Source organism: Taudactylus pleione, unplaced genomic scaffold (genome assembly GCF_031769625.1).
Source record: "Taudactylus pleione unplaced genomic scaffold, aTauple2 ptg001098l, whole genome shotgun sequence".
Lineage (NCBI taxonomy): Eukaryota > Metazoa > Chordata > Amphibia > Anura > Myobatrachidae > Taudactylus > Taudactylus pleione.
Genome location: NW_028285499.1, coordinates 140480 through 284658, shown reverse-complemented (window position 1 = coordinate 284658; position 144179 = coordinate 140480). Strand labels below are relative to the sequence as shown.

General features: G+C 46.5%; 1 protein-coding gene across 1 annotated transcript; it reads right to left on the bottom strand.

The window, feature by feature from the left end:
• Positions 1 to 41374: 41374 nt before the first annotated feature.
• Positions 41375 to 88372, bottom strand: BTF3L4 (basic transcription factor 3 like 4). The gene is made up of 6 exons (XM_088461785.1): positions 88267 to 88372; positions 82843 to 82903; positions 58226 to 58339; positions 50607 to 50808; positions 49202 to 49261; positions 41375 to 41755 (listed from the first exon to the last, which is right to left on the bottom strand). The coding sequence occupies exons 2-6, from the start codon at positions 82894 to 82896 to the stop codon at positions 41709 to 41711; spliced, it is 477 nt and encodes a 158-aa protein (XP_088317911.1). The 5' UTR covers positions 82897 to 82903; positions 88267 to 88372; the 3' UTR covers positions 41375 to 41708.
• Positions 88373 to 144179: the final 55807 nt, after the last annotated feature.

Below are 144179 nucleotides of genomic sequence, written 5' to 3'. Positions count from 1 at the left end.
CCACACACTAATGCTGCCCACACACTATACACACTAATACTGCCCACACACTAATGCTGTCCACACACTATACACACTAATGCTACCCACACACTATACATACTAAGGCTGCCCACACACTAATGCTGCCCACACACTATACACACTAGTGCTGCCCACACACTAATGCTGCCCACACACTATACACACTAATGCTGCCCACACACTATACACACTAATGCTGCCCACACACTAATGCTGCCCACACACTATAAACACTAATGCTGCCCACACACTATACACACTAATGCTGCCCACACACTATACACACTAACGCTGCCCAAACACGATACACACTAACACTGCCCAAACACGATACACACTAACGCTGCCCACACACTATACACACTAACGCTGGCCAAACACTATGTACACTATCGCTGCCCACACACTATACACATTAACGCTGCCCACACACTATACACTCTAATGCTGCCCACACGCTATACACACGAATGCTACCCACACACTATACACACTAATGCTGACCACACACTATACACACTAATGCTGACCACACACTATACACACTAATGCTGCCCACACACTATACACACTAATGCTGCCCACACGCTATACACACTAACGCTGCCCAAACACTATACACACTAACGCTGGCCAAACACTATACACACTAACGCTGCCCAAACACTATGTACACTAACGCTGCCCACACAATATACACACTAACGCTGCCCACACACTATACACTCTAATGCCCACACACTAGACACACTAATGCTGCCCACACACTAGACACACTAATGCTGCACACACTATACACACTAATGCTGCCCACACACTATACACACTAATGCTGCCCACACACTAGACACACTAATGCTGCCAACACACTATACACACACTAATGCTGCCCACACACTATACACACTAATGCTGCCCACACACTATACACACTAATGCTGCCCACACACTAATGCTGCCCACACACTAGACACACTAATGCTGCCAACACACTATACACACTAATGCTGCCCACACACTAGACACACTATTGCTGCCCACACACTAGACACACTAATGCTGCCCACACACTATACACTGTAACGCTACACACTAATGCTGCCCACACGCTATAAACACTAATGCTGCCCACTCACTATACACACTAACGCTGCCCAAACACTATACACACTAACGCTGCCCAAACATTATACACACTAATGCTGCCCACACACTATACACACTAATGCTACCCACACACTAACGCTGCCCACACACTATACACACTAACGCTACACACTAATGCTGCCCACACACTATACACACTAATGCTGCCCACACACTATACACACTAACGCTGCCCAAACACTATACACACTAACGCTGCCCGAACACTATACACACTAATGCTGCCCACACACTATACACACTAATGCTGCCCACACACTAACGCTGCCCACACACTATACACACTAATGCTGCCCACACACTATACACACTAATGCTGCCCACACACTGTACACACTAACGCTGCCCACACACAATACACACTAACGCTGCCTACACACTATACACACTAATGCTGCCCACACACTTTACACACTAATGCTGCCCACACACTATACATACTAATGCTGCCCACACACTAATGCTGCCCACACACTATACACACTAATGCTGCCCACACACTATACACACTAATGCTGCCCACACACTAATGCTGTCCACACACTATACACACTAATGCTGCCCACACACTATACACACTAATGCTGCCCGCACACTATACAAACTAATGCTGCCCACACACTATACACACTAATGCTGCCCACACACTAATGCTGCCCACACACTATACACACTAATGCTGCCCACACACTAATGCTGCCCACACACTATACACACTAATGCTACCCACACATTAATGCGGCCCACACACTATACACACTAATGCTGCCCACACACTATACACACTAATGCTGCCCACACACTATACACACTAATGCTGCCCATACACTATACACACTAACGCTGCCCACACACTATACACACTAATGCTGCACACACACTAGACAGGTGCGATGTCGTCAACGATTTCCATTGAACTCCTGTCAACATTCTGACTGTTGACATTCAAAAAATTACGACCTTGGGTGGAATTCAATTGTTTCCAGCCCCCTTCGCGCCCAGCGGAGCTATTTAATTGTTGCTCCTGTCGGGCACGATCAGCTGCCAGCGCTCCATTTCAGCTCGCAGCCCCAGGGGGGTGCGAGCTACAATGGGCGAAAAGTGACCTGTTTGGGTGTCCAAACAGCACTTTTCGTGATCACGCCCAGCACTTTGGTTGGGGGAAGCCAATTTACGCGGCTAAACCTGACCACTTTGGGCGCAATCAAGTAACAATTGAATAGTGCCCCACGATCTCCCATCACTTTAGACGGGAGATCCGGACCGCGACAACAATTGAATTCCGCCCATTATGTCAAAGTCAACAAGTCACCTGCCAACACTTTAATTTTAAAACAAAGTGGGGTGGTTTTTTTCGGGGGTGCCCAAAGGAATTACAGGTAGCAAGACATTATACAGAGCACATAATGTAATGATACCTATTCAGTAATAAAGCATACATTACGACAGAGACGTATATAAAAGTAACATAAGTACAGGTAAAATTCAACTGGCAAATTAGCATAACACACCTGTACTAGATAGTACAAAAAGTAAACCAAATACAGTAGTCCAAAGGTCACCCCAGGGTTTTTGTATAAGAAGAAAAAAAATGAAGAAGAAGAAATAATAATTCAGGGAAAATAGATCATCGGAGTCAGGAGTAGAGATCTGAAATTGGGACCAAATTGCATTTAGTATTTAGCACTTGCATTATTTTGTAAGATGGTAATATATTCCATGGAAACAATACAGGTTGATTTTAGCCTTAAGGGCAGCCATTCCTTGATGTCCCCGTGCTTTCTTAAACTTAACATGTCTATGGCTGAGCTGATCATCTTCCCACCCTCTTCCATTACCTCACTTCCCACAATTTCATTATCTATTGATGGCACAACTATCTCCTCTAGCCCCAAAGTGCGCTGTCTTGGAGTTATCCTAGACTCCTCCCTCTCCTTTAAACCACACATTCAGCACCTCTCGCAGTCCTGCCATCTCCACCTAAAAAATATTTCCAGGATCAGACCCTTCCTCACCCTGGATGCCACTAAAACCCTCATCCACTCACTGGTCATCTCCAGATTGGACCTTCTCCTAGATGGCCTCCCAGTCTCCACTACAATCGGTTCTCAATGCTGCTGCTCAGTTCATCTTCCTCTCCAGACGTTCTACATCTGCTTCCCCTCTCCTTCAAGCCTTCAAGCCCTTCACTGGCTCCCCTTCCCCTTCAGATGCCAATTCAAGGTTCTTACACTCACCTACAAAGCCCTCACCAAATCCTCTCCCACTTACATTTCTGACCTCATCTCCCTTCACACTCCCGCAAGCCAACATCGCTCAACAAATGCACACTGCCTCTCATGCCAACTGATTACATCCTCCCATTCCGACCTCAAAGATTTTGCCTGTGCTGCTCCCTACCTTTGGAACTTTCTCCCTCTCCCTATCAGACTCTCCACCTCTCTACAAATCTTCAAATGGGCTCTAAAGGCCCACTACTTCATTAAGGATTTCCAGCTCTCATTCTAACTCACTTAATGATCTTTCCTCCCTATCTACCCCTTCTGTGTCACGCCTGTCTATCTGCCCCACTCCTTTAAAATGTAAGCTCTCATGAGCAGGGACCTCTTTCCTCATGTGCTTCTCTTTACATTTTCTCCTTACTCCCCACCAGGGCACCTTACACTTGACTGCAAACTCCCTGCTGCTTATGGTGAGTGTTTTAATTGCTTTTGCAGCAATGTACAGTCAGGTGCATAAATATTGGGACATTGACAGAATTTTCATATTTTGGCCTTTATTCACCACCACAATGGCTTTGAAATGAAGTCTGGAATGCATAGACATCACCAGACGCTGGGTTTCATCCCTGGTGATGCTCTGCCAGGTCTCTACTGCAAATGTCTTCAGTTCCTGCTTGATCTTTGGGCATTTTGTCTTCATCAAGTGAATTGCATGCTCAAGTGGATTCAGGTCAGGGGATTGACTTAGCCATTGCATAACATTCCACTTTTTAGCCTTAAAAAACTCTTTGGTTGCTTTTGCAGTATACTTCCGGTCATTGTCCATCTGCACTGTGAAGCGCCGTCCAATGAGTTCCGAAGCATTTCACTGAATATGAGCATATAATATTGCCCGAAACACTTCAGAATTCATTCTGCTGCTTTTGTCAGCAGTCACATCATCAATAAATACAAGGGAACCAGTTCCATTGGCAGCCATACATGCCCACGCCATGACACTACCACCACCATGCTTCACTGATGAGGTGGTATGTTTTGGATCATGAGCAGTTCCTTTCCTTCTCCATACTCTTCTCTTCCCATCACTCTGGTACAAGTTGATCTTTGTCTCACCTGTCCATAGGATGCTGTTCCAGAACTGTAATGGCTTTTTTAGATGTTGTTTGGCAAACTCTAATCTGGTCTTCCTGTTTTTGAGGCTCACCAATGGTTTACATCTTGTGGTGAACCCTATATATTCACTCTTGTGAAGTCTTCTCTTGATTGTTGACTTTGACACCTACCTCCTGGAGAGTGTTCTTGATTTGGCCAACTTTTGTGAAGGGGTTTTTCTTCACCAGGGAAATAATTCTTGGGCTTGTTTTGATTTTCAGCCTAATTATGGCTTGCTTCACTGATAGTGACAGTCTTTGGATCTTATATTGAGAGTCGACAGCAACTGATTCCAAATGCAAATGTCACATAACGATACTGACTTTGAACCTCTATACACTCCTGCCTATACCTTCTAATAGCCTTCCTATAAACCTCTAAGGATGACGCTATTTTGCGTACGCAGTCATGCAGTAAATAAAGACTCCAGACCTTGAACCTGTGGTTCCAAAGCACAAAGTATTATTCAAGTAAAAGTACAGTCAGTTACACGCTATGATCTAAGTACAATTTAGCGCAAAGAAATTATACAGACCCAAGTACAGTTATACATACGCAGGTGCTCTGGACCAGATCCCGGCATCAGCAAGATAACCTCCGTCAATCAGCAAGACGACTAGCCTCCCATGGTCAGAGCACACATATTTATACCCCGCCAGAAATAGACAACACAATAGAGAGGCTTGTTGCTGATGCCATTGATTCCCAAGGGGGATGCATCTGTTACAGAGCATTTAACAGGTTGATTCAAATAGACACAGTCCAGCCTCCGACAGCTGGATGCCTGTTTCCCGCCTCATGCAATTCCTAACAGTTGGTCTTATAATGTACATTTCGGTGCTTGAAATCTCTGCGGTCCATAAGTTGCGAGTGCATTTTCTGATCTTCCCACCGATGATACCGGGAAGCTGTGGAGAGGGTGCAGATCAGTATAATACCAAGCACGGCATACTTATCATGTATTAAACCTGAGCTACTAAATAACCTTTATTTCACAGCAATTATAATAAATGAACAAACTTGAATCTTATACTTTAAAGCTTATGGAACCTTGTATGTAAATGTGTAATGTATAAGTATGTGGGGTTTGATAGAAAGAAGCTAGTTAACTTGGGGCAGATGTGTGCGCATGAGGCTAATAAACAGCATTTTCATACAGGATCTTATGCATTTGCTAAAGTGCGACTAGTTAACAGTGCAATTGTGCGTATTTACGTGTGTATGAGAAATGGTGTAAGATGCAATCGCATGATGCTAATAGTAACATCGCCATATGTACTTAAGTGTGAGTTTAGCTAAAATGGCGCTGGGCGGCCATTCGCAAAATGGCATTTTGTGATCTGATTTACAAGATGGCGTCTTGCGGCCAGTCGCAAGATGGCGTCGTTACGATCTAATTTTAAGCTGATCTTGTCTCAGCCAATTATCCAGCTTCGACAGTCCACCCTTTGATAGCTAACAACATGCTATCACAATCTGATTTTAAAAATTAATTTAGGCTTACATTTATATGTTATTTAATGTTATTTTGGGATGGCACAAGGTGGTTCTTAATCCATCAAAAATATGTCTCTGATTGGGGACATAAGACTACTATTATACGCACACCGCGGATCTTGGAAGATCATGGGGGTGATGTGGGGATGCCTCAATCCTATAAAGGCAGTCTTGAAGGGAAATTGAGACTTTACATTATCTGAGGTGTTTCAAAAGTAACATTTCAATAATACATTTTATGCACGTCTAAATATAATACATTAGATGATGGTATTTCCTAGTTCAGGGTTGTAATGCAGTTCTATATTTACCTCAGTATTCATATTGCCATTACTGACCACCATCATAATTTCGCACTTTTGTTTTACTCTATTTTGCCATTTTCCACACTTCAACACAATAGGAACACACCGGACACATAGGCCAGTTATTATGATGACAATCAGTATAAGGATCAAGAATTTGCCTATGCTGGCGATCACTTCCTGGACCCATTCCCCTAGGCGAGAACCATTTCACTGGGTTCAACCATGAGACCCATCCTTCTATCTTCTCCCCTACTTCAGCCACTGAAGCATTATGGTTCTTACGAAACTCCCATTTTAGCTGCAGAATTTCGTCCATCTTGCGGTCTATCACCTCTTTGGGGTCGCTGGTATCATTGGTGACATAGGTGCAACACTTTACTCCAAATTGAGTGGCCAATGTTACGCAATACCCTCCAGTAATAGCAGTTAAATAATTTAACACTAGTCCGTGTTGCACCAGTTCTTTCTTGTACGCTTGCAATTCTCTCCCTATATACCTGAATGTGTCATCATACATCTCGGTGATATTATCTATCAATTTAGCAAGTTCCTTAATATATCTAAAATTTAATGTACCCCGAGCGATTCTGGTGGGATCCAGTGTGACTAAAACTTGGAAGCCAGTTGTCTCACTAATTAACTGAGTGGCTTTATGCACGTCACCAGGTATCATATTTCGTTTGCCTCTGTGTTCATACTGCGTGTGAAGATATGGTGATGGTGTGTTTTTATGGATACCGAGCATTTCAACATGTGTGAGGGTCATAACTTCTGGGACTACTTTTCCCAGGTAACACAAACCTTCGAAACTCAGGGAGAGCCACTTATACGCCTTTCTTCCACATATAAAATACACATTATCGGGGATTATAAGGAATAGTATGCATCATTATCATTAAACACATTTCCCTTGCAAACAATCCTATCTCAGGGTCTTCCATCTGGTACATGCAAGTCTCTGGTTGTATTATTTTAGCATAATAACCATCTGGTACCTTACCAATAATTTCTTTGGTGGAGCTCAATGTGTACCGGTACCTAAAATGTTTCCCACTAGATTTAATTGAGCGTAACAGATCATGGTTTATGGACTCATTATCAGCTCTCTGTGAGAAGGTCATCATCTGATTATTCCCCGTCACTTCCCAACTCCCGGGTTTATTGGGGTTGGTTTTGTTTAAACACAAAAGTGATCTATCTACTTGGAATTGATAGAGTTTGAAATGAGGTGGTTTGGATGAGAGGAATTTTCCATCCAATGTTTTCCCTTTCTGTAATTCTAAAATTTCCATGATATTCAGCAGAAATGGCACCAACCCTACGTTATGCTGTCCCTGTGGCACATGTGAACACACCCAGCAATCAGTTTGGTTTAACACTTTGCCTACCATGCTATGATAATCCTCTAAAGGATGCCCACCCCAATACGGGTTATATTTAGGCTGTCACCGTTGAATACAGTTCTCATCAACTAGGGACCCACAAAGCTCACAAATACAGTAATCTTCAGATGACAAACCTCCACACCGTCCCCGAGTATCCGGAATTATAGCTCTCTTAACAATAACAGTACTAAGATTGGTCAGACACTCCCCTGATTGGCATTGCACTCCTCCTGACTCCACTCCATCAGCACTGCCATCAGCTCCCATCTCCTCAATTGGTCTCCCATCACAGAAACCGGATATCCCCGAGCCAACCAGAATGGTGAAAACTCTGGAAAAGAATATGAAAATAAACACAGCAGGCCAGTCCATTGTCATAACAAAGACCTGCAAATTTCTTTTAGTTCAGGTATCTCACTACAACCTTTTCAATCCTTCCGGAACAAGCTCGCAATAGACAGGTCCACGTTATCAGCCTTGTCTCCGACTTGTTTCTCCACCGGTTGATTGACCTTTTTGCAATGAGTAGAATGGACCCAGGTATCTCTCTCAGCCACCTTCAAAGATGTAGTACTTGTCAGCAGCACCTGGTACGGACCTTCCCACCGATCAGTTAAATAACCTGAACGCAAGAAATTTCTGATCATAACATATTCTCCTGGTTCAACATCATGACAGTTAGTTTCAGGCATATCATTGTACAACAATTTCAGTTTCTGCTGCTGTTGTTTTAACTGCTTACTCATTGATATAAGATACCTTACAGTTACCTCGTTGTTACCCTTCAAGTCTTCCTGTGGACTTATAATCAAATGAGGTTGTCTACCGAACAGTATTTCAAAGGGGGACAGATTTAGAGGGGGTCTAGGAGTGGTCCTTATACTATGTAGAACCAATGGTAACGCTTCTGGCCATCCTAGACTTGCCAGCTGCCAATTCACACGCTCTTGTTAGTGCAACTAACTGTGCAACCTGGGCTGAGTGTTGGAGGGCCAAGAGGTTCAGCTTCTATGATGTCTGTGTCATTTACAACAGCATAACCTGTACATAACTCACCTGTGTCTGTTTGTCTATGACAACTCCCATCCGTGTAAAAAGTCACATCTACATTCTCTAAAGGTGTGTCACGTATGTCAGGTCTAGCTGTAAAGGTCTGATTTAGATATTCCATACAATCATGTGCATCATTATGTCCGCTGAACTCACCTCCCGCCAGCAACTCGTCCCATTCCACCCTTTGTACATCATGTTGTACATATGGTAAATACTTTGCTGGATTCAGCGTACTACAACGTTTAACAGTGATGTTTGCAGGTGCAATTAGAGCTAATTGGTAATTGGTAAACCTAGCTGAAGAAACATGTCTGGTTTGGGCAGAGTTCAGCAGGGCAGATACAGCATGAGGAGTCTATACAATCATATTATGACCCAGTACTACGTCCTCACTTTTACTCACCAATAGAGCAGTAGCTGCTACACTTCTCAAACAGGTGGGGAGTGATCTTGCTACAGTGTCCATTTGGGCACTGTAGTATGCTACGGGCCTACTGGCATCACCATGTTTTTGTGTGAGGACACCTGCAGCACAACCATCAGCTTCCGTACAATACAAATCAAAAGGTTTTTCATAATCAGGTATTCCCAATGCAGGTGCTTTTGTCAGACTATCCTTAAGATTAAGGAAAGCCTGCTCTGATTCCTCTGTGTGTATGACACGATCGGGCTTTGAGGAAGAGACTAAGGACCTCATTCAGAGTCGGTCGTAGTGGCTGCACGGTCGTACACATCCACTGTTTTTCTTTCTGTGCCTGTGCACGGCTAGCTATGCGCATGTGCATACGAGCTCTACCGATGAAAAATACTGTTGGTCGTAGGGCTTCCGACACGGAAGTGGATAGCTAAAGTTGATTGACAGGAAAGATCGTTTGTGGGAGTATACGGGGTGGTGGTCTGCAAACGGAGGCGTTCTTCAGCGTTTCCAGGTGTTTTAGGGGAGTGCATAAATTATCAGCTTTGTACGACCAAGAATTGTGGATGCATGACAACGTCACTCTACGAACAGGATGATCGTCCAGGCTAAGGTAGGCAAGAAGCGTCCGTAAGCCACAACAGTACAATCGTTAATCCTATGTTACTTGAGATGTTTCTAATTGGAACCACACAAACCAAGCAGCTAAGATTGCTGCATTGTAACTATTAACACTGCTAATTACCTTGTAACTGATTTCACTTGCGTGTGCATTAGGGAATTCGTAACACAAATGATTATTTGTGCTTTTTAAACTTATTTTTTTAAAACAGTTTTTTAAACATCTAGCATTGTGTTTTGCGTAGCAGCCTTTTCAGATACCATACCTTTTAAACCTTGTATACATTGATATAGTTAAATATAGACATTTTTGAAAAAAAAAAATTCTTTTTTTGAAATTCGCCTTTAAGCACAATTTAACTAACAATTGTTAGGGCAACATATGCATATAATTTAAATAATAAAAAAGAAAAAAAAACAGAAAAAAAAAATATTTAAAAAAAAAAAAAAGATTGAGACATTGGTGACAAGAAATATGGGGACTGGACAACAGGTGAGGGAGGAGATATCCAGGGCTACTTTCGTCATTTGGGCCGGCTCGGAGGAAGAGGTAAGCTACGGACAGCCGACTGGCATGTAACACGCCGACTGGCCTGGCCAGAGGTAGATGGGATTTCCTCTGGCCTAGGCATAGGGCTCTCCATACTTGTGGGGGTGGCTGTTGGGCTGCCAGAGGTGGTGGTCCTGGGAGGAATGGAGTCTCGCTCCATCATGGCAGGTGGGTTTGCCTGCTCCTGGGTATTGGCCAAACGATCTAGGGCCCCAGCAATGGTCTCCAGGGCCACCTCCACCCTCACCAGAGTGGTCTCCATCCTCAGAAAAACACATCTGTTCTCCTGAGTTTGGGAGACCACCCTGGTGAGGAGAGGCACTGCTCGGTCTGATGGTTGCCCTGGAGTAGACTCCACAGGGTCCCCAGATGGAGTACTTGGATCCTCCCCTGCAAAGTCTCCATCTGTGCTGGACCCAGACCTGACCTCAGGAGCAGGCACTACCTCCTCTGAGTCTGGAAAAAAAAGAAAAAAAAATGTTAGTATTTTTCTTTTAAAAAAAACGCATACACGTTTTAGCTTTATACTTTTTTGAGTCTTAAAAATATTTACATTCTTGCACATGTGGAGCGTTGAAGTCGGCCATGTCAGTGTCCATAGTGGACACGCCGACTATCTCCTCTTCCGTCACACATCCCTGAGCCAACGTCTCCAACCTCGTCAAGGCCAGCTCCTCAGGGATGGGACCACCACTTGTCCCCGCAGCATGGTCCACCCTACTCCATAGCTTCCTCTTCAGTTGGTACTTAAAATCAGCCTAGCTGTCAATGTGATTTTGCATTTTTTAAGGGTTAGTTTTTTAAAATAAGATCTCGCTTTTGACTTCAGTACACTCACAATATCATTTTCTTACAGTTTTTTAACGACTTTCATGGTTCTGTGGGTTGTCCCCACAGCATTAACAGCCCTGGATATCTCCTCCCAAATCCTGTCTTTGGCTCCAGCCCCCATATTTCTTGGGGCATGGACAAGGTTATCCATTGTCATGGTCACCAATGTCTCAAGCTCGATCTGTGAAAATGGAGGGTTTCTTGGCCTTGGCCTGCTTGGGCCCGCCTCCTCCTCCTCTAGTGGTGGAACTGGATTCCCAGCACCTACAACATTTTTAAAATTAGATAAAATTAAAAAAGTATATTTTTGGAAATATGAACTGTTCTTGTGTTGTTTAAAAAATGTGATTCGCACTTACCTGCCTCAGTTGGCCTCTGCTCACCATGCTCCTCACTTGACATTTTTCAAACATGTGAGAGAGCATGAAGAATACTGCTTGTGCAGACTTTTTTATAGATGTGAGCGCATCTCTGGATTGGTTACCCATGCATCCCTATTTGCCTAAGTACAATGCACACCTTGCCTGCGCAATCACTGCGTGGGTTGGGCTAGATGTGAGCGCATCCCTGGATTGGTTACCTGTGCATCCTTATTTGCCTAAGTACAAATGCACACCTTGCCTGCATTCTATAATCACTGCATGGGTTGGGCTAGATGTGAGCGCATCCCTGGATTGGTTACCCGTGCATCCCTATTTGCCTAAGTACAATGCACACCTTGCCTGCATGATTCAATAATTGTTTTTTTTTTCCTTATTTAAGGCAAAGCCAAATGTTCCCTTATTTGTGGGTTGTAGTTGGAGTGATTTGTGGTGCAGGAAGGGATTGTTAGTGGTTACATTGTTTGGGGTTTGAGTGGTGCTTGTGTGTTGTTTGAGTGGTGCTTGTGTGTGTGTTTTTTGTATGGTGCTTGTGTGTGTGTTTTTGAGTGGTGCTTGTATGTGTTGTTTGAGTGGTGCTTGCGTGTGTTTTTTGAGTGGGTTTTTTTGTATTATTTTTTTATTTATTTTTATTTTGTTTGGGTGTTGTTTTTTTTATTTTTTTTGGGGTGGTGGTTTGATTTTTTATTTTTTTGGGTGGTGGGGTTTTTTTTGTTTTTTTGGGTGTTGTTTTTTTAATTTTTTTGGGGTGGTGGTTTTTTTTTTTTTGGGTGTTGTTTTTTTTAATTATTATTTTGGGTGGTGGTTTTATTTTTTTAGGTGGTGGTTTTATTTTTTATTTTTTTGGGTGGTGGTTTTTTGTTTAGAATTTTGTTTGGTGCATATATTTACCAAACCTGGTTACTTGTGTTTGGGTGGCCATGCTTTAGTAGGCTTAAAAAACCAATGCTATTTGAAGACTCAAGTAAGTGTGCCAGCCTACTGCAATTTTTTTTTATTTCAATTTTGTTCTATAAACCCCAAAAAAGTACATTATTAAAAATGTTATCATGTTTTTTGTTATTTTTGTAAGGTGTTTAACAGTCCAGTTTGTACTTGAATCAGGTAAGTGTCTATTTATACAAACCTAAAAGTTTGTTTATTTTAATGATGTAGTTTTTTTTTGCAGTTCTCTTAACATTTAATAATGCAGTTTTTATTTTTTTGGAAAACAAAAAATAAAGTTTTCAAAATTTAATATTGCCCAATTTAAAAGTTAAGGTTTGTTTTAACAATAATAGTAGTAATAGTGGTTTTTTCTAAAAAACAAAATAATTTATTTTTCTGCCCCAAAAAAAACAACCGTACACCAAATACACCTGTAGGGATTTTCAAAGATGGCACTGCCCGACCCTGTAAGAATATGCACCATAATTACAAAGCTAAGTATTTTGGACCAAATAATAAAAAAACATTCTCAAAAACACTTTTTTTTAATAATATTTTTACTTTACAGAGCGATGTGGGACAGCTAATAGTGGCCATGTTGCCCCCACCAACCTTCCTCAGCTTCCTCCTGGGCGTAGGCATAGGAGGCGTGCAAGGGCCAAGATATATAGAACACGTGTCACCCTTTTTGGAATGCCTGATGATGTGGTTGTAACCACTTATCGCCTGCCTCCAAATATTATCCTAGACACTCTTTCAATAATAAAGAATGATCTAGAAAGTCAGATTCACATTCCAACAGCAATCTCACCACTTACACAGTTGTTGGCGGTGTTACATTTCAGGGTCCTTCCAAACCACTGTGGGGCTGGTGGGTGGCCTCTCCCAGCCCTCATTTTCACGGATCCTGAGGCGTGTGCTAGATGCATTCTTCAATCATATAGCACATTTTATTAGTATGCCTTTGGATACGGAAGCCCTTGATGTGGTAAAGCAGAAGTTTTTTGAAATTGCAGGCTTTCCACACGTCATAGGGGTAGTGGATGGCACTCACATAGCACTTTAGCCCCCTGCATGCAGGGAACAAATATATAGGAACCTTAAACATTTTCATTCCCTAAATGTAATGGTGCTATGTGATGCCTCCCTCCAGATCCTCTCCCTGAATGCCAAATTTCCAGGCTGCAGCCATGATGCATACGTGATCCAGCATTCAGGGATTTGGCCAAAATTAAGCACACTGCAAGCTGGTGACGCGTGGCTTCTTGGTAAGTATAAATCCAGGATGTAGCTATAGTAATAGTGTAAACATGTTTTCATGGTCAATTTATGTATCTTTTGGTGTCCCATTTCCATCAGGTGACAGTGGATATCCTTGCACGCCCTGGCTGCTGACTCCTTATTTGACTCCCACACCAGGGCCACAAACTCAATATAATGCCGTGTTTACTGCCACCAGGCAGGTGGTGGAGCGCTGTATCGGCCTTTTAAAGGGCCTCTCGCATTGTGGTCCTGTGTGGGATTTTACACAACATTGCAATAAGGAGTCGAGTACCCATGCAGCCAGAGGATGCCTTGCCAGAGGATGGCCCCCCGGAGGAAGGTGTTGTGATGCTGTCGGGGGGGGGGGGGGCAGACGCGATTCAGTTGTTTCATGTTTTTTTAGGTAAGAATATTTACATTTAATTTGTTTTTTTACACTTAGTGCAAATGTATTTTAAGGTGTACTTTTTCTTTTTTTTTCCTACCAACAAAATCACAACACTTTCCAAAACTGCAAAACTAATGGAACCCATTGGCAATACTCTGTACTGTTTTTGGACAACTAACAAATTTAGCCCGGATATACCCCAACATGTTTAGTTAATTTGCCTTTTCTTTTATTAATTTGTATGTTTTCCAAAAAAATTTCAGTTTGTTTTTTACTATTGTTGTTTATGTCTAAGCCAGATATTTTCTTTGGCAAAACCCTGATGACATTTGTTATGTGTGATTCTGTGATTAAATGCTTTTTACGAGTAAAAGCCTAAACGGTTTGTTTAATTTTTTTTGGGAAAGCCATTTTGAGGTGGATAATGTAGGCCAACCCCAAAAAAAACTTTTAAACAACATTACTGCAAATGTTCTTAAGGTTTACCAAAACATTTTTGAATTTGTTACACTATGGAAAGGCACCCAGCTTTGTTCACAAAGTATTTGAAATGCTGAATTACACCCTTTAATTTGTTCAAAAAAAGAGGACAAATGTTTGAGCAACAAAAACTTTAATGTAATATAATAATTTTTTAAATGTACAAAGATGAGAAACTAAAATTGATCCAAACTCTCCACAATACGTTGGAGGCAGCAGTAGGCCTGCAATAAATGGCCACTTGTTGTTCTCAGCTCCTCCCTAATTTGCACCAGGATGTGGGTTAGATCTGTGGACAGAAACATTTTTATTTAGTTTAAAAACTTATTAAAAATTACCAACATTTGAACATTACACATTAGTCAATGTCCCAAAAAGTGGTTAAGCACAATAATGTTAGGGTGTGTTTGAAAGTTTCATCCACACAACATTATTAATATGTTGATACTTTTATGGTGTAAAAACAATTGGAAACCCTAACTATGTGGCATAAGCCAAAAACCCCTATGATGATGTAAAAAATAATGGGAGGTGTATTCTTAAGTCATGATGGCCATATCCTTAAAACACAATGCACGTATTCACTTCTAGAATGTTCTTGATAATCCAAAAATACAATGTGTTTGTTTGCTATGGCAAACATCACTTTTCCTAATGAAGTTACATCTTAGTACATTTTAAACACAGTGTACACAACATTAACAAGGGTAGTCTGGTTCCTAGCACCTTGCCAAGTTCTGTAAAATGTTTTTTTTTTATATAAAATACTAATCCAAATGTAATAATTTTTTACAACAAAAAAAAAACATTTTGAAAACCCCAAAAGGCATACATTTTTGGGCTCCCCCCCTCAAAAAAAAGGCCCAGGCACAAAACATAAGCTCGAAATTTTGAATAACAGCATTACTGCACAATGATTTTGACACCCATACTGAAATTAAAAAAAAAAAAAAAACAACGCCCAAAAATGTTTACAAAAAATGGATAACAATAACACCCAAAAATTTTTTTTCAAAAATAAATAAATTACAAAACACATACCATCAGAGTGTTGTAGCAAAACCCCCAATGTAGATGGTGCAGGAGATGGTGCTCGAGATGGGGAGTAATTTGGAGTTGGGGGAATGGTGGGAGGGGAAATGGAGTGGCAAACATCAAAGGGAGGGGATATTTGGGATGTGGACTCGGGCACGAGAGTGGATATTTGGGATGAGTGGGCAGGGGAGGGAGGAATACTCGGGGAGGATTGGAAGAGGAAGGGAGGGTTACTGGGGGAGTATGGTGGTGGGGAGGGAGGGCTGGGTTGAGCGGATGAGGAAGGTGAGGGTGAGGGCTGCAGGTTGGGATCTGCATTTCCTCCAATTCTGCGTGCCCTTCTCTGTCTGCTGTGTTTCTAAAATTTAAAGATATTAACCACTTGCCTGGCACGGTCGTATCAGATACGACCACACCAGGCTGGGCTTTCCCTGACATGGTCGTATCTGATACAACCAGTCAGAAATGGCAACTAGGCGGCTATGGGAAGTTAATCTTCCCACTGCTGCCTATATCAGAGGGACCTTCTGGTCCCTCTACACCCGCGGCTCCCCCTCCTGTGTTTCCCGATCACTGCTGGCCACAGTGATCGGGGACAATCGGCACCCCCCTCCCGGCGCCACTTCAATAGTGGAAGCAGCCAGGGCTCATGTAGCCCCGGCTGCTGCTGTGACCCGATCACTGTGGCCAGCAGTGATCGGGCAGCCCGGCCGGCCCCACCCCCTTCAATGAGAAGCAGCAGCGGCGGCTCTGGTAGCCGCCACTGCTGCTATGTATCGGAGCTGCCAGCGGAACACCCTCCCGCTGCGGTTCCTGGAAGACACAGTGATCCGTGTGATCACTGTGTAGAAGCAGCAGCAGCGCGGCTCTGGTAGCCGCCGCCGCTGCTGCTGAGCAGCCGGGCCGCCAGCGGGACACCCTCCCGCTGTGGCTCCGGCACAGCAGTGATCACATAGTGATCACTGGCCATGTACAGACAGCAGCGGCGGCTCTGGTAGCTGTTCTAGATATCTGGCCACTCCCTCCGGCATCGGCCGCCCCTCCTCTTCATCCCCCATAACGCCCAATTTAATAAGGGGCCAGACAATTTATATATATAAAAATGTATTATGTGTGTCTATATATATATATATATATATATATACTCATATTTATGTGTGTGTGTGTAATCCACACGGCGGCACTCCAGAATAAACGAATCACACACGGCTAATTAGGCGCATGTGTATGTGTGTGTGTAAGCAACAGCAGATATATATATATACAGGGGCGCCGAGAGGGGGGGAGCGGGTACAGATTACCCGGGCTTCCTGAGGGGCCCGGCGTGTGCTGAGCTGCAGTGGAGACTGCTTGTGGCTGCTGAGCAGCTGCCACAGCAGTCTCCTATGCCTGTGGGGGGGAGCGATCACACTGATCGCGCCCCCCCCTGGCTTTGAGCAGGGCTGAGGGGGCACAGAGCGCCCCCCTCCCCGGCGTGCAGCACCGCTTCGCGGCGCTGCATTTCTTTGTTTTTTTTCCAGGAAGGGGGCGTGGCCACGCCTCCTGCGATTAGGCCATGCCCCCTATTACCCGGGCTCGCCACGGCTCTCAGTGGGCCTGTATATATATGTGTACATATATACTCTATTTATATATATATATATATATGTTCGAGATATATATATATATATATATATATATATATATTGATGTGGGATGGCAACCGACCATCGATGGGTTGCAAACCATCGATGGGCTGACTGAAAACAAGTAGTTTGCCATTGCTGGTGGGCATCAATGTTGCACCATCGATGTCAAACCTCAATCAATGTTTAGGAAACATTGGCAGTTGTGGTCTACACAGATCTCCTCGACCAATCGCTTAACAACTGATGGCTTCTAACGATGGTTGAACTATCGATGGTACAGATATCAATGCCCATCACTACAGTATAACATAAAAATCGCTATTTTTATGGTATACTTGTGTTTTAAAAAAAAATTATTTTCAAATAAAATAGTGATGGATAAGTTTAAAGTTATGTTCTTGACCTAATTCAATAATAAAAGAAACCCGACAATTTTGGAGCGGTTTTTGGAAAAAGAATTTGTCAGTTTAGTGGGTAAAAAAAAAAAAAGTTTAGTTTTCTATTTCGGCTACACAATACAAGTACACTTTACACATTCAGGACAATAGGGACAACATACAGGAGGTTTTTTTTACATTGACTAAAAGATTTGGAAAAGGAACATACATTTTTAACAGTCCACTAATTATTACATTTATACAAATGCATACTTACGTCTGCGTAGTCGCGCCCGCAAATTCCGCAAAAGGACAGGCGACCGCTGGCGCAGATCTGACCACCGCCTCTCTAATTGCGCTATATTGCGCCTGTATCCCGCACTTCGAAGGGCTCGCCTCACCTCCGCATAGGCCACCCGCTTTATGCGGTTGGAAATAGACGGCTGTGTGGTCGTAATCCATCCGCCTGTCCATGATCTGGACGAGAATCAATAATTCTCTCCTGACTCTCATGATGGCAATAGCCGATTTTTCAGAAAACATGAAATATACATGGGGTAAAAAAAAGATGATTGGCTAAAATATTTACTCAGTTTTAAAAAAAAACCCACTATCGGCCAATCCTTTAATCATGTGCCCCGAAAAATAAGGTCAGATTTGATTGGCTAAAACATGCAGTGTGCAATTGCAAACATAAGAGTGCAAATGATCCTAATGCAAAATGCACATGCATTTTTAAAGTTAACACAATTAGCAACAGTACATTCACAGATAATAAACCTTACTTTGTTTTTTAAATTGTGGGAAAAAAAAGAGAACGGAGAAAACACCCACGAAATGAACAATAAAGTTTATTGACACATGATAAAAAACTCGTTTTAAAGAACAGCAAGAGTTAAACACTCTTAATTAGATAATTGACAACAAGCTAATAACAAGCTGATCGATAGTCCATGTAAACATGACATGTGACCATCAAACAACACATACGGCTGCAAACATCAGAACATAATTAGCATACAGCGACTGACAGCGTCTGACTACGATTGACTTGTTCGTTTGATCAAATCAGTCGGTAGCTAGAGGAGGTGCAGTGCTAACGAATGGGCGTCACTTTGTTTACGATCGACCTGCTGTACGATCGGATTTTGCGGTCGTTGGCCGTACGACCGTGCGGCCGCTACGACCGACTCTGAATGAGGTCCTAAGTCCTGTAAAGGCAAGGCCAAAATAGAAAAACCTGGGATCCACATTCTACAGTATCCACACATTCCCAAGAAGGTACGAATTTGCTGCTGGTTCTGCGGCAGTGTCATGTTCTCTATGCCCTGGATTCTGTCATTTGTGAGATGTCGTAACCCCTGGGTTAGGCAGTGTCCAAAATATTTTACTCTGGATTGTCACGGCTGTAGTTTGTCCTTAGCAACCTTGTGTCCTGTATGCGAGATGAAACAACAAAAGTTTAGTATCATTCAAACATGACATAAACGAATCAGAACATAGCATTAAATCGTCCACATATTGAATTAGAAAAGATCCATTGGCAGATTGAAAAGATTGTAAACAGTCGTGCAATGCCTGGGAGAAGATACTGGGGCTGTCTATGAACCTTGGGGCAATCGTGTCCATGTATATTGTACACCTCTGTATGTGAATGCGAATAAATACTGACAGTCAGGGTGGAGAGGCACAGAGAAGAAAGCAGAACAGAGGTCAATGACAGTGAAATGGGTTGCATTTGGTGGGATCTGCATAAGAATAACAGCTGGATTTGGCACTACGGGGAATTGGCTCTCTACTACCTTATTAATACCTCTAAGGTCTTGTAGCAGCCTATAACCCCTCCCACCACTCTTCTTCACCGGAGAGATGGGACTGTTGGCTACACTAGCTGTATGAACTAAAATTCCCTGTTGCAATAATCGCTCAATTATTGGAAAAACCCCTAATTCTACCTCCTGATTTAGTGGGTACTGGGGAATTTTTGGAGCTTGCCTGCCGCCTTTTAAATTTACCATTACAGGGCTTACGTTTGCCATCAATCCAGTGTCCTGTCCATCCTTAGTCCAAAGGGAATCTGGAATTTGGGACATTTGATCTACCTGAGATGGATTTTCATTTAAACCAGTAGAGTGATACATTATCCTTTGGAGAGTGTCCAACATATCCCGCACCTCGTTCGCAACTCTCTCTGGGATATCTAGAAATACACTATCAGGGGTGCAGTATATGACACATCCCATCTTACATAACAAATCTCTACCCAGCAGGTTAGTAGGAGCCGCTGCAGCCAGAAGAAAAGAATGCCTGGTATGCAACGGCCCGATAGTAACCTCTGTGGACTTTGTTAAAGGATAATGTTGCACTTTACCTGTTACATCCATTGTTGGTACTGTCTCGTTGGCCACCTGTAAATTAATGGGAGATTTTATCACTGACATAGTTGTCCCTGTGTCTACAAGAAACGGATGTTTAGTACCAGCTACATCAACCGGTTCTTCCCTAGTACTTCCCGTTAACCTGACTATCTGTAGACTACAGGTATGACCTGACCCCTAGCGTTGGCTACCATTCTCCAATAAAGCATTAACGGCCACAATTGGAGCTGGTACCTGTTGGACATTTGCTGGCTTCTGTGCATATCCTTTATGGGGATATCTGGTTTGGGGGTCCCACCCTTTTTACACAGTTTCTATTTAAATGTCCTGTTTGTTTACAATTAAAACATGCTCGTGGATCAGATGAAGACACGGGTTGTTGTGAGATTTGAGCAGGGGGGAAAGGTGGTGGGTATGGGTAGGGATATGGAGGATATGGGTATTGTGGGGGGCATGAAGTTTGTGGGTAGTATGGGACCTATGGTTGTGTAGAGTATGTGGGATAGAGCTGTGTTTGCTGTTGCATGGGATTAGTGAGAGCATGTAATTGTTCAGGTGTGAGTGTGTTTGTGGGTGCAGGTGTGTAAGCTGGCTGTGATGTTACGGTCATTCCTTCCAGAGCTTGGATACTGACAGCCATTAACTTTTCGCTCTGGGTCTCTCTCTTCTTTGAGATGTTTTTATCATGTTCTATGGCAGATTCTATGAGGGTGTCTATTGTGACTCCCCTCCAGCCAGGCTGCGAGGTCTGAACCCTAGGTCTTCAGGTTCTCTTTAAGACCGTCCATGAGTATGGTGACTATCATTCCCCTGTGGTGAGTGCTATCTTTAATATCCTCTAACCCAGTGTACTGGGTGATAGCCTGCAGAACCCGGTCGCAATAATCTTCTGCAGATTCACTCTCCTTTTGCTTTATGGTGAAAATTTTGTTCCAGTTATCTACTACTGGAAAATATATACCCAATTGAGTTACAATGCGGGAAATGTTACCTTGGTTTACTTGGTCTGTTAAGGGAATGTCACAATCCGTGATAAATTTTGTCACGTCGATATTGCGTGGTAGGCAGGCCCTTAACACCACTCGCCAATCTTTATTAGTTGGCTCATGAGAACTACCCAAATTCCTCAAAAATCTTTGACATTTGGCTAGTTCCTTTTTGGGATCGGGGAAATCATGTATGATGGAATTTAGTTCTGCCCTTGTCCAAGGACAATGCATTACCACTTCCCTCGTGGGCACTACACCGTTCGCATCTGCATTTCCATTCAGAACAGTTATTGTCCGAATGGGATGCAGACCGGCAGCGCTGCTACCTTTGACCTTGTTACCTGGCTGGGGGTTTAATCTGCTGCTGCTACGTATGGTATTAACAACTTCCTCTACAGGTGCAGAGGGTGTTAGCACTTCCCTTGATGTTACCGATGGAGATGGCGGCACCACTCGTGATTGTCGTGGTACAGCATCTATCATTTGTACAGCATGGGAAATGGCAGACATTACAATAGGCTCATCATCCACATCATGAATATTTTCTTTATGGTTGCTTAAGAGAGGGTACAAATTGCTTGTTAAATTTTTATGGGTTTTTTCGATAACTGTACTTGCACCCCCATCCACATGTGGCGGTGGTGCGCGTGAACTGCTGGCAATACCTTCCACAATGCTACCTTGCTGCACGTGCGCGCCATTTTGCGTCTCGCACGCATTGCAATCCAGCACTGTGGGTGTATTTTCTGGCAATGCGTTCGCGACGCTAGTTTGTGTCGCTTGCACATTTTTAAGCCATGCATCCCCTTCATGCTGCCACAATTTTAAACATTCACAATATTTTACCTTCTTACCTCGAGACCGCATCAGACTGATGTGGTCCCGGACATTATTCAATACATCTTTATCAAATCTACCAATTCTGGGAAACGGTCTAGCACTCTTCATCGTTATCTTAAACCATACATCACAATACCTTATTGCATAAGTACCATACTTTGTATGCATAATACAACGGGCCGATCCAAGCGGCGCTTCCATTAGCAGCACATCGTTGTCTAACATCTCTATTGTTTGCGTGGCTCCCATTCTGAGACAACTCCTACGTTTTTCAATAAAGATTTAAACTGGTGAAAGACAGTCAAGATACTTTCACTTACCTGCGGACGCCTTGGAAAAAAGGCGTATTCGCAAACCTTATGAAGGACCTCTAGATGCCTTCACCCACCTATGGAAGGAAGATGCTCCCATACAATAAAATCCCTTTTTGACTACTTTTTAACTGCTAGGGGGCAGCAAAGTACCCTTTGTGTTCCAGTTGCTTTCGTCCACCCTCCCACCAGCTCACAATCACAATCTAGCCAAGATTATGCGGTTTAATTATAGTGTTCAAATAAGCAGATCACACACATTGATTACTGAACGCTATAATCACGCTGGGGACCGAACCCTAACAAAAATAACAAACCATACACCTGCTCTATGTAAAAGTAAACGGTAAGCTGCTACCGAGTCACTAGGCCACCTCACTGCGCCTCGCACTTAAGGGTCCTACGATACCCTTAACATTTAGGTCCCGAGTTACGCCCTAAACGAACACTCACAGTTACTCACTTTTTTGCTGCGCAGAAAAATACACGTTAACCCAGTTACTGGCAACAATTGAAAAATGTAAACCTCAACGGCTTTGTTCAAACAAGTGGCAGCACAACCGGAAATACGTATATGCTATTGTGCGACTAGTTGCATACACAATAATGCGACTACTACTTAACCGTATGACTTACCCTTAGCTCTGTACGCAAAAGTGCATCTTTATTGCGTGCAAAAATGCAACTTAGCCGCGTGCGCAATACTGCAACACCCCTTTTAGCGTAAAATACTATCAACAAAGGAAAACAAACTTTTTCCTTTCTTGTCCCTGGATTCTAGTCAGTGTACCTGGATTCACACGATAACGGATAGTGATTTCTCAGCACTGAGTGGTTGCAGGGAAAACTGCGTGTGGCCACTATCCACCCGTTGGTGAGATATCGATAAACGTATTTTATCGTGTGAGCAGGTAAGTGACCTCACACTACGAGCCCCCAGCTAACGATACTGACTTTGAACCTCTATACACTCCTGCCTATACCTTCTAATATCCTTCCTATAAACCTCTAAGGATGACGCTATTTTGCGTACGCAGTCATACAGTAAATAAAGACTCCAGACCTTGAACCTGTGGTTCCAAAGCACAAAGTATTATTCAAGTAAAAGTACAGTCAGTTACATGCTATGATCGAAGTACAATTTAGCGCAAAGAAATTATACAGACCCAAGTACAGTTATACATACGCACGCGCTCTGGACCAGATCCCAGCATCAGCAAGATAACCTCCGTCAATCAGCAAGACGACTAGAAACCCAGGGTCAGAGCACACATATTTATACCCCGCCAGAAATAGACAACACAATAGAGAGGCTTGTTGCTGATGCCATTGGTTCCCAAGGGGGATGCATCTGTTACAGAGCATTTAACAGGTTGATTCAAATAGACACAGTCCAGCCTCCGACAGCTGGATGCCTCTGTTTCCCGCCTCATGCAATTCCTAACAGTTGGTCTTATAATGTACATTTCGGTGCTTGAAGTCTCTGCGGTCCATAAGTTGCGAGTGCATGTTGCGATCTTCCCACCGATGATACCGGGAAGCTGTGGAGAGGGTGCAGATCAGTATAATACCAAACACGGCATACTTATCATGTATTAAACCTGAGCTACTAAATAACCTTTATTTCACAGCAATTATAATAAATGAACAAACTTGAATCTTATACTTTAAAGCTTATGGAACCTTGTATGTAAATGTGTAATGTATAAGTATGTGGGGTTTGATAGAAAGATGCTAGTTAACTTGGGGCAGATGTGTGCGCATGAGGCTAATAAACAGCATTTTCATACAGGATCTTATGCATTCGCTAAAGTGCGACTAGTTAACAGTGCAATTGTGCGTATTTATGTGTCTATGAGAAATGGTGTAAGACGCAATCGCATTTTGCTAATAGTAACATCGCCATATGTACTTAAGTGTGAGTGGAACTAAAATGGCGCTGGGTGGCCATTCGCAAAATGGCGTTTTGCGATCTGATTTACAAGATGGCGTCTTGTGGCCAGTTGCAAGATGGCGTCGTTATGATCTAATTTTAAGTTGATCTTGTCTCAGCCAATTATCCAGCTTCGACACACACCTAGAATCAACTCCATACCTTTTACCTGCTTAATTGATAATGAAATAACGAGGGAATAGCCCACACCTGTCCATGAAATAGCTTTTGAGTTGATAGTCCCATTACTTTTGGACCCTTAAAAAGCGGAAGGCACATATAGAAACCGTTGTAATTCCTACACCGTTCACCTGATTTGGATGTAATTACCCTCAAATTAAGGGCCTGATTCAGACCCACTCGCGAGCGGCTGTCCGCTCGCAAGTGGGTCGATGGTGTGCACTGCGCATGCGCACGATGCGACGAGCGAAGGACTTTCCTCCGCTCGTTGTGTCTGATCAAAAGGGGCATGCTGTCGATGTTGATTGACAGCACGCCCCCTTTGGTGGGTGTGCCGGGGGCATGCCTGCCAGACGGAGGCGTTCCCAAGGGAACGCCTACCATCAGAAGCCGGCCCCACTGACATCACTAGTGAGAAACTCAACCGCAGGCTTCTGCTCGCACTGGCGATGGCATCATCCTGCACGCTCGTATAGGCTGTGGGTGGTGACCCACAGCTATACGAGCGTCCAGGAGGAAGCTCCATATTTATGGAGGTGGGCCCTGATTCAGAGCGAGCGCTCTGATCAGAGCGTCCGGCTCTGAATCAGGGCCTAAATCTGAAAGTCTGCAGGTAAATCACATCTTGTTTGTTTCATTTCAAAGCCATTGTGGTGGTGACTAGAGGCCAAAATATGAGAATTCTGTCAATGTCCCAATATTTAGGCACCTGACTGTATATAAATAATGTCCTTGTCCTGCACTGTATTGTACTGTAAGTTACTAAGTTCTTGTTCACTTATTAGTTTATGTACTTTGCAAGGCGCTGCAGAACACTTGTGGCGCCATATAAATAAAGGATAATAGTAATAATAATAATTAAAGGTGAGCAGTGGACTTTCCAATGTTTGACTATTCATGTTTTAGAGCCAATGCAAATGTGGGTAATCAGTTTGTCTTGGGTTTTGGAGACACCGGTAGGTGGGGCATTCAATAAGGCTGTCCCAGGCTCCAAAATTAATCCAGTTCCAAGGGACTGATTGATCATTTGACAGACATGGCTCCAAAAGAGGCGAATAGAGGGACAGATCCACCAAATATGGAATTGGGAGTCCTAAACCCACTGAGACTATACCTTTGCTAAGAATCGAATGCCTGACGTGGGATTTATGAATCGGTTACATTTTTTTTTTTTTTTTTTTACAAACAGGCAAGGGTCCTGCGAGGTACTGAGTCAGGGAGAGTCTGGAACAGATATAGTAAACAGAGAAAGAGGTTCATTTTAAGAGCGTTGATTTTACCGAACCAGGAGACATACATGTGATCCTAACTGTCAAAATCCCATGTTAGGGATCTAATCGTAGGGACAAAATTAGCTTGATAGAGGGAGTAGTAGGTTTTGGTGATATAGACCCCAAGATACTTAATGACAGAAGGACTCCAGAGAAAACGGAACACAGAAGTTAATGTGGACTGCAACTGGGGAGAAGACATGTAAAGGGCATCTTCGATTTGCAGTGATTTATGTTATATCCTGAAAATGAGCCATACAAGGAAAGTTCCATTTAAAGGTTAGGTAAGGATATAAATGGATTGGAGAGTCCACAAAAAGAGACAATTTATATGAACGCTTCCCACTGTAATCCCCTGAATGTCCACATTAGATCATATACAAGCTGCTAGGGGTTCATTGTATAGAGCGAAGATTAGGTGTCAGAGTGATAGAGCATCTTGTGTTGTCCAAGGCCTTACAAGTCAGTATGAAATCCATTTGATCAGGCTTAATCAAGGAGACCAGCAGAGTGTTTAGTCTAGTAGCTAAAATTTGGGAAAATAATATAAGGTCTGTATTTATTAATGGAATGGGTCTATAGTTGGTACAGAGAGAGGAATCTTTACCTGGTTTGGGAATTAAAATAATACGAGAAGCTGTAGAGTCTGTGTGAAATGGGGTTCTGTGCATAATCTCATTAAAGAGGTGAACCATGTGGAACATCAGTTGAGGGGCAAATGTTTTATAATAAGCCATTGTGTACCCATCTGGACTCAGTGCCATAGATGGCTTATGGGATTTAAGCGCTGCTTCAAGTTCCTTGCCCGAGATATCAGCGTTCAAGAGCCTACGGGCAGATGCATCGAGTTATAGTAAAACAAAGGAATGTAAGTTCAGTTGAGTATCACATGCATGGCTAGAGGAATCAGCCGGACGATTGAGATTTTACAAGTCCCGGCAATAATCTGAGAAGGTTGATAAGTTAGACGACCATGAGAGTATTTTAATTGAACAGATGGCCTGAGCAGCTATTAGCCAATAAAGTGTGAGCTTTATTGCCATTGTCATAAACCTTTTGGTTGGCCCAGTGCAGAGAACACTCAACCTTCTCGGTCTGAAAAGATTGCAGATCAACTCTAGCCTTAGAAAGTCAGGCAAGGATATTTTTTAGAATGGGTACGTTTATGTTCCCTATCCAAGGCAGTGATGGAATCGATCAGGGAAGTGATCTGCTGATCTTGTTCTTTTATGAGCATACTGGATGATGGATCACTCATATAACTGCTTTGTGAGTCTCCCAGACTATCGATACACTACAGCCCGTATATGCAGTGTGAGTAAAACTAGTCTTGGATTTTTGGACTATATCAACTCCTGAAACTGGGGGAGTTTTAATATGGTTTCGTTAAGTCTCCATGGAGACCTGCCTCCTTTGAATTCAAACAGTTAAATGGTTGCAGATAAAATGGAGTGGCCTGACCAAGAGTTAGAAATTACCTTGGACTGCATCATAGTCTGGGAGAGGAATTCACAACAGAGGAACAGGTCAATACGGGACTACACATCATCAGGTAGACAGTAAAAGGTATAGTCTCGGGTGGCCTCGGCAATACATTTTTGTAACACTATTGAAGGAGGGAGAGGACCTGGATTTATCCAAAAGAGGATCAAGGATCATATTATAATCTCCTCCTACCAGGATTTTGCCTTTACAGTAGAAGCTGAGTTCATAAAAAAAAAAAAGTGTGAAAAAAACGGGATTGGCCAGTATTAGGAGCATATACAGTAGGTTGGCTAGAGTAACCTCCTTGTGTCCGATTCTACCACATATAAGAAATCTGCCCTTAGTATCACATTTAGAATCTAAAAATTGGAAGGGAAGGATAGCCACACCGTTGCATTACGAGACATGGTTGGAGTACCACGCCATAGGGAAGGACAGGGAAAGGAGGGTGTCTTCAGATGAGTCTCTTGTAAAAAGATTACATCGACTTGCAATATATGGAGGGTCACATGGAGGTGTGAACGCTTTTGTGGGGTGTTAAGGCCCTTCGTGCTGATAGACACTTGAAAGGCATTGTGGAAGATTGGAGTTAGAAAAAGAAGGGGAAGGGAAGAAAGGTCAGAGGGAGAAGAAGAAAAAAAGGGTAGTTAAAGAATGTGAATAGAAAAAACAGATTAAGTAGTAAGATTAAAGAAATGGCCAGATATACCACAAAAGATCAGGTAGTCGGCCACAAGGCTTGAGCTCCACAGGGATGGGAGCTACCTGTCAACTGTTACGGACTGGGTTTTCCTGGACTTGGGGTGGAAACAGAAGTGGAAGCAGGAACAGATTTAAATTGGAATGTTGATTGTTTTATATGGATATTTGTAGACATGAAAATATACAGATAGTAACTAGAGTCCCACTGTAAATAAACTTAGAACCGAGGTATGTGGATGATAGGTCACTGTAGTAAGAGAGTACAAAGTCAATGTTTAAAAAAGTGGCAGAGATGTTTGAAGTGAAATCCAGAAATAATGTAAATATGGCTGAATGAGATATCCTGTTGAATGGCTGAACGAGGGGTTAACGACAGGCTCAGGACACAGGAGTGGGTAACCTGTGGGAGACAGGGCAGTCACCACCGGACTGGAGGCTGTGGGACTGGTCAGAGCAGTGCTGGGAGGTCTGTGGTAGCTGATTAGCTGACAGGAGGCAGAGGTAGCACCGGAGCAGGAGCAAGGCTTAGGAGCACAGGGAACTCTCTCACAGCAAGCTGTGAAAAACGTTGCACTGGTATCTACAGGGAGCTCCAAACCCCCTTAAGTACCCAGCAGCAGAGCGTGAGTGGCTGAGAGAGATCACCTGATGCATCAGGATTGGCTCCCTATGTCACATGCCCTGAGGCAAGATGGTCATGCCCAGACACCCGCAGCATGGTGATGCTGATAGCCTTACCCCTGCCAGCAGGACTCACAGACATCAGACTCCCGCGTGCACCCAGCTCCAGTCCAAGTACCAGCTCCCCCACCGGAAGGGCCACACCATAGCGTCCACACTGGTAAGCACCGCAGGCTCCTGGGAAGAGATACCCTGGTCATGACATCAACACTTTGAACATGTAGACATGCTGAATGTTGACACATTCTCAATTCTCAAACATATACTGTGCCAGTGATTGCAGTAAGCCATTAGATGCAGCAGTAGGGCCAATCCATAAGGGTTGAATGTGTTTTTTTCCCCCCGATGTTGGTACCATTCTACAATCTAATGGTCTCATTCAGACCCGCTCGCAAGCGCCTATGCGCTCACAAGCGGGTCGATGTTGAGGCCCTGCGCACGAGCAGTGGAGAGAGAAATTCTCTCGTTCTGGGACACTACAAAAGGGGTGGCTGTCAATGGTGATCGAAAGCTCGCCCCGTTTTGTAGGCAGGGCGGGGGGTGATTACTGGCTGCTGGCTCTAATAGAGCCGAAAGCTCACTGGGGCTTGCAGTAGACGAGACCCTACCACAAGGGTCTCGTCGCAAGCACCGATGGTCGCGATGGTCTTGACCATCGCGACCATCACCCTGGCCGCTCGCTAAAGCTGTGGGTGGTCATCCACAGCCTAGCGAGCAGCCAGGAGGCCGGGCCGGAAAATACATGCGGCCGCCCTCATTCAGAGCGAGCGGTCGTATTTTGTGAGCGCCTCTGAATGAGGTCCTAAGTCCCCTGCTCTGCAGTGCATTTCAGCAAGTTTGGGGGAGCAGCCAGAGATGGCCACATACGCAACTGACTAGGACACATTTCTCTAGAGGCACCTAGCAGGCACAAAGGCTCACCTACACATCACCCTCAGGAGCGGAGCTACAGCAAGTGTTTTGGAAATGTCACAATGCAGAAAAAAAAGCAGTGACTGTAGCACTCTACTAAGAAAGGCCATGTCTGCTGCCAGCTCACCCATGCATCTCTTGACCACATCAGTGCTAGTGAGATGGGCGAAAATGCCACCAGTAGACCAAATGACCTCTCCAAGCAGCATGACCACGTCAGTGGTAAGACCAGGGGTGTCAATTTGTAACATTCTCATGAACTGGAGACAGTAATGTGTGGCATAATCATATAAGCTGGGGCACTAATGTGTGGCATAATCATAAACTTGTTCAAATGTCACCAAAAGCGCTGTTCAACATAAACATGTTCAAATTATTCACCCTGTTATGGAAGAAAATCCTATTCAAACAGAACTTGTTATCCAGAACGATGATAATTCCACGGAGTCCAGAGATAATAAATATTCTCCAATGATGAGATAATCAATCTAGAAGACACAAATAGTATCTCCCACTTTTCACATAAGGGAATTTACATGGGTTGATACATAAGAAAGTGCTAGTGCAGAGACCTTTAAACAAGGGTAGGTATTTTAATGTAAATTAATGCACTCACAAGGATAGCATAAAAAGTCATATAATACTCGCAAATTCCCCATTAAATCTCTCCCCTCCTGGGCAGGATGTGGGAGATCTGCCTACACTTCTGGGGGTGCGGGGGCCTACCTGAAAAATCGTGAGCCTCCCGTGACTTCTGGGAGTGTAATACTCTGGTGTTGTATGTGTGTTGTTGGAGACGTACCTATTATCTTCTGTGCGATTTATCTTCACGTCAGAGAGGCAGAGGAACCCCCAAAACCCCAACACAATGAATGGCACAGAATCAAATGTTTTACTTTTATTTAACTGAATCTCTTCTTCAATTCTGCAATTCCTTTAAAATAGCATTTGATAACAATACACTTACAATATACATATTACAATAACCATTACATTTGTAACTCATTACAGGTAATCTATAAATTATTCTATTAAACCAGAACTCCTTAATGTATAGAAATGACTTGTTAAGTCCCTGAACGAGATAATGACTGTTGTGACTGAACAGAGAGATATATGTAGCAACAGTAACTGTTAATGTAACTCTCTCCCTGCTGTCCCTATGGTACAGATGTGCACCAAACCCTAAGCAGTTTCCCTGGGTATCAGATAATCTTAGCGGCCTGCGCTGTATATGGATAAACTGCACTTTTGCTATCTGCGGCGACAGGACCTTGCCCTGTTTTTAGTGAAATGCAGCTATCGGAGTTTAGGTTGTACGCCGCTTGAAGGTATTTTAAATTTGCTGCAACTCGACTCTAATCCGTTATCCAGTGCAGAGAGGTGTAGTCATTACTGTCTGATAACTCCTCAGTGAGAATGAAGAACAAAGTCACTAAAGCTGACAGTCCACTGGCGTATCTATAATAGGTGCAGTTTGTGCTGGGCACACGGGTCCAGGGGGCCCAGCACCGCACACCTTGCACCCATATTATTTTAAACTTACCTGTCTGTGGTCCCGCGGCGAGAGTCAGCGCTGCTCAGAACACTGGAAAATGGCTGCCGTGGTCATATTTCCAGTGTTCTGCGCATGCACATTCTAGTGCCCGGAGTCTACTAATGCTCCGGTGGCTGGCCAGCTGCCGGCCACCAGGAAGAGAGGAGGGCGCCCCGCATAGGGAGTGCACACAGGCCTCCTCCTCTCTGAAGACCTCCCAAGACAGTTACACTATTCAGTTCTGCCTAGAGTTGGCTAAAATATAGGGCTGCAACTTGAAGGGTAGTATGGATATGCTGGGCAGTAAGGGGTAATATTGTACACAGAGCCGTAACTAGAGTTTTTGGCGCCCCCCTCGTTTTTCAAAGGGACATAATGCACCTAAAAAAGGGGAATGGCTTCATGGGGGAGGGCCAGGGAAGAGATAGGAGAGGCCAGGAATGAAATAAGAGAAAGCTACAAGCAAGAATTATACTAAATAGAAATTTGACAGGCCCAAACAGCGCCCCCTGACCTGTGGTGTCCTGTGCGATGGCACCGGCCGCACTACCCTAGCTACGGCCCTGATAGTACACACCTGTTTCTTCTCCCCGGATGTTCTCTGAAAGCACCTGTCAGTCAATTATTGGGTCACACCCTCCTGGCTCAACCCCCTCCTGGGGAGCCACGCCTCTACCACACACAATTACTGTGTGGTGGGCCGGATTAGGTATGTCTGGCACCGCCTCCGGCTGACATGCCCCGCTGTATGATTGGCCAGTGCTCGGCTGGCTTCTCTCATAGATGACGCCTCCTGCTTTCCGGCAGAGTTTATTGCCACTGGCAGCGTCAGTTCCACTCTCCAGACGGTCCGTCCGTGCAGCACAGCTCTCCATCTCTCTCCAGACTCATCAACCGACTTTAACGGCTGGTGAGTCCACTTTTATCTCCTCCTGTCGGGCACCCGGATATCCCCGGGCCGGGGGTCGCGTATCAATTATACTGTTTTCTGTAGCATGTGAGGACCCAGCTGTCACACCCACGCATCTGTTCCAGCAGCCATGCGATCTTTCCCAATGTCACCAATGAACAGCAGGCACAGTTAGGGGCATTACACAAGTATGCAATACCCTTATTTATATTGTATAAATCCTTGTTAAGTATATTATGTTTGTATTTCTGCGTTTAGTTCTTTGATATTTATATTAGTTATAGTTCTGTGTTTTGGATATTTAGCAGCGGCTTCTTTAAAAAAAAAAAAAAAAAAACCTCAAAGACAAAGCTAGTTTCTGTGTAAGTGTATGACCACAATGCTTGGTGGTGGGATTGACTGCAATTTAAGGGGCACCAACTAAAATCTTGTCCAGGGCTGCCCTGGGAGAGGTAGAAGACACTTGCACTGGCCATGGACATATATATGCATTTTGGTCTCGTTATATACTGTATAATATTTGTAATACTATATTTATAATTAACACTAGAGTAAGTTTATAGTATAGGCTGTGGAGTTAAAAAAAAAATAAACTTTCTATACCAAACATACAAATGGTCAGTAAAAAGTAAAACTTCCCAAAATAAAAATACATACATAATCAGTCAGAACTGAGCTCTCTAAGCTCATGTTCTCCCACTTCATGGTAAGATACCAGTCTGTTCTTGCTGGCAGCTGCTCTTTGGTCCACTTTGTTGACTGAGCGGTCAAATCCACACAGCAGACTTGGTGGGAAAAGCTGCTACCACTGGTTCTATTCCAGCCATTATACTGTTGTTGTGGACACAATACTACCATTATTGTAGTCATGATTTCAGCCTCTAACTGGGCACCTACACACCCCTCAGGGTTTGTCTATGTAAAAGGACTGCATTAGTGGGAGCACCATCCAACTGTCTTTTTCATCTTCATGACTTACTGACCCCAGCATTATCATCATTCAGCTTCAGTGGCACGGACTGGACCCCAGGATTTTGGTGGAACAGTGGCATTACACAACTATGGGTGGCTGACGATATATGTTGGGAAACTGGTGAAAGATGTTTGGTGTAGTTACCAGAGGCATGAAAACTCTGACTTTTATAAAGCAAAACATTGCTGCTGGATATTTCATATACTCAATGCTGACGCACCTATAAAACAGACAAAGTAACTATCGAGCCTGTCAGCACTGAAGTGAATCAAAGGTAAAATGTTCTCATCCCTGAAACTAATGGCTACACACAAAATGTGGAAAGTGTGGTGTTTGTCAAAGAGGCACAATAAAAAAAAAAAAAACAGCATGCCACCAGCTGAAGTCCTATTTTATCCTATGGTGCAAGAAAATGGGCAACTTCTTCAATACATCAATTCTAGGAAATGAAAATGAATGCTGGATTTAGATAAAAAGTCAGCAGGAAGTAGCTGGCAAGTGGTTCAAGGAGGTAGTCCCTGTAATACACAAGTAACCAACCAGGACCCTGATTCTAGGATAATACAAGGAAAAATGCAGCTTTATGCAGAAAGCCACTCTGGCCACTGTATTTATTCCATCCGTGTTGGCACTTGTACCAGTCCCATGCTTGGTGCTAGAGATCCATCTAAAACAAACTTCCCTTCGCCTTATGCCTGACTCAGAATAACAGGTAATTTAATCTACACACACAAGTCAGAACAGTTTATGTTAAATGGGTGGCAACCATGAATCACACAAAGAAATGGCCAGTATCCATTCAATTCAGAATCAGCCGGTACAAAAATTACCTAGATAACGCCTTTTCTTTGAGGTCCACAGGGATATTATGGTTGGAAGACCAGGCACCAAACAGTTAAAGCTACTGCTCCTAGAATGCCCCAGGTCCTTCCCCACATATACCCCGCTCCTAGCAATAGGACTTCAGTTTAGTTAACAAGCCTCAAGGCAGAAGAAGGAAAGAGGAGAAGGAAGAACAATCATACACCAGAAACTTTCTTACATAAGATGACAGACAGAAGTCAGGATGGGCGCCCTGTGGACCCTATGGACCTTGAAGAAAAGGCATTATCTAGGTAAGTCTACCATAACTCTACTTTTCTTCTTCAGGATCCATAGGGAAGCACAGGAATACCATGTCCTAAAGCAGTTCTCCTAGGGTGGGGGACTCTCCTGAGCAGAAAGGAGAACTCGTTGCCCAAAGGAAGCATCCTGAGAGGCAAATGTATCAAAGGCATAGAACCTAATAAAAGTGTGGACCGAAGACCACGTGGCTGCCTTGCATAATTGTTCAGCAGAGGCACCACGGCTAAATGCCCACGATGGCCCTTCAGACTGGGTAGAAAAATGCTGTCACCATGCTTAGGACAGGGATATGAGCCTGTGTGTACACCGGAGAGGTAGGCCTGCATAGCCACCTCACCAGAGTCTGCTTATTAGCTGGCCATCTTCATTTGTGAAAACCATATAATACAAAAATAGCATCTGATTTTCTAACAGAATTTGTATGCTCCACATCGATACGGAGAGCACAAACTACATCCCGGGAGGCTTCACCTACAGAAAGGGCTGGAGCCTGAAATGCTAGAACAACAATTTCTTAATTCACATGAAAACGGGACACTACCTTAGGAAGGTAAACCTCCCTTGTATGAAGAACAGCTCTATCCTGGTGAAAAATCAAAAATGGGGAGCGACAAGAAAGCACTGCCAAATCAGACTCTGCGAGCAGAAGAGATAGTGAGAAGAAAAAGTGTCTTCGCTGTCAGCCACTTCAAAATCTACAGAGTCTAGAGGTTCAAATGGGGGAGCTTGTAGCCCCTTAAGAACCAAAGACAAATCCCACGGTGCTACTGGTGGAACAAAAGGAGGCTGAACTTGCAGAACTCCTTGGAAATAAATTCCAAGGAGTTCTGCAATACCAGTAACATCTGGTAATGTGGCCATCTTCCTTTGGAACCAGACTGACTCTCAAAGTGGCCAGACAGAGACAACTGTCTAATCCCGCCTGAAGAAAAGCCATTATCCTGGAAATCCTGAACATCTTCGGATCATACTTCCTATTTGAACTCCACTGACCAAAAAATGTCAAACTCTGTAATAGAAGCGGGCAAAGGCAGGCTTCCGTGCCCTAAGCATCGTTTGAATTACAGAACTGGAAAAACCTTTTCCTCTTCGGATGGAAGATTCAAGAGCCACACCGTCAAAGCCAGATGAGGTAAGTCCGGAAGCCGGCAGGGACCCTGCATTAGCAGATCCTGCCACAGAGGAAGAGGATACGGACAGATTCTGTATGTCGGTGAACCAATGACATCTGGGCCAAGCCGGAGCCACCAGTATTTACTGTTCCGCCTTCCTGCTTGAATTTCCTGAGAACTCTTGGGAGCAGGGAAATTGGAGAAAAGATATCCCAACTTGAAGTCCCATCTTACTGCCAGTGCGTCATCGAAGACTGCTGATGGGTATCTGGACCTTGCCCCGTACCTGGGGACCTTGAGGTTGTGGCATGGCGCCATGAGATCTCTCTCTGGTAGACCCCATTTGTTTACCAGGAGCTGAAACACTCCCGGATGGAGAGACCACTCTTCGGCGTGGCTGTCCTGGCACCTTAGGAAGTCTGCTTCCCAATTGAGTACTCTCGGAATTAATATTGCAGAGATGGCCGGAAGATCACGTTCTGCCCAAATGAGAACCTATGTCACTTCTTTCATGGCCGCATAACTCCTTGTGCCACCCTGATGATTTAGGTAGGCCACTGTAGTCACATTGTCGGGACTGGACCTGGACAGGCCTGGCCTGGAGCAGGTCCTGTGCCCTGACAAGTGCTTTGTATACTGCTTGCAATTCCAGAATGTTTATTGGCAGATTACTTTCCTGAATGTCACTGCCCCCCGCCCGCAAAGACTGGCATCCATGGTGAGAAGCACCCAATTTGGAATCCAAAATGGGCGCCCTTGGTTGAGATGCTCCTTTTTTTTGCCATCACAGAAGGGAGTGAGGAACCTCTGGAGTGAGAAAGATCATCTGGGACTGTATTAAATTATGCCGTTTGTTCCACTAGGAATCAACCTTTGCAGAGGTCTGGAATGGAACTGAGCATACTCCACCATGTCGAAGGTCGATACCATTGATTCCAGCACCTGCATTGCTGACAGAATGGATACTCTTCGCTTGCATAGCAGCACGTGTAATCGCTTTGATAAAGCCCTGTTAGGAACGGATGGTTAGTCTGGCAAGAGAAGTCCAAAGACCGCCTTGGGGCTGGTTTGTATTGACTAGTTGTGGCCAGGGGCTAAAAGTGTGAAGCAGCCTTGAGGGTTGATTTGCATTGACTAGTCGTGGCCAATAGGCTAATGGTGTAATACAGCCTTTCGGCTGTTGAAGCAGCCTTGCAGGCTGATTTGCCTTGGCTAGTTGTGGCCTGGGACCCCAGGGTAAGATGCAGCCTTTGGGCTGATGAGTCTTTGATTGAGTGTGCACAAAGAAGTAGAGCTGCAACCAGTGCCGCCGAGACGACACTGGCAACGGTGCGCCAGATTGCGCACTGGGCACGCTGAGTTGCAACCAGTGCCGCCGGGTTGACACTGGCGATGGTGCACCGGATTGCGCACTTGGAAAGCTGAGAAGCGACCAGTGCCGCCGAGTTGACACAGGAAACGGTGCGTTGGATTGCGCACTCTCGATGCAGGAAGGCAGCTGGTGTGGCCGGGTTGACACAAGCCGCCGGATGTAGACAAGCGCATCAGGGAGAGGAAGCGCACCGTGCCACCTAGATGACACATGCAACACGAGCAGGTGGAATGCAGACTGAGCCGCCTGGATGGAACAAACTGCAGCGGACAAACACAGCAAAACTGGCTCTCGAACTCGACTGATCTACAGGAGACTGGAATAACCGGAAGCACGAGAAACTATCACCAACATGGAGTGAAGGGTAGGCTGGAATTTAATAGAAACAGGGCCCAACCAGAGCAAGCCTCCCTTAATGACAGACTAGTGTGCACCTGGGCTGTGCAAACAGGAGAATCAATTAATTAGTGTGCACCTGATACTGCACACAGACAGGCAGTAATTAGTGCAGTGCTTCAGTAGCAACTAAGGCTGGAAACTGCAAACAATATGATCCGCTTTAACTGCAGATCCTAACAGGCCCCAATCTTGTCCTCTGGCAGAAAACACCCTTTGTGTCTGAGAGGTACCATGTGCTGTGTTGGAGAAAGTGATGATTTATTCCAACTGATGATCCAGCCATGCCTTTGTAGGCAGGCTATGGTCAGTTGAAGATGGTTTTGCATAACCACCGGAATCCGTGCCAATATCAGAAAGTCATCCAGATATAGCAGAATTCCGACTCCCTGATGCCTGAGATAAGCATTCATGACTGACTTTATTTTGGTAAATACCTGGGGAGCCATAGAAAGGCCAAAGGGTAGAGCCTGAAATTGGTAATGTTGCTGAAGGACAGCAAATCGTAAAAAAATTGCTGGTGGGATGGGATAATTGGAATATGCAGATTTGCATCCTGAATTTCCATGGAAATCATGTAATCTCCCGGCTCCATATCCAAAATAATTGACAGGAGAGTTTACATGCGGAATTTGGGAACATGAATAAACTTGTTGAGGGTTTTTAGATTCAATATAGGGCAATATGTCCCATTCGGCTTCTAGACTAGAAATAGTTTTGAGTTATAACTCCTTCCTTGTTAGGACACAGGAACTGGGACTATTATCCCTGCCTGTAGCAGGGAATGTATGGCTTTCTGAAAAGCCAAGGCCTTGCCCACATCTGATGGGGGCTTTGTGGACAAAAACTTCTGGCGGGTATCTCTTGAAAGTGAGGGCATACCCCTGAGGGACCACTTCTCGGACCCAGGCATCTGTAGTTGTTTGATGCCAATAATCCGCAAACTAAAGAAGTCTATCCCCCAGGAGGAGGCCGCTCAATCAGGCTGAGGGCTTGTATTCCAGCTTAGAAGATGAACGTCTTGCATAAGTTTGTCATTTTGACTTTACAAAAACTAGTCGGCCTAGAAGTCTGTACCTTGCCTCATCCCTGAGGACGGAAGGACTGAAAAGAAACCTGCCTAGCACTACTATTTGGCTTAGATGGCAGATCTGCTGACTTTGAAGCCGCCAGGGTAGAAAATGTTATCCAACTCTGCTCCAAAAAGTTAATTCCAGCGCCCTCTGATGCTGTATCAGCCTTCCAAGATTTTAACCAAATGGCCCTGCATGCTACTATGCATGCTACATGCCTTAGAAGCTAAAATTCCAGCATCCACTGCAGCTTCCCACATAGGAATCTGCTTCCCGTATGTGGGAGATATTCATCATCTGTTCTCTTTGGTAGAGAATATTCCAATGCCTCAATCCATTCAGCCTTGGCTGCCCAGGCTCCAGCTATAGCCAGACAGGTACCAGCTCCAGATGATGAAAATATTGCCTTAAGACATGCTTCAATCATTTTATCTGTAGAATCCCTCAGAGAAGATGCTGATGGAATAGGCAATGTAGCATTTCTGATTAAATGCGTTACATGAGCATCCACAATAGGCGGTACCTCCCAATTAACAGAGAATGTGAAAAGGGATACAGTGATTTTATCCTATCTACATAAAATCACTTATCAGTGTTACCCCCTGCCTCCTCAATAAGCTGTTCAAACACACACCTTTTGGCGGTGATTAAACCCCGGAGTCTACTTACTATGAGCTGGTTCATCATCCCGAACATCTAGGACTGATTTAACTGCCCTCACCAAAGTAGTAATATCCACATTAGATGGATGATCCTCCTCTCCAGAAATAGATCCTAGAGAGGAATCCTGTGCATCATCAGATTCCTCTGATGATGCGTTTGAATCCATATGTTGGGCAGACTGAGATAAAAGACAAAAATCTTAGGAGGACTGCTTAGAACAGTCCTGTTACAAAGGTGCGTCAGAGTCCTGCCACACCAAACAAAAAACTGAAGCCCTATGGCTGGGGGCGGGGTATATATGGAGGACCCAGGGCATTCTGGGAGCCAAAGCTTTAACTGTTTGGTGCCTGGTCTTCCAACCATAATATCTCCATGGTATCCCAAACATAGAAATTAAATAAAACATAAAATAAGAGGTTAGGGCTGCCAGAGCAGACCTGTTACAAAGGTGCGTCTTGATCCTGCCGCACCAAATGAACAACTGAAGGTCCGTGGCTAGGGGGTATACATGGAGGAGGCCCAAGGCAACCTGGGAGCTGAAGCTTTAACGGTTTAGTGCCCGGATCTCTCCAACCATAATATGCCCATGGTATCCCTATGGACCCTGAAGAAGAAATACAATTTTTGCTCACCGTAAAATCTCTACCTTGGAGCCCATGCGAGGGATGCCATTACTTCTGGGTTATGCATATTGAGGCGTGGAGTCGGACACTAGCTAAATGAAAATAGGCTCCCATCCCCTATATAACCCCTCCCTTTCCACCATGAGCACAGTCTAGGTTTAACAAAGCCAGAGAAAGACCCACGGAAGAACTGAGAAACCAGAGACCAACAGGTATCTAGTGTGAAACCAAACAATGGAGGGATCTGGCCATCCCCCAGATGGACTCCAAGGAAGAGATTTTAGGGTGAGTAATAATCGGATCTCCTTTTTCATCCATCTGGGGGATGCCATTACTTCTGGGATATACCAAAGCAAGCCAAATAAGGGGAGCGTCGGAACCGACCGCTCTAAGAATTTTCCGCCCAACACTGGCGTCCCTTGCGCCAAATGAATGGCAGCGGTAAAAATGTTTAAAAGTGTGTACAGATGACGAGGTAGCTGCTTTGCACAGCTGCTCAACCGAGGCACCATACTGTACAGCCCAAGAAGCCCCGACAGCACGGGTCAAGTGGGCCCAAATTGTGGCTGGAACCATCACAATCGAGGACAAATATGCCTGTAGAATGGCAGAAGTGACCGATCTTGCGATGGATCCTTTCGAGGCTGGCTGGTCTCTTTTTGGTGCATCAATCAACACCAACATGGAATCTGTATGCCTGATAGACTCAGAACGGTCCAAGTGAATGCATGACGCACGTTCCACATCCAACAGTGCTAAGGAATAAGCCTCACTAGTCACTGGATCCTGGCCGAAAGCTGGAAGGAGGAGGGGCTGGGCTGCACATCCTAATAGTAAACATGATAATAGGTGCTATCATGCTGAGACATGTAGTTCTACAAAAAATCTAAAATAAACTGGATTTAACATGGTTTTAAATGTAAGGTTTCTTAGTACATGTTTGTCCAAAGAAGCTTGCCACCTGCCACATCATGGCAAACATTATAGATGTGGGTCCCTAACATCCCTAATACAGTGCAGCCCAGACCCTCCTTTTTCCTTTGTGTGTATTTTCGGTACATTTGAAGGGGAGACTCCTCCTCTTGGGCTAGCACTCCTTCTACCTGCCCCAGGTGAGTATAATTGGTATGGGTCCTTGCATTGCAATACACACATCTACTGGGTCCTATGAAAGGTAAATCCTAGATAAATTAGTGTCAGTATTAGGGATGCACATTCATCAGGTATTGTAGTTCCAAATAATCCTTGGTTTTAATTTATTTTCCTGTTATTAATATGCACACCATAAAGCTTATTTATAGATCATAAATTGATGACAAATCACAAGTAATGATAGATAAAAATTCTACGCAATTCTAAAACTTTTGATTTGAGCAGGATACACAAAAACCCTTCAACCTGTGCTCATCCCATCCTGCATGTGCCCTGAACCATCTGAAAGCTCCAACAATCAATCTTTCAAACTTTTTTTTTTTAAATGTACACGAACAGAAGAGAGGAACAGCTGTTCTGGAACAATAGAAGCATCAGTAGATAGAATGATTGTGGATTGCAAAGGCAAAGAGAATATCCCAGGTTAACATTTTAATCCAATAGCACTCATTTAATATGCTGTGGATTTAGCATTTAAAGTGCACTAGTTGCCATCACATACTATTGGCACCATAATCACTAGGAAAAAGCAGCATAAATGAAGCATTAAGGGCCAAATGTAGGAACTTGTGGGATTTGTAAAGTGCTGATATTTCAGTTGTTTAGCAGCCAGACTTAAAAGCATTATGGACGTACCTTAAAAAAAAAAAAAATGTAATGCGTTAAATCTTGCAACTAAATCGCCAGAATCTCTGCAATTTCCAAATCTCATAAAAATACATTCTCATGACAGATAGCTGCCACTAATGTGTGTAATTAACAGGTACCTCTTAAGACTGTTCTGTTTAAAAAACAAAAAAAACAGTAGTCACAAAATGAGTAACTGCACTTAATTGAAATCACACGGTTTGATATTTTAAGACAATGCTAAAACAGGACGCAAAAGGTTTCTTTGAAAAATGACAAAAAAAAAGAAAACCAAAAACAAAGGCAAAATCTTCTGTCCACTTCTGAAGTAGCACAGGCTCTTCAAGCAAACATGTCCATCCACATTGATGCTGTGTATCTGTCCTTTTAAAAGTGTTTTTGACAAAAAAAAAAAATTTAATTAAGTGTTTTTAGGTTTAAAGTATTTTATTTTAACAGAAGTGATAGGGTGAACAAAAATATAAAGTATTACTTGAGTTTTCTGCTTAAATAGCTCAGAAGAGCAGACAAAAATGTGGCAAATACTTTTCTTTGTCCAAAAAGGCAAGTCCTGGGAGGGAAGTGCAAAATGAACAGCAAGAAAAATGCTGCAGTAGCATTGTTAAAATACAAAATATTTATATTATGGAACTATTAACATGTGATGATTCATGGGAAAACTTGGGAACCACACAGATGATTTTTATTTTTTGTTAAAATCAAGTCCATGTCATATTCCAAGAGTTTACAATATTTAATCTCAATTTGCTTCATTTTTCGATGCTTCATCAAAGTTCTCTACAAGTTCTGTGGGGGGGAAAACAAAAAGTTATTTAGGCTTACAATGAATAAAAAAAAAAAAAAAAAAAAGCACCACACATTTCAATGCGATGCACAGTTCGCAACACAGAAAGCAGAACAAATTAGCATATGAACATTTACCTTATCAAAGTACCTCAACTTGTAATACAGAGCAACCACCCTTGTAAGTAGGAGTTTGTTCTAAAGAGACTAAATTAATACTATTATATATCCTTTTGTGGAAATAAAACTTCTCAAATGAGCCAATCTCTTACCTAACTGATAATCCCCCCACCCCCCCAAAAAAAGAAGAACATCTTCAAGAAGACAATCAAACACAAACTAATCCCAAAGGATCATACATTTGTTTCCCTTAGATTGCTGTTACAGGTGTAATTTTTAAGGTGAATTTAACCAAGGCCGAAGCAGGGTCCCAAGCAGCACAGAGTATATCAGGAGATGGATGATGTGTTAGTGCAGACAGGGCTGCATGTTCCCACTAGGCTGTTTTAGCCAGGCGCTGCCCAATTTTGATATACTATAATGTGCCCGGAACCCCGCTGATCGCAGCCTGACTTTAGCAGGACTGTGGCGCCCTGCCTCTCACTGTGCAGCTGCACCTCCCCCTTTCTCCACCGTCTCCCCCGTAAGGGGTGAAATGTGTTGGTTGTACTTTCACCGCCAGACTTCGGGGCTGCCTAGCATATCCATGAGTGCTGAGCACGCCCCCTAAAGTGATGGAAAAGGGTTGGTTGCAAAGTCATGCCACTGCGAGGCCACGCCCATTCTTGGGCACACGCAGATGTGCCCTCTTCATGATCTGCACCCTGCCCGATCATGAAGTTGCAGGGAACACTAGATGAAGGGAGTGTTAGTAAGGACATGGCTTCATGAGACTCTTAAGGAGGAGAATGGAAGCTGCAAATCTAGTTTAGAGATAGAACATTTCACAAACTGTTGCTGGGTTATTCATGTAAAGCTGTAACAATACAAGGCAGTGATTAGCAGCACTAGGGCCTTCTGTAAAATCTTAAATGATGCCCAGTCTGGAGTTTGCATGTCGAAATGAAAAAATTAAGACAACATAACCATACTGGGTAATTGGTGTGTGATAGAGGACTCAGACCAAGTTCCACGAGAGTAGAGATTCTGCAAACAATGAGCGGCAAAAAGTAATATGCCAATTTTCCATTTTATAAATATATGAAGACACGCTTCCAACTATGCCCATTTCATACATTAGTAAATGGCAACAATAGTTTACATAACTTTGTATACTTGTACATGAAACATGTTTTTGAGCTAAAACTTCTGCTGAATAACCCCAAATAATATGAGATATGGTAAGAACTTACCCTTGTTATCTCTATTTCTACGAAGTCCATAGGGTTCCACAGGATACCTTGGGGTATAGGTGTGACGTCAGTCGCAGGGCACCAAAGAGTTAAGCTTTCAGCCTCCCAGGATGCACTAGGTCCCCCTCCTATACCCCGCCCCCAGGCCAAGGCACCTCAGTTAGTTACCAAGCCATAGGCCGGAGGAGGAGAAGGAAGAGAGAGAACAAAGATCTGGACACATACAAGAATCACATTCTCACCAGAGGGAGACGGAAAACCGGTGACCAGAGCAAAGCCCATCTGCAGCACAGGTGCGACAGGGCGGGAGTCCTGTGGAACCCTATGGACTTCGTAGAAATAGAGATAACAAGGGTAAGTTCTTACCATATCTCATATTTTCTACTTCAGGGTCCATAGGGTATCCACAGGATACCTTGGGGATGTCCCAAAGCAGTATCCTTTAAGGGTGGGGACGCTCCTGTGCAGAAAGGAGAATCCGCCGCCCGAAGGAAGCATCCTGAGAGGCGAAGGTGTCAAACCTGTAATACCTCACGAAGGTATGGACAGAAGACCACGTAGCAGCCTTGCAGATCTGAACTGCCGAGGCACCACGTCAAGCTGCCCACGAAGGACCCACAGACCTAGTGGAATGAGCCTTCAGAGAAGGAGGGACCGGTAGGCCTTCATGAAGATAAGCTTCAGAAATAGCCATACGGATCCAGGCTGCCAAAGTTTGCTTTGAAGCAGGCCAACCCTTTTTACAGAAGCCATAGAGGACAACAAAGCGTCCGACTTCCTAAACAAAGAAGTGCGGTCCACATAAGTCCTTAAGGCCCGCACAACATCCAAAGAGGCCTCACCCACGGAAAGACCCGGTGAGTTAAAGGCCGGAACAACTATTTCCTCGTTAACCTGAAACTGGGAAACAACTTTGGGGAGAAACTCGGGCCGAGTGCGGAGCACTGCCCTGTTCCCATGAAAAAACCAAGAAAGGGGGTCTACAAGAAAGAGCCCCTAACTCAGAAACACGTCTGGCTGAAGCAACGGCCAGAAGGAAAACAGTCTTAGCTGTTAGCCATTTAATATCCACTGAGCCCAGTGGTTCAAACGGCGGTCCTTGGAGAGTCCTCAGGACCACAGCCAAATCCCAAGGCGCCACAGGTGGAACAAAGGGCGGCTGAATACGGAGAACACCTTGCATAAAGGTGCGCACATCCGGGATTGTAGCAATCCTACGGTGAAACCAGACAGATAGGGCCGAAACCTGTACCTTCAAAGAAGCAAGGCGAAGCCCATGATCTAGTCCCGCTTGAAGGAAGGCGAGAATCCGAGACAGACGAAACTCCCGCGGTGCATAACCTCTCGGTCGACACCACTGGAAGAACGTATGCCACACGCGATGGTATATCCTCGCGGAAGACGGTTTCCGAGCTCGTAACATGGTACACAGCATAGAGCTGGCAAACCCCCAGGACCTCAGCATGGCCGTCTCAAGAGCCACGCCGCCAAAGACAGCCGAGTCAGGTCCGGGTGAAGACAAGGACCCTGAGACAGAAGGTCCGGTCGTAGCGGCAACCGCAGAGGACTGTCCACGGACAGACCCTGAAGGTCTGAGAACCAGTGCCGTCTGGGCCACGCGGGAGCTATCAACAGGAGCGTCCCTCCTTCCTGTTTGAATTTCCGGATTACCCGTGGAAGAAGGGAGACCGGAGGGAACAGGTATGCGAACCTGAACGTCCACCGGACGGACAGAGCATCCACCAGAGACGCCCCTTCGTCTCTTGTGCGAGACCCGTACACCGGCAACTTGTTGTTGTGCCGGGACGCCATGAGGTCGATTTCTGGAAGACCCCACCTGTCCACCAGTAGTTGAAAAACGTCCGGGTGCAGGGACCATTCCCCTGGATGAACGTCCTGGCGACTTAGAAAGTCCGCCTCCCAATTTAGCACTCCCGGGATGAAGACCGCTGATATGGCCGGAAGATTGCGCTCCGCCCAAACCAGGATCCGAGAGACCTCTACGAGAGCCGCCCGACTGCGAGTTCCTCCTTGCCTGTTTATGTAGGCCACGGTGGTAGCATTGTCCGACTGGACCTGCACCGGGTGACCCTGGAGAAACCGCTGTGCCTGCTGGAGAGCATTGAAGACCGCACGGAGTTCCAAGATATTTATTGGAAGCTCCGCTTCTGTCGGTGTCCACCTGCCCTGGAACAAGTGTGGACCCGAAACTGCTCCCCAGCCCCGAAGACTGGCGTCCGTTGTCAACAGGACCCAATTTGGAACCCAGAACGGACGTCCCTTGTTGAGGTGGGTCATCTTTAACCACCACGCAAGGGACAGGCGAACCTCCGGGGTGAGCACAATCGTCTGGAACTTCAGAGACTGAGGCAGCCCGTTCCACTTGGACAGGATCAGGTGCTGCAGAGGTCTAGAGTGAAACTGGGCGTATTCCACCATGTCGAACACCGACACCATGGAGCCCAGTAACCTCATCGCCGAGTGTAAGGACACCCGGCGGCTGTGCAGACAACTGCGCACCCTTGACTGTAAAGCAGAGATCTTGTCCTCCGTCACGAAGATCCTTTGCTGTCCCGAGTCCAATAAGGCTTCAAGATGCAGAATCCTCCGAGACGGGATTAGAGTGGACTTCTGCCAGTTAATTAGCCAGCCGTGCCGTTGCAGCAGTGCAATGGTCAGGTCCAAGTGGTGTAACAGGAGCTCTGGAGATCCTGCCACCAATAACAGGTCGTCCAAGTACGGCAACATGCGGACTCCTTGCAGCCGCAGAGAAGCCGCCATGACCGCCATAGCGTCCTGTATGTCCAATGACACCATGTAGTCCCCAGGTTCCAGCGCCAGAATGATGGACCGTAGGGTCTCCATCCGAAACTTCGGGACCCGCAAAGACTTGTTGAGTGCTTTGAGGTTGAGAATCGGACGATATGACCCATTGGGTTTCTGTACCAAAAATAGATTTGAATAGAAACCCTGGCCCCTCTGGGAGAATGGAACAGGCACTATAACTCCAGCCTGGAGCATAGTGTGCAATACCTTCCGCAGCTCCGTAGCCTTGTTCCGGTCTGATGGTAGTCCCGTGGTGAAGAATCGAGCCGGGGGTCTGTGCCGGAAGGAGAGGGCGTACCCGTGAGAGACCACCTCCAGAACCCAAGTGTCTGTCGTAGTGAACGACCAACACCGGGAGAACTGCAGCAGGCGGCCTCCCACCCTGGGATCCCCCAAGGGGAGACCCGGACCGTCAGGCCGCAGGCTTGTCATCTGGCTTGGGGGCCGGACGTCTGGTACTCCATGCCTGTTTCCGGGGCTTGCCCGATTTCTTAGGGCCAGCCTGTCGAGGAAACGACTGTGGTTTGGGCCTGCCCTGGGCCCTAGATGACCGAAAGGACGATGGTCCAGAACCAGAAGGAGCAGCGGCCGACGGGAGACAAGCAGATTTGGCTGCCGCCAGCGTGGCCACAATCTTATCCAGATCCGGACCGAAGAGAACTTCTCCGGTAAACGGCAACGCTTCCAGACCTTTCTTGGATCTGCGTCCGCCTTCCAGGATCGCAGCCACAAGGTGCGACGAGCAGCTACCGCTGCTGAAGAAATTCTAGACACCAGAGTACTAATGTCTAGAGCCGCCTCGTTGATGTAGGTGGCCGAATCACGGAGATTGCCAATCAACTCCGCTTGTTCGGCCGGACAGTCGGATTCAAAAGAAGCCTCTAATGAATCCGCCCAGCGCTCCATCGCTCTGGCAACCCAGCAAATGGCCATAGCCGGCCGTGCTGCCCCCCCTGCAAGGGAATAAGCGGACTTCAGGCAGATTTCTACCTTGCGGTCCGTAGCATCCTTAAGGGAGGACATGGATGGCATCGGCAATGTGGCACTACGGACAAGACGGGTCACGTGAGAATCCACCTGTGGAGGGGATTCACACTTAGCAAAATAATTATCCGCGAACGGATAAGCCACCGCCAGGCGTCTCTGCGGCTGGTATCTTTTGCCAGGTTGTTTCCACGCCTCCTCTAAATGGTCCACCAACTGACCCGAAAGAGGAAAGACTGTGGCATCGCCCTTCACATCTTTGAAAAAGGCATACTTAGATTTAGCCGCTGGGGGAACTTCGTCCTCAATCACCAAGGCTGTGCGGACCGCCCGAATAAGTCCAGGAATATATACTTTGGACTTAGCATCAGCGTCCTTAGTATGGAAAGGTTCCTGATCGTAAGGATCCAGAATCTCCCCATCATCAGACGTCCCTTCGTCATCCTCATAAGGAGCGGACAGAGACGCCACCGGCCTTTTATGAGGCCGCATCACAGACTCCCCTTGCAATACATCCGACAAGTGCTGTAAAGAACTCCTCAGGGAGTTAACCCACGCTGGCTCCTGAGAACCCGGGAGCGGGGAAATAGGGAGACTGTGGGGTACCACCAATTGTCGTGGGAACCCCTGCATGGGTGACGACACCACAGACTGCTGGGACAAACCCATCGGAGTAAACGCGGGCTGCGGAGCTAACTGGCCCACTAAAGCTGTTAACGCCTAAGCGAAACAAGCCCAGGGCGGCTCCTGTACCGGTGCTGTAACCGTAATAGGCCGCGCCATGGACAAACACTGCCGGCAAAGGCCCTCCGCGCTACCCTCCCCCTCCGCTAACGGTACTTTGCACGTGGTACACTGTAGCCGGAGGGGGAAAATCACTTTCAGACATGATGGCACCACGTATGTGACCTCTCTCACCAATTAAGTATTAAATAGGCGAGAGACCACCCTGCAGCACCGCACCGCAAGGGCTTTAGCAGAAAGAACAGGGACAGTAATAAAGCTGACAGTTTAGTGAAGAATAGTTACAGGCAGCGCTAGCACAGTCACATACAATGCAGAGAAATAACAATTCCTGCACTAACAGCGCTGATCACTCAACTACACAGACACAGGGCCTGGTAGGACACAGCGCTGCATACACAGACCTGAGCCACAGCGGAGGAGAGGTATGCGGGGGGACCCAGACCACGATGCTTCCTTCCAGACTTCCAGCAGCGTTCACCATGCGTTGCAGAGAAGATGGCCGGCGAGGAGCAGAGAGAAGCTGGCCTGGGGGAGGAGCGCTGACACAGGACCAGTCAGCACAGTGCAGAGAGGGCTGTGTGCAGCGGGGGAGGCGCCGGCTGTGAGACAGGGAAGGCGCGCTCCCCTGGCATGCATTTAACCCCTGGGACGCCGCAGCGCTACCGCTCTGCTGCGGTCCGCTGTCCCAGGGGGTAGTGGAAGCGCAGGTTGGTCGCCTGGCTCCACGCTGCAGCCAGTCCCCAGGGAGCCCCCTGCCTGGGGACTTAGGACCATGTGATCAGCGGGGACCCACCGCGGGACCCCGCTGCTTACCTCTGTCCCCCTTGAATCCGGCCATGGTCCGGAGCATCTGGGGTCACCGCTAGCTGTGACCCCAGACGCCCACCAGCATCCCCGGATCAGTGCCGGCGTTCTGGTACCGGCGGGGTGTAGGGAAGACAGCATGGACGTCAGGACTGACTGTCCATGCTGTTCATCCAGATGTGCAGCCACAGCTGCATGAAGAAAAAGCTTCAGGGGCTCTTCTAGCCCCCACTCCAACAGGTGCACCCGACTCCGGCCGGGCACCAAACTAAACTGAGGTGCCTTGGCCTGGGGGCGGGGTATAGGAGGGGGACCTAGTGCATCCTGGGAGGCTGAAAGCTTAACTCTTTGGTGCCCTGCGACTGACGTCACACCTATACCCCAAGGTATCCTGTGGATACCCTATGGACCCTGAAGTAGAAAGGAACTTAGAAACCAAAGTGTAAATTTTTTTCACTACTAGAAACTCTGCTGTGAAACATAGAAAAGAACGAACGACACCATGAGGTCATTTGTTAATAAACAAATCCATCTACTGCACAATGCAACTCATGCTTAAAGAAACTCTTGCAGTGACACTTCCACCTGTTCTGATTGTACCACAGATTGCCTGGACAAAAGCAGCAGCACTCACAGAACATCATTTGGCTCATAGAATGAGATGTTAATATAATCCTAACCCTTCCACCAGTGTCAGATTTCCATCAAAGCTGCAACTGTTTTGACAAATACTTACCAGGGACATCGTCATCCTCCTCTTCTATGTCCTCTGGTTTAGGCACCTTACTATCCAATACTAAATAAAAAAACAGGAAAGAATTAGCTATGATTATGTTGCAGAAGCTTTTCTAAAACCTAGGAGTTCAGGTCAATGTAGACCGAGGGGAAACCCAAGTAGTGGCCAGCTCAGATATGGCAATGACTCAGACAGGGAATGTGGTCAGACAGCAGTCAGTATGTTTGAATTTAACTGAGAGATGGTCCAAAATTGATACAGCTACTGGGGGCAGCATGAGAGTCCTCTGCAGCTGAACTACAAGTCATGCTTCCCCACATACTTGTTTGTGCCTGATTAGGTCATGTATGGCCTTGATGGACAAAGAAAGACCAAGTAACGTGAAGCCGATGTGTCCAGCTTTGTTTTTCTAGATGCAAACACTTAGGGGTATATTTACTAAGTGAGAGTTTTTAGAAGTGGAGATGTTGCCCATAGCAACCAATCAGATTCTACGTAACATTTAACTAGCACCTTCTAGAAGATAATAGCTACAATCTGATTAGTTGCTACGGGCAACATCTCCACTTCTAAAAACTCTCACTTTAGTAAATACACCCCATAGTGAGATAAATCCCACAGTAAAGATGTCCATTAGTAAAGGATCCTGCTCTTATGTCTGCAGTATTACAACAGCCCATATTTCATACGGATCTACATTTACATTTTAGTTAGACTTGCCATATCATCCCTTTAATTCGGGACACATGAATTACACAGATTCTGCGGCTGGCTAACTTCAAGTCTCAATTTCACCAGATGGTTTTAACCAGCCACAGAACTAGTATAATTTACATGTGTCCCGAATTAAAGGGATGATATGGGAAGCCTATTTTAGTGGCTTATAGTGCATGGGGAGCAATGTAATAACAGCAATATAGATTTGTAGAAAAAGCATAAGAACTTGCATCGAAAGGCAACAAGGTAGTACATGACAAGCAAATAAAATCTTCTAACAAGCTCACAAAAAAAATAAAAATAAATCAATAGACAGCAATGAAATTCTAATATAATAATTTTCGTTGCTTCCAGCATACGTCTGATATTAACCCACAATAAAAATAAAAAAATAAAAATAAAATATCTTAATGGAGGCAGATTAATTCTATTTTGGCGCATTTACTGTATGAAAAATAGAATATATATCTAAAAAATGTAGATGCACACTTAAAGGGAGTAAATAGGGTGTTTTTTACTTTAATAGGATGAAATTGCCGCAGTCCACCCAAGCCCTTTCTATAAGAGATGAGATCCACCAATTAAAAAAAAAAAAAAAAATCACATAAACCTCTTACACGTATAGCCTTAATATAAAAAAACCCACAAAACTTACAGGTTTTACTCTACTGGAACGACAGACTCTTACCCTGCCTGGGGAACTGTTCAGCTAGCTTGCGGAGACTTGTAAGGCTGTCAGCCCCCAGTTGACTTAGGATTCCTGGGAGCATTTCTGTGATTTGCTTGACTTCTGCATGGCCAGTGATTGCGAACGTGTTGGCAGAAAGGGATGCTTGAACTTTAGGGTTATTGAAGTGAATAACTGTGCCATCATCTTTAATCATATTAACCTGACAGAAAAAGCCAAAAGAGGTATTCAATAAGAAGCATTTAATGCAAATCATTTAATGCTAGAAGCGTCACATAACCGTTTAAATACATAACACTCCACCACAATTAGAATGACAAAAAAAACAACACAGGCTGGTGCACTAGGTACACCTTAATTCACTTACAGGCTTCTTCACTAGGTACACCTTAATTCACTTACAGGCTTCTTCACTAGGTACACCTTAATTCACTTACAGGCTTCTTCACTAGGTACACCTTAATTCACTTACAGGCTTCTTCACTAGGTACACCTTATTTCACTTACAGGCTTCTTCACTAGTTACACCTTAATTCACTTACAGGCTGATGCACTAGGTACACCTTAATTCACTTACAGGCTGATGCACTAGGTACACCTTAATTCACTTACAGGCTGATTCAATTGTTTTGGGCAGCCCCTGCTGGGTATCTATACTATAGAGCGCCTGATAGAGCAATTCAATTGCTCCTCTGTTTGGACGCCTAAAGCCCTTGCAACTCTGCTAGCGTCTTTTTGGCAGAAAATGCGACTAGAATGCACCAGGACACTGCTGATTAATTTAATTTAAGGACGGCATTTGTATGTGTGTGCGACTGAGAACGGAAATTGGTGTGGGGGGGGGGAAAAAACAAAAAAAACAAAACCTGTGGCCGCTGCATCATAGCACTTTACATGCTCATTGAGAAACTAAGTCGCACACTGTCTCCAAGTAGCATTACAACTTAGGGACATTCAATTTGGAGTGAAAAGTCCATTATCGCAGATTACGTCATTTTCGCCAGTGTCACTTATCCCCATATTCAATTTAAAAGACTTTTCGCAGGTGCGAAAAGTCTTTGTAAAAAAATGGGGATAAGCTTTCACCACTGGTTAGGTGGCGAAAGAAAGTGCAGAATTGGGGTTTTAGGGTGTAGAATAAAAAGAAAAAAAAAAAAATAAGCCTGCAGCCATTGGAAAGTAATCTGTCAAAATACAAAACATCCACACATGCAAAGAAATCAAAATCATATCAAATCAAGCCTTCTGTAACCAATGCCATCAGTATGTTTTGCAACAATAAGGTTGCGAAGGTCTTGAGAGAGCTCTTTGCTTTTACCCATCATGAGAGGTTTCTTGTGTGACACCTTTTTATAGGCCATCAATTGGGACTAAACCAGCTTATATTAATTTGCATTAACAAGGGGCAGTTTTGCTTTCTAATTACTAATAGATTTCAGCTGGTGTCTTGGCTTTCCATGCCTTTTTGCACCTCCCTTTCTTCAGGTGTTCAATACTTTTTCCCTGCGTCATTTCACATTATTACAGATAACTAAATGTATGGACATTTATGGCTTGAATTCTTTGCATGTTTAGGATTGCATTGGTTGTTGCTGACATTTGGTGAAAATTTCATTACAATAGCCCCAGTACAAATATATTACTGAGAAAAATGTTGGTGTTCAATACTTAGATTATATATATCAACTCTGCAAATAGGCGGCACTCGGAGACTTGTAATCCAGTGAAAACAGTGGTGTTTATTTCAACGTTTCGGGGAACGTATCCCCGTCCTCAGGATACACTCTATTTGCAGAGTTGATCTATGTTGGGGGAGCTGTCCTCCTTGGGAAGGCACCAGAGCGAGTTACCCCGTGGTGGGTCCAGAGTGCCAGGTTATACAATATATATATATATATAGAATCCGTAAAGTATTCACAGCGCTTCACTTTTTCCACATTTTGTCATGTTACAGCCCTGTTCCAAATTGGAATAAATTCATTTTTGGCCTCAAAATTCTACACACAATACCCCATAATGACAACGTGTAAAGTTTTTTTGAGTTTTTGCAAATTTAGTAAAAAAAAAAAACAAACCAGTAAGAAATCACATGTACATAAGTATTCACAGCCTTTGCCATGAAGCTCAATATTGAGCTCAGGTGCATCCTGTTTCCACTGATCATCCTTGAGATGTTCCTACAGCTTAATTGGAGTCCATTTGTGGTAAATTCAGTTGATTGGACATGATTTTGAAAGGCATACACGGTCTATATAAGGTCCCACACTTGACAGTGCATGTCAGAGCACAACCCAAGCATGAAGTCCTAGGAGTTGTCTGTAGACCTCAGAGACAGGTTTGTCTCGAGGCACAAATCTGGGGAAGGGTACAGAAAAATATCTGCTGCTTTGAAGGTCCCAATGAGCACAGTGGCCTCCATCATCCGTAAATGGAAGAAGTTCGGAACCACCAGAACTCTTCCTAGAGTTGGCCGGCCGTCTAAACTGAGCGATCGGGGGAGAAGGGCCCTAGTAAGGGAGGTGCCCAAGAACCAGATGGTCACTCTGTCAGAGCTACAGCATTCCTCTGTGGAGAAAGGAGAACCTTCCAGAAGGACAACCATCTCTGCAGCAATCCACCAATCAGGCCTGTATGGTAGAGTGGCCAGACGGAAGCCACTCCTTAGTAAAAAGCACATGGCAGCCTGCCTGAAGTTTACCAAAATGCACCTGAAGGACTCAGACCATGAGAAACAAAATTCTCTGGTCTGATGAGACAAAGAATTAACTCTTTGGCGTGAATGCCAGGCGTTATGTTTGGAGGAAACCAGGCACCGCTCATCACCAGGCCATACCATCCATGCAGTGAAGCATGCAGTGTTCTCCCCAGGCTGTTTTCGGCGGGTGCACCAGCCAGCAAGAAACCGCCTACCACCCAGCACTTTGGGAGCCTGCAAGTGGGGACAGTATCTGGGAGCTGTATAAAAAGGACCAGATCCTACAAACTTTGCAGCTTTTTCATAAATGAGACGAGTGGGCCCCTAACAAAAGGAAAATTATTATATAAAATGTTATTTCAAGTTTAAATCATAATGACAGGGTTTAAAACATTTTATTTTTTATTGCGAAGGCCCCCACCCGGCTACTTCTTGATGCCACCAAATTCTGAGGAGAGCACTGGCATGGTGGTGGCAGCATCATGCTGTGGGGATGTTTTTCAGCGGCAGGAACTGGGAGACTAGTCAGGATAGAGGGAAAGATGAATGCAGCAATGTACAGACATCCTGGATGAAAACCTGCTTCAGAGCGCTCTTGACCTCAGACTGGTTCATCTTTCAGCAGGACAACGACCTTGAGTGGTCCAGCCAGAGCCCAGACTTGAATCCGATTGAACATATCTGGAGAGATCTGAAAAAGGCTGTGCACCGACGCTTCCCAACCAACCTGATGGAGCTTGAGAGGTGCTGCAAAGAGGAATGGGCATAACTGCCCAAAGATAGGTGTGCCAAGCTTATGGCATCATATTCAAAAAGACTTGAGGCTGTAATCGCTGCCAAAGGTGCATCAACAAAGTATTGAGCAAAGGCTGTGATACTTATGTACATGTGATTTTATTTATTTTTTTAATTAAAATTTGCAAAAATCTGAAAACAACTTTTTACACGTTGTCATTATGGGGTATTGTGTGGAGAAATTTGAGGACAAAAATGATTTAGATCTATATGCGGCACTTTCTAGCCTCCTTTTAGACATATCTCTTGTGATTCTTTCAGTTTTTCCCCTCCCCCCCCTATTTTATATATGATGTATAATGTATATATGTGTTTTATCATGTATCAACTATTGATTATTTTATTGATTTTTCTTTGCATCCTTTTTAGATCATGTTATTAAGATCACCATTTTAATATATATATTTTTCATTCATAGAGAAATATTCATTATGTCTTGGTTCATATTTGCATTTCATAATGAAAATACAGGATATCCGTGCGTTCCATCTAAAGGAAGTCCATATATGGGGAAAAGAAGACTTGGATGTGCGCGCTTGTTCCCGGCGACCGGTCTTTTGTGACGTCATAGATGTGGGACGATGTGATCCAAGTAATGCCGCCGATGTAGAAAGGATGCGGTTCACATATAGGAAGTAAACGCAAGGCGGCTCGGCTGGAAATGACGTCACTAGTCCATGCGGCTCACAGGCAGGAAGTTAATGCCGCACAAAGAACGTTCTAAGGATTTTAATGGTTTTGGTAATTTTGTTCCACGTATAGAAACGAGGGATTATATTTTGGATTTATGTGTAGGCTAGAGGACTATGTGCAATACTTTTTCTATATGATGAACTTTGACCCGGAAGGAATTTAGAGCTTCCTATTTAAGAGGGGAGCTAGCCATTCTGTCACATGCCCTGAGGAAGAGCTTGGCTCGATACGTGTTGGTCGGTGACAGGAGGAGTGTATCTTGGAGGAGTGACTGTGGAAACCCAAACAGACATTGGTGATAGAGGCAGTGAGTGGAAGTTTCCGGAGCCTGCACCCCTTATATTGTACCAACTATATTCCCGAATATCACCTTGTTCTGGTAAAAGTCTGCATTTCACTCTTTGAATGGTTTTGAATTTTAACCAGTTTGGAGTATTTGTTTTATGTATTTGCCATATTAAAATGTAATTTTATCTGCACTATGTTGCTGCTTTATGCTCTTATATTTTTCATATACGGAACATAACTACACGTTATATACTTCCATTTGGAACAAGGAAGAGAAGATAATCATAAGAAGGGAAGTGCTATTTCATTAAGTATTTCTTTGAATATTACTTCTGTGGGGAAGGATTAGCGCCGGGATTTCATTCAATTTCTGTTTTGCATATTCAAAAAGATTTGAGGCTGTAATTACTGCCAAAGGTGCATCAACAGAGTATTGAGCAAAGGCTGTGTATACTTATGTACATGTGATTTTATTTTTATTTTACTAAATTTGCAAAAATCTCAAAACAACTTTTTACACGTTGTCATTATGGGGCATTGTGTGGAGAAATTTGAGGAGAAAAATGAATTGATCCCATTTTGGAATAAGGCTGTAACATAACAAAACGTGGAAAAAGTGAAGTGCTGTGAATACTTTCCAGATGCAAAATAGAATTTAATATTCAGGCGGCACTCAATGCAGAAAAACACACTTACAGCAGTCTTAAGAAAACCAACGTTTCAATGCGAGAAGCCTTTTCGTCAGGTGCACCGACGAAAGTGTCTGCATTGAGTGCCGCAGTCCATTTGGAGAAAGATATATATTTTATATTAAAAATAATATATAATTTTTAATATAAAATATATATATATATATATATACACACACACACACACGTTACAGATAGATAGATATATATATATATCTATATATACATACACACTGTATATATTTTAATCCAATAGAAGAAGCGCACACACTTTCAACAACTTGCAGGTGCTGTAGTCACATAATACATTGCACTTCAGCCAGAAAAGGGGCCAAAAAAAAAAAAAAAAAAAAAAGACCAGCACACCACCTTGTAATGCAAAAGGTAACAAGTGTATTAAAATACAGCCATACACAGACCTTGCCTATTAAGTTACCTCCCAGATGGTTTTTAGACGTTCAGACTCCAATTAGGGAATTTGTTTGGGGAGGTGGTAGATCCCGTTTGAAGTTAGACCTCATGTTCCGTCATAAAAACAGAAGGGGGTGGAGTCTCCCTAATATTCAGGGTTACCCTGTCTCCTTCATGGAATTCTGGAATGGTCCAGGGCAGATACAACTAAGCAGTGGGTGCAAATTGAGAACCAGGCACTAGGGTTCCCTATATCAATAGCGCCATGGCTCCCCAATACCTCTCTTCCTACTATTGGACCCACTATAAGTTGTTGGAAAACTTTAAGTAGACACCCTCAATATCATCACTTAATTCTTCCTTTATGTCATTTTTTTTTAATGAATGATTGCCCCAGGTATGGATAAAGCTTTTCATTCCCGGCATGCGGTGGGACTCTTCTGAGTTGGAAGTGGATGAGTGGAAGTGGTTTTATGCCCTTTGATGAGCCATGTGAGAAGTGGCATCTCCCATTGAGGGAACATTGGCGCTATCTCCAAGTACACCATTTCCTACATTCTCTCGGTCCTTCTAAGGCCCTTTGTCTGGCTCTTACTCCTTTTGAACAACTATGTGCTGGCTCTGCCATTTCCCTAGATGCTAGCCTGTCCCTCCCTAATTTTACTAAAATTTGGGACCACGAGTTTGGGGAGGACCCGGGTGAAGATAAATGGGAAAAAAATAATTAAGTTAGCCCATGCTTGTTCCTCCAGTGTGTATCGGAGAGACCCATTACAAATTGCTTTCCCGTTGGTACAGGTGCTCAGATACCCTCTCTAAGATGGGGGATTGGCATGGCTAATATTTGCTGGCGCTGCTCTAATTCCCCGGGTAATCCACTCCACACCTGGTGGCAATGCCCTATCCTCTAACCCTTTTGGAAAGAGGTTCTCAACTTTCTGATAAATTTTAGGTAAATCGGTCCCTACAGTTCCTATGTTTTGGTTGTTTCATTTATCATCCAGACCCCTCTCAAAATATAGGAAATCTGTTATGCCATTTGAATAATGCTGCTAAATCAGTTATCCCAGTAAATGGCACCCTCCTCTCCTCCAACGGTGATTGATTGGTTCACTAGAACAGATTTCTATATGGAAATAGATGATAGACTGACCTCTTCTGACGGGGGCTATGAGCCATGCTTCCGCAGGATGGCTTTTAAAGACACTGCAACCTTCAAAACTATCTTTTCCTGTTCTTGCCCCTAGTTTTTTTGTGGGTTCGACCTCAACCGTGGTAGAATGTGGTCCCTGGTAGCTGACACCTAGGCTGTACTATAGCTTGGTCTTTAACCAATTTCTTTTCTAATTGGTTCTGGTGAACGCGGGTTTACACCACCTGATCTGGAGCGACTGTTTTCTTTCTTTCTTTCTGCTCTTTCCTTTTCCATCATCTCCTTTTCTCCCCCTCTTCTTACCACATTGTATTTCAACAGTTAGTGTGTAATATAATGTTTGCTGGTCTTTTTGTTGCTCAATAGTGTCACTGGTGACTTGTATTACAGAGCTTTATATTTCTCCCAGAGTATCTGTATTTTGAGCTGCGTTTTTCTGATGATAGAACTGCTACTGTTTTCGAATATATGTACTGTTTTTATTTTTCTTTGTCGAATCTAATAAAATAATTTGCACTAAAATACAGCCATACTTTAAGCAGATAATATTGCCGGTGAAATATGCACTACATAGGCAAAGGTAATACTTATCTTGTGCCTGGTGACCATATGCAGAAATAGCCATGAACCAGATGGGTACATATATTACCTGCTTAAAGTATTTAGGGCTGTATTTTAATATACTTGTTACCTTTTGCATTACAAGGTGGTGTGCCAGTCTGTTTACACAGCATGGTGACAGAAGGAAATTACTCTTTGCCTGGGACATAAATCGCACAATATACAGTATTTATTCAGTAGAAGAGTAACACAGTACAATTTCCCTTTATACCTCATAGCAGGTAAAAGCAAGTTATTTTGTGCAAAGAACATTTTAGCACACGTCAGAATGTACCTCTTCGATGCCAGCAATGTTATTTACTGCCAGTTTCTTCAGAGAGCTCTGAAGTTTCTTGTCATCTGCTGTTGCTGTTCTATGTACAACCTTCTTCTTTCTGCGGGCTGTGCCCTAGAAGTAAAATAAAAAAAATATAAGAGATATGGTAAGAACTTACCCTTGTTAACTATTTCTACGAAGTCCATACGGTTCTACAGGATACCTTGGGGTATTGGTGATGACGTCAGGCATCGGACACCACAGTTAAATTTTCATCCTCCCAGGATGCACTGGGGTCCCTCTCCAATGCCCCCGAGCCAAGGCATCTCAGTTTCATAACAAGCCATAGGCCGGAGGAGGAGAACAGAGAGAGAAAAAAGATCTGGACACACACAAGAATCACATTCTCACCAGAAGGAGACGGAAAAACCGGTGACCAGATCAAAGCCCATCTGCAGTACAGGTGCGACAGGGCGGGAGTCCTGTGGAACCCTATGGACTTCGTAGAAAGAGATAACAAGGGTAAGTTCTTACCATCTCTTATTTTCTACATCAGGGTCCATAGGGTATCCACAGGATACCTTGGGGATATCCCAAAGCAGTATCCTGTAAGGGTGGGGACGCTCCTGTGCTGGGAGGAGAATCCGCCGCCCGAAGGAAGCATCCTGAGAGGCGAAGGTATCAATTGCATAATACCTCACAAAGGTATGGACAGAAGACCACGTGGCTGCCTTGCACAGCTGAACTGCAGAGGCACCACGGCGAGCTGCACATGAAGGACCCACAGACCGAGTAGAGTGAGCTTTTAGAGGACAGGCCCTCATGAATGTAAGCCTCAGAAATCGCCATGCAAATCCATCCTGCCAAGGTTTGCTTAGTGGCAGGCCAACCCTTCTTATGGAAACCATAGAAGATAAACGCAGTCCGATTTCCTAAATGAACAGGGACGGTCAACATAAATCCTAAGAGCCCATACCACATCCAAGGAGGCCTCACCAGCGGAGAGGTCTGGGGAATTAAAGGCCGGTACTATAATTTCCTAATTGATGTGGAAACTAGATACCACCTTAGGTAGGAACCCAGGGCGAGTGCGCAGCCTATAATGGGCTCCAAGATGGAGCATCCTCTGTGATGGCACCAGGGATGACTTCTTCCAGTTTATCAGTAGCCGTGAGCCTGCAACACAGATTGTCAATTGCAGATGGCACTGAAGGATCTCTGGAGACCGTGCCAACAGCAGAAGGTCATCCAGATAGGGCAACAAGCGGACCTCCCTGCATCCGCAGGTGGGCTGCCATGACTTTGGAAAACACTCGAGGCGCTGTGGCCAGACCAAAGGGCAGTGCCCAAATTGGAAGTGTTGGTCTCCTACTGCAAACCTGAGGAACCGCTGGTGTGCTGAGACATTGGGAATATGCAGGTAAGCATCCTGTATATCTAGTGACACCATAAAATTCCCCAGCTCCATCACCATAATGATGGAACGCAGGGTCTCCATCCTGAACCGAGGAACCCTCAAGAATTTGTTAAGTGATTTGAGATTGAGGATGGGCCTGTAAGACCCATTAAGTTTCTGTACCAGAAAGAGATTGGAGTAATATCCCGATCCTCTCTGGGACAACGGGACCGGCACTATAACTCCAGCCTGGAGCATAGAGTGGATCACCTTCCGGAATTCCCGGGCCTTGTTTTGGTCTGACTAAAGGCTCGTGGTGAAATACCGGCTGGGAGGCCTCCGCCGGAAGGAGAGGGCATACCCGAGAGACCACTTCTCTTACCCAAGTGTCTACGGTTGCGAGACACCAGCACTGGGCGAACTGAAGAAGCCGGCCTCCCACTTTGGGGTCCCCCAAGGAGAGGCCCGTCCCGTAGGGCTGAGGGCTTATCATCCGACTTGGGAGTTGGAAGTCTTGTACTCCAAGCCTGCTTCTTTGGGTTGGCAGATTTCTTGGCACCAGCCTGTCTAGGAAAGGACTGCACTTTGAACTTACCCTGGGCACTATAGGGCCAAAAGGACGAACTACCAGACCCTGATGGGACTGTCGCCGATGGCAGACACACAGACTTAGCTGCTGCCAGAGTGGCCACAATTTTGTCCAGATCAGGCCAAACAAGACCTTTTTGGAATCTGCGTCTGCTTTCCAAGAACGCAAGCAGCCACTGCTGCTGAGGAGATTCTGGAAGTGAGGAGGCCTATTATCCAAGGCTGCCTCATTAATGTACGTAGCAAAGTCTCTGAGGTTACCCACCAACTCCACCTGCTCAGATGACGAGTCAGCGTCTAGAGACATCTCCAAGCTATCAGCCCAAAGCTCCATGGCTCTGGCAACCCAGCAAACAGCCATTGCCGGTCTGGACACCGCCCGCACCCTCCGCAAGGGAATAAATGGATTTCAGGCATATTTCCACCTTGCGATCCGTAGCATCCTTTAAGGGCAATGTAGCACTCCTCACTAGGCGTGACACATGAGAATCCACCTGTGCAGTGGTTTCCCATTTGGAAAAATAATTATCCGCAAGGGGGTATGCAAAGCCAAACGTTTGAGGCTGGTACCGCCTACCTGTTTTTTTCCACACCTCCTCTAAGTGATCCACTAACTGACCAGATAGAGGGAATACAGTGGCATCACCCTTAATATCCTTAAAGAAGGCATATTTAGATTTGGCCATGGGGGGATCGTCATCTGTAATAACCAAGGCCGCCCGGACTGCCCATATAAGGCCAGGTATATATATTTTAGATTTGGACTCCACCTCCTTATTACGAGGGAGCTCCTGGTCTGAGATGTCAAAAATCTGTCAGTCATCAGACGTTATGTCATCCTCATAATGAGCTGTCTGAGACACTAAAGGCCACTTAGCAGGCCGCAATGATGACTCCCCCTGTAAAACCGTCATATATTTTCTTCTTCCCACCAAGCCACAAATTGTTTTGCCAGTTCGTCAAGCCAAGCTACGCTAATTTATCCGTGGCTTGGTGGGAAGAAGAAAATATATGGCAAAACAATCCACATGCAGAAAAAAATCATAAGCTGGAACAGGTATATAGACCTTTTCTTCATCTGGAATGGGTCAAGCGAAGAACTTGAGGAATTTCTTAAACATATGAACAACAATACGCTGAATTTGGAATTCATGTCAACATTCAGTACTGAAAAGGTAGTTTTCCTCGACCTTGAAATATAAATTAAATTAAAAACAAGAAAATTCAAACTAAAACACATAACAAGGAAGTAAATGGCCATACTATGCTAGCCTATAATAGTAATCACCACACAGTGGTTAAATAACATTCCAGGAGGACAATTCCGTAGAGTGAGAAGAAATTGTACCGAAGACTAGATGTTTTATGCACAAAGTGAAGAAATGAAGAACAAATTCCTCCAGAAGGGATTTACAGAACCATTTCTACAAAAACAAATTGAAAAAATATCAAATATAGAAAGAACTGAACTATTGAAGTACAAACAAAAGCAAGACATGAACACAGATCCTATTCATCACTCAAAATAATGGGAACTACAAAGAAATTGAAAAAATCCTCGCAACACATTGGCACATTCTACTTCTTGATGAAGACCTGAAAAAAGATTTCAACAAGACCAAAAGTGGTATATAGAAGAGCAAGGAACCTAAAACAACACCTGACAAAGAGCTTCATACCAACTTCACTACCCTTGAAAAGAGAACAAAAGGTTTCCATTATTGCCATAATTGCCCAGGTTGCAAGAACCAAGAGGGGAAGAAACCAGTACCAAACTTTTGAGTTACTACAAACAAAGAAAAACGACATAATAAAAGACCATATATCTTGCGAAACAGAAGGAGACATTTATTTATTACAATGTCCATGCGGCACAATATGTGGGCCAAACGAAGAGGAAGATAAGGAACTCGAGTGGCCGAACATATATACAACATTAGAAAAGGTCTCAAAACATACAGTTTATCAGCCCATTTCTTGGAAAAACACCAGCAAAACCCCAAAGGTCTGAGATTCATCGGAATCCAGAAAGTGATCCCCCATTGGAGAGAAGACCTAATATCCACGCTAAAAAGAAAAGAAACCAAAATGGATTTATTTTTATTATTTTATTATTCTATTTCCATTTCTTATGCTCCTATCATCACTTCATTTTCATACTTATTTATAGTTATACAAATAATTGAAGCAATAAATATATATATATATATATATATTTTAGACACAATGTTTACCCATGTGCTTACCGCTCTAATAACAATTTCCAGAATTGAACCATTGGTTTTCAATAAAGTTTTTACCCTATTTAAAGAGCAATAGCACATCAAAGTATTATCCTTGACAAAGCACCCTGAGCGGTGCGAAATGCGTTGGCTTAAGACTGGGACCACAAGCGGAGACACTAGCCGGAGCAGGTACAAGTCCGAGAGACCCCCGCCATAGCGGCCGCACGGCGTCTGACTTCATCACTGGGCGCGGCGCCACGTGCTCAGCATATCGTCCGGAGGCTGCGGCAACTAAAGAAAAGACCTGGAACAGGGTAAGATAGGGACAGAACTCACGTGTAACAGCTGTTACTTGCAGGACTGCCTATCCATCTCCCACTCCCCACATTGCCAAAAGGCTATAAACATACATCAGCACTATAAGTGCAAAATTTATGTTTTTAATTGCTTCAATTTTACCAGCAGGTTCACTTAGGCTTTAGATTAATTTACACACACACACACACACACACACACACACACACACACACACACACACACACACACACACACATTACTTCAAATTATTTTTATTTTCTCTTTTCATTTTTATATTCTTTTGGTTTTATTCATTTTATTTTCTTTCCGATATTTTATTTATCGTACTGATTATTTACATATCTTTCACTTCACCTCTATTTCTTTTCTTCTTCTTCCTCATTAACCTAGATACTGCATTTTTCTCATCTCTCTCTCTCAATTCCTATTCTTAGCGCTCAATTTCATTTTTTTGTATTTAAGACAACCTTTATTTATTTGAGCTGCTTCCAAACATAGAAGCGCAGCGTTACTATTATTTTCACTATCTAGGTGCTGTACTGTATTGGACAATGAGTTTACCCACGCAGGTTCCTGGGGGAGGGGGGGGGGGGGCAGAAGTGGGAAACACTGGGGTACCATCAGCTGTCTAGGGAACCCCTGCATGGGTAATGATCCTTCCAACTGCTGCGATAACCCATTTGGGGAAACGCAGGGGGTGTCGCCAGCTGGCCCACAAGGGTTGTAAATGCCTTAGCAAAACAAGCCCAGGGCGGTTCCTGCACAGGCGCAGTTACAGAAATCGGGCGAACATGCCCGACATAAACCTTCAGTGTGCCCCTCACCCTCCGCTATTGGTACAGTACATGTGGTACACTTTAGCTGGAGAGGAAATTCACGTTCACTCTCAGACATGAGTAAGTGACTCCCCTCACAGACAATATTTTTACTGTGAGGCAATGAATACCCTGTAATACTGCACCGCAAGGGCTTTTGCAGAAGAAGAATAGGGATAGTAAAATGGCTGACAGTAAGAAGTGAAAGTACAGTCAGACAGCGCTAGCATTAAGTCACATACAATGCAGAAATAAATCCCAGCACTATGATCAACTACACAGAGAGCCTGGTAGGAATCAGTGCAGCATACTCTACCTTAATCGCAGGAGAGGTATACGGGGGACCCGTACCACGATACCACCTGTATCAGCTTCCAGCAGCATTTGCACACTTCATTAGAAAATGGCTGCCGAGGAGCAGAGAGGAGGCAGGCCTGGGGGGGGAGCGCTAACACAGCCCGCCAGACCGCTGTGGAGAGGCACTGTGCAGCAGGGAAGGCAACGGCTTTTAGACAAGGAAGGCGCGCTATTAACCCCTGGGACGCCGCTCTGTACCGCACATACTGCGGCCCGCTGTCCCTGGTGGTCTAGTGGAAGCGCAGGTTAATACCTAGCTCCACGCGCAGCCTGTCCCCCATGGAGCCCCCTGCTTGGAGACTTACAGGACAGTGTTACCAGTGCTTACCCTCCGAGGGACCCCGCCGCTTACCTGCCCCCTTGAATCCGGCCAGTGTCCAGGTAATCCAGGGTCACCGCTAGCTGTGACCCCAGATACCTACCAGCATCCTCGGATCAGTACCGGCATTCTGGTCCAGCAGGGTGTAGGAGCGACAGCATGGACATCAGTACTGACTATCCATGCAGTGCAGCCACAGCTGCTTGTAGAAAACTTCAGGGGCCATTAGAGCCCCCCTCTGCCTGCAAGTGATCCGACTCCTGGCCAAACACCAACGAAACTGAGATGCCTTGGCTCGGGGGCAGGGTATAGGAGAGGGACCCCAGTGCATCCTGGAAGGATGAAAATTTAACTCTGTTGTGTCCGATGCCTGACGTCATCACCAATACCCCAAAGTATCCTGTGGATACCCTATGGACCCTGATGTACAAAAAAAATATGAGATATGGTAAGAACTTACCCTTGTTATCTCTATTTCTACGAAGTCCATAGGGTTCCACAGGATACCTTGGGGTATAGGTGTGACGTCAGTCGCTGGGCACCATAGAGTTAAGCTTTTCAGCCTCCCAGGATGCACTAGGGTCCCGCTCCTATACCCCGCCCCCGAGCCAAGGCACCTCAGTTAGTTATCAAGCTATAGGCCGGAGGAGGAGAAGGAAGAGAGAGAAAAAAGATCTGGACACATACAAGAATCACATTCTCACCAGAGGGAGACGGAAAACCGGTGACCAGAGCAAAGCCCATCTGCAGCACAGGTGCGACAGGGCGGGAGTCCTGTGGAACCCTATGGACTTCGTAGAAATAGAGATAACAAGGGTAAGTTCTTACCATATCTCATATTTTCTACTTCAGGGTCCATAGGGTATCCACAGGATACCTTGGGGATGTCCCAAAGCAGTATCCTTTAAGGGTGGGGACGCTCCTGTGCAGAAAGGAGAATCCGCCGCCTGAAGGAAGCATCCTGAGAGGCGAAGGTGTCAAACCTGTAATACCTCACGAAGGTATGGACAGAGGACCACGTAGCAGCCTTGCAGATCTGAACTGCCGAGGCACCACGTCGAGCTGCCCACGAAGGACCCACAGACCTAGTGGAATGAGCCTTCAGAGAAGGAGGGACCGGTAGGCCTTCATGAAGATAAGCTTCAGAAATAGCCACACGGATCCAGGCTGCCAAAGTTTGCTTTGAAGCAGGCCAACCCTTTTTACGGAAGCCATAGAGGACAAACAAAGCGTCCGACTTCCTAAACGAAGAAGTGCGGTCCACATAAGTCCTTAAGGCCCGCACAACATCCAGAGAGGCCTCACCCACGGAAAGACCCGGTGAGTTAAAGGCCGGAACAACTATTTCCTCGTTAACATGAAACTGGGAAACAACTTTGGGAAGAAACTCGGGCCGAGTGCGGAGCACTGCCCTGTTCCAATGAAAAACCAAGAAAGGGGGTCTACAAGAAAGAGCCCCTAACTCAGAAACACGTCTGGCCGAAGCAATGGCCAGAAGGAAAACAGTCTTAGCTGTTAGCCATTTAAGATCCACTGAGCCCAGTGGTTCAAACGGCGGTCCTTGGAGAGCCCTCAGGACCACAGCCAAATCCCAAGGCGCCACAGGTGGAACAAAGGGCGGCTGAATGCGGAGAACACCCTGCATAAAGGTGCGCACATCCGGGATTGTAGCAATCCTACGGTGAAACCAGACAGATAGGGCCGAAACCTGTACCTTCAAAGAAGCAAGGCGAAGCCCATGATCTAGTCCCGCTTGCAGGAAGGCGAGAATCCGAGACAGACGAAACTCCCGCGGTGCATAACCTCTCGGTCGACACCACTGGAAGAACGTATGCCACACGCGATGGTATATCCTCGTGGAAGACGGTTTCCGAGCTCGTAACATGGTACGCACCACAGAGCTGGAAAACCCCCGGGACCTCAGCATGGCCGTCTCAACAGCCACGCCGTCAAAGACAGCCGAGTCAGGTCCGGGTGAAGGCAAGGACCTTGAGACAGAAGATCCGGTCGTAGCGGCAACCGCAGAGGACTGTCCACGGACAGACCCTGAAGGTCTGAGAACCAGTGCCGTCTGGGCCACGCGGGAGCTATCAACAGGAGCGTCCCTCCTTCCTGTTTGAATTTCCGGATTACCCGTGGAAGAAGGGAGACCGGAGGGAACAGGTATGCGAACCGGAACGTCCACCGGACGGACAGAGCATCCACCAGAGACGCCCCTTCGTCTCTTGTGCGAGACCCGTACACCGCAAACTTGTTGTTGTGCCGGGACGCCATGAGGTCGATTTCTGGAAGACCCCACCTGTCCACCAGTAGTTGAAAAACGTCCTGGTGCAGGGACCATTCCCCCGGATGAACGTCCTGGCGACTTAGAAAGTCTGCCTCCCAATTTAGCACTCCCGGGATGAAGACCGCTGATATGGCCGGAAGATTGCGCTCCGCCCAAACCAGGATCCGAGAGACCTCTACGAGAGCCGCCCGACTGCGAGTTCCTCCTTGCCTGTTTATGTAGGCCACGGTGGTAGCGTTGTCCGACTGGACCTACACTGGGCGACCCTGGAGAAACCGCTGTGCCTGCTGGAGAGCATTGAAGACCGCACGGAGTTCCAAGATATTTATTGGAAGCTCCGCTTCTGTCGGCGTCCACCTGCCCTGGAACAAGTGTGGACCCGAAACTGCTCCCCAGCCCCGAAGACTGGCGTCCGTTGTCAACAGGACCCAATTTGGAACCCAGAACGGACGTCCCTTGTTGAGGTGGGTCGTCTGTAACCACCACGCAAGGGACAGGCGAACCTCCGGGGTGAGCACAATCGTCCGGGACTTCAGAGACTGAGGCAGCCCGTTCCACTTGGACAGGATCAGGTGCTGCAGAGGTCTGGAGTGAAAGTGGGCGTATTCCACCATGTCGAACACCGACACCATGGAGCCCAGTAACCTCATCGCCGAGTGTAAGGACACCCGGCGGCTGTGCAGACAACTGCGCACCCTTGACTGTAAAGCAGAGATCTTGTCCTCCGTCACGAAGATCCTTTGCTGTCCCGAGTCCAATAAGGCTCCAAGATGCAGAATCCTCCGAGACGGGATTAGAGTGGACTTCTGCCAGTTGATTAGCCAGCCGTGCCGTTGCAGCAGTGCAATGGTCAGGTCCAAGTGGCGTAACAGGAGCTCTGGAGATCCTGCCACCAATAACAGGTCGTCCAAATACGGCAACATGCGGACTCCCTGCAGCCGCAGAGAAGCCGCCATGACCGCCATCACCTTGGTGAAAACACGTGGTGCTGTTGCCAGGCCAAAAGGTAACGCCCGAAACTGGAAGTGGTAGCTGCGGATTGCAAACCTGAGGAACTGTTGATGGCGCAAAAGAATAGGGACATGCAGGTAAGCGTCCTGTATGTCCAATGACACCATGTAGTCCCCAGGTTCCAGCGCTAGAATGATGGACCGTAGGGTCTCCATCCGAAACTTCGGGACCCGCAAAGACTTGTTGAGTGCTTTGAGGTTGAGAATCGGACGATATGACCCATTGGGTTTCTGTACCAAAAATAGATTTGAATAGAAACCCTGGCCCCTCTGGGGGAATGGAACAGGCACTATAACTCCAGCCTGGAGCATAGTGTGCAATACCTTCCGCAGCTCCGTAGCCTTGTTCCGGTCTGATGGTAGACCAGTGGTGAAGAATCGAGCCGGGGGTCTGTGCCGGAAGGAGAGGGCGTATCCGTGGGAAACCACCTCCAGAACCCAAGTGTCTGTCGTAGTGGTCGACCAACACTGGGCGAACTGTAGCAGGCGGCCTCCCACCCTGGGATCCCCCAAAGGGAGGCCCGGACCGTCAGGCCGCAGGCTTGTCATCTGGCTTGGGGGGCCGAACGTCTGGTACTCCATGCCTGCTTCCGGGGCTTGACAGATTTCTTAGGGCCAGCCTGTCGAGGAAACGACTGTGGTTTGGGCCTGCCCTGGGCCCTAGATGACCGAAAGGACGATGGTCCAGAACCAGAAGAAGGAGCAGCGGCCGACGGGAGACAAGCAGATTTGGCTGCCGCCAGCGTGGCCACAATCTTATCCAGATCCGGACCGAAGAGAACTTCTCCGGTAAACGGCAACGCTTCCAGACCTTTCTTGGAATCTGCGTCCGCCTTCCAGGATCGCAGCCACAAGGTGCGACGAGCAGCTACCGCTGCTGAAGAAATTCTAGACACCAGAGTACTAATGTCTAGAGCCGCCTCGTTGATGTAGGTGGCCGAATCACGGAGATTGCCAATCAACTCCGCCTGTTCGGCCGGACAGTCGGATTCAAAAGAAGCCTCTAATGAATCCGCCCAGCGCTCCTTCGCTCTGGCAACCCAGCAAATGGCCATAGCCGGCCGTGCTGCCCCCCCTGCAAGGGAATAAGCGGACTTAAGGCAGATTTCTACCTTGCGGTCCGTAGCATCCTTAAGGGAGGACATGGATGGCATCGGCAATGTGGCACTACGGACAAGACGGGTCACGTGAGAATCCACCTGTGGAGGGGATTCCCACTTAGCAAAATAATTATCCGCGAACGGATAAGCCACCGCCAGGCGTCTCTGCGGCTGGTATCTTTTGCCAGGTTGTTTCCACGCCTCCTCTAAATGGTCCACCAACTGACCCGAAAGAGGAAAGACTGTGGCATCGCCCTTCACATCTTTGAAAAAGGCATACTTAGATTTAGCCGCTGGGGGAACTTCGTCCTCAATCACCAAGGCTGTGCGGACCGCCCGAATAAGTCCAGGAATATATACTTTGGACTTAGCATCAGCGTCCTTAGTATGGAGAGGTTCCTGATCGTAAGGATCCAGAATCTCCCCATCATCAGACGTCCCTTCGTCATCCTCATAAGGAGCGGACAGAGACGCCACCGGCCTTTTATGAGGCCGCATCACAGACTCCCCTTGCAACACATCCGACAAGTGCTGTACAGAACTCGTCAGGGAGTTAACCCACGCTGGCTCCTGAGAACCCGGGAGCGGGGAAATAGGGAGACTGTGGGGTACCACCAATTGTCGTGGGAACCCCTGCATGGGTGACGACACCACAGACTGCTGGGACAAACCCATCGGAGTAAACGCGGGCTGCGGAGCTAACTGACCCACTAAAGCTGTTAACGCCTGAGCGAAACAAGCCCAGGGCGGCTCCTGTACCGGTGCTGTAACCGTAATAGGCCGCGCCATGGACAAACACTGCCGGCAAAGGCCCTCCGCGCTACCCTCCCCCTCCGCTAACGGTACTTTGCACGTGGTACACTGTAGCCGGAGGGGAAAATCACTTTCAGACATGATGGCACCACGTATGTGACCTCTCTCACCAATTAAGTATTAAATAGGCGAGAGACCACCCTGCAGCACCGCACCGCAAGGGCTTTAGCAGAAAGAACAGGGACAGTAATAAAGCTGACAGTTTTGAGAAGAAAAGTTACAGGCAGCGCTAGCACAGTCACATACAATGCAGAGAAATAACAATTGCTGCACTAACAGCGCTGATCACTCAACTACACAGACACAGGGCCTGGTAGGACACAGCGCTGCATACACAGACCTGAGCCACAGCGGAGGAGAGGTATGCGGGGGGACCCAGACCACGATGCTTCCGTCCAGCGCTTCCAGCAGCGTTCACCATGCGTTCTGGAGAAGATGGCCGCCGAGGAGCAGAGGGGAGGCTGGCCTGGGGGAGGAGCGCTGCCACAGGACCAGTCGGCAGCATGCAGAGAGGGCTGTGTGCAGCGGGGGAGGCGCCGGCTGTGAGACAGGGAAGGCGCGCTCCCCTGGCATGCATTTAACCCCTGGGACGCCGCAGCGCTACCGCTCTGCTGCGGTCCGCTGTCCCAGGGGGTAGTGGAAAGCGCAGGTTGGTCGCCTGGCTCCACGCTGCAGCCAGTCCCCAGGGAGCCCCCTGCCTGTGGACTTAGGACCATGTGACCAGCAGGGACCCACCGCGGGACCCCGCTGCTTACCTTTGTCCCCCTTGGATCCGGCCATGGTCCGGAACATCTGGGGTCACCGCTAGCTGTGACCCCAGATGCTCACCAGCATCCCCGGATCGGTACCGGCGTTCTGGTACCGGCGGGGGTGTAGGGAAGACAGCATGGACGTCAGGACTGACTGTCCATGCTGTACATCCAGATGTGCAGCCACAGCTGCACTGAAGAAAGCTTCAGGGGCTCTTCTAGCCCCCACTCCGACAGGTGCACCCGACGCCGGCCGGGCACCAAACTAAAACAAGAGATATGGTAAGAACTTACCTTTGTTATCTCTGTTTCTACGAAGTCCATAGGGTCCACAGGGTTGACCTTGGGGTATAGGTTGGGAACCAAATCCGGGCACCATGCAGTTAAAGCTTTTAGCTCCCAGGATGCACTTGGGTCCACTCTCCCTATAACCCCGCCCCCCAGCCAGAGGCACCTCAGATTGTAAGTAGCCAAAGGCCGGAGGAGGAGAGAAAAAGAGAGAGAAAACTGGAACACTCTAGAACCATACTCACAGAAAAGGAGACGGGAAGCCGGTGACCAGTAACACAGCCCATATGAAGCCAGGTGCGTCAGGGCGGGCGCCCTGTGGACCCTATGGACTTCGTAGAAACAGAGATAACAAAGGTAAGTTCTTACCATATCTCTTGTTTTCTACTTCAGGGTCCATAGGGGGTCCACAGGGTTGACCTTGGGGATGTCCCAAAGCAGTTCAACCAAGGGTGGGGACGCTCCTGTGCTGAGAGGAGAATCCGTCGCCAAAAAGGAAGCATCCTGAGAGGCAAAGGAAACCAATGCCTAGAACCTTAAAAAGGTATGGACAGAAGACCACGTGGACACCTAGTAAGGCAAAACAGCCGAGGCTCCACGACGAGCCGCCCACGAGGGTTACACGTCCCGAGAAAAAAAAAAAAACAAGCCTCAACGACAGAAATGCCCACCCATGGGTAGGCCCCTGAGGAAGACATACGAGGCCATCCAGTCAACATTTCATTATAGGCCGGCCATCGTTTCCTGTTAAAACCAGAAACCGCAGACCACCAATAAGGAGTCCGCTTACCATAAGGAACTTGAACGGATCACATAAAACCAAAGAGGCCGGACCACAGTCCATGAGGCCACAACAGCCGAGAGGACTGGGAACTGAATGGCCATACCATAAGTTCCAGAATAATATGGAACCTAAAAACCACTTTAAGAAGAAACACAGGGCGAGAGCAACTCACACCCTGACATGATGCCCTCCAGAAGAGGGAGCCACATGAGAACGCTCCCCATTCAGACACTCTCCTGGGAGGGAGGGAGAGAGAGGGAGAGAGAGGGAGAGAGAGGGAGAGAGAGAGGGAGAGAGGGAGAGAGGGAGAGAGGGAGAGAGGGAGAGAGGGAGAGAGGGAGAGAGGGAGAGAGAGAGAGAGAGAGAGAGAGAGAGAGAGAGAGAGAGAGAGAGAGGGAGAGAGGGAGAGAGGGAGAGAGGGAGAGAGGGAGAGAGGGAGAGAGGGAGAGAGGGAGAGAGGGAGAGAGGGAGAGAGGGAGAGAGATTAAAAAATAGACCATGTAATGGCTATCACAACCAGCGGTTCCATTGACTGTCCCCGGAGGGAACAAAGAACCACTACTAACTCCCCAGGAGTCCCTAGGGAGGACAAGTGGAGACATAATCCAGAAAACACTCCAAAGGATGAACTGGATACCAGAGCGGAGCAATTCCATATCTTAACCATACCGACAGTGTAGAGATCCGCACTGTCAGGAAGGCCAGGCCAAGGGTGAAACCCAAGCCAGCTGGAAGGAATGCCAGAATATCTGGAAATCCTGGACACCGGAGGATCGTATCGACAGGTACGATACCATAAGAATTATGTATGCCACAGTCCGTGGCAGATCCCAGCAAAGTCTGGCCTATCTGCTCTAAACATCTCAATGAAGACAGAGCCAGGGAAGCCCGAGGACCACAGTAGGGGCGCAGTTAAAGACAAGCGATCCAGATCCAGGGAAAAACAAGGACCCTGAGACAACAGGTCCAGATAGTGAAGCAGTAGGAACGGAGCATCGAGGAGGAGACTCCGAAAATCTTAGTACCAGTGATGTCTGGGACGACCTGGAGCCCCCAGAAGGAAAGCCCCTCCGTCTCGAATTAAACTTCCGAAGACCTCGAGGAAGAAGGGAGACCGGAGGACACAGGTACACAAAGTGGAAGGACCACTTCACTGACAAAGAGTCACTGAAGGTAGCTTCAGTACTCCTAGAGCTGGACTGTAACACCGGTAATATGTGATCGAGTCAGAAGGCCATGGGGATCAATCCCCTCAGGGAGGCCCCCTCTGCTCACCAGGAGTTGAAACCTCTCTTGGAGAAGAGACTAGTCCCCGGGATGCACGCCGTGACGGCTGAGGAAGCCCGCTTCCCAATGGAGAGCTCCGGGAATAAACACCGCAGAGTTGGCCAGGAGAAGACCCTTGGACTATGTCAGAATGGGTGACATTCCTAACATTGCCACCCAACTACCAGTGTTGCCTAGATGGAAGCCACTGTTGTGACACTGTCGGACTGAACCTATTCAGGTTTACCGTGACAAATGGGTTAGGCCAGAGTGAAAGTCCAAGACAGCTTAAAGTATCAACAAGTTAAGTGGCAGGGCAGAAGCGACAGACGTCCAACTGCCCCGAAACGAATGCGGACCAGACACTGTCTTTAGCAAAGAACACCCTGGACGAGATGGCCATAGCCACCCGGACAGAGACCAACTCGCCTCCGGAGAAAGTATCATCGTTCGAACAGCGATCCGATGGAAAAAACTCGATCCATCTGGAGGGGAGTCAATTATGGCAAGGCCTGGAATGGAACTGAGCACATTCCACCCTACCAAAAGGTAGACACTCTGGTAGACCGCGCATCACAAAGAGTAATGACATATGTCGACTGCGTAGATATCCGCACACTCGAAGTTGAAGAGTGGAGATCTTGTCTTACGCCAGAAAAATTCTCAGATTCTGAGAATCCAGCAGTGCTCCCAGATGAAGAAAACCCTGTGAGGGATGCAGGGAGGACTTTTCTGTGACGAGAAGAAGCCCCGGTTATCCTGACCTGGCGGTAAAGTACCTTGGTGATCCTGCTAAAAGCAGGAGACCGTCCAGAGAAAGGAGCATTCGGATACACTGAACAGGTGAACTGTCAGAAAATCCATAAAGCTGGTAAACCCCGGTGGAGTTGAGGACAGCCCCAAAAGGCAGAGCCCGAAACTTACAAGTGTTGCTGTGGCACAGCAAACCTGAACCCATGCTGATGAGAGGGCTCTGTATGTACCCGTAGGTACGTATCCTGAATACTCGGATATACCATAAAATCCCCAGGTTCCAAACATCGGATGATGGAGCATGGACGATTCCACCTGAGTCAAGGCACCGTTGTAATCTGATTCAGGGATTTGAGACAGAGTATAGGCAAAGGAGGACCAGTCGGTCACCGCCCCAAAAAGAAAGTAGAACAACCAGTCCCTCACTGAGATAGTGAGGTTGGCCGAAATAGCTCTGCTTACCACAAAGACTGTATAGCTTTCTGGGATTGTAAGGCCCTGATCAGTTCTGAAGAAGGGCCCGTGTAACAATGCCTGTGAGGAGGCTGCATGAGCAATGAGAGGCCGTTGAGAATCAGTACCTCACTCTGGAAATTCCCCAGATGTAGACCTGTCCCGTCAGGCTGAGGGTATATCCTCAGGTGTAGAAACAGGGTCGTCCGGAAGTCCAGGACTGCTCGGTACTGGATATGGTGGCCCCCGTGGAGGCCGACAGCCTAGGAAAAAAAAGGCCTTTAGGCTGACCCTGAGGACCAAAAGACTTAACAGAGTTAGTCCGAATGTAGTGGGAGTAGCTAAAGACGGTATCTCCCCATTAGTGATACTGCCAATGATGCAACGATCTTGTCAAGGTCAGGACCAAACAAGAACTTCCCCCTGGAAGGAGTGTGCACCTCTGCTTTCCCATAACGCAGCCATAGGGTACTGCGGCGGATACAGACGCCGCCGAAACCCTGAAAGTTAGAAGACCGGCATCCCATGAGGTAATCCCACATATGACCACTGCATATTTTGTGAGCGGCAAAAAGATATTTGAACCTCAGACGTGTTGGACGGGAAAAACGTCACAAAAGCATCACCATGCGATGGCCATGGTAGGACGGGCAACAGGCCCTGAAAACGAGTACATTGATTTCAGGCAAAGTTACCACCTACGGATCCGTAAAATTCGTCCAGGCCGGGATGGGAGGCGTATTAATGCCTGTAACCCGATGATTAACATACAAATCCATCCCAGAAGGGGATTTCCATTACTTGTGAGGACCCTCAGGGAATGGGAAACAGGAGGCCTTTGTGACTCCTCGTATCTGGGGACAGCCAGACTCCCGCTATGAGATCCACCCGCTGGGCAGGAAACGGGAGATGTACGATACTGGTGCAGGATCGACATTCTCTATATCCAGAATGAGCCTGGCTACCAGCCCCAAAGCAGGGATAATAATACTTGAGATCGGCTCCCCCCATGTGAGAGGGAAAGAGCCGAATATACCATCCAGTTCACGGCAGAGCCACTGGTCAGTAACCACAGGGCGTATATCACGCCAATTAGTATTTCGTATAAAACGACATCCACCAGGGTGGCCGTTGTGGTAATCCCTGCAAGGGGAATGACAGACCGATGTGGTATCGGAGGTAATTCATGTACTGTGAAAAACCCCGGCAGGGAGCGATAGTCTGTGACACAGGGGTAAATTGCAAGAAATTGCGAGATACCCCGAGTTGAAAAGGGCAGTATGGTGAAGTAACTCCAAGCGAGTGACGACAATGGGGCCCGCCCGGCGATCCTCAAAGGAGAGGATCCTGAGAAACAACGCCCTTTAAGGGGGTCGTGCAAGGGGCCCGGCACCAGATGGTGCCGCATACGTAAACCTTTCTGAGTTAAAATCCTCCGCACTAATTCCTGCAGGCTATGACTTGCAGGATAGCAATAATGGGTGCAGTATCGTGTGCAATCTCCTGGTCAGATATATCTGACTATCTTGACGGAAATATTAAGCAGCGCCATACCGGTCCTGACTGACGCTAAGATTAGCTGCAGGAACCCATTATCAGCGTACGCAACTCACAGTTCCATCTAAAATATGGCAACGTGCAGCACGCAACAGTATGTGACAAACCTCACAGATATTAACAAATATATATATGTGAGGTCTCAGAACCACCCCAGGTACACCTGTATTAGGGCAGATACAGAAAAGGGATAGATATACACTGACAGGTGAGAGAAAAAGCAGACAGTCAGCACTAGCAAAAGTCACATACAATGCAGAAAAATATATATACATACATAAGCATGACATATAATATACTGCACAATGTCGCTACATTCAACTGCCCAGATTCAGTGTCTGGGAAGGCTATAGCGCTGTGTACACTCACCCAAAATGGCCAGGTACGCAGGGGGACTGGGCTCACTGACATCCTAAGAGTTCTGCAGCACCACAGAGAGAAAATGGCCACTGGAGACCTCAGAAGAAGCGTGGCCCGCGGAGGAAGCAGCTCAGCGACGCCAGACTGTATTATTGAAAGGCGCGCTGAGCTGAGGGGAGGAGCCGCTAGACAGGGAAGGCTTCCTCCCCTGGCTAGCAATTAACCCCCCGGGATGCCGGCTCCCGCTGCCGCTATAATCCCTGGTGGGCTGTGGACACGCGGGGTATGCCTCCATGGAGGGGGAGCCCGCCGCCACCGCTAGCGCCTCCGGTCTGTCCCCAGAGACCGGAGGCATAAGGCTGCATGTACACGCGGGTCACCGCAAGCGGTGACCACGCGACTTACCTGTCCCCGATCCGGCAGCAGCCCAGGGATTCCTCCAGAGCCCGGCTAGTACAGACTCTGGGGTCCCGCTGCGATCCCCAGATCTGTACTGGCGTCGCAGCGCCGGCGGGGTGTAGGAGCGGCAGCTCAGACGTCCATTGGACAGTCTGATGCTGCCGCTCTGAATAGTAAAAAAATAATAAAACAAAACTCTTAAGCTTAGAGGCTGCTAAGCAGCCTCCCTGCAGTAACGGTGACCCGACTCCGGCCGGGCACCAACTTAAACTGAGGTGCCTCTGGCTGGGGGGCGGGGTTATAGGGAGAGTGGACCCAAGTGCATCCTGGGAGCTAAAAGCTTTAACTGCGTGGTGCCCGTATTTGGTTCCCAACCTATACCCCAAGGTCAACCCTGTGGACCCCCTATGGACCCTGAAGTAGAAACTGAGGTGCCTTGGCTCGGGGGCGGGGTATAGGAGGGGGACCCTAGTGCATCCTGGGAGGCTTAAAAGCTTAACTCTATGGTGCCCAGCGACTGACGTCACACCTATACCCCAAGGTATCCTGTGGATACCCTATGGACCCTGAAGTAGAAAGGGCTCTATTTATCAATCATCTTTTTACTAAAATAATGTGAAAACTGGTTTTCACACTAGTTTCACATTATTTTAGTTTCACCTAAATCAGGGGTCAGGAAACTTTTATACCTTTTACCCCAAAATATATTTAGATACGCCGATGTTACCCCCTTGATTTGAAAGGAAGGAAATCATATAGTAGTGCCCCCATAGTTATGCCCCTGTAGCAGTGCACCCATATAATGTCCCTGTAGTGCAGCTTGTACAAAAAATAATAAAAACCCACTTACCTTAAACCCCGCTCCTGCATCCGCCGCCGTCCTGTCCGCCCGGCTGCTCCTTGGAACTATGGGAGACATGTCATGACGTCTCTCCCATAGTGCGCATGGAGAGAGCCGGAAGCTGGAGTTCAGAAGAGAACTCCAGCCTCCGGCTAATGCGGCGCTGCAGGAAAGGAGCCGGGCACCCACTGGTAATAACATCTCAGCGGGCGTCCGGCTTGGTGCCTCCCTGCGGCAGAGCCAGGCATGCATATGAATCATTCTACAATGATTCATATGCATGCCCAGCTGTCCTTCCATTACCCCCAGGAATTTCATTTTTACCCCATGTGGGGTAATTTTCCCCTGTTCCGACAACTGGCCTAAATGTATGAAAGGGCAATTGGAGTAGTTTTCGTAACTACTCCAAGCCCTTAAATTTTAGCGTTCCCGCTAGGCTGTTTTAGTGGAGCAGGGCGCTGCACCCTGCCGTCCTTCAGGGGGGCAAAAAGCGCCGTCCTCACAGCCTGCGGGTGCCGTCTTCACCCGCGGGTCGCAGTGTCCCACGGCATCTATTCTCCGTGTCAGCAGCGCTTGGGGGCTGCCCGGCGTGTTCTTAAGTGCCGGGCACGCCCCCAAGAGTGACGAAAACGTGATGCGTCTTATAGACACGGCCCCTTTTTGATGGCCACGCCCATTTTGGTGGGCACGCGTGGAAGTGCCTACTCTAGCGTTGGCGCCCTGCCTGCCGCCGGAGCTAGAGTGAACACTAAATTTGCACCTTTTTAGGAGGCAGATTACATTTCCCATACTTGTAATGGGGGATGTGAAATGTACTAAATGAGAAAATTGTGAAAACACACCAGGGAATGGGGGGGCACCCTGTGATACTAATGCCACCTGGAGATGGAGAAAAGCAGGGTCCTCCCCATCTCACGTACCCTAAAGCCAGAGTAGGCTCAGTGATCAGCCTGCGTGTCTGATAAACCGCAGCACTGACCACAGGGGAAGCGAATGTTGATAAATAGGCTTGTCAGTGTGATCCTGGCATTCTCTTGTATACAATGAGTGCTTGAAGGGTCACCCCATTACTGTGGGGAAGGGTCCTGGACAGCATAGAGGTAATTATCAGCAGCCATACTGTCTCCTTGGACAAACAGCAGTTTGTCCAAGGAGAGGAAGGAAGACTGCAGAGAGAAATCGCACTCGCTACCTGCAAGCTTTTATGGGAAATGGTCTGTACAGCAACATTAGGTGAATGTTGCTCTAACTGTGGAAGAGCCTCTAAAGAAGAAGAGTATAAATGGTAATAGCAGAACCATGCATGTTAGGTTCTTTAGGCGCACGCTGTCTCCGTATACTGTCCCTACAGTATTATCACCCACATTTCCTTACTAAGGTCCTCACACCACATTAAGCATAAAAATAAAAAGCCCAGACTGGAACATATCAGAGGCTGAAGCAAAGCAGTAGCGACTATTCCACTTTGCTTTCGTTATTGGAGAGGTGATGGAACACCCAGCCGCCATCGAAAAGTGGTTACCAAAAGAGGAGCACAGTGGGAGAAGTCACTCCACATATAGCACTACTGGAGGAGTAACTGTACATACGAGTACTATTCTCAGAGACGAGACCATCAGCGCGTCCTATAGTAGAACACATATGGGATACCAGGCTGATACAGCGATCCTGACACGAGGAGGATATACTCGAGCTGCTACCTCCCTGGCCTCTACTATAATCTACTAAAAGGTTCTAAACATGATCATTCTGACTCCGATCCTCCAGACTGAATTATCTGTATAATAACTGACAACTTTTACATATATTATTTTTCTGGATCATCTACTTGGAGTTTATACTTAATATATACGGTTTCTCCAGTTAACTATACTGTGGGATACTATAGGCTGAGCTAACTCATTGTGTGCTTTATATAATCATTTATAATCACTTTATAATTTATATATCATGTTTACAGTGATTTTGTAAATTAATAAATATGATATGAAAAGTGGCTAACCGCGTCTAAAGTCCTGGTTTTGGAGCTTACACGGAGGACTTTTCACACCTCCAGAGGAAGCGAGAAAAAAAAAAAAATGTGACTGCCGCTGCTAATATGCGTCAACACTGAATTGCTCCGATAGACGCCCATTACTTAAGATGCCTTGAATTCCCCCCCATATTGTAAAGTTATCAAAATGTATATTATTTTAGCAAAGATTTTCTGTGTGGTGACAGCCATGGTGTTTTATACACACACACACACACACACACACACACACACACTTCGGCCTATAAGACTTAAGGGGATGTTAAACGAAAGGTAAATATAAAAACACAATTCTGCGCTGGTGTGATAACTAATCATATGTATATGAAAATTCTAATTTATTTAAAATACACAAATCCAATAAAGCAAACTGGAATAATTATAAACAACCCAAATACAATGTGGACAGTTAAGGGGCCTATCCATTTGCCGACTTTCTGCATGACGCGACCAAAACCAGGAGGCATTGGTCGGAACGTGCAGAAAGTCTGCAAGTGGATAGCCGGCAAGGACCGGCGATGCGCTTACACGCTGGGTCCTTGCCTACCCCGACTATCGTACATGCCAGTCAACCTGAAGACGGTCGTCAGGTTCCACATGTTAATAGATAGGGAGGTTGGGCTCCTGCACTGAAGACGTTCAGTGAATGTCTTTCAGTGCCGTGCCCGCACCTCAGCGACATGAAAGTCTGAACGCTGGATGTTCAGACTTTCATGTCGTTAAATGAATAGGCCCCTTTACTAAGTACAATTAAATCAAGACTACTATGTAGCAATAAACTTTAAAATGTGGCTATATAATCTTTGTATCGACTGCTGCTAATTGGCTCGTGTAAAGTTGGAGTCCAGTACAGAGTCCTGATTCCACCATAAATTTATATTTTACAATTGTTTGTGCCATTTTCTCTCTTTCGACTTACCAAGGATAAATTTTGGTGTTAACTAATCATATATAAATATAATAATTCTTTATTACACCAGCGCAGATTTGTGTTTAAATTTACTTGTCTTTAGTGAAGCGGGCAATAACTTTTTGCAGCAGGTGTGATATACATTAATTAGGAAATGTCAGTGTACTTAATAAGCGCTGAGAATATATTTACTTGAGGTTATAGGATGAAACAAGGAATACTGCGGTGCTATATCGCCTTCTTGGAGCGCTCTGATTAAGAACCAAAAAATAAAACGATAATTTTGCCTCTTATTTGTTTTCAGTTTTATATTTTTAAATACGTCTGTTTTTTTTTTTAAATTGTATTTCATATGTCTAAAACTTTGTTATGCACTAGCAAATAAATTGTATTATATGCACAGTGAATGTGTTTTCATCCCACAAATATTTTTACTGCACACATACACACAGATTCAGTTTATAACATATAATACATATCTACACATATTCAGTTTATAATGAGATATATGGTAAGAACTTACCTTTGTTATCTCAGGCACCTCAGTTGGTAAGCAGCCAAGGCCGGAGGAGGAAAAATAGAGAGAAGGAAAACTGGAACACACATACTCACAGAAAGGGAGACGGAAAACCGGTGACCAGCCACACAGCCCATATGAAGCCAGGTACGTCAGGACGATCGCCCTGTGGACCGTATGGACTTCGAAGAAAGACATAACAAAGGTAAGTTCTTACCATATCTCATTTTCTTCTTCAGGGTCCATAGCGGTGCACAGGGTTGACCTTGGGGATGTCCCAAAGCAGTCCAACTAAGGGCAGGGGACACTCCTGTGCTGAAAGGAGAATCCGGCACCCAAATGGAAGCATCCTTAGAGGCACAGGTGTCAAAAGCATAGAACCTCAGAAAGGTCTGGATGGGAGACCACGTGGCCACCTTACACAGCTTCACAGCCGAGGCGCCACGGCTAGCAGCCAACGAGGGACCCACAGACCGAGTAGAGTGAGGTCCGGACGTTGAGGCAGAAGGAACGGAGCCTCGATGGTCTCCACAGATCTGAGTACCAAGGACGTCTGAGCCAAGCTGAAGCCACCAGCAGAAGCGAGCCGCTGTCCTGTTTGAATTTCCGTTGGACCTGACGAAGTTGGGACCGCGAGACGATTCGCGATAGAGGCTAGCACCTGAGAAAATACCGCCCAAATAGGGTCCTGTTCTTTAGTTGGGGGTTTAGAGGGACCAGGCAACGGATGGCACCTCACACACAGCCTATGCTGTGATAAATCCTCCTTATTTAGCCCTGCGACGCAGCTTCAGCAGGAGAACAGAGCGGGAGCCGCGGAGTGTTCAACTTTCTCGTCAGACATGATAGAGAATATATATATATATATATATATATATATATATAAATTTTTATTATCAACCCTATTGGGAAGTCCAGTGGCTCACTCCTGGCGCTCCAACAGGTATGCAACACACAGGTCCATAGATATGGTACAGTGTAGCACACAACTGTATGTGATCGACCTCACCAATACATGAATTTATATAAGTGAGATCCGAGAAAAGCCCTTCCCACACACACCTGCCAGGGCTGTAGAAGGAAAGGGATAGATATAGACTGACTGTATTTTGAAATAAAGGAAAAACAAAAACAACTGGAAGCGCTGAATGACACTGGTAGTGTTTAAATTTAATGTATGCAGATATAGTCATGAAATCACAAAAATAAATATAGTAAAATTCACATATTAAATAGACCGTAAATCAAATCTATAGATGACAAAAGGAAATAAAAATAAATTAAATAAAAAAAATATGAAAGGAACCACTGTGGCCACAGAAAAACAGACAAGAAAAAAAATCGGCATGCATAAAAAAAGGGGGATATTTCCCAATGAATAAATGTTAGTATAGATATGTGAGTTTTTTTCTTTTTATCCAGGATTGTATGTATGATATATATACTCAACCTGTAAATTATAAACTGAATTATATTCTGTCTATCTCAGCAATGAATGACCCCAGCACCAGTTGCTGAATTACCATGTGATTATAAGTTCAAACATACTAAACGTGTGTGTGTATATTTTCATACACACACTCACTTTATTATATATACACGTTCAGTTTATAATACATACACGTTCAGTTTATATGTGTGTGTGTGTGTGTGTATATATATATATATACACACACACACACGTTTAGTATGTTTGAACTTTTAATCACATGGTAATTCAGCAACCGGTGCTGGGGTCATTCATTGCTGAGATAGACAGAATGAAAAAATATATATATTATATATACATACATACATACATATACACACACCTACCTCTATATGTTTGGCAACATGAAGTTTATTTAACTATGCGAGACAAATCCCACAAGTAACTGCAGTACTGTACAGAAAGGATACATTCATTGCCAAAGTGGTGTAACAATAGCTTAGGGGACATATGTATCAAAGCTTGATGAGAGATAAAATTGTGAGCTATATATCACCAACCAATCAGCTTCTAACTTACATTTTGCAGGCAGTGTTGAAGAAATGATAGTTTGGAGCTGATTGGTTGCTGATATATATTTTACAATTTTATTTCACACCAAGCTTTGATACATATGTCCCCTAATCACTCTTTTTTCCCAAATTGAAGTTGACTTATTTTCATATGGGTCTTAAATGAACAGCATTAACACAGACCACCTATATTATATAATTTTGCGCTAGAATGGCCACATACAAGAGGAGAGCCAGCGTTTAGTCACTTAGCTTTGCACCTTGGAGCAGATTCAGGCTCGCTGTTTTGTGACTACCAGTAATACGGTTAGAAACTGATGAGCAATCTCTGGATTTTCAACTAAATGGAACCTCAAATTTCAGAATATTTCCATTGACCGCCAAAACATCCACGTGTGACACTTGTCCATCCATTAAAAAAACAATACATAAAACTCAGAACTGGACAGGGGAATAAAAACGCAGACATTTCTTATTTACCCTACAGACTCACTAACCTTCCCACCTATCCGGACCTGAGCCTGAAGTTTTGCTAGTTTTTCCTGATTCATAGTGAACCTGAAAGAAAAATTACAATCAAACACCTCTACAGATGAGATGCAAAGCTGGTTATGTCCTGTAGTGTAGGACACAGACATTTTCAGGCTGTTGAATTGTTTCACAAATTATCTTGAAAATATCATTGAAATTAAGAGAATTGCGATTTACAATGTACATCAATTTCACTTGTTGGGAATATGAAAACAAAAATCATGTTAATGAAAAAGTCTCTTCAGTTACAGCAGTTTAATAGGAGGGCGGCGATTTTATTTATATTTTAATCATTTCTGACGTGTGATTGCCAATACTAGAGCAGGTTGCAGGGTCTTATTGTTGACAGATACCGAGTATGTCAGGATGCGCTGAAGATTGTGATGAAAAGGTTCCCAAGATACTAATGCAGTTTACAATATGGAAAAGTTACAGAATAAATAGGAGCTTACAACCTAAAGGCAGAGAGAAACACGACACACGCAGCGTGGATGGGGAAATGTTCTCTTTCTACTTGCTCTGAGTATAATACTTTTACACTTTAAATGCTGGACAGCTTAATGCAAAACAAGTTGTAGAGTAAAGGCAAAAGGCTGTGATAAGTCTCTTGTAGTATTTCATGGAGTGCAATAGAAAAATGGAACAAACTTAGGCCCTCATTCAGAGCCGTACGCTCTGAGCAGAGCGCACGCTCTGAATGAGGGCCGGCCTCCATGAAAATGGAGCGTCCTCCTGGACGCTCGTATAGCTGTGGGTCACCACCCACAGGCTATACGAGCGTGCATTGTGATGGCCGCGATGGTCGTGACCATCGAAACTGCGAGCCGGAGCCTGCGGTTGAGGTTTTCAACCGCAAGCTCCGGAGTGATTTTGGCTCTATCATAGCCAAAATCACTCCCACTAACATCACTAGTGATGTCAGTGGGCCGGCTTCTGACGGGAGGCGTTCCCGTGGGAACGCCCCCGTCAGGGTGACACGCCCCCGTCAGGGTGACACGCCCCCGTCAGGGTGACACGCCCCCGTCAGGGTGACACGCCCCCGGCACGCCTACCAAAGGGGGCGTGCTGTCAAGCAACATCGACAGCACGCCCCCTTTGATCAGACACAACGAGCGAAGGACTTTCCTTCGCTCGTCGCGTCTGGCGCATGCGCACGACGGAGCTCCCTCCATCGTGCGCATGCTCAGTCCAGAACATCGACCCACTTGCGAGCGGACAGCCGCTCGCGAGTGGGTCTGAATCAGGCCCTTAGTTACACCTTTTCAAAGGGCGGTATTCAATTGTTTTAGCGCACACGATCTCCCTTCTAAAGTGACAGAAGATCGCCAGGTGCTATTCAATTGATGCCTGTTATCATGCAGATCGAAAACGGCTACCCCCGACCAAAGTGCTGGGCGCAATCACGAAAAATGCCTTTTGGGCGCCAAACAAGTCACCTTTCGCCCATTTCAGCTCGCAACCCTTGGGGGGGGGTGAGCTGAAATAGTGCGCCAGAAGCTGATCGCTCCCGACAGTAGCAACAATTGAATAGCTTCCGACAGGCGCGTGGGGGGGGGGGGGGGGTCGGGGGATAGGGGGGGGAAACAATTTAATGCCGCCCATTATGTGATGCTTTCTGCTTTTCAAACTTAAATGCACATCAGGACCATTAAAGCACACACAATAATAGAACTAATGCTAAACAACTAAACAAAAATGCTGAAAGCTTAAGAGCAATAAATGAATAAACCAATACCTTCAACTTTGTTTCTCCATACATCAAAATAAATAACATACTCAACCAAGTTTTTTAGAAGTGGTCTACCTCCCCTCACCAAAAAAAAATAGTGTAATAATTTCAAGCTTGGTAAATTAGTATGGTGTATAAATATTCCATGTACTTCTAACAAGCTACAAAGAGCTTTAAGAAAGATAATTTGGGGCATTTGTTGGGGACACTTCATACTGCAAAGACGATATTGTACTTGTATTGTGATCCAAGAATCTCAGATAAGCTCCATATATTTTAGCGCTCATAGATTGGCATTGTAATATTTGATTGTTATTAAATTTCTCTTTATACAGCATCACACGATAGTAATTTTCCTTACCATCCTGGAGGTACATGAGATATGCTTATAAAATGAGGGGTCAACCGTATTTGAAGCTACTCGTGGAACACCCAGATTATTTTATTAAAGCTCTTTGAAGCTGGTCTGTGGTGCATGGAATAATTACCCACCATACTAACTTGCCAAGCGTGAATGTATTATGCTATTTGTGGTCTTATTTCATTTGCAGGTATTATCACACTTCATAAGTGTAAGAAATGGAAAGAAATCATCCACTGGAAGGAATACCACATTAAGATCTACTTTGTGGTAGACAGAAATACAATCAATGGCTATGTATGCGTTTAATGCAATGGATGTGTGGTACCCATGGTCTTTTTACATATTTCCAGATCCATCTACTCTAAACGGGATGCGGACAATATCCCGACCACGAAAATTCCAGCGGTTAGGATGCTGGCATCGGCATACTTACCGCCAAAATCCTGAAAGTAGCGGGGTTAGGGGGTGGGTCAGCATTAGGGATTAGGCACTAAGGGGGAAGGGTTTGCACTAAGGGGGAAGGTTAGGTTCAGGGACCAAGGAGGGAGGATTAGGATTCCTAACCCTGTGAGGATGCGGCATTGGGATGCCATACCCATCCCCTATGAACAGGTGTACTTTATAAGGAGGCTGCTATTTGTTCAGTGCGTATGTTCCTTTTTTCTGAAATTGTCATTTTTATATTTGTATAATGAGCAGAAATGTCACCGAACGCTGGTTTTAGCCAATAATATTTTGCACTAACGCAAAGCTGATAAACTGTTACGTAGTCTAAGATTACAATGTAGATTTTATTGATCATATGACTGCTATATATCACTACAAATATTACCCTAAAGGCTTTTGACCTTGCATAGGCTGTACCTCACTTCTCTAGAAGTGGTCAATTTGCTGTGCTACCATGAAGGGTACCAGTTACAAGGTTGTGTACACGCTAACCTGTTTCAGTAAGTCACCGAAATGTGTTTTGGGGCGAAGCAATCAAAGGTTGAATCAGACAGATTGTAGCTACAGTTGAAAGATATTTTGGCTCTAAGTGAGTGTATGGCAAACCTGTCATAACACTATGGCAGAGGATGGTCAATTCAATATGACAGACATGATTTGCTGTTCCGTAACAGCAAATCACATTCATCTACACTTGAAGATTTGCACAGCAAGACTTGCCGATACATACACAGCTGACGCCTGGCTGCACATCACTCGTTATTCTGTTATATTTATTAGTCACTTACAATGAAGCAGTTTTTATTGGAATATATGGGGTTCTCCATTTCTGAAATGTTGCAAAATAAATTTTCTAGGCAATTTACTGATTATATTGCAGCCACTTTGAGAAATGATCAGCCTATGCACAGCTCTGTACATAGGGGGTAGAACTATGGGAGACAACGGAGGCGCCTGCCACCGGGCTCCAGCTCTGAAGGGGGCACCTCCTCCATTGTCCACAACATATTCACCCCACTTAGGGCTGTAACTATGTACCCAGAGTGTACCGTCACGGCCGCCCAACACACAGCACACCTTCCCGGCACCTGAGAAGCCGCCATACACCAGTGGAGAGCTGCATGTCAGACCATTAGCTGCTGCCTTCATCTATCTATAGCCTGTCTGCATGCAAATGGCTACATTACAGTGTCAGAGGCTGTGACGACTTTAGGGGGGGGGGGGGGCGGGCGGGCGGTAATAATTGAATCTAGGGGAAAAAATAGTTTTAGGTCAGAATGCGTCAGACACTGATAGGTTTGTCCCAAGCTGCTGACATCTTTCCTTGCCCCACATCTAAGAGTCATATACACATACATTTATATAGACAAAAACCACTGGATCTATCAAGATGTTGGAAGCTGGGCTACTCTTTATTACATGGCACGGAACCCATGTGAGGGTGGGATAGTGCGCTTGCATGGTGGACACGGGACTTCTGTCTACGTGGACGAATGGACACCGATGGTCATTGGTCTACAATGGTGGCGACTTCTGCAATCCCATCAGATGGAAATAAAGTTTTGTTGGGTTGGGAAGATGAATGGCAGTGAAGCATTAGTGACTGATGGCCATCCCTAGCTGACAGGTCTCCCTACATTACACAGATCAGTTACAATACACAGGTCACAGTCACATCACACAGATCTCCCTACATCACACAGGTAACACAGGTCTACCTACATCACAGTCACATCACACAGGTCTCCCTACATCACAAGTCACATCACACCGGTCACACAGTTACATCACACCACTCCCTACATCACAGTCACATCACACAGTTCTCCCTACATCACAGTCACATCACACCGGTCACATCACACAGCTCTTTACATCACACAGGTCACAGTCACATCACACAGATCACATCACACAGGTCTCCCTACATCACACAGATCAGTCACATCACACAGATCTCTCTACATCACAGTCACATCACACAGGTCACAGTCACATCACACAGGTCACAATTACATCACACCGGTCACACAGTCACATCACCCAGTTCTCCCTACATCACAGTCACATCACACAGTTCTCCCTACATCACAAGTCACATCACACCGGTCACACAGTTACATCACACCACTCCCTACATCACAGTCACATCACACAGTTCTCCCTACATCACAGTCACATCACACCGGTCACATCACACAGCTCTTTACATCACACAGGTCACAGTCACATCACACAGATCACATCACACAGGTCTCCCTACATCACACAGATCAGTCACATCACACAGATCTCTCTACATCACAATTACATCACACAGGTCACAGTTACATCACACAGGTCACAGTCACATCACACAGGTCACAGTCACATCACACAGGTCACAGTTACATCACACAGGTCACAGTTACATCACACAGGTCACAGTTACATCACACAGGTCACAGTCACATCACACAGGTCACAGTCACATCACACAGGTCACAGTCACATCACACAGGTCACAGTCACATCACACAGGTCACAGTTACATCACACAGATCAGTCACATCACACAGGTCACAGTTACAAGGAGGCCACAAATGCGCAGCCAGGATTAGTGCACAAGGGACAGCGAGACACGTTACTACGCCTACACCGGAGATTTATTATGGGCCCTTCCCTATACAGCGGCGCCAGGGGCCAGTGTCCGCACCGCAAGATACACTACAAGAGACTGAAGCTGGCAGCATCCTCTGTGACAACGCTCCTCATAGTGTGACAGTCTGCACAGGAGCTCCAGCACCACTGAGCGGGGACTATACGCTGGCTGGGAGCGGAGGCTCCGGCCTGACACCGGCGCACACTCACCTCTCTGTACGGATCCGCTCCTGCACGAGGTGAACAACAAGATGGCGATAATAGGTGATGGGCGGAACGTGACGTGGTGACGCACGCTGTAGGCGCAGCTAGAGCAGCCCGTGCTGACGTCACGTCACGGCGCGCGGCCTCAGTCCCAGCCTCACTCTCAGCCAGAGCCGTAAGAATCATTCCTAGGGACAAGTCTGCCTGTCACTCTCTCACAGTCTGTCCCTGCCTGTCACTCTCTCACAGTCTCTCAGTGCCTGTCACTCTCTCACAGTCTCTCAGTGCCTGTCACTCTCTCACAGTCTGTCCCTGCCTGTCACTCTCTCACAGTCTGTCAGTGCCTGTCACTCTCTCACAGTCTGTCCCTGCCTGTCACTCTCTCACAGTCTGTCCCTGCCTGTCACTCTCTCACAGTCTGTCCCTGCCTGTCACTCTCTCACAGTCTCTCAGTGCCTGTCACTCTCTCACAGTCTCTCAGTGCCTGTCACTCTCTCACAGTCTCTCAGTGCCTGTCACTCTCTCACAGTCTGTCCCTGCCTGTCACTCTCTCACAGTCTGTCAGTGCCTGTCACTCTCTCACAGTCTGTCCCTGCCTGTCACTCTCTCACAGTCTGTCCCTGCCTGTCACTCTCTCACAGTCTCTAAGTGTCTCTCAGTGCCTGTCACTCTCTCACAGTCTGTCCCTGCCTGTCACTCTCTCACAGTCTGTCCCTGCCTGTCACTCTCTCACAGTCTGTCCCTGCCTGTCACTCTCTCACAGTCTCTCAGTGCCTGTCACTCTCTCACAGTCTCTCAGTGCCTGTCACTCTCTCACAGTCTGTCCCTGCCTGTCACTCTCTCACAGTCTCTAAGTGCCTGTCACTCTCTCACAGTCTCTCAGTGCCTGTCACTCTCTCACAGTCTGTCCCTGCCTGTCACTCTCTCACAGTCTCTAAGTGTCTCTCAGTGCCTGTCACTCTCTCACAGTCTGTCCCTGCCTGTCACTCTCTCACAGTCTGTCCCTGCCTGTCACTCTCTCACAGTCTCTCAGTGCCTGTCACTCTCTCACAGTCTCTCAGTGCCTGTCACTCTCTCACAGTCTGTCCCTGCCTGTCACTCTCTCACAGTCTCTCAGTGCCTGTCACTCTCTCACAGTCTGTCCCTGCCTGTCACTCTCTCACAGTCTCTAAGTGTCTCTCAGTGCCTGTCACTCTCTCACAGTCTGTCCCTGCCTGTCACTCTCTCACAGTCTGTCCCTGCCTGTCACTCTCTCACAGTCTCTAAGTGTCTCTCAGTGCCTGTCACTCTCTCACAGTCTCTCAGTGCCTGTCACTCTCTCACAGTCTGTCCCTGCCTGTCACTCTCTCACAGTCTGTCCCTGCCTGTCACTCTCTCACAGTCTGTCCCTGCCTGTCACTCTCTCACAGTCTGTCCCTGCCTGTCACTCTCTCACAGTCTCTAAGTGTCTCTCAGTGCCTGTCACTCTCTCACAGTCTGTCCCTGCCTGTCACTCTCTCACAGTCTCTCAGTGCCTGTCACTCTCTCACAGTCTGTCCCTGCCTGTCACTCTCTCACAGTCTGTCCCTGCCTGTCACTCTCTCACAGTCTGTCCCTGCCTGTCACTCTCTCACAGTCTGTCCCTGCCTATCACTCTCTCACAGTCTCTCAGTGCCTGTCACTCTCTCACAGTCTGTCCCTGCCTGTCACTCTCTCACAGTCTCTAAGTGCCTGTCACTCTCTCACAGTCTCTCAGTGCCTGTCACTCTCTCACAGTCTGTCCCTGCCTGTCACTCTCTCACAGTCTGTCCCTGCCTATCACTCTCTCACAGTCTCTCAGTGCCTGTCACTCTCTCACAGTCTGTCCCTGCCTGTCACTCTCTCACAGTCTGTCCCTGCCTATCACTCTCTCACAGTCTCTCAGTGCCTGTCACTCTCTCACAGTCTGTCCCTGCCTGTCACTCTCTCACAGTCTCTAAGTGCCTGTCACTCTCTCACAGTCTCTCAGTGCCTGTCACTCTCTCACAGTCTGTCCCTGCCTGTCACTCTCTCACAGTCTGTCCCTGCCTATCACTCTCTCACAGTCTCTCAGTGCCTGTCACTCTCTCACAGTCTGTCCCTGCCTGTCACTCTCTCACAGTCTCTAAGTGTCTCTCAGTGCCTGTCACTCTCTCACAGTCTCTAAATGTCTCTCAGTGCCTGTCACTCTCTCACAGTCTGTCCCTGCCTGTCACTCTCTCACAGTCTCTAAGTGCCTGTCACTCTCTCACAGTCTCTCAGTGCCTGTCACTCTCTCACAGTCTGTCCCTGCCTGTCACTCTCTCACAGTCTGTCCCTGCCTGTCACTCTCTCACAGTCTGTCCCTGCCTGTCACTCTCTCACAGTCTCTAAGTGCCTGTCACTCTCTCACAGTCTCTCAGTGCCTGTCACTCTCTCACAGTCTGTCCCTGCCTGTCACTCTCTCACAGTCTCTAAGTGTCTCTCAGTGCCTGTCACTCTCTCACAGTCTGTCCCTGCCTGTCACTCTCTCACAGTCTCTAAGTGCCTGTCACTCTCTCACAGTCTGTCCCTGCCTGTCACTCTCTCACAGTCTCTAAGTGTCTCTCAGTGCCTGTCACTCTCTCACAGTCTGTCCCTGCCTGTCACTCTCTCACAGTCTCTCAGTGCCTGTCACTCTCTCACAGTCTCTAAGTGTCTCTCAGTGCCTGTCACTCTCTCACAGTCTCTCAGTGCCTGTCACTCTCTCACAGTCTCTAAGTGTCTCTCAGTGCCTGTCACTCTCACAGTCTCTCAGTGCCTGTCACTCTCACAGTCTCTCAGTGCCTGTCACTCTCTCACAGTCTCTCAGTGCCTGTCACTCTCTCACAGTCTCTGCGTCTCTCACAGTCTCTCAGTGCCTGTCACTCTCTCACAGTCTCTAAGTGTCTCTCAGTGCCTGTCACTCTCTCACAGTCTCTCAGTGCCTGTCACTCTCTCACAGTCTCTAAGTGTCTCTCAGTGCCTGTCACTCTCTAACAGTCTCTGCGTCTCTCAGTCTCTGTGCCTGTCACTCTCTCACAGTCTCTCAGTGCCTGTCACACTCTCACAGTCTGTCAGTGCCTGTCACTCTCTCACAATCTCTGTGCCTGTCACTCTCTCACAGTCTCTCCCTGCCTGTCACTCTCTCATAGCCTCTGCGTCTCTCAGTGCCTGTCACTCTCTCACAGTCTCTCAGTGCCTGTCACTCTCTCACAGTCTCTCAGTGCCTGTCACTCTCTCAGTCTCTCAGTGCATGTCATTCTCTCGCAGCCTCTAAGTGTCTGTCAGTGCCTGTCACTCTCTGTCTCTGCGTCTCTCACAGTCTCTCAGTGCCTGTCACTCTCACAGTCTCTAAGTGTCTCTCAGTGCCTGTCACTCTCTCACAGTCTCTCAGTGCCTGTCATTCTCTCACAGTCTCTGCGTCTCTCACAGTCTGTCAGTGCCTGTTACTCTCTCACTGCATGTCACTCTCTCCCAGTCTCTGTGTCTTTCACAGTCTCTCAGTGCCTGTCACTCTCTCACAGTCTCTCAGTGCCTGTCACTCTCTCACAGTCTCTCAGTGCCTGTCACTCTCTCACAGTCTCTGTGTCTTTCACAGTCTCTTAGTGCCTGTCACTCTCTCCCAGGACCTCAGTGCCTGTCACTCTCTCACAGTCTCTAAGTGTCTCTCAGTGCCTGTCACTCTCTCACAGTCTCTCAGTGCCTGTCACTCTCTCACAGTCTCTGCATCTCTCACAGTCTCTCAGTGCCTGTCACTCTCTCACAGTCTCTAAGTGTCTCTCAGTGCCTGTCACTCTCTCACAGTCTCTCAGTGCCTGTCACTCTCTCACAGTCTCTAAGTGTCTCTCAGTGCCTGTCACTCTCTCACAGTCTCTCAGTGCCTGTCACTCTCTCACAGTCTCTAAGTGTCTCTCAGTGCCTGTCACTCTCTCACAGTCTCTCAGTGCCTGTCACTCTCTCACAGTCTCTAAGTGTCTCTCAGTGCCTGTCACTCTCTCACAGTCTCTCAGTGCCTGTCACTCTCTCACAGTCTCTAAGTGTCTCTCAGTGCCTGTCACTCTCTCACAGTCTCTCAGTGCCTGTCACTCTCTCACAGTCTCTAAGTGTCTCTCAGTGCCTGTCACTCTCTAACAGTCTCTGCGTCTCTCAGTCTCTGTGCCTGTCACTCTCTCACAGTCTCTCAGTGCCTGTCACACTCTCACAGTCTGTCAGTGCCTGTCACTCTCTCACAATCTCTGTGCCTGTCACTCTCTCACAGTCTCTCCCTGCCTGTCACTCTCTCACAGCCTCTGCGTCTCTCAGTGCCTGTCACTCTCTCACAGTCTCTCAGTGCCTGTCACTCTCTCAGTCTCTCAGTGCATGTCATTCTCTCGCAGCCTCTAAGTGTCTCTCAGTGCCTGTCACACTCTGTCTCTGCGTCTCTCACAGTCTCTCAGTGCCTGTCACTCTCTCACAGTCTCTAAGTGTCTCTCAGTGCCTGTCACTCTCTCACAGTCTCTCAGTGCCTGTCACTCTCTCACAGTCTCTCAGTGCCTGTCACTCTCTCACAGTCTCTCAGTGCCTGTCACTCTCTCACAGTCTCTCAGTGCCTGTCACTCTCACAGTCTCTCAGTGCCTGTCATTCTCTCGCAGTCTCTAAGTGTCTCTCAGTGCCTGTCAGTCTCTCACAGTCTGTCAGTGCCTGTCACTCTCTCAGTCTCTGCGTCTCTCACAGTCTGTCAGTGCCTGTTACTCTCTCACTGCATGTCACTCTCTCCCAGTCTCTGTGTCTTTCACAGTCTCTCAGTGCCTGTCACTCTCTCCCAGGACCTCATTCAGAGTCGGTCGTAAGCGGCCGCTCGGTCGTACCCAGCGACGTTCGCAAAACAGCGTATGCGTAAGTTTCGCAATTCGCGTGCGCAAACTAGCTGTTGCAAGCGGAAATTTCTCTCTCCTTCAACTTGGCCAGGTCGTTAGTTTGAGTGACAGGATGAGGCGTTTGTGGGTGGTAACAGGGGAAGGTGCTTGAAAACGGGGGAGTGGAGATCCGAACGCAGGCGTGCCTGACTATGCAAACGGCGTTTTATGGGAGTGCATAATTAACAAAGTAGTGTCATGGCACATGTGACATGGGAGGTTTTTACACTGACTTCATCGTAGTGCTTAAGAGAGGGTATGGTCAACCTTAAGCTCTATGGCCAGCTCCGATGGTCTCGATTAATCCTTATATGCCCGGAGATGACGTGTATTGTGAACGAGAAGGGGGCGTGTTTTTAGTCTTACGGCCGCATCCTCCCCTCGCTCGTCCAGCTAACGATCCCATCTTAACGATGCAACTTGCGAGCGCTTCATTTGCATATCCGGCCCCTTTTACCTTACGACCGAGCGGCCGCAACGACCGACTCTGAATGAGGTCCCCAGTCTCTGTGTCTCTCATAGTCTCTCAGTGCCTGTCACTCTCTTACAATCTCTGTGTCTCTCACAGTCTCTCAGTGCCTGTTACTCTCTCACAGTCTCTCACTGCCTGTCACTCTCTCCCAGTCTCTGTGTCTCTCCCAGTCTCTCAGTGCCTGTCACTCTCTCCAAGTCTCTCAGTGCCTGTTACTCTCTTACAGTCTCTCAGTGCCTGTCACTCTCTCACAGTCTCTCAGTGCCTGTCGCTCTCTCCCAGTCTCTGTGTCTCTCACAGTGTCTCTCACAGTGTCTCTAACTGTCTCTCACAGTCTCTCAGTGCCTCAGTGTCTCTCAGTCTCCCTGTGCCTGTCACTCTACCAATCTCTCAGTGCCTCTCCCAGTCTCTCAGTGCCTGTCACTCTCTCCCAGTCTCTGTCTCTCTCAGTGCCTGTCACTCTCCCAGTCTCTCAGTGCCTGTCACTCTCCCAGTCTCTCAGTGCCTGTCACTCTCCCAGTCTCTCAGTGCCTGTCACTCTCCCAGTCTCTCAGTGCCTGTCACTCTCCCAGTCTCTCAGTGCCTGTCACTCTCCCAGTCTGTCAGTGCCTGTCACTCTCTCCCAGTCTGTCAGTGCCTGTCACTCTCTCCCAGTCTGTCAGTGCCTGTCACTCTCTCCCAGTCTGTCAGTGCCTGTCACTCTCTCACAGTGTCTCTCACAGTCTCTCAGTGCCTGTCACTCTCTCACAGTCTCTAAGTGTCTCTCACAGTCTCTCAGTGCCTGTCACTCTCTCACAGTCTCTCAGTGCCTGTCACTCTCACAGTCTCTCAATGCCTGTCACTCTCTCACAGTGTCTCAGTGCCTGTCACTCTCTCCCAGCCTCTCACAGTCTCTCAGTGCCTATCAGTCTCTCAGTGTCTCAGTGTCTCTCACAGTCTCTCAGTGCCTGGCACTCTCTCCCAGTCTCTGTGTCTCTCACAGTCTCTCAGTGCCTGTCACTCTCTCACAGTCTCTAACAGTCTCTCAGTGCCTGTCACTCTCTCAGTGTCTCTGTCTCCCTGTGCCTGTCACTCTCTACCAGTCTCTCAGTGCTTCTCCCAGTCTCTCACAGTGTCTCAGTGCCTGTCACTCTCTCACAGTGTCTCTCACAGTCTCTCAGTGCCTGTCACTCTCTCACAGTCTCTAAGTGTCTCTCACAGTCTCTCAGTGCCTGTTACTCTCTCACAGTGTCTCAGTGTCTGTCACTCTCTCACAGTCTCTAAGTGTCCCTCACAGTCCCGGAACTAGGGACAAATCTGCCTGCCTGTAACTCTGTCACAGTCCCTCGGTGTCTCTCGCAGTCTCAGTGCCTCTCACAGTCTCTTCTGTGTCTCTCACAGTCCCTGAACTAGGGACAAGTCTGCCTGCCTGTCACTCTCTCACAGTCTCTCAGTGCCTCTCACAATCTCACAGTCTCTAAGTGTCTCTCACAGTCTCTCAGTGCCTGTTACTCTCTCACAGTCTCTCAATGCCTGTCACTCTCTCACAGTGTCTCAGTGCCTGTCACTCTCTCCCAGCCTCTGTGTCTCCCACAGTCTCTCAGTGCCTGTCACTCTCTCACAGTCTCTAAGTGTCTCTCAGTGCCTGTCACTCTCTCCCAGTCTCTGTGTCTCTCACAGTCTCTCAGTGCCTGTCACTCTCTGTCTCTCAGTGCCTGTCACTCTCTCCCAGTCTCTCACAGTATCTCAGTGCCTGTCACTCTCTCACAGTGTCTCTCACAGTCTCTCAGTGCCTGTCACTCTCTCACAGTGTCTCTCACAGTCTCTCAGTGCCTGTCACTCTCACAGTCTCTAAGTGTCTGTCACTCTCTCACAGTGTCTCTCACAGTCTCTCAGTGCCTGTCACTCTCACAGTCTCTAAGTGTCTCTCACAATCCCGGAACTAGGGACAAATCTGCCTGCCCGTAACTCTCTCACAGTCCCTCGGTGTCTCTCGCAGTCTCTTCAGTGTCCCTCAGTGTCTCTCACAGTCTCTTCTGTGTCTCTCATAGTCCCGGAACTTGGTACAAGCCTGCCTGTCACTCTCTCACAGTCTCTTCAGTGTCTCTCACAGTTTCTAAGTGTGTGTCACAGTCTCTCAGTCTCTCTCACAGTCTCTAAGTCTCTCTCATAGTTTCTAAGTGTCTCTCACAGTTTCTCAGTGCCTGTCACAGTCTCTCAGTGTCTCTCACAGTCTCTAAGTGTCTCTCAGTGCCTGTCACTCTCTCACAGTCTCAGTGCCTCTCACAGTCTCAGTGTCTCTAACAGTCCCTCAGTGCCTCTCACAGTCTCTCAGTGTCTCTCACAGTCCTGGAACTAGGGGCAAGTCTGCCTGCCTGTCACTCTCTCACAGTCCTTCAGTGTCTCTAGTAGTTTAGATTCTCTGCGCTAATTAGAGTAAAAAGAAGACTTGACTGAAATAAACCACAATACGTTTTATCAAAAATAAAAGGAAATTTGATATCCTAAAACAGCAATATGACCGGTCACATAGTAAATATCAGATATAAGACAATAGTAATGTCTATAAACATATTTTTTTAAATATAAAACAGATAAATCAATGTTATACTACAATATATATTGAAACCTGAAGTAGGTGGATCCTAAAAAAACTGGTATTACCAGTATAGAAATGTATAATGTGTGACACTCGAGGATTGTAATTCACATCAATTGGTGCAATATATTTGGAGTCCTGTAGCTAGTTCAGTAGAACTCAATCAAAAGTTCTGTGGAAATCCGTAATAGCAATGCTGGCTCTGAGGTATGAATTATACGGTGTGCACACAATATATGTATATGTGGACAAGAGGAGACAAAGGGAGGCACTTCTCCAAACGGAGGTACCAGGCATCAACTATCTGTCAAATAAATGCAGTCCGGTAACTCACGTGTTGTGGCCTCAACCTTAATCGCAACAGTGTATCAGCTGTGCAGTATATCTATGTCTCCAAGGCTCCACGGTTGTCAGGTATACACGATTCTGTGGATCTCCTGATATACCCAGCTTCCAGCAGTAGCGCGTCCAGCAGTAGCGCGTCCAGCCGTGCTCTAAAGCATCTGAATCTCCGGGGCTCCACAGCAAGCGACAAGCGTTCAACGAGTATACACAATGGGTCCAACAGTTATCCCTGATGCGTTTCGTCCAGCAGTATAGGGGCTTTTTCATATGTTTACTAGCGCTTGGGTGTTTCTTCTTTGTAATCTTCAGTGTCTCTCACAGTCTCAGTGCTCACAGTCCCTCAGTGTCTCACAGTCTCTTCAGTGCCTCTCACATTCTCTGTGTCTCTCAGTCTCTTCAGTGTCTCAGGGCCTGATTCAGACCCGCTCGCGAGCGCTATGCACTCGCAAGCGGGTCGATGGTGGCCCAGTGCGCATGCGCGAGACCTGGATAGTGACGGGCAAACCGTCGCTCCGGGTCTCGTACCAAAGGGGGCCTGCGTCGATGTTGAGTGACACTACGCCCCCTTTGGTGGGCGGGCCGGGGGAGTGGCTGCCCAAACAGGCGTTCCCATGTGAACGCCTCCGTTTGGGGGCGGCCCCACTGACATCACTGTGAGAGCCGAAATCTCTCTGGGGCTTGCATCAACGATACCCTACCACAAGGGTCTCGTTGCAAGCCTGATGGTCTTGACCATCGCGACCATCTTCCTGGCCGCTTGCTATAGCTGTGGGTGGTCACCCACAGCTATGCGAGCGGCCAGGAGACCGCTCTAAAAAACAAGAAGGCCAGCCCTGATTCAGAGCGAGCGCTCAGTCAGAGCGTCCGGCTCCGAATCAGGGCCTCACGGCCTGATTCAGAGCCGCTCGCAAAAAGCGAGCGCTCGCTCTGAATCAGGGCGTGTGGTTTTATTTTTTGTTGCGGCTTCTTGGCTGCTCGCATAGCTGTGGGTTACCACCCACAGCTTATGCGAGCGGCCATGATGATGGTCGCGATGGTCAAGACCATCGCGACCATCGGGCTTGCGACGAGACCCTTGCGGTAGGGTCTCGTTGCTGCAAGCCCCAGTGGACTTCCTGCACTATTAGAGCAGGAAGTCCACCTACTGACATCACTAGTCAGTAGGGCCGCCCACAAACAGAGGCATTCCTGCGGGAACGCCTCCATTTGCTCAACCACCCTCCCACCCCGCCTTCCAAACGGGGCAGCTCTCAATCAACTTCGACAGCTGCCCCTTTTGGAATGCGAGTACCGGAGCGAGTGCTTTTTGTGGTTGCTCCGGGGCTCGCGCAGTGCGCACTGGGCCACCATCGACCCGCTTGCAAGCGGGTCTGAATCAGGCCCTCAGTCTCTTCAGTGTCTCTCAGTGTCTCTCACAGGACCTCATTCAGAGGCGGTCGCACAGAGCGATTGGTCGTAGCGAGCAATGTTTTTTTCAACTGCTCATGCGTGTACATGGCAGTGCGCGTGCGCAAGCCTGTCTTTCCGACCGCAATCCTCTTGCTCGTTAGTCACTACGAGGTCGTAGCTGAGACTGACATTTCATGCCGTTTGTGGGTGGTTACAGGGGAAGGTGCTTGACACGGGGGTGTGGTGGTGCGGACGCAGGTGTGGTTGACCATAACAAGGGCGTTTTAAGGGGCGTGCATATATTACTGAGCGAGTCATCACACAAGTCATCTCGTTGCAATAACGATGCTACTGCTTGTAGTGCTAAAGGTAGCCCAGGGTCTACCCTAAGCATTGCGAGTGCAGGCGATGGTTTCTGCCTCAACCGATGTTTGTAGGCAATTAACAATGTAACAGGTGTTAATCGTGCTGACGTAGGTTGCCGCCTGCGACCGACTCTGAATTAGGCCGTAGAGATAGGAGGTGTGCTTTCATTGTTGTGGGTGTTTACGCGCTTACGATGTGCGTTGCGATTGAGCGCTCATTTTGCATATTCTCGATCACTGTGGGTGCGTCCGATCGCTCCCGAGCGACCGCCTCTGAATGAGGTCCACAGTCTCTAAGTGTCTCTCACAGTCCCGGACCTAGGGACAATTCTGCCTGCCTGTCACTCTCTCACAGTCTCTTCAGTGTCTCTCACAGTCCCTCTAGGCCTCTCACAGTCCCTCAGTGCCTGCAGGAACGCCTCAGTTTGCCCAGCCACCCCCCCTTCCCGCCTCCAAAACGAGGCGCTGTCAATCACCATCGACAGCTGCCCCTCTTTGGTGCGAGACCCATTGCAACGGAACGCCCGCTGCCGGCCAGGTCTCACGCATGCGCATGATTATCGATAACGACATAGTTTATCGTTCAATCGTTGAAAAAAACGTTCACTTTCTGAGTTAAAACGAAGAACAATTATCGTTTATGCGCATTCACGTTTGTAGTTTAGAGTTTGTAGTTCAGTCAGACTGACCAACTCAACGATTTTCAGGGAATATGCAAAAATCGTTTGTGATTAAAAAAAAAAATCGTTCATTACATTTAGTAAATGAACAATTTTAGTAAACGATTTTTGTTCATTTTTCCCTTGAAAAAAATTAACGAAAATCATTTACCACAATCATTCATTTACTAAATCGTTGTGTGTATACATGCAGCTTCACAGTCTCTTCAGTGCCTCTGTGTCTCTCACAGTCTCTCAGTGCTTCTCACAGTCCCTCAGTGCCTCTTACAGTCTCTCAGTTCCTCTCACAGTGTCTGTCACAGTATCTTCAGTATCTCTTCAGTGCTTCTCACAGTCCCTCGGTGTCTCTCACAGTCCCTCGGTGTCTCTCACAGTCCCTCGGTGTCTCTCACAGTCCCTCGGTGTCCCTCAGTGTCTATCACAGTATCTCTGTGTCCCTCAGTGTCTCTCACAGTTTTTCAGTGTCTCTCACAGTCTCTTGGTGTCCCTCAGTGTCTCTCATAGTCTCTCGGTGTCTCTCATAGTCTCTCGGTGTCCCTCACAGTCCCTCGGTGTCTCTAACAGTCTCTCTGTGTCTCTCACAGTCCCTCGGTGTCACTCACAGTCCTTCGGTGTCTCTTACAGTCTCTCGGTGTCCCTCAGTGTCTCTCACAGTCCCTTGGTGTCTCTCACAGTCCCTCGGTGTCTCTCACAGTCTCTCGGTGTACCTCTGTCTCTCGGTGTCCCTCTGTCTCACAGTCCCTCTGTGTCTCTCACAGTCCCTCTGTCTCTTGGTGTCTCTCTCGGTATCTCTCTGTGTCTCTCACAGTCCCTCGGTGTCTCTCACAGTCCCTCGGTGTCTCTCACAGTCCCTCGGTGTCTCTCACAGTCCCTCGGTGTCTCTCACAGTCCCTCGGTGTCTCTCACTGTCCCGCGGTGTCTCTCACAGTCTCTCAGAGTCTCTCACAGTCTCTCGGTGTCTCTCACAGTCTCTCGGTGTCTCTCACAGTCTCTCGGTGTCTCTCACAGTCTCTCGGTGTCTCTCACAGTCTCCCGGTGTCTCTCACAGTCTCTCTGTGTCTCTCACAGTCCCTCGGTATCTCTCACAGTCCTTCGGTGTCTCTCACAGTCTTTCAGTGTCCCTCAGTGTCTCTCACAGTCTCTCACAGTCCCTCGGTGTCTCTAACAGTCCCTCGGTGTCTCTCACAGTCCTTCGGTGACTCTCAGTCTCTCAGTGTCCCTCAGTGTCTCTCACAGTCCCTCTGTGTCTCTCGGTCTCTCTCACAGTCTCTCGGTCTCTCTCACAGTCCCTCGGTGTCTCACAGTCCCTCGGTGCCTCTCACAGTCCCTCGGTGCCTCTCACAGTCCCTCAGTGCTTCTCACAGTCCCTCAGTGCCTCTTACAGTCTCTCCGTTCCTCTCACAGTGTCTGTCACAGTATCTTCAGTATCTCTTCAGTGCTTCTCACAGTCCCTCGGTGTCTCTCACAGTCCCTCGGTGTCCCTCAGTGTCTATCACAGTATCTCTGTTTCCCTCAGTGTCTCTCACAGTTTTTCAGTGTCTCTCACAGTCTCTTGGTGTCCCTCAGTGTCTCTCATAGTCTCTCGGTGTCCCTCACAGTCCCTTGGTGTCTCTAACAGTCTCTCTGTGTCTCTCACAGTCCCTCGGTGTCACTCACAGTCCTTCGGTGTCTCTTACAGTCTCTCGGTGTCCCTCAGTGTCTCTCACAGTCCCTCAGTGTCTCTCAGTCTCTCGGTGTGTCTCTCAGTCCCTCCGTGTCTCTCACAGTCTCTCGGTGTCCCTCAGTGTCTCTCACAGTCCCTTGGTGTCTCTCACAGTCCCTCGGTGTCTCTCGGTGTACCTCTGTCTCTCGGTGTCCCTCTGTCTCACAGTCCCTCTGTGTCTCTCACAGTCCCTCTGTCTCTTGGTGTCTCTCTCGGTATCTCTCTGTGTCTCTCACAGTCCCTCGGTGTCTCTCACAGTCCCTCGGTGTCTCTCACAGTCCCTCGGTGTGTCTCACAGTCTCTCGGTGTCTCTCACTGTCCCGCGGTGTCTCTCACAGTCTCTCAGAGTCTCTCACAGTCTCTCGGTGTCTCTCACAGTCTCACGGTGTCTCTCACAGTCTCTCGGTGTCTCTCACAGTCTCCCGGTGTCTCTCACAGTTTCCCGGTGTCTCTCACAGTCTCTCTGTGTCTCTCACAGTCCCTCGGTATCTCTCACAGTCCTTCGGTGTCTCTCACAGTCTTTCAGTGTCCCTCAGTGTCTCTCACAGTCTCTCACAGTCCCTCGGTGTCTCTAACAGTCCCCCGGGGTCTCTCACAGTCCTTCGGTGACTCTCAGTCTCTCAGTGTCCCTCAGTGTCTCTCACAGTCCCTCTGTGTCTCTCGGTCTCTCTCACAGTCTCTCGGTCTCTCTCACAGTCCCTCGGTGTCTCACAGTCTCTCGGTGTCTCTCACAGTCTCTCTGTGTCTCTCAGTGTCTCTCACAGTCTCTCGGTGTCTCTCTCGGTGTCTCTCACAGTCCCTCGGTGTCTCTCACAGTCCCTCGGTGTCTCTCACAATCCCTCGGTGTCTCTCACAGACCCTCGGTGTCTTTCACAATCCTTCGGTGTCTCTCACTGTCTCTCGGTGTCCCTCAGTGTCTCTCACAGGCCCTCTGTGTCTCTCACAGTCTCTCACAGTCCCTGGTGTCTCTCACAGTCTCTCGGTGTCTCTCAGTCCTTCGGTGTCTCTCACAGTCTCTCGGTGTCTCTCACAGTCTCTCGGTGTCTTTCAGTGTCTCTCACAGTCTCTCGGTCTCTCTCACAGTCCCTTGGTGTCTCTGAAGTCTCTCTGTGTCTCTCACAGTCCCTCGGTGCCTCTCACAGTCCCTCGGTGCCTCTCACAGTCCCTCGGTGCCTCTCACAGTCCCTCGGTGTCTCTCACAGTCCCTCAGTGTCTCTGACAGTCTCTTGGTCTCTCTCACAGTCTCTCGGTGTCTCTCACAGTCCCTCTGTGTCTCTCACAGTCCTCCAGTGTCTCTCACAGTCTCTCGGTGTCCCTCGGTGTCTCTCACAGTCCCTCGGTGTCTCTCACAGTTTCTCTGTGTCTCTCAGTGTCTCTCACAGTCTCTCAGTGTCTCACAGTCCCTCGGATTCTCTCATAGTCCCTAGGTCTCTCTCACAGTCCCTGGGTGTCTCTAGCAGTCTCTCTGTGTCTCTTACAGTCCCTCAGTGTCTCTCACAGCCTCTTTGTGTATCTCTGTCCTTCTTCGTCCGCAGCAGATGGCAGCTCCTATATCACAGTGTGATAAGCAGGCCTCCCTCTCTCACAGTCCCTCGGTGTCTCTCACAGTCCCTCGGTGTCTCTCACAGTCCCTCGGTGTCTCTCACAGTCCCTCGGTGTCTCTCACAGTCTCTCGGTGTCTCTCACAGTCCCTCTGTGTCTCTCACAGTCCCTCTGTGTCTCTCACAGTCTCTCGGTGTCTCTCACAGTCTCTCGGTTTCTCACAGTCTCTCGGTTTCTCTCACAGTCCCTCTGTGTCTCTCACAATCCCTCTGTGTCTCTCACAGTCCCTCGGTGTCTCTCACAGTCCTTCGGTGTCTCTCACAGTCCCTCAGTGTCTCTCACAGTCTCTTGGTCTCTCTGTGTCTCTCACAGTTCCTCTGTGTCTCTCACAGTCCCTCGGTGTCTCTCACAGTCCTTCAGTGTCTCTCACAGTCTCTCGGTGTCTCTCACAGTCCCTCGGTGTCTCTCAGTGTCTCTCACAGTGCCTCGGTGTCTCTCACAGTCTCTCAGTCTCTCTCAGTCTCTCGGTGTCTCTCACAGTCCCTCGGTGTCTCTCACAGTCCCTCGGTGTCTCTCACAATCCCTCGGTGTCTCTCACAATCCTTCGGTGTCTCTCACAGTCTATCAGTGTCTCTCACAGTCTCTCTGTGTCTCTCAGTGTCTCTCACAGTCCCTCAGTGTCTCTCACAGTCTCTTGGTCTCTCTGTGTCTCTCACAGTCCCTCGGTGTCTCTCACAATCCCTCGGTGTCTCTCACAATCCTTCGGTGTCTCTCACAGTCCCTCGGTGTCTCTCTGTGTCTCTCTCAGTGTCTCTCACAGTCTCTCGGTCTCTCTCACAGTCCCTCGGTGTCTCACAGTCTCTCGGTGTCTCTCACAGTCTTTCAGTGTCTCTCACAGTCTTTCAGTGTCTCTCACAGTCTCTCTGTGTCTCTCAGTGTCTCTCACAGTCTCTCACAGTCTCTCGGTGTCTCTCAGTGTCTCTCACAGTCTCTCAGTCTCTCGGTGTCTCTCAGTGTCTCTCACAGTCTCTCAGTCTCTCTCAGTCTCTCGGTGTCTCTCACAGTCCTTCGGTGTCTCTCACAGTCCTTCTGTGTCTCTCACAATCCTTCGGTGTCTCTCACAGTCTCTCGGTGTCTCTCACAGTCTCTCTGTGTCTCTCACAGTCTCTCTGTGTCTCTCAGTCCCTCTGTGTCTCTCACAGTCTCTCGGTGTCTAACAATATTAGAAATGAACCTCTATATACCCCTGCCTATACCTTCTGAAAACCTTCCTATAAACCTCTAAACACAACGCTAATTGCGTACGCAGTATGACCGCAAATAAAGACAGGAGTGGAATCTGTGGTTCCAACGCACAAGTATTATTCAGGTACAGTCAGTTACACGCAATCTATACATACATAATTTAGGCGTAAAAAGGAAATAATACAGACCCAAGTACAGTATACATACGCTGCGCCTCCGGACCCAGAGATAGACCTCAGACTAGAGACCCCTAGTACATACAACCTTCAGCATGGACTCCTAAACCAGTATATGGGCACATGTATTTATTCCCCCCAGGCTAAAGCAGGACAAAGGGGAAGTTTCCTGCTGATATCATTGGTTCCCAGAGGATAAGCATATGTTACGGCACATTTAACAGGTTGTTTCAAATAGACTTTCCCTGCCTCTAACAGCCGGAGTCTTTCTGGTAACGCCTCCTGTAACATTTCATCAGCTAAACATTTTTTTGCTTGTAAGTTCTGCGATCCGTAACTTGAGTTTGCATGATGCGATCTCTCCACCGGGATGCTGTAAAAAGCGTATGCATCAGAACGAGACCAAACACACCTTGCTTATCATGTATAATACCTTAGTTATCAAAAACCTTTATTTCTTAGCATTTAAACTAACTTAACCAACTTGAATCATACATTTTGATGCTTATGGAACCTTATGTGTGAATATGAAATGTGTGAGTATTCGGGGTTTGATATAAAGACATATTTAATGTGTGTGTGAGAATAAGTGCCTTGTCTCTAACATTTTAGCATGCTGGGCCAGATAGTTCTACATCTCCTGTCAGCAGGCCCTCCCACCTTTCCTCTGTCATTGCAGGAAGCTTGCTTATTTATTCTAGCCAGACCACCCGTAGTGAACAAACACTATGCAGGAAACTTATCTACCCAAGCCAGTTGTCACCTGGCCACTTGCTTCATATGATAATGGTCACAGATGAATTTGCATGATGCTAATGGAATTATCGCCACATGTACTAAAATGTGAGTATCTAAAATGGCGCTTAGGCGGCCATTCGCAAAATGGCGTCTTGCGATCGCATTTCTAAAATGGAGTATTGCGGCCAGTCGCAAGATGGCGTCGCTGTGATTGAATTTTAAACTGAACTTGTCTTACTCAATTATTCAGCTTCGACAGTCCACCCTTTGATAGCAAACAACATGCTATCACAATCTGTTATATAAATTTATTTTAGGCTTACATTTACATATTATTTAGTGTTATTCTGGGATGGCACAAGGGGTTCCTTAATCCATCAATAATGTGTCTCTGGGTGGGGACATAAAACTACTATTATACGCACACCGCGGATCTTGGGAGACCATGTGACAGGTGTGGGAATGCACCAGTCTTATAACAGCAGTCTTGAAGGGGAATTTGAGACTTTACATTATCTGAGGTGTTCTATAAATAACATTTCAATAATATCTTCTATGCATGTCTAAATATTATACATTTAAATGATGGTACTTCCTAGCTCAGGGTTGTAATGCAGTTCTGTATCTACCTCGGTATACATATTATCATTTCTGACCACCATCATAATTTCATTCTTTCGTTTTACTCTATTTTTACATTTTCCACACTTCAACACAATAGGAACACACCGGACGCATATGCCAATTATTATGATGACAATCAGTATAAGGATCAAGAATTTGCCTATGCTGGCGATCACTTCCTGGACCCATTCCCCTAGACCCGAGAACCATTTAACTGGGTTCAGCCATGACACCCATCCTATCTTTTCCCCTGCTTCAGCCACTGATGCGTTATGGTTCTTACGAAATTCCCACTTTAGCTGCAGAATCTCATCCATCTTCTGGTCTATCACCTCCTTAGGGTCGCTGGTATCATTGGTGACATAAGTGCAACATTTTACTCCAAATTGGGTGGCTAACGTTACGCAATACCTTCCAGTAACAGCGGTTAAATAATTCAACACTAGCCTGTGTTGCACTAGTTCTTTCTTGTACGCTTGCAATTCTCTCCCTATATACCTGAATGTGTCATCATACATCTCGGTATTATTATCTATCAATTTAGCAAGTTCCTGGATATATCTAAAATTTAATGTACCACTAGCAATTCTGGTGGGATCCAGGGCGACTAAAACTTGGAAGCCAGTTGTCTCACTGATTAACTGAGCGGCTTTATGCATATCACCAGGTATCATATTTCTCTTGCCTCTGTGTTCATATTACGTGTGAAGATATGGTGACGGTGTGTTTTTATGTATTCCCAACATTTCAACATGTGTGAGGGTCATAACTTCTGGGACTACTCTTTCCAGATAACACAAACCTTCGGAACTCGGGGAGAGCCATTTATACGCTTTTCTTCCACATATAAAATATACATTATCAGGGAGAACATAAGGAATAGTATGCATCATTATCATTAAACACATTTCTCTTGCAAACAATCCTATCTCAGGCTCTTCCATTTGGTATATGCAAGTTTCGGGTTGTATTATTTTAGCACAATAACCATCTGGTACTTTCTTTGGTGGAACTCAATGTATACCGGTACCTAAAATGATTACCACTTGATTTAATTGAGTGTAACAGATCATAGTTTATGGACTTATTATCAGCTCTTTGTGAGAAGGTCATCGTCTCGTTATTCCCCGTCACTTCCCAACCTCCGGGTTTATTGGGGTTGGTTATGTTTAAACACAAAAGTGATCTATGTACTTGGAATTGATAGATTTTGAAATGAGGTGGTTTGGGTGAGAGGAATTTTCCATCCAAAGTTTTCCCTTTTTGTAAATCTAAAATCTCCGTGGTATTCAGCGGAAATGGCACCAACCCTACATTATGCTGTCCCTGTGGCACATGTGAACACACCCAGCAATCAGTTTGATTTAACACTTTGCCTACCATGCTGTGATAATCCTCTAAAGGATACCCTCCCCAGTATGGGTTATATTTAGGTTGGCACCGTTGGATACAGTTCTCATCAACTAGGGACCCACAAAACTCACAAATACAGGAATCTTCAGACGATAAACCTCCACACCTTCCCCGAGTATCCGGAATGACAGCTCTCTTAACAATAACAGTACTAAGATTGGTCAGACACTCCCCTGATTGGCATTGCACTCCTCCTTTCTCCACTCCATCAGCACTGCCATCAGCTCCTGTTTCCTCAATCGGTCCCCCATCACAGACACTGGATATTCCCGAACTGACCAGGATGGTGAACACTCTAAAAGAGGATATGAGAATGAACACAGCAGGCCTGTCCATTTTAACAACAAGTACTGCAAAATTTCTCTCGGTTCAGGTATCTCACTACAACCTTTTCAATCCTCCCGGAACAAGTTCGCGAGTGACAGGTCCACACTATCAGCCTTGTCTCTGCCTTGTTTCTCCACCGGTTGATTGACCTTTTTGCAGTGAGTGGAATGGACCCAGGTATCTCTCTCGGCCACCTTCAAAGATGTAGTACTCATCAGCAGCACCTGGTATGGACCTTCCCACCAATCAGTCAAACAACCTGAATGCAATAAATTTCTGATCATTACATATTCTCCTGGTTCAACATCATGACAGTTAGTTTCAGGCATATCATTAGACAACAATTTCAGTTTCTGCTGCTGTTGCTTTAACTGCCTACTCATTGATATAAGATACTTTACAGTTACCTCGTTGTTACCCTTCAAGTCTTCCTGGGGACTTATAATCAAATGAGGTTGTCTGCCGAATAGTATTTTAAATGGGGACAGATTCGGAGGAAATCTAGGGGTGGTCCTTATGCTATGTAGGACCAAAGGTAACGCTTCTGGCCATCCTAGTCCAGTCTCTCCCATGATTTTACTTAGCTTATTTTTAATAGTCCCGTTCATCCTCTCTACCTTGGCACTGGCCTGCGGTTGGTAGGGGGTGTGAAGTCGGCTATTAATACCCATCAGCTTACACATATTTTGAAAAATGTCACCTGTGAAATGGGTACCCCTATCACTCTCAATGATTCTAGAAGGAAAAAAGAAACAACAAGAACCCACAAGCGCTGACAAGGAGCAGCTGGTATAGAGGGTGTCAACCTCTTATGAGATCAACAATAAAAATGCAAAGTCACCAGCGCTAAATAAACATAAAAAATATATAAAATATAAGAAATGATGATAAAGTGGATGGTAGGTGTAAAATCACATATTTAATATAACATTATAAATATAAAATCACCACAGGTGAACAATTAAATAGAATGGCAATGTCTTATATACTAAGACCTATAGCTCATGGAGTGAAAAATCCTGATTGATAAATCCGTATTAGTGGACTGGAGCTTCCCTTTAAGGCAATATGAGTTTACCGGATCCAAGTATGATGAATGTCACACAATCCCTGGGCAGCGTAATTTGCACAGATAGGGTTAATGTGTACTGCACCTTCTCACAGATGATAAGTCCCTTACCAGCGTTATAGTTGCATATGAATGGGTTCTTTGTGAAGATGTCCGGATCTCTGCTGTTCCTGCCAATTCCAAGGAAAAAGTTCTTTGTCCACACAATGGAAATCAACAAACTTCCAGAGCTTGGTCAGTATAAACAGATGGCGCTCAACGCGTTTCGCTGGATATATTATCGCCCAGCTTCCTCAGAAGCATATGATTGAGTAAGCCTCCATGATTTATATATATACCTGATCAAATCTAATAGATCGTTAACACCTGTGTATAATTACATTGAATATATAGAAGCAAAGAAAAACCATCCACTTTATAATATAGAAACTTTTAATTAGTTCAAGGCAATCCTATTATACCTCACACAATGATTAGATAATAAACATCAAAAGAAAATATTATAAAAAACGACAAACCTCCAGTCATATATTGATATTGTGGCTGTCACAGGTCCCGTTCACGTGATTAGTTCTAATCACGTGACCTGGAACTCCATGTGATCCTTCACATATTATTCCGTCATGTTTCTATGGACTAGACAAGGTTTTTAACAGGAGATCTTCTACAAAATTATTATATATAATATATAATTCATACCGCTCGTTTTTCTCATTTGTCTATCGTCATCTTGAGATGATGTATGCGTCTGTCAGATGTCCCGTTCACGTGATTTTCTCCGATCACGTGACCCGGAACTACCCGATGCTCACATTCATCTCCCGACTATGTCACATTGTATAAAAGCCAATGAAAAGCGTGATTAGAATATCCTATCCCAGAGCTCTTCTATATCCTGTGTTCATTAAAATATATGAACTAATGCTGCTTATTGGTCCGCAGATGTTGTTATGGGACCCAAATAAAAACAACAACATTATTAAATCGCCACAACTCTATTTCAGTTTAAATAATCATATTAAAAGAGTCAAAAAATGTATATGTGTAGAGGAAACACAATCTGAAGATATACAGTTAAACCAATTAACAACACACTGTAAATCTAAATGTCCACATAACTATGGACAAATAGGGAATAATATTAATCTCACAAAAGGTACATGATAAATAATAAAGGTAAGTATATATTAATAATATTTATAGGCTGTCCTATTATGTGTACACAAAATATTAATATAATAAATCATAATAAATGCTACAAAAATAAAAATTATGATCAATTACTACCCTCCTATCAACTCTCTTTATATCACCTCAAGAAATCAAGGCCTTTTGTCAAGACATTCCCACATTTAATGAACACAATGTATCAATGCTAATTAGAAAAAACTGAGAAAAATAGAACCTCTAAACTTCCCCTAAACTTAAATCTATGAATAAGAAAAGAGGAGTTAGGACAAGTTATTCTGGCATTTCTTGAAAAATATGTAACCTTATTGTAAAACTGAGTTTAATTCTATGGCCTCGTTGAGGCCATCCGGATGCAAAGAATTAAATTTCAGCATCCAAAAGACTTCCCTACAACAAAGTCGATTAAACCTATTCCCACCCCGTTCCATTGGTGGTATGGTTTCTAGGACTATAATGGTTAAACAGTCAGGATTCCCCTCGTGTGCATCTGAGAAATGTCTAGAAACACTATGTGTTCTATTTTGATTAATGATGTTCCTATGATGTTCCATAAACCTGACCCGCAAGGGTCTGGTGGTTCGTCCCTCATGAAGGATCACATGGAGTTCCGGGTCACGTGATTAGAACTAATCACGTGAACGGGACCTGTGACAGCCACAATATCAATATATGACTGGAGGTTTGTCGTTTTTTATAATATTTTCTTTTGATGTTTATTATCTAATCATTGTGTGAGGTATAATAGGATTGCCTTGAACTAATTAAAAGTTTCTATATTATAAAGTGGATGGTTTTTCTTTGCTTCTATATATTCAATGTAATTATACACAGGTGTTAACGATCTATTAGATTTGATCAGGTATATATATAAGCCTATATATATAAGCCATGGAGGCTTACTCAATCATATGCTCCTGAGGAAGCTGGGCGATAATATATCCAGCGAAACGCGTTGAGCGCCATCTGTTTATACTGACCAAGCTCTGGAAGTTTGTTGATTTCCATTGTGTGGACAAAGAACTTTTCCTTGGAATTGGCAGGAACAGCAGAGATCCGGACATCTTCACAAAGAACCCATTCATATGCAACTATAACGCTGCTAAGGGACTTATCATCTGTGAGAAGGTGCAGTACACATTAACCCTATCTGTGCAAATTACGCTGCCCAGGGATTGTGTGACATTCATCATACTTGGATCCGGTAAACTCATATTGCCTTAAAGGGAAGCTCCAGTCCACTAATACGGATTTATCAATCAGGATTTTTCACTCCATGAGCTATAGGTCTTAGTATATAAGACATTGCCATTCTATTTAATTGTTCACCTGTGGTGATTTTATATTTATGATGTTATATTAAATATGTGATTTTACACCTACCATCCACTTTATCATCATTTCTTATATTTTATATATTTTTTATGTTTATTTAGCGCTGGTGACTTTGCATTCTCAATGATTCTAGGGATACCGTACCTGCATACAAATTCCTGAACTATTTTCTTGGCAGTAAACGCAGCAGTATTAGTGGCCGCTGGGTACGCCTCAACCCAGTTAGAAAATACGTCTGTGCACACTAGTACATACTTAAGGTTCCTGCAGGGTGGTAATTGGATGAAATCAATTTGTATCACCTGGAAAGGTCCTTCAGTCGGAGGAATGTGGGACGGTTCGGTAGGGATCGCTTTCCCTATGTTCTTTCTCAAGCAGGTCAGACAGGACATTGCTATCTTTTCTGCTTGTGAAGAAAAACCTGGTGGGCACCAGTATGCCCTCACCAACTTGCACATACCCTGTTTGCCCAGGTGAATCAGACCGTGTGCTGCCTCAGCCAGGCTGGGGTAATATGCCTTGGGGGCTACTGGCTTACCATGTCCGTCCCTCCAGAGCCCAGAGGACTCTTGCCCACACCCCTTGGACTTCCATATGGATTTTTCCTGAATTGAACACAAATTTTGCATCTCAATTAATTTCAGCATATCAATGGTTTGGAATGACATAATTGTTTCAATCGGGGAAGACATTTTTAACCCTGCTGCCCATTTTGCAGCTCTGTTGCCCAGTGATACCGGGTCATCCTCACATGTGTGGGCTTTGCATTTAATTACTGCCACTGCCTTGGGCAGTTGGATTGCTTTTAAGAGATGTTTTATGTGTCGGGAGTGTGCAACTGGTGTGCCTGCTGCTGTCATAAAATTTCTCAGACGCCATAGAGCCCCAAAATCGTGCACCACCCCGAACGCGTACCTCGAGTCAGTGTAAATGTTAGCAGATTTGCCTACTGCCAGTTCACATGCTCTAGTCAGTGCTACTAACTCTGCCACCTGGGCTGAGTGAGGACCGAGAGGTTTAGCTTCCATGATGTCTGTGTCATTTACAACAGGATAACCTGTACATAATTCACCTGTGTCTGTTTGTCTATGACAACTCCCATCCGTATAGAAAGTCACATCCACATTCTCTAAAGGTGTGTCATGTATGTCAGGTCTAGCAGTAAAGGTTTGATTCAGATATGTCATAAAATCGTGAGTGTCATCATGTCTGCTGAACTCACCTCCCACCAGCAACTCCTCTCCTTCCACCCTTTGTACATCATGTTGTACATATGGTAGGTATGTTGCTGGATTCAGCGTACTGCAACGTTTAACAGTAATATTTGCAGGAGCGATTAGGGCTAGTTCCCATTTGGTGAACCTAGCCGAGGAGACGTGTCTGGTTTGAGCTGAGTTCAACAGAGCAGATACAGCATGGGGAGTGTAGACAATCATATCATGGCCCAATACTACGTCCTCACTTTTACTCACCAATAAAGCGGTAGCTGCTACACTTCTCAAACAGGTGGGGAGTGATATTGCTACCGTGTCCAATTGGGCACTGTAGTATGCTACGGGCCTACTGGCATCACCATGTTTTTTGTGTAAGGACACCTGCAGCACAACCATCGGCTTCTGTACAATATAAATCAAAAGGTTTTTCATAATCGGGTATTCCCAATGCAGGAGCTTTTGTCAGGCTATCCTTAAGATTAAGAAAAGCCTGTTCTGATTCCTCAGTGTGTGTGACGCGATCGGGCTTTGAGGAAGAGACTAGTTCATGTAAAGGCAAGGCTAAAATAGAAAAACCTGGGATCCACATTCCGCAATATCCACACATTACCAAGAAGGTACGAATTTGCTGTTGATTCTGCGGCAGTGTCATGTTTTGTATGGCCTGGATTCTATCATTTGTGAGATGTCGTAACCCCTGGGTTAGGCAGTGTCCCAAATATTTTACTCTGGGCTGGCACGGCTGTAACTTGTCCTTAGCCACTTTGTGTCCTGTATGCGAGAGATGAAGTAACAAAAGTTTAGTATCATTCACACATGACATAAAAGAGTCAGAACATAGCAATAAATCGTCCACATATTGAATTAGAACTGATCCATTGGCAGGTTGAAAAGCTTGTAAACAGTCATGCAATGCCTGGGAGAAAATACTGGGGCTGTCTATGAAACCTTGGGGCAATCGTGTCCATGTATATTGCACACCTCTGTATGTGAATGCGAATAGGTACTGACAGTCAGGGTGGAGAGGCACAGAGAAGAAAGCAGAACAGAGGTCAATGACAGTGAAATGGGTTGCATTTGGTGGGATCTGCATCAGGATGACAGCTGGATTCGACACTACAGGGAATTGGCTCTCTACTACCTTATTAACACCTCTAAGGTCTTGCACCAACCTATAACCCCTCCCACCACTCTTCTTTACTGGAAAGATGGGACTGTTGGCTACACTAGCTGTACGAACTAAAATTCCCTGTTGCAATAATCGCTCGATTATTGGAAACACCCCTAGTTCTACTTCCTATTTTAGTGGGTACTGGGGAATTTTTGGAGCTTGCCTACCGCTTTTTAAGTTTACCATTACCGGGCTTACGTTTGCCATTAATCCAGTGTCCTGTCCATCTTTTCTCCAAAGGGAATCTGGAATTTGGGACAACATTTCATCTACCTGTGATGGAGTTTCATTTAAAACTGTAGAGTGATACATTATCCTTTCAGGAGTGTCTAACATATCCCGCACCTCGTATACCATTCTCTCTGGGATATCTAAATATACACCATCAGGGGTGCAATATATGACACATCCCATTTTACATAACAAGTCTCTGCCCAGCAGGTTAGTAGGAGCCGCGGCAGCCAGGAGAAAAGAATGTCTGGTATGCAACGGCCCAATACTAACCTCTGCGGACTTTGTTAAAGGATAACGTTCCACTCTACCTGTCACACCCATTGTTGGTATTGTCTCATTGGTCACCTGTAAATTAACGGGAGATTTCATCGCTGACTTGGTCGCCCCTGTGTCTACAAGAAAAGGATATTCAGTACCAGCTACATCAACCATCAAGACCGGTTCTTCCCTAGTACTTCCCATTAACCTGACTATCTGTAGACTACAGGTATGACCTGACCCCTAGCGTTGGCTACCATTCTCCAATAAAGCATTTATGGCTACAATTGGAGCTGGTGCTTGCTGAATATTTGCTGATCTCTGTGCATATCCCTTATGGGGATATCCAGGTTTCCCTTGGTGTGGGGTCCATACTCTTTTTACTGTGCAGTTTCTACTTAAGTGTCCTGTTTGTTTGCAATTAAAACATGTCCGTGATTCAGGTGAAAGCATGTGTTGTTGTGGAGTTTGAGCAGAGGGTAAATGTGGTGGATATGGGTAAGGATAGGGAGGGTAAGGGTATTGTGGGGGATAAGAAGTAGGTGGATATCCTGGGACCTGTGGTTGCATTGGGTTAGTAGGATAGAGTTGTGTTTGTTGTTGAGTGGGGTTAGTGAGAGCAACTTGTTCTGACATGAGTGTGTGTGCAAGTGCAAGCGTGTCTGTTGGCTGTGGTGTTACCGTCATTCCCTCCAGAGCTTGTATACTGACAGCCATTAATTTTTCGCTCTGGGTCTCCCTCTTTTTTGAGATGTTTTTGTCATGTTCTATGGCAGACTTTATGAGGTTATCTATTGTAAGTCCCCTCCAGCCAGGCTGTGAGGTCTGAACCCGAGTTTTTAAATTCTCTTTTAAACCGTCCATTAATATCGTGACTATCATTCCCCTGTGGTGAATGCTATCATTATATCTTCTATCCCAGTGTACTGGGTGATAGCCTGCAGAGCCTGATCGCAATAGTCTTCTGCAGTTTCACTCTCCTTTTGTTTGATTGTGAAGATTTTGTTCCAGTTAACTACTACCGGAAAATATATACCCAATTGAGTCACAATGCGGGAAATGTTACCTTGGTTTACTTGGTCTGTTAAGGGAACGTCGCCATCCAATACACAATCCGTGATAAATTTTGTAACGTCGGTATTGCATGGTAGACAGGCCCTTAACATTACACGCCAATCTTTATTAGTGGGCTCATGAGAACTACCCAAATTTCTCAAAAATCTTTGAGATTTGGCTAATTCCTTTTTTTGATCAGGGAAATCATTTATGATGGAATTTAGTTCTGCCCTTGTCCATGGACAATGCATTACTACTTCCCTAGTGGGCACTACACCGTTTGCATCCGCATTTCCATTCGGAACAGTTATTGTCCGAATGGGATGCAGACCGGCAGCGTTGCTACCTCTGACCTGATTACCTGGCTGGGGGTTTAATCTGCTGCTGCTACGTATGGTATTAACAACTTCCTCAATGGGTGCAGAGTGTATTAACACTTCCCTTGCTGTTACCGATGGAGATGGCGGCACCACCCGTGATTGTGGTGATGCAGCATCTATCATTTGCACAGCATGGGAAATGGCAGACATTACAATAGGCTCATCATCTACGTCATAAACATTTTCTTTATGGTTACTTAAGAGGGGGTACAAATTACTTGTTACATTTTTGTTGGTATTTTTGGTAACTGTACTTGCACCTCCATCCACATAAGGTGGGGGAGGTGAGCGTGAACTGCTGGCAATACTCTCCACGACGCTACCTTGCCGTACGTGCGTGCCAATTTGCGGCTCGCCCGTATTGCATTTCAGCGTCGTGGATGTATTTTCTGGCAATGCGTTCGCAACGCTAGTTTGCGTCGTTTGCACATTTTTAAGCCAAGCATCCCCTTCATGCTGCCATAGTTTTAAACATTCAAAATACTTAATATTTTTCTCTCGGGATCGCACCATACTGATGTGATCCTGGACATTATCTAACACATTTTTGTCAAAACTACCAATTCTGGGAAACGGTCTAACACTCTTCCTCATCATATTAAACCATATATCACAATACCTTATTGCATAAGTACCGTACTTGGTATGCATGATACGACGGGCCGATCTGATCGGCGCCTCCATTAGCAGCACATCATTGCTTAACATCTCTACTGTTTGCGTGGCTCCCATTCTGAGACAACTCCTACGCTTTTCAATAAAAATTTAAACCGGTGAAAGACAATCAAGACACTTTCACTTACCTGTGGACGATTTAAGCCGGCGGCGCCCCCACACACCTGGATAAGATTTAGTAAGGCAACTTCCACACCTCGATAAGATTTGAAGCAGGCCACTTCCACACCTGGATAAGCTTTAGTAAGGTAACTTCCAGACCTATGAGAGTTTATATGTCGGCCACTCTCACGCACCTCTATACAACAAAGACAACATGTACACCTGCTACTGTGTTTAGAACGGTAAGCTGCTTACCGAGCGACTAGGCTAACCCTTGCACCTAGCCCTTAAGGATCATACGATACCCTTAACTTTAGGGAATAAATTACCCCTACCAACAATACACTCACTGTTACACACTTATTCCTGCGCAGAAAAATACACGTTTAACCCAGATATTGGTAATTGAAAAAAAAATGTAAACCTCAAAGGCTTTGTTCAAACACGTGGCAGCAGAACCGGAAGTGCATATACGCTATTGTGCGAACGGCCGCATACACAATTATGCGACTACCACACAACCGTGTAATGACTTTTTAACTGCGTACGCAAAAATGCATTTTAGCCACGTACGCAATACTGCGACACTCCTCTAAACACAAGGTTCTATCAACGGAGGAAAACAAACTTTTTCCTCTCTTGTCCCTGGATTCTAGTCAGTTTCCTTAATTCACACGGAGACGGATAGCGATCTTTCAGCACAAAGCGGTTGCAGGCAAACCCTGCATGTGGCCACTCCACCCTTTGCTGAAATATCGATGACCGTATGTACCGTGTGAGCAGGTAAGTGACTTCTTCTCGAGCCCCCAACTAACAATATTAGAAATGAACCTCTATATACCCCTGCCTATACCTTCTGAAAACCTTCCTATAAACCTCTAAACACAACGCTAATTGCGTACGCAGTATGACCGCAAATAAAGACAGGAGTGGAATCTGTGGTTCCAACGCACAAGTATTATTCAGGTAAATGTACAGTCAATTACACGCAATCTATACATACATAATTTAGGCGTAAAAAGGAAATAGTACAGACCCAAGTACAATATACATACGCTGCGCCTCCGGACCCAGAGATAGACCTCAGACTAGAGACCCCTAGTACATACAACCTTCAGCATGGACTCCTAAACCAGTATATGGGCACATGTATTTATTCCCCCCAGGCTAAAGCAGGACAAAGGGGAAGTTTCCTGCTGATATCATTGGTTCCCAGAGGATAAGCATATGTTACGGCACATTTAACAGGTTGTTTCAAATAGACTTTCCCTGCCTCTAACAGCCGGAGTCTTTCTGGTAACGCCTCCTGTAACATTTCATCAGCTAAACATTTTGTTGCTTGTAAGTTCTGCGATCCGTAACTTGAGTTTGCATGATGCGATCTCTCCACCGGGATGCTGTAAAAAGCGTATGCATCAGAACGAGACCAAACACACCTTGCTTATCATGTATAATACCTTAGTTATCAAAAACCTTTATTTCTTAGCATTTAAACTAACTTAACCAACTTGAATCATACATTTTGATGCTTATGGAACCTTATGTGTGAATATGAAATGTGTGAGTATTTGGGGTTTGATATAAAGACATATTTAATGTGTGTGTGAGAATAAGTGCCTTGTCTCTAACATTTTAGCATGCTGGGCCAGATAGTTCTACATCTCCTGTCAGCAGGCCCTCCCACCTTTCCTCTGTCATTGCAGGAAGCTTGCTTATTTATTCTAGCCAGACCACCCGTAGTGAACAAACACTATGCAGGAAACTTATCTACCCAAGCCAGTTGTCACCTGGCCACTTGCTTCATATGATAATGGTCACAGATGAATTTGCATGATGCTAATGGTATTATCGCCACATGTACTAAAATGTGAGTATCTAAAATGGCGCTTAGGCGGCCATTTGCAAAATGGCGTCTTGCGATCGCATTTCTAAAATGGAGTATTGCGGCCAGTCGCAAGATGGCGTCGCTGTGATTGAATTTTAAACTGAACTTGTCTTACTCAATTATTCAGCTTTGACAGTCCACCCTTTGATAGCAAACAACATGCTATCACAATCTGTTATATAAATTTATTTTAGGCTTACATTTACATATTATTTAGTGTTATTCTGGGATGGCACAAGGTGTTCCTTAATCCATCAATAATGTGTCTCTGGGTGGGGACATAAAACTACTATTATACGCACACCGCGGATCTTGGGAGACCATGTGACAGGTGTGGGAATGCACCAGTCTTATAACAGCAGTCTTGAAGGGGAATTTGAGACTTTACATTATCTGAGGTGTTCTATAAATAACATTTCAATAATATCTTCTATGCATGTCTAAATATTATACATTTAAATGATGATACTTCCTAGCTCAGGGTTGTAATGCAGTTCTGTATCTACCTCGGTATACATATTATCATTTCTGACCACCATCATAATTTCATTCTTTCGTTTTACTCTATTTTTACATTTTCCACACTTCAACACAATAGGAACACACCGGACGCATATGCCAATTATTATGATGACAATCAGTATAAGGATCAAGAATTTGCCTATGCTGGCGATCACTTCCTGGACCCATTCCCCTAGACCTGAGAACCATTTAACTGGGTTCAGCCATGACACCCATCCTTCTATCTTTTCCCCTGCTTCAGCCACTAATGCGTTATGGTTCTTACGAAATTCCCACTTTAGCTGCAGAATCTCATCCATCTTCTGGTCTATCACCTCCTTAGGGTCGCTGGTATCATTGGTGACATAAGTGCAACATTTTACTCCAAATTGGGTGGCTAACGTTACGCAATACCTTCCAGTAACAGCGGTTAAATAATTCAACACTAGCCTGTGTTGCACTAGTTCTTTCTTGTACGCTTGCAATTCTCTCCCTATATACCTGAATGTGTCATCATACATCTTGGTGATATTATCTATCAATTTAGCAAGTTCCTGGATATATCTAAAATTTAATGTACCACTAGCAATTCTGGTGGGATCCAGGGCGACTAAAACTTGGAAGCCAGTTGTCTCACTGATTAACTGAGCGGCTTTATGCATATCACCAGGTATCATATTTCTCTTGCCTCTGTGTTCATATTACGTGTGAAGATATGGTGACGGTGTGTTTTTATGTATTCCCAACATTTCAACATGTGTGAGGGTCATAACTTCTGGGACTACTCTTTCCAGATAACACAAACCTTCGGAACTCGGGGAGAGCCATTTATACGCTTTTCTTCCACATATAAAATATACATTATCAGGGAGAACATAAGGAATAGTATGCATCATTATCATTAAACACATTTCTCTTGCAAACAATCCTATCTCAGGCTCTTCCATTTGGTATATGCAAGTTTCGGGTTGTATTATTTTAGCACAATAACCATCTGGTACTTTCTTTGGTGGAACTCAATGTATACCGGTACCTAAAATGATTCCCACTTGATTTAATTGAGTGTAACAGATCATAGTTTATGGACTTATTATCAGCTCTTTGTGAGAAGGTCATCGTCTCGTTATTCCCCGTCACTTCCCAACCTCCGGGTTTATTGGGGTTGGTTATGTTTAAACACAAAAGTGATCTATGTACTTGGAATTGATAGATTTTGAAATGAGGTGGTTTGGGTGAGAGGAATTTTCCATCCAAAGTTTTCCCTTTTTGTAAATCTAAAATCTCCGTGGTATTCAGCGGAAATGGCACCAACCCTACATTATGCTGTCCCTGTGGCACATGTGAACACACCCAGCAATCAGTTTGATTTAACACTTTGCCTACCATGCTGTGATAATCCTCTAAAGGATACCCTCCCCAGTATGGGTTATATTTAGGTTGGCACCGTTGGATACAGTTCTCATCAACTAGGGACCCACAAAACTCACAAATACAGGAATCTTCAGACGATAAACCTCCACACCTTCCCCGAGTATCCGGAATGACAGCTCTCTTAACAATAACAGTACTAAGATTGGTCAGACACTCCCCTGATTGGCATTGCACTCCTCCTTTCTCCACTCCATCAGCACTGCCATCAGCTCCTGTTTCCTCAATCGGTCCCCCATCACAGACACTGGATATTCCCGAACTGACCAGGATGGTGAACACTCTAAAAGAGGATATGAGAATGAACACAGCAGGCCTGTCCATTTTAACAACAAGTCCTGCAAAATTTCTCTCGGTTCAGGTATCTCACTACAACCTTTTCAATCCTCCCGGAACAAGTTCGCGAGTGACAGGTCCACACTATCAGCCTTGTCTCTGCCTTGTTTCTCCACCGGTTGATTGACCTTTTTGCAGTGAGTGGAATGGACCCAGGTATCTCTCTCGGCCACCTTCAAAGATGTAGTACTCATCAGCAGCACCTGGTATGGACCTTCCCACCAATCAGTCAAACAACCTGAATGCAATAAATTTCTGATCATTACATATTCTCCTGGTTCAACATCATGACAGTTAGTTTCAGGCATATCATTAGACAACAATTTCAGTTTCTGCTGCTGTTGCTTTAACTGCCTACTCATTGATATAAGATACTTTACAGTTACCTCGTTGTTACCCTTCAAGTCTTCCTGGGGACTTATAATCAAATGAGGTTGTCTGCCGAATAGTATTTTAAATGGGGACAGATTCGGAGGAAATCTAGGGGTGGTCCTTATGCTATGTAGGACCAAAGGTAACGCTTCTGGCCATCCTAGTCCAGTCTCTCCCATGATTTTACTTAGCTTATTTTTAATAGTCCCGTTCATCCTCTCTACCTTGGCACTGGCCTGCGGTTGGTAGGGGGTGTGAAGTCGGCTATTAATACCCATCAGCTTACACATATTTTGAAAAATGTCACCTGTGAAATGGGTACCCCTATCACTCTCAATGATTCTAGAAGGAAAAAAGAAACAACAAGAACCCACAAGCGCTGACAAGGAGCAGCTGGTATAGAGGGTGTCAACCTCTTATGAGATCAACAATAAAAATGCAAAGTCACCAGCGCTAAATAAACATAAAAAATATATAAAATATAAGAAATGATGATAAAGTGGATGGTAGGTGTAAAATCACATATTTAATATAACATTATAAATATAAAATCACCACAGGTGAACAATTAAATAGAATGGCAATGTCTTATATACTAAGACCTATAGCTCATGGAGTGAAAAATGCTGATTGATAAATCCGTATTAGTGGACTGGAGCTTCCCTTTAAGGCAATATGAGTTTACCGGATCCAAGTATGATGAATGTCACACAATCCCTGGGCAGCGTAATTTGCACAGTTAGGGTTAATGTGTACTGCACCTTCTCACAGATGATAAGTCCCTTAGCAGCATTATAGTTGCATATGAATGGGTTCTTTGTGAAGATGTCCGGATCTCTGCTGTTCCTGCCAATTCCAAGGAAAAAGTTCTTTGTCCACACAATGGAAATCAACAAACTTCCAGAGCTTGGTCAGTATAAACAGATGGCGCTCAACGCGTTTCGCTGGATATATTATCGCCCAGCTTCCTCAGGAGCATATGATTGAGTAAGCCTCCATGGCTTATATATATACCTGATCAAATCTAATAGATCGTTAACACCTGTGTATAATTACGTTGAATATATAGAAGCAAAGAAAAACCATCCACTTTATAATATAGAAACTTTTAATTAGTTCAAGGCAATCCTATTATACCTCACACAATGATTAGATAATAAACATCAAAAGAAAATATTATAAAAAACGACAAACCTCCAGTCATATATTGATATTGTGGCTGTCACAGGTCCCGTTCACGTGATTAGTTCTAATCACGTGACCTGGAACTCCATGTGATCCTTCACATATTATTCCGTCATGTTTCTATGGACTAGACAAGGTTTTTAACAGGAGATCTTCTACAAAATTATTATATATAATATATAATTCATACCGCTCGTTTTTCTCATTTGTCTATCGTCATCTTGAGATGATGTATCCGTCTGTCAGATGTCCCGTTCACGTGATTTTCTCCGATCACGTGACCCGGAACTACCCGATGCTCACATTCATCTCCCGACTATATCACATTGTATAAAAGCCAATGAAAAGCGTGATTAGAATATCCTATCCCAGAGCTCTTCTATATCCTGTGTTCATTAAAATATATGAACTAATGCTGCTTATTGGTCCGCAGATGTTGTTATGGGACCCAAATAAAAACAACAACATTATTAAATCGCCACAACTCTATTTCAGTTTAAATAATCATATTAAAAGAGTCAAAAAATGTATATGTGTAGAGGAAACACAATCTGAAGATATACAGTTAAACCAATTAACAACACACTGTAAATCTAAATGTCCACATAACTATGGACAAATAGGGAATAATATTAATCTCACAAAAGGTACATGATAAATAATAAAGGAAGTATATATTAATAATATTTATAGGCTGTCCTATTATGTGTACACAAAATATTAATATAATAAATCATAATAAATGCTACAAAAATAAAAATTATGATCAATTACTACCCTCCTATCAACTCTCTTTATATCACCTCAAGAAATCAAGGCCTTTTGTCAAGACATTCCCACATTTAATGAACACAATGTATCAATGCTAATTAGAAAAAACTAAGAAAAATAGAACTTCTAAACTTCCCCTAAACTTAAATCTATGAATAAGAAAAGAGGAGGTAGGACAAGTTATTCTGGCATTTCTTGAAATATATGTAACCTTATTGTAAAACTGAGTTTAATTCTATGGCCTCGTTGAGGCCATCCGGATGCAAAGAATTAAATTTCAGCATCCAAAAGACTTCCCTACAACAAAGTCGATTAAACCTATTCCCACCCCGTTCCATTGGTGGTATGGTTTCTAGGCCTATAATGGTTAAACAGTCAGGATTCCCCTCGTGTGCATCTGAGAAATGTCTAGAAACACTATGTGTTCTATTTTGATTAATGATGTTCCTACGATGTTCCATAAACCTGACCCGCAAGGGTCTGGTGGTTCGTCCCACATGAAGGATCACATGGAGTTCCGGGTCATGTGATTAGAACTAATCACGTGAACGGGACCTGTGACAGCCACAATATCAATATATGACTGGAGGTTTGTCGTTTTTTATAATATTTTCTTTTGATGTTTATTATCTAATCATTGTGTGAGGTATAATAGGATTGCCTTGAACTAATTAAAAGTTTCTATATTATAAAGTGGATGGTTTTTCTTTGCTTCTATATATTCAACGTAATTATACACGGGTGTTAACGATCTATTAGATTTGATCAGGTATATATATAAGCCTATATATATAAGCCATGGAGGCTTACTCAATCATATGCTCCTGAGGAAGCTGGGCGATAATATATCCAGCGAAACGCGTTGAGCGCCATCTGTTTATACTGACCAAGCTCTGGAAGTTTGTTGATTTCCATTGTGTGGACAAAGAACTTTTTCCTTGGAATTGGCAGGAACAGCAGAGATCCGGACATCTTCACAAAGAACCCATTCATATGCAACTATAACGCTGCTAAGGGACTTATCATCTGTGAGAAGGTGCAGTACACATTAACCCTATCTGTGCAAATTACGCTGCCCAGGGATTGTGTGACATTCATCATACTTGGATCCGGTAAACTCATATTGCCTTAAAGTAAAGCTCCAGTCCACTAATACGGATTTATCAATCAGGATTTTTCACTCCATGAGCTATAGGTCTTAGTATATAAGACATTGCCATTCTATTTAATTGTTCACCTGTGGTGATTTTATATTTATAATGTTATATTAAATATGTGATTTTACACCTACCATCCACTTTATCATCATTTCTTATATTTTATATATTTTTTATGTTTATTTAGCGCTGGTGACTTTGCATTCTCAATGATTCTAGGGATACCGTACCTGCATACAAATTCCTGAACTATTTTCTTGGCAGTAAACGCAGCAGTATTAGTGGCCGCTGGGTACGCCTCAACCCAGTTAGAAAATACGTCTGTGCACACTAGTACATACTTAAGGTTCCTGCAGGGTGGTAATTGGATGAAATCAATTTGTATCACCTGGAAAGGTCCATCAGTCGGAGGAATGTGGGACGGTTCAGTAGGGATCGCTTTCCCTATGTTCTTTCTCAAGCAGGTCAGACAGGACATTGCTATCTTTTCTGCTTGTGAAGAAAAACCTGGTGCGCACCAGTATGCCCTCACCAACTTGCACATACCCTGTTTGCCCAGGTGAGTCAGACCGTGTGCTGCCTCAGCCAGGCTGGGGTAATATGCCTTGGGGGCTACTGGCTTACCATGTCCGTCCCTCCAGAGCCCAGAGGACTCTTGCCCACACCCCTTGGACTTCCATATGGATTTTTCCTGAGTTGAACACAAATTTTGCATCTCAATTAATTTCAGCATATCAATGGTTTGGAATGACATAATTGTTTCAATCGGGGAAGACATTTTTAACCCTGCTGCCCATTTTGCAGCTCTGTTGTTGCCCAGTGACACCGGGTCATCCTCACATGTGTGGGCTTTGCATTTAATTACTGCCACTGCCTTGGGCAGTTGGATTGCTTCTAAGAGATGTTTTATGTGTCGGGAGTGTGCAACTGGTGTGCCTGCTGCTGTCATAAAATTTCTCAGACGCCATAGAGCCCCAAAATCGTGCACCACCCCGAACGCGTACCTCGAGTCAGTGTAAATGTTAGCAGATTTGCCTGCTGCCAGTTCACATGCTCTAGTCAGTGCTACTAACTCTGCCACCTGGGCTGAGTGAGGACCGAGAGGTTTAGCTTCCATGATGTCTGTGTCATTTACAACAGGATAACCTGTACATAATTCACCTGTGTCTGTTTGTCTATGACAACTCCCATCCGTATAGAAAGTCACATCCACATTCTCTAAAGGTGTGTCATGTATGTCAGGTCTAGCAGTAAAGGTTTGATTCAGATATGTCATAAAATCGTGAGTGTCATCATGTCTGCTGAACTCACCTCCCACCAGCAACTCCTCTCCTTCCACCCTTTGTACATCATGTTGTACATATGGTAGGTATGTTGCTGGATTCAGCGTATTGCAACGTTTAACAGTAATATTTGCAGGAGCGATTAGGGCTAGTTCCCATTTGGTGAACATAGCCGAGGAGACGTGTCTGGTTTGAGCTGAGTTCAACAGAGCAGATACAGCATGGGGAGTGTAGACAATCATATGGCCCAATACTACGTCCTCACTTTTACTCACCAATAAAGCGGTAGCTGCTACACTTCTCAAACAGGTGGGGAGTGATATTGCTACCGTGTCCAATTGGGCACTGTAGTATGCTACGGGCCTACTGGCATCACCATGTTTTTTGTGTAAGGACACCTGCAGCACAACCATCGGCTTCCGTACAATATAAATCAAAAGGTTTTTCATAATCGGGTATTCCCAATGCAGGAGCTTTTGTCAGACTATCCTTAAGATTAAGAAAAGCCTGTTCTGATTCCTCAGTGTGTGTGACGCGATCGGGCTTTGAGGAAGAGACTAGTTCATGTAAAGGCAAGGCCAAAATAGAAAAACCTGGGATCCACATTCCGCAATATCCACACATTACCAAGAAGGTACGAATTTGCTGTTGATTCTGCGGCAGTGTCATGTTTTGTATGGCCTGGATTCTATCATTTGTGAGATGTCGTAACCCCTGGGTTAGGCAGTGTCCCAAATATTTTACTCTGGGCTGGCACGGCTGTAACTTGTCCTTAGCCACTTTGTGTCCTGTATGCGAGAGATGAAGTAACAAAAGTTTAGTATCATTCACACATGACATAAAAGAGTCAGAACATAGCAATAAATCGTCCACATATTGAATTAGAACTGATCCATTGGCAGGTTGAAAAGCTTGTAAACAGTCATGCAATGCCTGGGAGAAAATACTGGGGCTGTCTATGAAACCTTGGGGCAATCATGTCCATGTATATTGCACACCTCTGTATGTGAATGCGAATAGGTACTGACAGTCAGGGTGGAGAGGCACAGAGAAGAAAGCAGAACAGAGGTCAATGACAGTGAAATGGGTTGCATTTGGTGGGATCTGCATCAGGATGACAGCTGGATTCGGCACTACAGGGAATTGGCTCTCTACTACCTTATTAACACCTCTAAGGTCTTGCACCAACCTATAACCCCTCCCACCACTCTTCTTTACTGGAAAGATGGGACTGTTGGCTACACTAGCTGTACGAACTAAAATTCCCTGTTGCAATAATCGCTCGATTATTGGAAACACCCCTAGTTCTACTTCCTATTTTAGTGGGTACTGGGGAATTTTTGGAGCTTGCCTACCGCTTTTTAAGTTTACCATTACCGGGCTTACGTTTGCCATTAATCCAGTGTCCTGTCCATCTTTTCTCCAAAGGGAATCTGGAATTTGGGACAACATTTCATCTACCTGTGATGGCGTTTCATTTAAAACTGTAGAGTGATACATTATCCTTTGAGGAGTGTCTAACATATCCCACACCTCGTATACCATTCTCTCTGGGATATCTAAATATACACCATCAGGGGTGCAATATATGACACATCTCATTTTACATAACAAGTCTCTGCCCAGCAGGTTAGTAGGAGCCGCGGCAGCCAGGAGAAAAGAATGTCTGGTATGCAACGGCCCAATACTAACCTCTGCGGACTTTGTTAAAGGATAACATTCCACTCTACCTGTCATACCCATTGTTGGTATTGTCTCATTGGTCACCTGTAAATTAACGGGAGATTTCATCGCTGACTTGGTCGCCCCTGTGTCTACAAGAAAAGGACATTCAGTACCAGCTACATCAACCATCAAGACCGGTTCTTCCCTAGTACTTCCCATTAACCTGACTATCTGTAGACTACAGGTATGACCTGACCCCTAGCGTTGGCTACCATTCTCCAATAAAGCATTTACGGCTACAATTGGAGCTGGTGCTTGCTGAATATTTGCTGATCTCTGTGCATATCCCTTATGGGGATATCCAGGTTTCCCTTGGTGTGGGGTCCATACTCTTTTTACTGTGCAGTTTCTACTTAAGTGTCCTGTTTGTTTGCAATTAAAACATGTCCGTGATTCAGGTGAAAGCATGTGTTGTTGTGGAGTTTGAGCAGAGGGTAAATGTGGTGGATATGGGTAAGGATAGGGAGGGTAAGGGTATTGTGGGGGATAAGAAGTAGGTGGATATCCTGGGACCTGTGGTTGCATTGGGTTAGTAGGATAGAGTTGTGTTTGTTGTTGAGTGGGGTTAGTGAGAGCAACTTGTTCTGACATGAGTGTGTGTGCAAGTGCAAGCGTGTCTGTTGGCTGTGGTGTTACCGTCATTCCCTCCAGAGCTTGTATACTGACAGCCATTAATTTTTCGCTCTGGGTCTCCCTCTTTTTTGAGATGTTTTTGTCATGTTCTATGGCAGACTTTATGAGGTTATCTATTGTAAGTCCCCTCCAGCCAGGCTGTGAGGTCTGAACCCGAGTCTTTAAATTCTCTTTTAAACCGTCCATTAATATCGTGACTATCATTCCCCTGTGGTGAATGCTATCTTTAATATCTTCTATCCCAGTGTACTGGGTGATAGCCTGCAGAGCCTGATCGCAATAGTCTTCTGCAGTTTCACTCTCCTTTTGTTTGATTGTGAAGATTTTGTTCCAGTTAACTACTACCGGAAAATATATACCCAATTGAGTCACAATGCGGGAAATGTTACCTTGGTTTACTTGGTCTGTTAAGGGAACGTCGCCATCCAATACACAATCCGTGATAAATTTTGTAACGTCGGTATTGCGTGGTAGACAGGCCCTTAACATTACACGCCAATCTTTATGAGTGGGCTCATGAGAACTACCCAAATTTCTCAAAAATCTTTGAGATTTGGCTAATTCCTTTTTTTGATCAGGGAAATCATTTATGATGGAATTTAGTTCTGCCCTTGTCCATGGACAATGCATTACTACTTCCCTAGTGGGCACTACACGGTTTGCATCCGCATTTCCATTCGGAACAGTTATTGTTCGAATGGGATGCAGACCGGCAGCGTTGCTACCTCTGACCTGATTACCTGGCTGGGGGTTTAATCTGCTGCTGCTACGTATGGTATTAACAACTTCCTCAATGGGTGCAGAGTGTATTAACACTTCCCTTGCTGTTACCGATGGAGATGGCGGCACCACCCGTGATTGGGGTGATGCAGCATCTATCATTTGCACAGCATGGGAAATGGCAGACATTATAATAGGCTCATCATCTACGTCATAAACATTTTCTTTATGGTTACTTAAGAGGGGGTACAAATTACTTGTTACATTTTTGTTGGTATTTTTGGTAACTGTACTTGCACCTCCGTCCACATAAGGTGGGGGAGGTGAGCGTTAACTGCTGGCAATACTCTCCACGATGCTACCTTGCCGTACGTGCGTGCCAATTTGCGGCTCGCCCGTATTGCATTTCAGCGTCGTGGATGTATTTTCTGGCAATGCGTTCGCAACGCTAGTTTGCGTCGTTTGCACATTTTTAAGCCAAGCATCCCCTTCATGCTGCCATAGTTTTAAACATTCAAAATACTTAATATTTTTGTCTCGGGATCGCACCATACTGATGTGATCCTGGACATTATCGAACACATTTTTGTCAAAACTACCAATTCTGGGAAACGGTCTAACACTCTTCCTCATCATATTAAACCATATATCACAATACCTTATTGCATAAGTACCGTACTTGGTATGCATGATACGACGGGCCGATCTGATCGGCGCCTCCATTAGCAGCACATCATTGCTTAACATCTCTACTGTTTGCGTGGCTCCCATTCTGAGACAACTCCTATGCTTTTCAATAAAAATTTAAACTGGTGAAAGACAATCAAGACACTTTCACTTACCTGTGGACGATTTAAGTCGGCGGCGCCCCCACACACCTGGATAAGATTTAGTAAGGCAACTTCCAGACCCGGATAAGATTTGAAGCAGGCCACTTCCACACCCGGATAAGCTTTAGTAAGGTAACTTCCAAACCTATGAGAGTTTATATGTCGGCCACTCTCACGCACCTCTATACAACAAAGACAACATGTACACCTGCTACTGTGTTTAGAACGGTAAGCTGCTTACCGAGCGACTAGGCTAACCCTTGCACCTAGCCCTTAAGGATCATACGATACCCTTAACTTTAGGGAATAAATGACCCCTACCAACAATACACTCACTGTTACACACTTTTTCCTGCGCAGAAAAATACACGTTTAACCCAGATATTGGTAATTGAAAAATAAATGTAAACCTCAAAGGCTTTGTTCAAACACGTGGCAGCAGAACCGGAAGTGCGTATACGCTATTGTGCGAATGGCCGCATACACAATTATGCGACTACCACACAACCGTGTAATGACTTTTTAACTGCGTACGCAAAAATGCATTTTAGCCACGTACGCAATACTGCGACACCCCTCTAAACACAAGGTTCTATCAACAGAGGAAAACAAACTTTTTCCTCTCTTGTCCCTGGATTCTAGTCAGCTTCCTTAATTCACACGGAGACGGATAGCGATCTTTCAGCACAAAGCGGTTGCAGGCAAACCCTGCATGTGGCCACTCCACCCTTTGCTGAAATATCGATGACCGTATGTACCGTGTGAGCAGGTTACATACATAATTTAGGCGTAAAAAGGAAATAATACAGACCCAAGTACAGTATTCATATGCTGCGCCTCCGGACCCAGAGATAGACCTCAGACTAGAGACCCCTAGTACATACAACCTTCAGCATGGACTCCTAAACCAGTATATGGGCACATGTATTTATTCCCCCCAGGCTAAAGCAGGACAAAGGGGAAGTTTCCTGCTGATATCATTGGTTCCCAGAGGATAAGCATATGTTACGGCACATTTAACAGGTTGTTTCAAATAGACTTTCCCTGCCTCTAACAGCCGGAGTCTTTCTGGTAACGCCTCCTGTAACATTTCATCAGCTAAACATTTTTTTGCTTGTAAGTTCTGCGATCCGTAACTTGAGTTTGCATGATGCGATCTCTCCACCGGGATGCTGTAAAAAGCGTATGCATCAGAACGAGACCAAACACACCTTGCTTATCATGTATAATACCTTAGTTATCAAAAACCTTTATTTCTTAGCATTTAAACTAACTTAACCAACTTGAATCATACATTTTGATGCTTATGGAACCTTATGTGTGAATATGAAATGTGTGAGTATTCGGGGTTTGATATAAAGACATATTTAATGTGTGTGTGAGGATAAGTGCCTTGTCTCTAACATTTTAGCATGCTGGGCCAGATAGTTCTACATCTCCTGTCAGCAGGCCCTCCCACCTTTCCTCTGTCATTGCAGGAAGCTTGCTTATTTATTCTAGCCAGACCACCCGTAGTGAACAAACACTATGCAGGAAACTTATCTACCCAAGCCAGTTGTCACCTGGCCACTTGCTTCATATGATAATGGAGTCTTGCGGCCAGTCACAAGATGGCGTCGCTGTGATTGAATTTTAAACTGAACTTGTCTTACTCAATTATTCAGCTTCGACAGTGTCTCTCACAGTCTCTCGGTGTCTTTCAGTGTCTCTCACAGTCTCTCGGTCTCTCTCACAGTCTCTTGGTATCTCTCAAGTCTCTCTGTGTCGCTCACAGTCTCTCGGTGCCTCTCACAGTCCCTCAATGCCTCTCACAGTCCCTCGGTGTCTCTCACAGTCCCTCCGTGTCTCTCACAGTCTCTCGGTCTCTCTCACAGTCTCTCAGTGTCTCTCACAGTCCCTCGGTGTCTCTCACAGTCCTTTGGTGTCTCTCACAGTCTCTCGGTGTCTCTCGGTGTCTCTCACAGTCCCTCTGTGCTCTCTGTGTCTCTCAGTGTCTCTCACAGTCTCTTAGTGTCTCTCACAGTCCCTTGGATTCTCTCAAAGTCCCTCGGTCTCTCTCACAGTCCCTCGGTGTCTCTCCCAGTCTCTCTGTGTCTCTCACAGTCCCTCTGTGTCTCTCACAGTACCTCGGAGTCTCACAGTCCCTCGGTGTCTCTCACAGTCCCTCGGTGTCTCTTACAATCTCTCGGTCTCTCTCACAGTCTGTTGGTCTCTCTCACAGTCTCTCGGTGTCTCTCACAGTCCCTCGGTGTCTCTCACAATCTTTCAGTGTCTCTCACAGCCTCTCTGTGTCCTTCTTCATCCGCAGCAGATGGCAGCTCCTATATCACAGTGTGATAAGCAGGCCTCCCTCTCTCACAGTCTCTCAGTGCCTCTCACAGTCCCTTGGTTGCTTCTCACAGTCCCTCGGTGTCTCTCAGAGTCTCTCAGTGTCTCTCACAGTCTCTCTATGCCTCTCAGTCCCTCGGAGTCTCTCACAGTCTCTCAGTGTCTCTCAGTGTCTATCACAGTCTCTCGGTCTCTCTCACAATCCCTCGGTGTCTCACAGTCCCGCAGTGTCTCTCACAGTCCTTCAGTGTCTCTCACAATCCTTCGGTGTCTCTCACTGTCTCTCGGTGTCCCTCAGTGTCTCTCACAGTCCCACTGTGTCTCACACAGTCTCTCACAGTCCCTCGGTGTCTATCACAGTCACTCGGTGTCTCTCACAGTCTCTCTGTGTCTTTCAGCATCTCTCACAGTCTCTCAGTCTCTTTCACAGTCCCATGGTGTCTCTCAAGTCTCTCTGTGTCTCTCATAGTCCCTTGGTGCCTCTCACAGTCCCTCTGTGCCTCTCACAGTTGCTTGGTTGCTTCTCCCAGTCCCTCGGTGTCTCTCACAGTCTCTCAGTGTCTCTCACAGTCACTCGGTTTCTCACAGTCCCTCGGTGTCTCTCACAGTCCCTCAGTGTCTCTCACAGTCCTTCGGTGTCTCTCCCAGTCTCTTGGTGTCGTTCAGTGTCTCTCACAGTCCCTCTGTGTCTCTCACAGTCTGTCACAGTCTCTCGCTGTCTCTCACCATTTCTCTGTGTCTCTCAGTCCTTTGGTGTCTCTCACAGTCCTTCGGTGTCTCTCACAGTCTCTCGGTGTCTCTCAGTGTCTCTCACAGTCCCTCAGTGTCTCTCACAGTCCATCTGTGTCTCTCACAGTCTCTCGGTGTCTCTCCCTGTCTCTCGGTCTCTCTCACAGTCCCTCAGTGTCTCACAGTCTCTCGGTGTCTCTCACAGTCCCACTGTGTCTCTCAGTCCCTCGGTGTCTCTCACAGTCTCTCGGTGTCTCTCACAGTCTCTCGGTCTCTCACAGTCTTTTGGTGTCTCTCACAGTCTCTCTGTGTCTCTCAGTCCCTCCGTGTCTCTCACAGTCTCTTGATGTCTCTCAGTGTCTCTCACAGTCTCTCGGTCTCTCTCAGTCTCTCGTTGTGTCTCACAGTCCCTCGGTGTCTCTCACAGACCCTCGGTGTCTCTCACAATCCCTCGGTGTCTCTCACAGTCCTTCGGTGTCTCTCACAATCCTTCGTTGTCTCTCACAGTCTCTCGGTGTCTCTCACAGTCCCTCTGTGTCTCTCACAATCCCTCGGTGTCTCTCACAGTCCTTCGGTGTCTCTCACAAACTTTCAGTGTCTCTCACAGTCTCTTGGTGTCTCTCAAAGTCCCTCTCTGTCTCACACAGTCTTTCACAGTCCCTCGGTGTCTCTCACAATCGCTCTGTGTCTCTCAGTCCCTCGGAGTCCCTCTATGTCTCTCACAGTCTCTCACTGTCTCACACAGTCTCTCTGTGTCTCTGAGTCCATCGGTGTCTCTCACAGTCCTTCGGTGTCTCTCACAGTCTCTAGGTGTCCCTCAGTGTCTCTTACAGTCCCTCGGTGTCTCTCATAGTCTCTAGGTGTCCCTCAGTGTCTCCTACAGTTTCTCGGTGTCTCTCACAGTCCATCTGTGTCTCTCACAGTCTCTCGGTGTCTCTCACTGTCTCGGTCTCTCTCACAGTCCCTCGGTGTCTCTCTGTCTCTCGGTGTCTCTCACAGTCCCTCGATGTCTCTCACAGTCCCTCGGTGTCTCTCACAATCCCTCCGTGTCTCTCACGGCCTCTCGGTGTCTATCACAGTCTCTCGGTGTCTCTCACAGTCCCTCTGTGTCTCTCACAATCCCTCGGTGTCTCTCATAGTCCTTCGGTGTCTCTCACAATCCTTTGGTGTCTCACAGTTTCTCGGTGTCTCTCACAGTCCCTCTGTGTCTCACACAGTCCCCCGGTGTCTCTCACAGTCCTTCGGTGTCTCTCAGAATCCTTCGGTGTCTCTCACAGTCTCTCGGTGTCCCTCAGTGTCTCCCACAGACCCTCTGTGTCTCACACAGTCTCTCACAGTCCCTCGGTGTCTCTCACAGTCTCTCGGTGTCTCTCACAGTCGCTCTGTGTCTCTCAGTCCCTTGGTGTCTCTCACAGTCCTTTGGTGTCTCTCACAGTCGCTAGGTGTCCCTCAGTGTCTCTTACAGTCCCTCGGTGTCTCTCATAGTCTCTAGGTGTCCCTCAGTGTCTCTTACAGTCTCTTGGTGTCTCTCACAGTTCATCTGTGTCTCTCACAGTCTCTTGGTGTCTCTCACTGTCTCGGTCTCTCTCACAGTCCCTCGGTGTCTCTCAGTCTCTCGGTGTCTCTCACAGTCCCTCGATGTCTCTCACAGTCCCTTGGTGTCTCTCACAATCCCTCGGTGTCTCTCACAGCCTCTCTGTGTCTCTCACAGTCTCTCGGTGTCTCTCACAGTCCCTCTGTGTCTCTCACAATCCCTCGGTGTCTCTTATAGTCCTTCGGTGTCTCTCACAATCCTTTGGTGTCTCTCACAGATTCTCGGTGTCTCTCACAGTCCCTCTGTGTCTCACACTGTCCCTCGGTGTCTCTCACAGTCCTTCGGTGTCTCTCACAATACTTCGGTGTCTCTCACAGTCTCTCGGTGTCCCTCAGTGTCTCCCACAGACCCTCTGTGTCTCACACAGTCTCTCACAGTCCCTCGGTGTCTCTCACAGTCTCTCGGTGTCTCTCACAGTCGCTCTGTGTCTCTCAGTCCCTCGGTGTCTCTCACAGTCCTTCGGTGTCTCTCACAGTCGCTAGGTGTCCCTCAGTGTCTCTTACAGTCCCTCTGTGTCTCTCATAGTCTCTAGGTGTCCCTCAGTGTCTCTTACAGTCTCTTGGTGTCTCTCACAGTCCATCTGTGTCTCTCACAGTCTCTCTGTGTCTCTCACTGTCTCGGTCTCTCTCACAGTCCCTCGGTGTCTCTCAGTCTCTCGGTGTCTCTCACAGTCCCTCGATGTCTCTCACAGTCCCTCTGTGTCTCTCACAATCCCTCGGTGTCTCGTACAGCCTCTCGGTGTCTCTCACAGTCTCTCGGTGTCTCTCACAGTCCCTCTGTGTCTCTCACAATCCCTCGGTGTCTCTCACAGTCCTTTGGTGTCTCTCACAATTCTTTGGTGTCTCTTACAGTTTCTCGGTGTCTCTCACATTCCCTCTGTGTCTCACACAGTCCCTTGGTGTCTCTCACAGTCCTTCGGTGTCTCTCACAATCCTTCGGTGTCTCTCACAGTCTCTCGTTGTCCCTCAGAGTCTCCCACAGTCCCTCTGTGTCTCACACAGTCTCTAACAGTCCCTCGGTGTCTCTCACAGTCTCTTGGTGTCTCTCACAGTTGCTCTGTGTCTCTCAGTCCCTCGGTGTCTCTCACAGTCTCTCGGTGTCTCTCGGTGTCTCTCACAGTCTCTCGGTGTCTTTCATTGTCTCTCACAGTCTCTTGGTCTCTCTCACAGAGCCTTGGTGTCTCTCAAGTCTCTCTGTGTCTATCATAGTCCCTCGGTGCCTCTCACAGTCCCACAGTGTCTCTCACAGTCCCTCAGTGTCTCTCACAGTCTCTCGGTCTCTCTCACAGTCTCTCGGTGTCTCTCACTGTCTCGGTCTCTCTCACAGTCCCGCGGTGTCTCACAGTCTCTCGGTGTCTCTCACAGTCCCTCTGTGTCTCTCAGTCTCTCGGTGTCTCTCACAGTCTCTCTGTGTCTCTCAGTCCCTCGGTGTCTCTCACAGTCTCTTGGTGTCTCTCACAGTCTCTTGGTCTCTCACAGTCTTTTGGTTTCTCTCACAGTCTCTCTGTGTCTCTCAGTCCCTCGGTGTCTCTCACAGTCTCTCGGTGTCTCTCACAGTCTCTCAGTCTCTCACAGTCTTTTGGTGTCTCTCACAGTCTCTCTGTGTGTCTCAGTCCCTCCATGTCTCTCACAGTCTCTTGGTGTCTCTCAGTGTCTCTCACAGTCTCTCGGTCTCTCTCAGTCTCTTTGTGTGTCTCACAGTCCCTCGGTGTCTCTCACAGTCCCTCGGTGTCTCTCACAATCCCTTGGTGTCTCTCACCATCCTTCGGTGTCTCTCACAATCCTTCGGTGTCTCTCACAGTCTCTCGGTGTCTCTCACAGTCCCTCTGTGTCTCACACAGTCTCTCACAGTCTCTCGGTGTCTCTCACAATCGCTCTGTGTCTCTAAGTCCCTCAGTGTCCCTCAGTGTCTCTCACAGTCCCTCTATGTCTCTCACAGTCTCTCTCTGTCTCTCACAGTCTCTCTGTGTCTCTGAGTCCCTCGGTGTCTCTCACAGTCCTTCGGTGTCTCTCACAGTCTCTACGTGTCCCTCAGTGTCTCTCACAGTCCCTCGGTGTCTCTCATAGTCTCTAGGTGTCCCTCAGTGTCTCTTACAGTCTTTCGTTGTCTCTCACAGTCCATCTGTGTCTCTCACAGTCTCTCGGTGTCTCTCACTGTCTCGGTCTCTCTCACAGTCCCTCGGTGTCTCACAGTCTCTCGGTGTCTCTCACAGTCCCTCTGTGTCTCTCAGTCCCTCGGTGTATCTCACAGTCTCTCTGTGTCTCTCAGTCCCTCGGTGTCTCTGACAGTCTCGCGGTCTCTCACAGTCTTTTGGTGTCTCTCACAGTCTCTCTGTGTCTCTCAGTCCCTCCGTGTCTCTCACAGTCTCTCAGTGTCTCTCAGTGTCTCTCACTGTCTCTCTGTCTCTCTCAGTCTCTCGGTGTCTCTCACAGTCCCTCGGTGTCTCTCTCAGTCCCTCGGTGTCTCTCACAATCCTACGGGGTCTCTCACAGTCCTTCGGTGTCTCTCACAATCCTTCGGTGTCTCTCACAGCCTCTCGGTGTCTCTCACAGTCTCTTGGTGTCTCTCACAGACCCTCTGTGTCTCTCACAATCCCTCGGTGTCTCTCAAGTCCTTCGGTGTCTCTCACAATCCTTTGGTGTCTCTCACAGTTTCTTGGTGTCTCTCACAGTCCCTCTGTGTCTCACACAGTCCCTCGGTGTCTCTCACAGTCCTTCGGTGTCTCTCACAATCCTTCGGTGTTTCTCACAGTCTCTCGTTGTCCCTCAGTGTCTCTCACAGTCCCTCTGTGTCTCACACAGTCTCTCACTGTCCCTCGGTGTCTCTCACAGTCTCTCAGTGTCTCTCACAGTCGCACTGTGTCTCTCAGTCCCTCGGTGTCTCTCACAGTCTCTCGGTGTCTCTCACAGTCTCTCGGTGTCTTTCATTGTCTCTCACAGTCTCTTGGTCTCTCTCACAGTCCCTTGGTGTCTCTCAAGTCTCTCTGTGTCTCTCATAGTCCCTCGGTGCCTCTCACAGTCCCTCGGTGGCTCTCACAGTCCCACAGTGTCTCTCACAGTCCCTCAGTGTCTCTCACAGTCTCGGGGTCTCTCTCACAGTCTTTCGGTGTCTCTCACTGTCTCGGTCTCTCTCACAGTCCCTCGGTGTCTCACAGTCTCTCGGTGTCTCTCACAGTCCCTCTGTGTCTCTCAGTCTCTCGGTGTCTCTCACAGTCTCTCGGTGTCTCTCAGTCCCTCGTTGTCTCTGACAGTCTCTCGGTGTCTCTCACAGTCTCTCGGTCTCTCACAGTCTTTTGGTGTCTCTCACAGTCTCTCTTTGTCTCTCAGTCCCTCCGTGTCTCTCACAGTCTCTCAGTGTCTCTCACAGTCTCTCTGTCTCTCTCAGTCTCTCGGTGTCTCTCACCGTCCCTCGGTGTCTCTCACAGTCCCTCGGTGTCTCTCACAATCCTTCGGTGTCTCTCACAGTCCTTCGGTGTCTCTCACAATCCTTCGGTGTCTCTCACAGCCTCTCGGTGTCTCTCACAGTCTCTCGGTGTCTCTCACAGTCCCTCTGTGTCTCTCACAATCCCTCGGTGTCTCTCAAGTCCTTCGGTGTCTCTCACAATCCTTCAGTGTCTCTCTCAGTCTCTCGGTGTCTCTCACAGTCCTTCGGTGTCTCTCACAGTCCCTCGGTGTCTCTCACAATCCCTCGGTGTCTCTCACAGTCCTTCAGTGTCTCTCACAATCCTTCGGTGTCTCTCACAGTCTATCGGTGTCTCTCACAGTCTCTCGGTGACTCTCACAGTCCCTCTGTGTCTCTCACAATCCCTCGGTGTCTCTCACAGTCCTTCGGTGTCTCTCACAATCCTTCGATGTCTCTCACAGTCCCTCTGTGTCTCACACAGTCCGTCGTTGTCTCTCACAGTCCTTTGGTGTCTCTGAATCCTTTGGTGTCTCTCACAGTCTCTAGGTGTCCCTCAGTTTCTCTCACAGTCCCTCTGTGTCTCACACAGTCTCTCACAGTCCCTCGGTGTCTCTCACAGTCTCTCGGTGTCTCTCACAGTCGTTCTGTGTCTCTCAGTCCCTCGCTGTCTCTCACAGTCTCTCAGTGTCTCTCGGTGTCTCTCACAGTCTCTCGGTGTGTTTCATTGTCTCTCACAGTCTCTTCGTCTCTCTCACAGTCCCTTGGTGTCTCTCAAGTCTCTCTGTGTCTCCCATAGTCCCTCGGTGCCTCTCACAGTCCCTCGGTGCCTCTCACAGTCCCACAGTGTCTCTCACAGTCCCTCGGTGTCTCTCACAGTCTCTCGGTCTCTCTCACAGTCTCTTGGTGTCTCCCACAGTCCCTCGGTGTCTCTCACAGTCCTTCAGTATGTCTCACAGTCCCTCGGTGTCTCTCCCAGTCTCTCTGTGTATCTCACAGTCCCTCGGTGTCTCTCACAGTCTCTCTGTGTCTCTCACAGTCCCGCAGTGTCTCTCACAGCCCCTCGGTGCCTTTCACAGTCCCTCGGTGCCTGTCACAGTCCCTCGGTGTCTCTCACAGTCTCTCGGTCTCTCTCACAGTCTCTCGGTGTCTCTCATAGTCCCTCTGTGTCTCTCACAATCCTTCAGTGTCTCTCACAGCCTCTCTGTGTCTCTGTGTCCTTCTTCGTCTGCAGCAGATGGCAGCTCCTATATCACAGTGTGATAAGCAGGCCTCCCTCTCTCACAGTCTCTCTGTGTCTCTCACAGTCCCTCAGTGCCTCTCACAGTCTCTCGGTGTCTCTCACAGTCTCTCGGTTTCTCACAGTCTCTCAGTGTCTCTCACAGTCCCTCGGTGTCTCTCACAATCCCTCGGTGTCTCTCCCAGTCTCTCGGTGTCTATCACAGTCCTTCGGTGTCTCTCACAGTCTCTCGTCCCTCAGTGTCTCTCACAGTCCCTCTGTGTCTCTCACTGTCTCTCACAGTCCCTCGGTGTCTCTCACAGTCTCTCACAGTCTCTCAGTGTCTCTCACAGTCTCTCTCTTTCTCTCAGTCCCTCTGTGTCTCTCACAGTCCTTCGGTGTCTCTCACAGTCTCTCAGTGTCCCTCAGTGTCTCTCACAGTACCTCGGTGTCTCTCACAGTCCCTTGGTGTCTCTCACAGTCTCACGGTGTCTTACAGTGTCTCCCAAAGTCCCTCTGTGTCTCTCACAGTCTCTCGGTGTCTCTCACAGTCTCTCAGGGTCTCTCACAGTCCCTCGGTGTCTCTCACAGTCTTTCTGTGTCTCTCAGTCCCTCGTTGTCTCTCACAGTCTCTCTGTGTCTCTCACAGTCTCTTTGTGTCTCTCAGTCCCTCGGTGTCTCTCACAGTCTCTCTGTGTCTCTCAGTGTCTCTCACAGTCTCTCGGTCTCTCTCAGTCGCTCGGTGTCTCTCACAGTCCCTCGGTGTCTCTCACAATCCCTCGGTGTCTCTCACAGTTCTTTGGTGTCTCTCACAATCCTTTGGTGTCTCTCACAGTTTCTTGGTGTCTCTCACAGTCCCTCTGTGTCTCACACAGTCCCTCGGTGTCTCTCACAGTCCTTCGGTGTCTCTCACAATCCTTCGGTGTTTCTCACAGTCTCTCGTTGTCCCTCAGTGTCTCTCACAGTCCCTCTGTGTCTCACACAGTCTCTCACTGTCCCTCGGTGTCTCTCACAGTGTCTCGGTGTCTCTCACAGTCGCTCTGTGTCTCTCAGTCCCTCGGTGTCTCTCACAGTCTCTCGGTGTCTCTCACAGTCTCTCGGTGTCTTTCATTGTCTCTCACAGTCTCTTGGTCTCTCTCACAGTCCCTTGGTGTCTCTCAAGTCTCTCTGTGTCTCTCATAGTCCCTCAGTGCCTCTCACAGTCCCTCGGTGCCTCTCACAGTCCCACAGTGTCTGTCACAGTACCTCAGTGTCTCTCACAGTCTCGGGGTCTCTCTCACAGTCTTTCGGTGTCTCTCACTGTCTCGGTCTCTCTCACAGTCCCTCGGTGTCTCACAGTCTCTCGGTGTCTCTCACAGTCCCTCTGTGTCTCTCAGTCTCTCGGTGTCTCTCACAGTCTCTCGGTGTCTCTCAGTCCCTCGTTGTCTCTGACAGTCTCTCGGTGTCTCTCACAGTCTCTCGGTCTCTCACAGTCTTTTGGTGTCTCTCACAGTCTCTCTTTGTCTCTCAGTCCCTCCGTGTCTCTCACAGTCTCTCAGTGTCTCTCACAGTCTCTCTGTCTCTCTCAGTCTCTCGGTGTCTCTCACAGTCCCTCGGTGTCTCTCACAGTCCCTCGGTGTCTCTCACAATCCTTCGGTGTCTCTCACAGTCCTTCGGTGTCTCTCACAATCCTTCGGTGTCTCTCACAGCCTCTCGGTGTCTCTCACAGTCTCTCGGTGTCTCTCACAGTCCCTCTGTGTCTCTCACAATCCCTCGGTGTCTCTCAAGTCCTTCGGTGTCTCTCACAATCCTTCAGTGTCTCTCTCAGTCTCTCGGTGTCTCTCACAGTCCTTCGGTGTCTCTCACAGTCCCTCGGTGTCTCTCACAATCCCTCGGTGTCTCTCACAGTCCTTCGGTGTCTCTCACAATCCTTCGGTGTCTCTCACAGTCTATCGGTGTCTCTCACAGTCTCTCGGTGACTCTCACAGTCCCTCTGTGTCTCTCACAATCCCTCGGTGTCTCTCACAGTCCTTCGGTGTTTCTCACAATCCTTCGGTGTCTCTCACAGTCCCTCTGTGTCTCACACAGTCCCTCGTTGTCTCTCACAGTCCTTTGGTGTCTCTGAATCCTTTGGTGTCTCTCACAGTCTCTAGGTGTCCCTCAGTTTCTCTCACAGTCCCTCTGTGTCTCACACAGTCTCTCACAGTCCCTCGGTGTCTCTCACAGTCTCTCGGTGTCTCTCACAGTCGTTCTGTGTCTCTCAGTCCCTCGGTGTCTCTCACAGTCTCTCAGTGTCTCTCGGTGTCTCTCACAGTCTCTCGGTGTGTTTCATTGTCTCTCACAGTCTCTTGGTCTCTCTCACAGTCCCTTGGTGTCTCTCAAGTCTCTCTGTGTCTCCCATAGTCCCTCGGTGCCTCTCACAGTCCCTCGGTGCCTCTCACAGTCCCACAGTGTCTCTCACAGTCCCTCGGTGTCTCTCACAGTCTCTCGGTCTCTCTCACAGTCTCTTGGTGTCTCCCACAGTCCCTCGGTGTCTCTCACAGTCCTTCAGTATGTCTCACAGTCCCTCGGTGTCTCTCCCAGTCTCTCTGTGTATCTCACAGTCCCTCGGTGTCTCTCACAGTCTCTCTGTGTCTCTCACAGTCCCGCAGTGTCTCTCACAGCCCCTCGGTGCCTTTCACAGTCCCTCGGTGCCTGTCACAGTCCCTCGGTGTCTCTCACAGTCTCTCGGTCTCTCTCACAGTCTCTCGGTGTCTCTCATAGTCCCTCTGTGTCTCTCACAATCCTTCAGTGTCTCTCACAGCCTCTCTGTGTCTCTGTGTCCTTCTTCGTCTGCAGCAGATGGCAGCTCCTATATCACAGTGTGATAAGCAGGCCTCCCTCTCTCACAGTCTCTCTGTGTCTCTCACAGTCCCTCAGTGCCTCTCACAGTCTCTCGGTGTCTCTCACAGTCTCTCGGTTTCTCACAGTCTCTCGGTGTCTCTCACAGTCCCTCGGTGTCTCTCACAATCCCTCGGTGTCTCTCCCAGTCTCTCGGTGTCTTTCACAGTCCTTCGGTGTCTCTCCCAGTCTCTCGTCCCTCAGTGTCTCTCACAGTCCCTCTGTGTCTCTCACTGTCTCTCACAGTCCCTCGGTGTCTCTCACAGTCTCTCACAGTCTCTCAGTGTCTCTCACAGTCTCTCTCTTTCACTCAGTCCCTCTGTGTCTCTCACAGTCCTTCGGTGTCTCTCACAGTCTCTCAGTGTCCCTCAGTGTCTCTCACAGTACCTCGGTGTCTCTCACAGTCCCTCGGTGTCTCTCACAGTCTCACGGTGTCTCACAGTGTCTCACAAAGTCCCTCTGTGTCTCTCACAGTCTCTCGGTGTCTCTCACAGTCTCTCAGTGTCTCTCACAGTCCCTCGGTGTCTCTCACAGTCTTTCTGTGTCTCTCAGTCCCTCGTTGTCTCTCACAGTCTCTCTGTGTCTCTCACAGTCTCTTTGTGTCTCTCAGTCCCTCGGTGTCTCTCACAGTCTCTCTGTGTCTCTCAGTGTCTCTCACAGTCTCTCGGTCTCTCTCAGTCGCTCGGTGTCTCTCACAGTCCCTCGGTGTCTCTCACAATCCCTCGGTGTCTCTCACAGTTCTTTGGTGTCTCTCACAATCCTTTGGTGTTTCTCACAGTCTCTCGGTGTCCCTCAGTGTCTCTCACAGTCCCTCGATGTCTCTCACAGTCTCTCGGTGTCTCTCAGTCTCTCGGTGTCTCTCGGTGTCTCTCACAGTCTCTCGGTGTCTTTCAGTGTCTCTCACAGTCTCTCGGTCTCTCTCACAGTCCCTCGGTGCCTCTCACAGTCCCTCGGTGCCTCTCACAGTCCCTCAGTGTCTCTCACAGCCCCTCGGTTCCTCTCACAGTCCCTCGGTTCCTCTCACAGTCCCTCGGTTTCTCTCACAGTCCCTCAGTGTCTCTCACAGTCTCTCGGTCTCTCTCACAGTCTCACGGTGTCTCTCAGTGTCTCTCAAAGTCCCTCAGTGTCTCTCACAGTCTCTCATTGTCTCTCACAGTCTCTCTGTGTCTCTCACAGTCTCTCGGTGTCTCTCACAGTCTCTCTGTATCTCTCAGTCCTTCGTTGTCTCTCACAGTCTCTCAGTGTCTCCTACAGTCTCCCTGTCTCTCACAGTCTCTTGGTGTCTCTCACAGTCTCTCTGTGTCTCTCAGTCCCTCGCTCTCTCACAGTCTCTCAGTGGCTCTCACAGTCTCTCGGTGTCTCTGTCTCTCGGTGTCTCTCACAATCCCTCGGTGTCTCTCACAGTCTTTCGGTGTCTCTCACAATCCTTTGGTGTCTCTCACAGTCTCTCGGTGTCTCTCAGTGTCTTTCACAGTCCCTCTGTGTCTCTCGCAGTCTCTCACAGTCCCTCGGTGTCTCTCACAGTCTCTCGGTGTCTCTCAGTCTCTCAGTGTCTCTCACAGTCACTCGGTGTCTCTCACAGTCTCTCAGTCTCTCAGTGACTCTCACAGTCACTCGGTGTCTCTCACAGTCTCTCGGTGTCTTTCAGTGTCTCTCGGTCTCTCTCACAGTCCCTTGGTGTCTCTCAAGTCTCTCTGTGTCTCTCACAGTCCCTTGGTGCCTCTCACAGTCCCTCGGTGCCTCTCACAGTCCCTCAGTGTCTCTCACAGTACCTCAGTGTCTCTCACAGTCTCTTGGTCTCTGTCACAGTCTCTCGGTGTCTCTCACAGTCCCTCGGTGTCTCTCACAGTCCTTCAGTGTCTCTCACAGTCTCTCGGTCTCTCTCACAGTCTCTCGGTGTCTCTCACAGTCCCTCAGTGTCTCTCACAGTCCTTCAGTGTCTCTCACAGTCTCTCCATGTCCCTCGATGTCCCTCGGTGTCTCTCGGTGTCTCGCAGTCCCTCGGTGTCTCAGTGTCTCTCAGTGTCTCTCAGTGTCTCTCACAGTACCTCGGATTCTCTCAAAGTCCCTCGGTCTCTCTTACAGTCCGTCGGTCTCTCTCACAGTCCCTCGGTGTCTCTCACAGTCTCTCTGTGTCGCTCACAGTCTCTCTGTGTCTCTCACAGTCTCTCTGTGTCTCTCACAGTACCTCATGTTCTCTCACAGTCTCTCGGTGTCTCTCTCAGTCCATCGGTGTCTCTCACAGTCCCTCTGTGTCTCTCACAGTCTCTCTGTGTCTCTCACAGCTTCTCGGTCTCTCTCGCAGTCTCTCTGTGTCTCTCGCAGTCTCTCTGTGTCTCTCACAGTCCCTTGGTGCCTCTCACAGTCCCTCTGTGTCTCTCGGTGTCTCTCACAGTCTCTCAGTCTCTCTCACAGTCCCTCGGTGTCTTTCACAGTCCCTCGGTGTCTCTCACAGTCCCTCGGTGCCTCTCACAGTCCCTAGGTGCCTCTCACAGTCCCTCTGTGTCTCTCACAGTCTCTCGGTCTCTCTCACAGTCTCTCGTTGTCTCTCACAGTCCCTCGGTGTCTCTCACACTCCTTCAGTGTCTCTCACAGCCTCTCTGTGTCTCTGTGTCCTTCTTCGTCTGCAGCAGATGGCAGCTCCTATATCACAGTGTGATAAGCAGGCCTCCCTCTCTCACAGTCTCTCTGTGTCTCTCACAGTCCCACGGTGTCTCTCACAGTCCCTCGGTGCCTCTCACAGTCCCTCTGTGTCTCTCACCATCTCTCTGTGTCTCTCACAGTCTCTCGGTCTCTCTCGCAGTCTCTCGGTGTCTCTCACAGTCTCTCTGTAACTCTCACAGTCCCTTGGTGCCTCTCACAGTCCCTCTGTGTCTCTCGGTGTCTCTCACAGTCTCTCGGTCTCTCTCTCAGTCCCTCGGTGTCTCTCACAGTCCCTCGGTATCTCTCACAGTCCCTCGGTGCCTCTCACAGTCCCTTGGTGCCTCTCACAGTCCCTCCGTGTCTCTCACAGTCTCTCGGTGTCTTTCTCAGTCTCTCGGTCTCTCTCACAGTCTCTCGGTGTCTCTCACAATCCTTCAGTGTCTCTCACAGCCTCTCTGTGTTTCTGTGTCCTTCTTCGTCTGCAGCAGATGGCAGCTCCTATATCACAGTGTGATAAGCAGGCCTCCCTCTCTCACAGTCTCTCTGTGTCTCTCAGTCCCTCGGTGCCTCTCACAGTCCCTCAGTGTCTCTCACAGTACCTCAGTGTCTCTCACAGTCTCTCGGTCTCTCTCACAGTCTCTCGGTGTCTCTCACAGTCCCACGGTGTCTCTCACAGTCCTTCAGTGTCTCTCACAGTCTGTCCATGTCCATCGGTGTACCTCGGTGTCTCTCGGTGTCTCTCACAGTCCCTCGGTGTCTCAGTGTCTCTTAGTGTCTCTCACAGTCCCTAAAAATCTCTCAAAGTCCCTCGGTCTCTCTTACAGTCCCTCGGTCTCTATCACAGTCCCTCGGTGTCTCTCACAATCTCTCTGTGTGGCTCACAGTCTCTCTGTGTCTCTCACCGTCTCTCTGTGCCTCTCACAGTCCCTCTGTGTCTCTCACAGTCTCTCTGTGTCTCTCACAGTCTCTCGGTCTCTCTCACAGTCTCTCGGTGTCTCTCACAGTCTCTCTGTGTCTCTCACAGTCCCTTGGTGCCTCTCACAGTCCCTCTGTGTCTCTCGGTGTCTCTCACAGTCTCTTGGTCTCTCTCACAGTCCCTCGGTGTCTCTCACAGTCTCTCGGTGTCTCTCACAGTCTCTTGGTCTCTCTCA

Coding starts and splice junctions, on each gene's coding strand:
- BTF3L4 (XM_088461785.1), bottom strand. CDS start 82,896: ATGAATCAGGAAAAACTAGCAAAACTTCAGGCTCAGGTCCGGATAGGT. Junction 50,809..58,225: donor ACATTGCTGGCATCGAAGAG/GTACATTCTGAC, acceptor TTTTTCTGTCAG/GTTAATATGATTAAAGATGA. Junction 41,756..49,201: donor GGAGGATGACGATGTCCCTG/GTAAGTATTTGT, acceptor TCCCCCCCACAG/AACTTGTAGAGAACTTTGAT.